The 121,896-nt window shown below is 40.2% G+C and overlaps 5 protein-coding genes across 7 annotated transcripts in view; 2 read left to right on the top strand and 3 right to left on the bottom strand.

Annotated features, from left to right (window-relative positions):
- Positions 1–1,218: 1,218 nt before the first annotated feature.
- ddit3 (DNA-damage-inducible transcript 3) lies at positions 1,219–5,521 on the top strand. The gene is made up of 4 exons (XM_073467766.1): positions 1,219–1,335; positions 2,798–2,859; positions 3,338–3,546; positions 3,766–5,521. The coding sequence occupies exons 3-4, from the start codon at positions 3,391–3,393 to the stop codon at positions 4,537–4,539; spliced, it is 930 nt and encodes a 309-aa protein (XP_073323867.1). The 5' UTR covers positions 1,219–1,335; positions 2,798–2,859; positions 3,338–3,390; the 3' UTR covers positions 4,540–5,521.
- Position 5,522: 1 nt separating this feature from the next.
- mars1 (methionyl-tRNA synthetase 1) lies at positions 5,523–25,004 on the bottom strand. Its single transcript, XM_073467765.1, has 21 exons — positions 24,762–25,004; positions 21,986–22,076; positions 21,232–21,310; positions 20,833–20,964; positions 19,475–19,550; positions 19,081–19,265; positions 17,982–18,091; positions 17,507–17,623; positions 17,014–17,217; positions 15,343–15,544; positions 14,579–14,653; positions 14,152–14,322; positions 12,712–12,807; positions 11,703–11,820; positions 11,283–11,496; positions 9,522–9,653; positions 9,090–9,194; positions 8,628–8,823; positions 7,903–7,974; positions 7,146–7,298; positions 5,523–6,280 (listed from the first exon to the last, which is right to left on the bottom strand). Exons 1-21 carry the CDS (start codon positions 24,862–24,864, stop codon positions 6,131–6,133), a joined length of 2,781 nt encoding a protein of 926 aa, XP_073323866.1. The 5' UTR covers positions 24,865–25,004; the 3' UTR covers positions 5,523–6,130.
- Positions 25,005–25,371: 367 nt separating this feature from the next.
- On the top strand, positions 25,372–79,438 carry arhgap9 (Rho GTPase activating protein 9). Of its 3 annotated transcripts, none has more exons than XM_073468633.1 (21): positions 25,372–25,584; positions 36,492–36,583; positions 42,601–42,942; positions 44,885–45,083; positions 45,205–45,599; positions 52,914–53,165; positions 54,059–54,148; positions 61,118–61,258; positions 61,427–61,525; positions 62,808–62,869; positions 62,999–63,086; positions 63,966–64,061; positions 64,441–64,539; positions 64,862–64,967; positions 65,361–65,480; positions 67,126–67,224; positions 69,929–70,006; positions 70,285–70,338; positions 71,108–71,242; positions 75,739–75,844; positions 78,255–79,438. In XM_073468633.1, exons 3-21 carry the CDS (start codon positions 42,718–42,720, stop codon positions 78,439–78,441), a joined length of 2,631 nt encoding a protein of 876 aa, XP_073324734.1. In that variant the 5' UTR covers positions 25,372–25,584; positions 36,492–36,583; positions 42,601–42,717; the 3' UTR covers positions 78,442–79,438. The 3 variants fall into 3 exon arrangements, with proteins under 3 accessions (XP_073324734.1, XP_073324735.1, XP_073324736.1); XM_073468634.1 differs by having other exon boundaries at positions 25,399–25,584; positions 52,953–53,165; XM_073468635.1 differs by lacking the exon at positions 61,118–61,258 and having other exon boundaries at positions 25,403–25,584; positions 52,953–53,165.
- Positions 79,439–82,059: 2,621 nt separating this feature from the next.
- LOC140998365 (zinc finger E-box-binding homeobox 2-like) lies at positions 82,060–112,702 on the bottom strand. The gene is made up of 8 exons (XM_073468632.1): positions 112,636–112,702; positions 91,047–91,328; positions 88,974–89,183; positions 87,894–88,087; positions 87,631–87,742; positions 85,880–87,396; positions 85,549–85,732; positions 82,060–84,332 (listed from the first exon to the last, which is right to left on the bottom strand). Exons 1-8 carry the CDS (start codon positions 112,694–112,696, stop codon positions 83,716–83,718), a joined length of 3,177 nt encoding a protein of 1,058 aa, XP_073324733.1. The 5' UTR covers positions 112,697–112,702; the 3' UTR covers positions 82,060–83,715.
- An 8,998-nt stretch (positions 112,703–121,700) lies between these two features.
- Positions 121,701–121,896, bottom strand: part of gli1 (GLI family zinc finger 1) — a 10,086-nt gene continuing 9,890 nt past the window's right edge. Inside the window, exon 13 of the mRNA XM_073467462.1 lies at positions 121,701–121,896. This exon is cut by the window's right edge and continues 2,578 nt beyond it. The gene's annotated coding sequence lies outside the window, so the exon portion shown is untranslated.

Genomic DNA, 121,896 nt, shown 5'->3' with positions numbered 1-121,896 from the left:
GCTATACTTGATCAAAACATCCCTATGAAATAAGTGTTTTGGTGTGATGTGTCAGCCTGTATTATTCTAGCAAAATATAACCCTGTATTATAGTGATATATTGTTAAACAGCTAAATAAATCAGTTATAATTGATACAATAAAAACAATAACACTGATCAGAGATAATGACATGTAATAAAAGTTTGTTTTTTTTAATCAAACATTAATGACGAATCCTGCTGAATTCCATCAATAACAGCCGGACAGTAATAAAGGGGGGACAGTGTGTTGGATCACACCCAGCGCCACAGACGCTCCTCCGGCCGGGCGTGTTTTGATATCTCGCGGAGCTGCGACAGAGCGCGCGGTATGAAATGAATGAGAATATGACACTGAACATGTGCGCTCTTTGTGGCATATTACAAATACCTGACAAATAAAAGACATCTGTCCTCCAGAATAACTCTGACCCGGTGGAAAGTGTCGTTTCAAGGGAAGGACCGCTTGTTATTTTTTTTTATTCTCCTCGTGGTGGATCAGGCTATGGAGGGAAATGAAGGGGGTGTGTGTGTGTGTGTGATCTCAGTGCCACCGACAAACTTTAGACAGGCACCTGTAATCATAAAGTCAGGTGAAAATAAGCGGATGCCAACACAATGAATAAAAACATCAGCACGTAAACGCAACATGAGCACATTGGATTTTTTTTTTTTTTTTTTTTTTTTTTACACTGCGATAAAACAATTCGTCAGAAAATCGATTCAGCTTTTGTGTTCCGGAAACAAACAATTCTTCGACATTAGATATCCATGCATATATGTATATTTTTAGATTTTAGTTAGAGCCAACACTGTTTAATAAAACATGTTCTGATTCTGCTGGTGTTATCCCCAGCTAGAAATTGGTTGCCAAGCATTGCATCATTCCTTTCATGTGACTCCCATACGCCCCAAATTCGTCCTGGCCGTCTTATGACTGCATCACAATTGCTGCTCGTACAAACTATACGGGATAGAGCGAGAACAACCAGCCCAGACGACGCCTAGCCCCGCCTCGGCGCTGAATTCTCGCCACCCTATTGGATGTCGCCAAGGAAAAGATCTTAACTCCGCCCTCTCGATTGGACCCTTGGAACGTCGGTCTTCCACGTACTGCTAGGTTGTGATGAAACTACCTTCCCATGCATAGTTCGGTTGGCCTCTCCCTCCTTATAAACACCGCCGGGAGTTTCCGAAAAATCACATTCAGCCGTCAAGACTGAACAATGGTTAACATGAGCTATCACCAATTTTTACTAAAATATCCACATTCGAGTTCAAGACAGTCGAGAAGGCGAGCGAATAAAAGAAAAAGGGTAAGTGGAGTTTATTGTTGGTAGTTTTTGGTGTTAGTTGGTGGCTGTTTTTCAGTCTTTTGGGGGGAGTAACGGTGACTTAACGCACTCTTAAAGTCGTCTGGTGTGCTGGAAAGAAAACACTATTTCATGTTTTTGGCAGATATCCCAGTGCTTTTTTTGGAGGAACAGTTGTCCTAATCAATCATATTTCACACCGAGTTGTTTTCATGTGTTGTCTGCTTCGCTTGACAAGTTGTCAAGCTCGCACGGACTTTAAACCAGGAAGTTTTGTGTCTTTTTTGACGCTTGAACGTGCCTTATGCTGTTAAATTATTTTCTTAGTTTTATAGCTTCAACATCCAGTACTTGGATTTTTTAAGTGTCATTTCATTTAAACAAAATGAGACGTGAGCCCACTCCGTGTGACGTCTGACAGTAACTGGTGGGGCTGTTGACTCGAGACTGGACGGCTTTTTATTTTTGACAGCTGCATTTGTTTCAGACACTCCTCACAAACCCGTTTAAAGTAAATGTTTACCACTGAATGAATGGGTGTTAATGTTGTTTTGTCCTTTTATTTTTTTCCCACCCAACCCACTCCATTCCTCTCTCCGTGCGTTTCCTTTTGTTTCGCCCATTCCTCCTGCTGGACTTGCATTTCCATGACGTAATTGTCTTGGCTCATGTTGGACATGTAGCCCAACTAAAAAAAGAAAATATTTAGATTTTAAATTTTGTATAGTGTATCACAAGAAATAATAATTGGTACGTTTATTGACCAAACCTAAGTTTTAATGCAGGTATGGTGGCGCTATCACGGGGAGTTTAACATTTGACATCAAGTTAAAGAGGATTTCTTTATTTTTTAAATTATCACTTTGTAATTTAGTAATTCACATCCCTGACAACGCCTCATTTATCTGTGGATGTTTTTAATTTTTAATTTTTTTTGGCTTTGCATAGCAGAGAAGCCTTTTTTTAATATTAAATGTTACAGCTACAAGCTTTCTCTACAATGATCATAGTGATTACAATGGCGTTTGTTAATTGATTTTTGTTTTGGACACTGTAAGCAATTAATAAAAATAGTGGACCTGACTGTCAGACCTGGAGAGATCACTACAAGGATATACTCGTCGTTTTTAACCACTTGTTTATCGATCCCAACGTGTTTTGAGGACCGTAGAAAGCAGGGGGCGCAGTGGAGAGCATTTTGGTCTTTGTTTACAAGAATTAAGTGACAGGAATCTAATTTTCTCCATCCTTGTGGATCATCTTTACAGTTATTGTAATATTTTCGTCATTATTTTAATTTCTCAGAGCAGACATTAATGATTAATTTTAAGCACCCTTTGTTCTCTTGCTCTGTATTTTTGCAAATCATCATTTTGATTCTGAAATCTCAGCAGATTCCAGCCCTCACAAGATACATTTTTCACACAGGATTTAACACTAACCTATCAAATACTTTTTCTTTCAGAATTGTTGGGACAAGCTATCTCCAACAAATTGGCAGACTTGATTAACAGAGACTTTCTAAAGGTAAATTGGTCTTCTCATATTTTACATTCTGAATGCTGCATATGAAGTTAAGACTTTGATTTAATCAATTTGTTCATTTTAATCTGAACTTTGTCCTGGAATTGAGTTACTGGAAATTTTTATTCATATTTCTAATCTTCAAATGCCTCTTATCAACAATTACAATGCAGTTCAGTAATTTTCTCACTTAGTGCCACTGTTATTCCATTTTAATGTTTAAGTGGATTACACAATATACTGCACTTTGGTCTTTGTTCTAGTTTTCTTTTATCATGATGTAAATAATTATACAGCTAAAGACTTCTTGTGTTCTCAGTAATGATTCACAACAGCCTTTTATCCCTTTATATCTACACACCAAAACTTAACCAGTGGCAGAAGTGGTAGAGATTAAGAAGGCTGAGTTTTTGTGATGTGTCAGTCATCTGACGTTCGGCTCCTCTGCACTCTTATACCAACCCTCCTTCCCCACCATCAGGTCCAGTGTGAACCGGTTGGCCGTGTATCTGTGAGTTGTGACTGACTGGCGAGATGACTGCCGAGTGGCTACACCTGCCCCCGCCGTACCCCCCTGGCGTGGGGCCGTTGTGTGGTGCAGAGTTGGAGGCGTGGTATGAGGACCTGCAGGATATTCTGGGCTCCGACGCGGGAGGGGCAAAACTGGCACGTGCCCCCACATGTACCGAGGTCAGTAGCTTGAAGAATGAAATGGCTATCACACCTATGATGAGTGTGAGTGTTTTCATCAGTTGTATTTTCATTAAATTTCCTCTTTTCCAAGATTTATTAAACTCTTTTGTGAATAATTCTACTTGTGTTCTTAGTGATGTGAAATGTACTTCCAGTTTTATATTTTTATTTTTTAGATAGTTTGACAGGTGTTGACTTTTCCGTTTTTGTTCGCAGAAAGAGCCGGAGTTTCTGGATGTTCTGGAGAGTTGTTCTCTGACGTGGCTGACGGATGGAAGCCAGACATGGGGCGAAGGTGTTCAGAGGGCAACAGAGGAGATCCACAACACCCAGCCTCTGCATCACACCTCATCTTCATCCTCCTCTTCCTCCTGCATGAGTCCAGCGGTTGCAGAAGAGCGGCAGGCTGAGAGTGGGAGAAGTGGAGATAGCTCGGCAGGAGGCGGCAGTGATCTGCTGCCTCCAGAGTTCTTCGAGTTGCTGAGTGAAGGAGGAGTGGGAATGGTGGATCCGAGCGGAGCGGTGATCAGCGGCGGCTATTATTACCACCACCACCATCAACACCACCAGGCTAATAACGTCCATCCCGCTTCTCCCTCAGCCAGCGAGGAGGAACTGCCCTGTGTTCCCGATTCTCCGTCCTGCTCCTCCTCAGCCTCCCAGTCGCCATCTCAAAATTGTTCCTCTCCCTCCTCACCCGTATCTTCTCCCTCTGCCTACCCGTCCTCCCGCCTGGGGAAACGCAAGAGGTCCACCAGCGAGAGGGCCAACGGTGCCTTGTCCTCTTTCGCCTCCTCCACGCAACGAACATCCTCATCCTACTCGTCTGCCAAAAAGAGTCGCAAAGAGAGAGAGCAGGAGAACGAGAGGAAGGTACAGGAGCTGACGGAGCAGAATGAGCGTTTGAAAGCAGAGATTGAAAGGCTGGGAGAGGAGGTACAGAGGACACGTAGAGCCCTGATAGAGAGACTAGTCAACACCAGGAAATGAAAAAAAATGACAGGTCCAACAGAATTGGAATAAGCAGTGGTGGGGAAAGGTGTAATATGATGGTCATGAAATGCCTCTAAGACAGAAAAGAATGGAAACCAAAGATATATTTTATAAGCAAGATGATTTTTGGAAAAGAAAGAGTGCTTAAGATGGCAAGAAGGAGGAAAGTGATGAAAGTCAAGACAAGAAAAGGCACAGAGAGAAGGGGCTGCAACAGCAATGCGGCAAATAAAAAGACACAGCATGTTTAAAGGAAAAGGAAGAACAGACAGCTCTAAGTGCAACTGATTCAGTGGTTTTGATGAATGTTTGTCATTTTAAAGAATGCCTAACTTAAACCCCACCAAATAGGATGGCAGGGATAATAGTTAGGAGCATTTGATGATTTGTATGCTGGAAAGAAAGGAACTTAATTCAGAGAGTGCATGTCATCGTCATCCGTTCCCACCATTTTGCAATAATTGTAACTCCTACGTTAAGGGCTGCAATCCGGCTAGCAGAGATTATTTGCCCCAATTTGTGGAGAGTTTAGGAGCTCAGGAAAAGTTTGAAAGTGCCCAGTGCAGTGTGAGTATGAGAGAATGAGTTTTTTTGGGAGAGAATTCATACTCTTTGTTACTTTTTTATAACCCGTGGCTTGTGTGTATGTGTATTTAGATAAAGTAGGACCCGGCTATACTTTCTAAGCTGACCTTTTCTATCAATATGAGGATTTGTGGTGGAATTAACACGACTTGTTCTACCCTGATTTACTATTTTTATATAATGTAATATATATAATTGTACTGTAACGGCTTGTACTGTAAAATGCCAACATAACCACTGTTATTTTCTCATTGTAGTCACAGAAATTGTTAATCGTAGAATAATATGCATGGCTGTTATCATTGATGGCATCAAATACATGTATTTCACCATACCATTTATTTTATCCTTCATTGTAATCCCGAATTTGCAATAAAAGAAAAAAAAGGTGCAACTTTTTGTGTCATGTAATGTTTATTGGTTTTCCTTTTTCCATGACCTGTGTACTGTATGAATGATTTTTTTTTCTTGTGTAGAAAATGGTGTAAATCAGAGGTAATTGAGAAAGGGGGAGGGGAAGAGTACAGACAATTTTTTTATTATTTTTTTTTTTTAGCAGAACTTAAATTAAATTTCTGGATCCAAAAAGGGTATTTGTAGCAAATGGCAAAAACAATTTTTCAGAGGATATAAAAAACATCTTTTAAATGCGCAACACACCTTCCAAAGCTAATATCGTATGCTGACTTTATCACAGGGAGAGTATAAAATCAGTTTCTTTTGGTGTAGGGATTTGGAGAAATCCCTCCATTCTGTAGCTGTATTCATTTGACTCCCTCTTTGTGTGTTTTCGTTTCCCCGTCGGCCTATCCAGCATTTCATTAGTCCTCAGTGCCAACACCACATTGTCTTAGATCCTGTCACGGCTTTGCCTTAAGCTAATACCCTCATCTCTCTTAGTGTACATCTTGTTCCCATTCTCCACTATCATACCTCAAACCATTCTACTCTTCCCTTCCTCTGACTAACCTCCGTTGTTTTTGCTTTCTGTTTTTTTTCTGTCTCACTTCTTCTTGCCCTTCTGAGGTGCAGGCTCAGGGCTCTTCCCCTCAGCTTGAGCCAGTTGTTTCTTCAGGTCCAACAGTTTGGCCACCTCCGCTGTAATCACGGCCTTCTCTGCCTTCTGGGCTTTGAGCGCTCGCACCTTGTCCCCCTGTGTTGGATAAAATGACGGGTTTTAATAGATTTCTCACACCCACATTTGTCTTTAAAAATGTTAGCTTAAATGGACAAATAGAGCGCAATTATCCGAGGCGGCAATTTGTGCGTTTGTAATTTTACGCGTCCGTCTTGGTTTGGAAATACTGAGAATTCAACATTTTTTACTGCCGCATTTATAGTAATAATGTAAAATAAAAAAATTAAGATAAAACAATTTTGATCAATTACCTACAAACTGAAGCGTTAACAGATTATTTTCCAAATAGCGATACCAATTCAATTTAGCTTTTAAATTTAACCATTATTTATTTCAGCGGCCAGTACCTTGTCGCGTGCGTGAGCCAATTTTTGGAGATCGTTTTCATTCCTTATGGAAGATTACGGATTATGGAAGACTATGTTTAAAACAAAACAATGGAATTAAAATGATATTATTGAAAAACAAAATCAGTTTGTAGTGCGAAGAAATGGCTTGTTGAGACCTAAAAATTTAAACACCGATGCTACTTTTATCCATCTGATGATGGATTTTGCCCTCTCAAGTTATTCAACTGTTATACATGTTTTTTTAAATCACAAAGCAGCTGTTTTTTTTTAAACTATCGCACACGATATATTATTTCTATTTATTCTACGATGGGCGTTAACATCAGACGCGGGGACTGCCGATGAAAACTAGCCATTCAGCGAACTCGGGTGCATTTAATTTTTTTTGAATGTTGATTTATACACTGTCCCGTTTCAAAAGAATTAAAGAATTCAAGTTCCAATAACAGATTACTAAAAATAAAAAATGCCAAAAAATTTCACATTTGGGTTTCGCTCAACAGTGCGTTCACACTAGCCAGCGATCTCACCTGCTCAGCCACAGCCTGTGTGAGCTGCTTAGCTTTTTCTGGGTCCACTCCGTTCACCGACGCCACCTCAGCAGCAGCAGCAGCAGCAGCAGCAGCAGCAGCAGGAGCTGGCACAGCAGCAGCCTGAGTGTTGGCAGCCTTCTGAGCTGTCATCTGAGGGAGGAAACAGACAGATGACGGCGTTTGAATTTGAGGCGTTTTGATGGTTATTATATTCTAGAGATTACTTGCTTAATTTCAGACAATAACACTCATCACTCAAAATGTCGAGCAGGATTGTATGAGTAAGTCGTGTGAATGGGCAGTGAATCACACCGGACACACGGGGATGAGTAAAAATAAAAATGTTAGATGAGGTGCTAGTGTCAGTGAAGGCATGCGGTAATCAACATTGACACAACAGCGCGACTCTTCACACACAAATACCGCTCAATACCTTTTTTTTAGGTGGTTCATCTTCAGGCTTGAGGCAAGCGGTTGAGGAGAGGGTTTAGAGAGGGATTATTTTTATCTATATGATGGATGCTCAATACATTATTTAAAAATTCATACTGTTTTTGCGCTGCATCATGTCTCACAACACAGATCAGTCTTAAGTGGAAATTCTTATGCACGACAGCAGTCTGACAGAGGCCCGTGAACGGCTGCGCATTAACAATTCTTTCTTATTTCATTATTCATAAATAGTCAACCTATATTACCACATAACATGACCGAACCGATGCACAGACCATTAGGCATCATAAACATCAAATACCTGCTGTCCACCAAATCTCTTCTTCAAAGCCTCAATCTGGTCCATCTCCAGTTTCTGGAACAGCGGACTGACCTGTGAATAAAACGAGGGAACAAAAGGTAGAAATTTCAAAAAAACATATGCACGAATATTTAAAAAGTTTGCGATTGTGGATCCAGCCCAAGGCCAGTGTAGCTGGAAAATTTAACCTGGAGGCTCTGTGCTCGTCTTTGAACAAAGAGGATTATGCAAGTAAGTAAGTAGATAACTATGTATGAGAAATGTGCAGAGGTTCGATCATGATCACCGCTCTTCAATGCTGCATTAGGAAAAAAGGCGTGATTTGTCAGATAAGTTGTGTGAACATGAGCATTGTGTATGTGCTTTAGAGTGACATTAGAACAGACCTCAGACATGAATTATAATAACGTTGGAGATTGAATGCAGCATTGGCAGCCAGCTCCAGCTGCAGATACAGGTCACCACAATACGGCCTGAAGGGACAAGTGGCCTGAGAGAAAGTTGCTGCTGGAAAGGCTGGAGCCTGGAAACACCGTTGGGGCTATTTTTCCTTTACTGTGTGTGTGTGTGTTCACATGACAACAATGTCCTCCAGCGCACTGAAATATTGACAGGCTGTTGCATCCTCATTGTATCACCCCGTGTCAACATACAGGAGGTTCCACAGGTTTGTGTGTCTGCACACGTATGAACAGTGTGTGTGTACTTTTTCAGATCGTACTCACAGTGCCAACGCGATGGCCGGCACTCAAGGCACACACAAAGGTGCCATTGCCTTGCAACATGGTACTGATGATAGACTGAGGTGCGTTGAGTTGATCCCTGATGGTTTGGCTGACCGTAGGCATGTATGGGAACAGCATCACGGACAGCAAGCAGGCGATGTTCACAGACACACCCGTCACTGTGCCCGCACGTAGCCTGACGAAGAGAAACAGAGATAAGTCAGTCAGTCAGACGGACAGACCGTGATTCTAAATGTTAGATCTTAATCACTGGCTGTAAATATTAATTTCTTTTTAGAATTGATTTCATGAAATCAATCTGCTGAATCAAACAACATTTTTCTGTGTTCAGAGATACATGAACCTTTTTTCCGTCAGTGTTCTTAATATAAAATGAGGATCACAGCTACCAGTGCAACCACAGAGGTACAGATTGTGATGAGACGGTCATGAAGATATCACCTTTCTGTGTCGTCTCCCTTGATCTTTCTCCAGGGTTCATTGACTTGAATGTACTGGTTGCCATGGCGAGAGATGTTGAGGATGTGTTTCAGAGCATCACGGATTCTGGAGGAACATTTGAGAGAAAATTTGATGACGGCCGACCAACGTTAATCTAAACTGAAGGAAGTTGTGCGACCAAAACCCATAATACAGGATGTACTATAATTGCGTCAAGATTTATCCCAAGATGACACTGCCAATCTAAAAGCTAAAATGAAAATTTACACTTACATAAACATTTTCATATTTTATTCATTTTAAATCCCTGACTTAAACTGATAAAAGACAAGAATATTTTTACATATTAAAAGAAATTTCACATAAATTGATAAATGTCTGTCTAAATCCCAACATTAACCTCTTGACAGGTACGGACTTGAATGGTCTTACTTGACTTTGTCCATAAGCTGGATGTACTGCTGCAGCTCCCAGCCCACCAGAGCCAGCAGCTTCTTATCTTCCTGCTGTAGCTCCATCGCAGGCACACAGCCGTCAAAGAACTTGGTGACAAACATGCCAGCTCTGGAGGAGAGAGGGAGAGGAGGGTTTTAATGAGACAGATAAAGACATTAAAATGGGGGTCAGGGAAAAATGTGAGAATGGAGAGAGAAAGGCAGCGAGAGAAGCCTTGAGAGGGAGGGAGAGCAAAACGAGAGAAGGGCACGTTACTTGACTTGCTAATTGTTTATAAATTATAGATTTTGTTGCTAGATGTAATACAGTGCTCTGCGAGTGTAAACTAACACAACAGTGTGCTGCGTTTGGAGCCAGTCATTCTTTAAATGAGTTTCATGTGTACATCAGGGTTTGTAGTGAGGTTTTTGTCACGTGTGATGCAACAGACTGTTCTATATTTTACACATCTCTCAACCTCTGGGGAAAGTCTGCCAAGCCAAAATGCCTTGACATAACTGTTGAATTAACAATGAATGTAACGATTCTGATGGGTGAGAATGAACTTTGTGTGACCTGCATTCTTAATTTGTTTTTTGATTAGTGAAACTGCCAAGCCCTAAGGGTTTCTCTTCATCCGGGAAAAATAAGAAAAAACAATATTCTTACTGTTATAATAGCTGAATCATCCCAATCAATAAAGTAACATTTGCTGTTGGTAAATATGAATTAGGGGTTTACCCATTTTGGTTTGCTGAGCTGATTATTTGTGAAATTCTCATTAGTCAACATTTCAACTGAGCAGCAATTAGCAGGAACACCACAGCCCAGGATCGTTTATGAATTTGAAAAAGCGGCATAAGATGGACACACTGTCGCTAATGATGTAGTGATTTAGTAACTGGTTCCAGGCAAGGACAGAATTTCTTTTCTGAAGCAGAATACTTTCTACCTCCAACACCTTAGGGTGGATGCAATCTACAAGATATTTTTGAACCAATTAGGCATCAACGCTGCTGCCCGAGACCAATTTTGAAGATCAAGGTACTTTGGGAAAAAAAAGCTGCTGAGAAAAATCTTTGATGTGGGATTTAACCCTGATCTTTTAAAAATCATTTGAGGCGATGTAATTGGGGCTAAATTACGCCATCCCAAACAAATTTAGAAAACTAGGCTGAGCCTCTTGTAATAGTTACAGCTCTTTTTTCCAACGAGTACAACAATCTGAAAACTTAGTTGTTAATTGGACCGGATGACAGTTTTGCTGCGTATTTACTTTTTCAGTGAAACTTATTACGTACAAAATGTGAACAACTTGAGGTGGATTGCCCGATTTTTTGTTTCACTGGTGACTGATTTTAACTGATCATAACAATTAAAACAGAAAAAGAAACCGAGACACACAGAAAATGTCACAAAGTTATATGGCAGGGAAAAGTATCAGGAAAAGGAGATTGGTGCAGGTTTTGTTGTTAGGATCATGGACGATCAAGGAGGATCACAAGTTAAATTTGGACATTTCTCATTTCTCACTGACTGATTCTTTACTGACTATATGTGATTAGAAGGTAGCAGAATTTAGCAGCTCAAGAGTTAGAAGGAGAGGGAAATAGTGATTAAGTGATAAAAAAAATGAAGACGGTAAAATAAAAAAAATGAAATAAATATAAAGGCTATGCACACCTTTAACATATACAGCCATGATGGAAAAGTATACCCATAATTGTGCTGCAATTTTTTAACAAGATGATTACCAACCTGTTGATAAAGTTGCCCAAGTTGTTAAGTAGCTCAGAGTTGTTCTTGGTAGCCATGTCAGCCCAGGAGAAGGCTGAATCCTGTCCTTCTGGACGCACGTACAGGAGGTAGAACCGCCACACATCAGACGGGATGTTCGTGTCCTTGGCCATGTCTCCAAACACACCCACGCCTCGGCTCTTGGAGAACTTAGTGTCCTCGTAATTCAGATACTCTGTTGGGAAGTTACAGCATAAGTTACCGCCAAAGCCAGACCTTAATTTCCAGTGTGAATGCACTGGACCATGATGTTGGTGTTACATAACTGCCAAACAGAGTGAATGTGCCATTAAAACCATTTTAAGCTCTGCTGTTAATCCAACTTAGTCTAACAATATAACATATGAATAATTAATCAACTAGTGAAATCATCAGTCTTACCAGTGGCAACGAGGTGGTTGACCAGAGTGTAGTTGTCCTGAGCTCCCAGTAGGGAGCAGGGGAACACCACACTGTGAAATGGCACATTGTCTTTGGCCATGAAGTTGTACAGCTCCACCTGATGGCAGAGAACCAACACTGCACTGTCAGGATGACATCATATTAGATCATCATGAGATCATCCAGTTCAAAGAGGACTTATCAGCTCTCCCCAACCCCCATCTCTCTCTCTCACTGTGCAAATACAGGCCATCACACACACATAACAGGAGCTCAATCCTGGGATTTTAGATGGAGAGGAGATGAGTCAGTGAGAGTGAAGAAGATAGGTTACCTTTTTTTTTATCTATAGGGTTTTAGGTCTTGTTTTTTTTTTTTTTTTTAAAGAACTTGCAGTCCACATGTAAATGATCTGGCTAGCTGACTTGCACGTGTTTTTAGCTCGACACTTACCGTTACCATATGTGTAGGAAGCTGAGAGGTGTGAAAGCTTAAAATATCATCTCATATATACACACACAAAATGTCAACTTGTTCCCCTTTTCTGAGAAAAGTTGATGACAGTATCATGGACCAAAAAAGGATTTTTATGAACACCTCATCTGACACCTTAGAGCATTATATTCCATTTTAGTTTGAATTGTCACTTGGTACCTGAATTTTGTGTTTTCCTTTATATAAATAAACACATTTGCACCATAAATTGCAACAGAAAAGGCACAACTTCACCAGAGCGCAAGAAATAAAGTGTTTGACTCCCTTGGTCTGTGCATTGTAGCTGGGTACAATACATAATCATCGAGTTCTCATAATCAAAGAGGTTATGTCTTCATCTGTTTCACATTAGGGTTATATGGGGCTAGGAATTAACACTGTTTTAATGGAGAGTGCAGAAGACCAGATGGGGCAATGAAAAAAACAATCAGACAAAATCTGTGCCAAGCTCTTGCATCAGTACTCTGCTCGGCTCATAAATTTTGATAACATGTGCGTTGGAGGTTGGGGTTACCTGATGAGGATTCTTCCACCACTTTTCCCATTTGTCGGTGTAGTTGGCGGTGATGGACAGATAACCAATGGGGGCGTCAAACCACACGTAGAACACCTGCAGAGGCAGCAAGAGTCATGAGTGACAAAGGATGCATTTTTTTGCAATGCTTTGCATCAAAGATGCAACGATTAATCGATGAATTGTCAACTACACCAGCTTTTACTATTTCAATAATTGATTAATTGGTTTGTTTGTGCAATTTTTTAAGGAAAAAAAAAAGGTCAAAATTCTCAGATTCCAGCCTGTTTAATGTGAATATTTTCTGGTTTCTTTATTCCTCTATGACAGTAAGCTGAATATGTTTTGATTGAGGACAAAACAAGACATTTGAGGAAGTCATCTATGGCTTCCCGAGACACTGACTGACATTTTTCACCATTTTCTGTCATCTAACGGTCCAAACAACTAATTGATTAATTGAGAAATTTTCAATAAATAATCAACAATGAAAAAAAGCCCTATTTAGTGTTATAGAAATTTCTGGACCACACGAATCACTTTAAAAAAGCACACAAAGATTAGGAGAAATTAAAGAATGACTTGGATACGAACATTAATTTCAATTGAGGATGTGACTTTTGTCAAATTTTCTTTAAAAAAGGTGCACTATGTAGTTTTAGACTAGAGATTCAAACTCAGAATTAGAGCCCAACCGATACAGACGTTAGGGAGTAACAAATTCCACTATCATATATCTACTGATATACACAATTTTTTTGCAATTATCCCTTAAATGTGGTTATCAAACACAGATAACAGAGGGAGGATATTTTACAATTTAACTATAAATGTTATCATCTAAAATTACATAACTGCACTGAAAAAGTCAACTTAACAAGGAAAATAAATAAATATAAATTGCCCTTAAGCATCTCTTTCTGCCTAACAGTCTTAAAAAAAATAAGCTTGGTTGATAATATCGGCCAACTGATGCATCAGTTTTGTATTTATAAAAAGGTACAATACAAACTCATATATTCATTTCATATATTTCCATATTTTCTTCTCCAAAATGATATGATGCACCTTTAAATATTAATCTTTGAAGAAAGTTTAGAGGTGTGTACTTAAAGAAGTGGTCAGCATTCAAACATGTTAACACATGCCAGATTTAGAGAGTCTCCCAGTGAAGCACAGGAGTGCTATTAGAGAGCACTGCAGTATCATCAGTCACTGCAGCATTTGTAAACAGATAATGAAGTGCACAGTCATTCTCAATGTTTAATTAGGGACCTGACCTCAGATATTAAGTGTTTGCCTTCATTATTTTCTCAGCAGGGGAATTAGCTCAGCAGTAGAGCTTTATTATGCTTCAATACATGAGGAAAAAAATGTTTGTGAGTGCTGGTGTGTGCATCTTATGAATTATTTTTTTTACTCTGGGCAACAACAGCAGACCTTCTCTTTGAAGTCAGGATGAGGTACTGGTGTTCCCCACTTCAGGTCCCTGGTGATGCAGCGAGGTTTGAGTCCATCTCTCAGCCAGGAGCGAGTGATCTGTTTGGCATTTGCTGTCCAGTCTCCTGTGCTGGTTGACTTGTCCAGCCACTGCTCCAACTGAGCTTCAAGCTGCATGACAGAAAGAAGTAGAATGATAATGCTGGCGAAAACAACCAAATGCCTTAACTCTAAACCACAGCTCAGAGAGAGTAAAGCAGTTTATGTAATAAATTTACCACAGGGATAACTGCCTTCCAAAAGCTCTGTGACTTGGAATTACACTTAATTCTTTTACTTTCTTAACAAGCCAACTCTGTCTCCATCCCTGTGAACAACAATCACAGTCTAAACTGTAGAATGGACAATGCAGTGTGAAAAAACATACCTTTGGCAGGTCCAGGAAAAGATGTTTGGAGGAGCGGATGACTGGAGTCTGCCTGCAGACCTTACACTGGGGTTCCTGGAGAGGAGAGTCATAAACAATGATCAGCACCAGTGAGGCTGACTTCTACTTGATTTTTAACTGAAATTGCAATTTGGAGAGCTCCAGTGCAGCAACAAAAGTCTGTATTCTAGATTCATAGTTTGGTATAGTACAAGTGGATAATATATTTAGTTAAACAGAATTCTAAAATATCAGCCCAGACATGTACTGCTGCTTCAGTAAATTATAAATTTTGAATAAATGGTGCAGCTGGCATCATATACCTCATTCTCAAAAATATTGATGTGACCATATGTCACATTTGTTCTCTAGAGGCTGTTGAAAGTCCCTCTGGGAAATGTAGGAAGTCACTAACTGATGTGAATTCAGAGATGGCAAGGTAGGGCAAAGTAAAAAAGGCAAAAGATACAGAAGTATCCGCTCTCGTACCAACAGATTATGTTGCAACTTCTTCTCTCAGGCTGTGAGACTCCTTTTGTCATCTTCAAAACTCCACCATGAAAAATGACTTTTTTAGTAGTCTTGGGAATTTTTGTGTGTAGTATAGTATAGAGTTTCGTTATATAAACCTTTGTTGTGAAATGAAAATAAAATTCTTCTTCAAAAATGGTATGGCATTTAACAACACCATCGTTCTTGTTCTAATAGTCAATTAATAATCATCATTATCAATCATCATCTTCAACATGCTCCTTCAAACTCACCCTGAGCTCCACAGCATTGATGAGGCGCCCACACTTGTCACACTGGTCGCCACGAGCTTCTGGGTAGGCGCAGTGGGGACAGATGCCTTCTACAAAGCGGTCGGCAAGGAAGCGCTGACAGTTTTCACAACGGAGCTGCTCCACTGTGTCTTCCATGAGAAAATCATGCTTGTGGAGTCGCCAGAAAATATCCTGGGCTATCCTAAACGGATAACAAGGGGACTAGTTGATTGAAAGATACTTTAGGGGCTGTGCCTGGGATGACAAAATGTTTGTCTTTTGACCAGAGTTTAAAAAAAAAGGTGGATGAACTGATCCTATTTTTCGATTGGCTGGAAAATGATGCAAGCTTAAGATACAGAACAATATATACTAGAAAAAGAAACTGAAGGAAAGAGAGTTTGTGTTATTGATTTAACAAAAGCGTGACGTAAAATGGTACAAAAAAACAAAGCTGCTTGTAATCTATGGTGTGTGATAGTAAATCTTAAATGCAAGACCTAACACCCAAAGCACTTTTCAAAAGTCTTTAATCTGTGGGCTGTTTTCATTTTTCAAAGTAGTTCAACTGCATTGCGTTTCATGCCTTTTATGTTGTACTCTATCAAAGCAAAAGGCCCCATAAAACAAGAGTTTTTATCTCTGTAATCCTTTTCTGTGTACAAGTTCAAGAATTCAATTCTCTTCTTTATTGAAAAAAAGTGACTCTTTTGTTTCCACATATAAGTAGGTAAACCCACAAAAAAAACCAAAATCTTTCCAGGTCTTTATTTGAACACCCATACAAACAAAAATAAGCTGACAACTTATCCTCCATAAGAAGAAGTCTACTCTTTTGCTTTCATTGTTTCAACAGAAGAAAGAGAAACAACTCATCCATATTTTTAGTTACCTACGACAGTGTATTAAAGCCTTTGTAGGGAAAAAAAATAATTAATTAATGGAAAAACATTAAAAAGAAATTATGGAGCCAGGGGAGCATCCAGCACAAGTAACATCCAGTAAAAAACCTCAGATGTTCTCAGAGAGTTAAGTGGACTTCCAAGAAATTGCCTGTTGATGTAACCAGCGATATCCTTGCATCTGTGCATTGTGTTGTAGTTCCTGATGCACAATTTTTTTCTAAAATTTGTGACTTTTATGTCAGAGAATTTCCCTTTTTTGGTGCACATTTATGAGTTAATAATCTCAGAGAATATTCTCTTTTGTTGTAAATTGGAGATTTTTTTCACATTCTCCGTATTTTCCCTTTTTCTTTTTAATGGCTCAAATATGCAGTCTAAGGTGCCTCATCAATATTATAAAATGGATAATTTGACTTGAGAGTTAAAATAAATGTTTTTAAAAATATCTTTTTCCTTATTTGATAAACCTTGAAATTGTAAGCAATAACCTACATTCTTCAATCATGTTCAATAATCTGAGATTAAGTAAAGTAGACTTTAAGCTTGAGAGGGCTAGACATCCACACTAGTATCTACTGCAAGATCAGAGTAATCCTATGTTACGTAACTGTATAGTAATCGTATGGAAACGTGCCCTTTCATAAAGCCAGACAGTAAAAGAACCACACCCAACCCTTGAGAGGACCAGGGTCAGGGAGCTCACATAACAGCAGATTACATTTTTACACACAGGCCAACTGCAGCCGCCTCCCTTGCTTCCACTTACTCTGTCTGCTTCTCAGTGGTGGTCCTGCCAAAATAATCGAAGTCAATCTGGAACCACTTGTAGATGCTGGAGTGAATGGCGTGATACTTGTCGCAGATCTGCTGCGGTGTCAGACCCTCCTCTCTGGCCTTGTTCTCTGTTGCTGTGCCGTACTCATCTGTGCCACACACAAACAGCACGTTCCAGTCTCGCAGACGGCCGTACCTTCAAGGAGGAGATGCATGGAGTCAAAATATTAAGACATCATAGACACTCGGACAGAGGGATGGTAATTGATGAGGACAGATGTAGTAAGAAAAAGAAATGAAGGAAAAAGATGATGTTGAGTTCGAGTGAATATTATATAACATATGCATTATATATGCACAAGATTGTATATGATCTCATGTAAACGTTTTTAAAATGAGTTTGGTGCAGAGGTCTATATTTAATTCATGATCATCAGTATTTTGTTGGCACCTATGTAGACAGGAAAAAGGAATTCAAATCCTACCTGCAGAAAACGTCAGCGCTGAGGACGCAGCCAATGATGTTGCCCAGGTGGGGAACATTGTTGACATAAGGCAGGGCGCTGGTCACGAGCAGGTTTCGCTTGCCCTCTTGTGGTAAACTGGTAGGAAAACAAAACAGATCTAGGCTTTAATCTGCTTATCTCATTACTCCTTATGGGTTAGAGTCTACATCCTCAGTCAATTTTCTACATGCTGCAGCTAAACCCACTCTACTCTAATTCTGTTGGATGATCACTTGACAAAATAACTTTTCAGGAACAGAAACAGGCTGCTCTTCTTTAGACTGCACATGACGGTTGCTGGGTGAAGTTTGTGGGACTGTCCCACAGGAAGATGATAATGTGACCCCCAAAAACATAATTTAACACCCAAAACTGCAGAATATACACTCTTTGCAAGTTACTATAAATAATCTGCTTAATGCCTAGAATAGAAAACAGCACTTAAATTACTTACATAGGGTGCTGTCTGTCTGTAGTCATTGGGCAGGCGTTCAAACCTTTACTCCAGGTGAGAGCAGCTGCCTCCATCTCCGCTTCTGAAACCGCACGCTCACCTTCATCACCCTAAACAAACATTTACATATAGAGAATCGTTGGGTTAGTTAGTAATCTCCATGATCAGATATTTGTACTTTTAATCCTGCTGTTTTATTAACTTGTTAAATTAATTTAAATGTAACATTTGTAAAATATTATGACTGTGGACAAGTCTGAACTCTAAATTGTTAATGATAAGTTTTATCTGCCACTGAAAGCAGTGAAACAATAACTCTAGCTGTTCCATTGATGTAAAATAACATAATATCCAAATTGGCTCAATTTCAACATGAATGTTAAACAAGCAGAGATCAGATGAGGCACTGCAGTACAAACACAAAGATGGTCTTGTTTTCAGCACATTTGTATAAACTCACAAGAATCATTTTTGACCTTTAACACCTGACCTTTCAACCTCTAACCCCGAAGCTAACGCATTTAGCAATCTGACATACACACACTCCGCATCCTCCTCTGACATCGAGCCGTAACTGCCGCTTCTATATTTGACTGACACCTGCTCAAATCCTCCAATCCAGTGCTCACTAAAGAAAGAAATGGAGGATTAAGAAAATGGTGATGTAACCTCTACATGCTGCATGTTCTATATCCTAACACGGGTGTCAATTTAGCTTTCAGAGAGCCAGGTTAACTCTCACACGGAAACTGCATCTGCTTTACAAGAGAGCCCTGCTTAGTTTAAGTGAGGTGAATTTGAGCCTTGCAACCCTTTGAATGCTTTAACTTTCTTCCCCAAAAAAAGTACAAATGCTACAGTGGAGTAAAGACAGAAAATGTGGGAAAGGAAATGTGTGACATTGTCTCACAAGGTGTTGTTTGTGCAACTTTAGATCAAAGAAAAAAAAAAGCCAATACATTTTCTTGGAAACCTCACAGGGTGTACATGTTTCCTCAGGCATAAGCATGAGTAGTTAGGCACTGAAGCACCTCTGAATGCTTTTTGTTCAGTAAGAGGGCTTTAAGTTTAATAGTTATCCTGATGATCCAGCTGATACCTCAGTAGGGCTGCTGTTGCATTGCTGAGTGTCTCTGCACAGGCTGCTCCGAGGGGCAGGCTGCCTCTGCATGAAGCTCTTCATGCCCTGCAGGCCTTTTCCCTGTAGCACTTTCTGAGCAGCAGACTGGAAACTGTGCATAACAGCCCCACGGTCAAACCAAGTCTTCACACACTTACATTCACCTGAAAAGGAGAGCAAAGGGGTTGCGGTAAGGACCGTTCGAACATAGAGAACAGAAAAAAAAATGGAAATAAAACAACTGAAAATAAAATAAAGAGAGACTGTAGGTGAAGTAAGAAGACAAAGACTCTCTAAATGAAAATAGGGAAGAAGAATTAGTTAATTGATGCACAGTTTATGCATGGCCAATAACAAGTTTATTATTACTTACCCAATGCTAGTGAAGAATCAGATAAAACAGGGTACAGCGCAGCCCACAAAACAACATCAGCAACTGAAACGGCTTTCTGAAACACAGCAAAGTTTAATGAGCATTAATTTTTGAAGCAATTAAAATTCAAAGTTGAGATCACGATAATTAAACACGGTTACGTATCGACTTTGGAAACATCATGTATTTATCAAACCGTTAAAAAACGTGTCTTTTAAACAGTGGCTTTCCCTTAAATTCTATAATAATAAAATACATAATACAATAGATATAAATACCTAAAAATGGGACTCTTGTCCTTTTTTAGCACTAATAGATGTGCACCAAACTCCAAGCGGCAGCTGGCTTGTTCGGGTTTTTTGCAAACAACACACTTTTCCGCAGTGAGCTGAACTACACATACCACAGTCTGGCTGAGAGTGAGTTTGGGATTTTAGGTTGGTGTGAAAGCACACCACTGTAAAGGAAAAGGGGTTTGCTGGATTTTTTTTCATAAGACAAACTGAGAGCATCATATCATCATTGCGAAATGGAATGCAGAACAATATCCCTTTTATCTCTTGTTTTCATAACTGTGAGAAGCCAAAATATTAGCTGAAAATAAAATTTGATTAATCACCACCACTATTCCCGAAGTTGCCATGTGTTGTTTTCCTGTCACCCCATCAAAAACCTAAATACTTGCTGTTTTGAGAGCCGTAAAAACAATAGAGAAGAAGGATCTGCACGACCCCCTGTGACTTTAGACATACAGAACAACCATGAGGAAGACTATTTTCAGTATGATTGTTTTTTGTGTGTTTACATCTCACTAAATATGGACTGTGTTCACTTCCTCACTGTGAGAACAGTGTGTGAGAACCACATTTTTTCTTGAGCTTTACACAGAGTTCCTCCAAGCCATGCCAATCACCAAGAGACTTAACAAAACATTTTTCTGTACACATGAAATATATGATAGACACGGATGACTTGTTGCCACAGGGGCTGAAAATAGCATAGAGAACTGAAACACCCACCCACTCACACTCTGGCACATCTGTAACATAAGGGACCTCCTCCCCAGATAAATCGTTCTAACTTAAAAATGCATCACTAGCTCTACATGATCAGCTGAAAAAAGATAAATAAAAAAAGAAATGTTGCCGGAGGAGCCTGATGTAGCACAGAGGAGACGCTCAGTTAAGCTCAGCTGAGCTTCCAAAAAGACGTCGTGAACTTTTGACTTGATCATATATTGTATAGACTGAAAAGGCTTTGTTTGAGTTAGTATGTTTGTCTTTATCTTCTAAATACAACTAAATAGGCACTGGATAACAGGAAGTGTTGTAGCTGAACAGGAGATGGTAATGCTGTACCCCAGTTAAATATGGCGTGTTCCCCTTGCTCAAGCTTTGGTCCAAGTAGTTTAGGGGCCCCTGGAGGACCTTGAACACCTCTGATCCTTTTCCTTGCAGCACTGCTATGTGGAGGGCCTCTAGCAGTGCAGGCTGCACAAAAAAAGACAAACAGAGGTTAATTAGAATTGATTGAATGACATTAGAGTAAGCAGTAAAACAAAGAAGCATGGCTGAGGTTAAACAGTTAATTTCCTTAAACCCTACAGATTTCTGGTGTACATTGCTCTTTTAAGAGCATGAGTTTAAATCATTTGGCTGCATGGATTCTTGTTGGCTTGAGCTTACACAGAGGTTAAGTGTTTTGTATAACAGATTACCAAATAACTGAAAGGTCTGTTTTTTTTATGTCAAGCTTACCTGGAGTGTTGTGGCCTCCCATTCAAGCCACTGATTGCAAAGTTCACTGGAGTCTTGTCCATTAACTTCAAACAGGTATCTAAGGTGTTGAAAGTGAGAAACAGAAGGAAGTCCTGACAAACAGTTGCAGCTTAAAAAAAATGTAATCTGATCTGTTTCAAACAAACACGTATCTATCTTTGGACAAACTGTAGGTATGCTGTCTAAAGTAGTATAAAGGTAAGTAGTACATATGTGGTCCTGTGCAGAGGTAGATTTATGTAGGAATATGGTTATTAGAGTGAGTTACGTTAATCTACATTTTGTAAACAGGTAAGTGCAAGTATAAAGTAAAAAAGTATTAGGTTCAGTGGTAAGATTTGTAACATCAGAAATGTGAACTTTCAAACAGAAGAGCATGTCTTATTTTGAGAAAAATTAACAGATGGATAAATTAAATTAGATCAAATGTTTGTGGCACAAAAGACTTTGTGAATTCAAGATTAAGGCTAATGAATTAAAATAAGCTGCTATTTATTTTTAATTTTGGTTTCATTTGTGGGGCTCACAGCATTAACAACTGAGGAGTTACTGCCAAAGCTGGCTGCATGACTAGATACTGAGATGCCTGAGATAAGTGAAAATACATTTTTGCTGTTCAACTTGCCCTTTTGGATATCTGATGAGCTACAGTATATAGAGACAGTGAGTAATAGCCTCTACATTCATGCCAACTTGCACTTGGCATTTGAAGGAGATTATTAAATCTACTGACCGGCAGATGGCATTGGAGCTGAAAAGGTGCTGCCCACTAGGCAGGAGCAGGGCTGGCAAGGCTGGACGGCTAAGGAAGGGCACCACTTTTTCTGAAAAAATAAAAATAAATAAATAAATCACACTGTTTCTTCAAAAAAAAAACCTAAACAAATAAAATTGGTAGACAACAACAACAACAACAGTAGACAAGATTGTTATGTGGATGAGCTTGTTTCTAGACTAGTTAGACTTGATTCTTCATCTGGGTGAATCATGTTTTTCAAACCGTGAATCTTTTTTTTTTTTTAATGGTTGTTTATAGAGAGTAGAACATTTTAGATCCAGTGGATCTAATCAATTTCTACTCTTCCTGAGCAGAGATTATATCAGAATTCAAAGCTGCATCTTAAAGGAGAACTAATAGCACAAGGCTCTTCAAATGGTTCAAGGATAATCTTGTAATCAAATTCTTAGCCTCAATACTTATCAGTGAGTTTACTAGAATGATCTATGAAGAACACAAAGGTCACGTGGAAAGTCAAGGATATTTTTTAAATCTGGAATTTATCAGAACTCAGGACGAATCACCACGAGAGGATTCTGATAATACATGATTACTCATGTCTTCATTTCAACAACATAATTTGATATGTTATGGTGGCTCTAGGATTTAATACAGCAGATACAACAGGAGTAACATTTATTATTATATTTACCTAATAAATGTGCAATATTTCAAACTTTGTAATGAATTAAATTGGTTAGTTGGTTACTCCTCCATAAACAGTAAACTAAATATCTTTGGGTTGTGGATAGGGATACAATTAACTTTTATTTTCATCACTGATCAATCCGTTGATTAATTTCTCGATTAATCAGTGAGTTGTTTGGGCTATAACATGTCAGAAAATAGTTGAGATATATGTGAATGTAAACAAAAATATTCAGTTTGCTGTCATAGAGGAGTAAAGAAAACAGAAAATATTCACCTTTAAGAAGCTGGATTCAGATAATTTTGGAAATTGTCAAGAATTGATCTTCAAAATTAGGGCTGTCCTGAATACCATTCTAGGGGCTTCAAAAGTTCAGTGAGAACAACTAATCGATTGATCATTGCAGCTCTAGTTGTGGACAAAAAAGACATTTGAGGATGTCATCTTGGGCTTTGGGGAACACTAGTCTGTTTTGTTTTTGGACATTTTTTTATTTTACCATTTTATGACATTTTATATTTGGCTGCAGCCCTATAATGAATCAGTTGATAAATAAAAAACAAACACCCCTAATTCTGTTTATATACATAATGTATTTCTGAGTTCAGTCCACTTCATTCATACACTGTGGCTTCATGCCAGATGGCCCTGATTATTCATCTCTGTGATCCAGCTGCCAAGAAGGACTAGCACACATCTGGGACTTGGAGTGAAGCCTCTCTCACATGTCAGACACAATCAGACCATAAGCCTGAAGCTGCCTGGGATGTTTACCATTTAATTAGAGTCTAATTCCCCATGCACAGCAGCTTCTAGATGATGCTCCACCGTGCAATGCATCCAGTGAGAAATACCCCAAGTCACAGCAGCATGACCAGCTCATATGTTGTAGCCATATTCTCTTGATGCAAAACAATACAACATGTGAAACTCATTGCTGAACTATGCCTGGGGAAGACTACTTGTATTAAAACAGCCTCTCTTGAAGCCTTTCTCAAACTTGGGTCAAAGATGACCATTAATTGCCCCCCCATCCCAAGGAGGGATGAGTGATCTGGTCAAAATATCAAGATCAAGATCATCAAACAGACTTGTGTCACTGTCAATAATTCACATTACGACATGGTTTAGATTACAGTCACAAGTCCAACCTGAATTTTTAACCTGTTGGACCTCTCTCCTCTCCTCTCCTCTCTCTCTAAATGAGCCAGCGTCTTCTACATTTTTTAGGTCCTTGGTTCTCTAATCAAGCTTTTTGGGTGCAGCTTGATCAAACTGGCAGGGAATAAAAGCCTCACACTGTAAGCGAACTTAGATTTTGTTCTTTGTCCATAAAAACATTGACAATTTTTGAAAATAAAAAGTATAACAAGATATAGTGAGATATATATTGTTACTGTCTCTGTATAATAAAACCCTGCAACTTGACAGTGCAAATCAAATCATAATGTTTGTTCAGATAAAACCCAATAAAACGCACACAACAGCAAACCGGACTGTTATGCAAGGTGAGCTTGTTTATAGAGTAGTTATACCAGTTTCTTCAACTGGCTGAAACCTGTTCATTCATACCGTAAATGCGTATTTGATGGCTGAGTTTTCAGACACAGAGAAGAATAAATAACATCTAATTCAGGTCTACACTTCCTGGGTACATTTAAACTGGAAATCCAAGTAAATCTAGACTGTCGAAGACATAACATCTGTAGCTATAGGTTGGTGGGCTACACTGTACAGGTAGAAGCCTAACACCTCTTAAACAAAGGCTTCATGAAGCTACACGAACAAACAGCACTAAAACAAGGCAAACAAAGCAGTGATGTACAGTAAGAGTTTTCTAGCTGCTTCAGATGCAGACACAGGTGGACTGTCCACTCCATTCATCAGTGACTGACAGACAGGATGACAGCTAGCTAGCTAGCTTGCTATTCCAACCGTCAGTTACAGCACAAACTCAGCTCAAACCTGATGAAAACCACATATTACGATTACCCACTGCTGCTCTTTAGCAAACGGCAGCTGTTATAAATCTCTTCTACATGTAAACCCACAGACCAATTTAAGCTAACCATGCTTTCTTACCTTCGTGGTTGACATACTGAACGTCACACTGAACTCCGCTCACTTCTAAAGCAGCTAACACCTTTAGGCAATGCGGGTTGCCTTCACTTACGAAGAGCTTCATCTGGCCGTTGACAACAACTCTGCTTTGTTTGAGCCGGCTTTAATGATGGCAGTATTTGTACTTTAAAACAAGACAAGCAGCTGCTGTTGTTAGAAAGTTTGCCAGTGAGTGCCGTCCACACGCTGATGCAAGCGGTGCTCGACCTTTTACACATGGCGGAGATGTAGTTTTGGAGCGGCGCCTGCGTCGTTTACATAAACGGTAGCTGTCTATTAAATAGACTACAACTCCCATGAACCGTTTCCGAGAGCGTAACATTCGACGCGCATTAGGTGTGCTTGTTTTCTTTGTCACTGTAGCACCGCCGGGCGGGATACATTTCTAGTGATGTACATTACAAACCGGGCGACGTCCTGTGCTTAAACGCGCGCACTCCAGCGCCGCTTGTTCAGTTATTTGATTGGTTCTGTGTAAAATCATATTGGGCGATTGTAGCCAATCAAAAACTAGCAAACCCACACAGCAGAAGCTATTTTTTTTTATCCACTTAGAGCGCCAGGAGGATGTATGACCATGGGCTGCACCGGGCAACTTAGTGCACACGTATGACTGTTAATTTGCAAAAGTGTACGGCGGAGTTCTTCTCTGTGCTTCCGTTGCCTGAATTATGTGAATTCATCAAGCTTTTTTATTCACGCCGCGAGAAAAGACGCAACTCCTGCTCGCTCCGCAGTTCACTCCAAAAACACAACAGAGCTGTCATCATCACGCCGCTGCAAGGTGAGTGAGTGATGTTGAGTCCCTCGAATGCAAAGATGAGATTTCTGCTAAACTGTTTGGTCAGAAATGTTTATTTTTTCCCCCCCTTTAGGAATTATCACATAAATGCAGGAGGAAATATTTCATGCAAGATTAAGAGTTTCTGTTGTTCACTCACCATCGGTATTATAATCTCCTGTGGCATTAGTGCAACTATGGTATAAACCATACAGTTATGCACCGAAATAAAATGTACATTATATTTTACAAGTTGTTAGATTACATTATTTTGTCACTGGTCACATCTGAGTACAGGTTTAAAAGAGTATGAATAACATTGTCATACCATATCTCTTGGCTTTAATGGTCTTTGCATTTAATTATCATCATTCTGTACATTTACAGTTGCTTGTGTTTTATTTTGAAATATACATTTTAGTCTGATTCCATATAAGGCTGATTTCAGCTTTTATCTAGTGGATACAGTTACAATGCATGTCATAGTGCTCCCATCTTCTGTAAAGTTTGTGCAAAACAAAAAAAGTTGTCATCCAATGCTGCAAATCTAATGTTTAGCAACATATAGTAAGTCTGGCCTCCACAAAAAGCTCATACATACATTTTGCTGTTACTAAAATAACTTTATACTTTTTCCAAAACACCTTATTTTTCCACACCATAGTGTCAAACCGCATGTAGCTGACAATATACTGTCACAACCGCGGCAAGAGAACCACAAGGAGCTAACTGTGACGACTCACCATGTACCTATAACCACCTTTTAGAGTTTCCTGTACCGCCCCTCCCCTTATACACTCACGTTTTGACATCTTATGCACTTTTTGTATTTTAGGCGATGATGCATTCTCACATATGTCATCACTACAATGCTGCTGGCTCCATTTCCCGGTCATCAGAAGCCACACTGATAAGAATCGCTAATCTCAACACTTTACATATGACAGACCTCGTTTCATGCGGAAATATATTTGCATGCTACTGCAAGTTGTAGCCGTGTATATGCTTCACAGAGAGTACATGGACGGGTTAACCACAGGGTGTGATGGAAATGGTTTGACTGACGCATTGCATTTTTGTTGTTTCATAATCTTTCTTAAGTCCATGCAAAGCAGGAGATTTGCTCCCCTTTTCGCCAGCCTGTGACGACACAGGCTTGAAAGATTATTCTCCAGTTGCAACACTGACTGATTAAAAGTGCCCCGTACCATGTGCAGTATTAGCAGGGGGGTTACAAGTTCGCTCTAATTGCTTGTGTGCTTCACTGTCGTGGATGAAGTGTCAAAGACAGATTGAGAGACTGAAGTGTTTCACATCGTGGTGTGTTCCCAGTCAGATTATTCTGCTGCTTCGGGATATCTGAGCAAGTCATATATCTCCTTTTTTTCTCTCTCAGAGTGTGAGAGACGTGAGAGTGTGTCTGCTTGCATGCAACGGCTGTGGAGCAAAATTATAGAGTAGCAGACCACGAAGTGAAGCAGAACCTCATCTGGTTTGTGCCAGGTGACAGTAGGACTGCAACTAACAATTATTTTGAATCATTTAGTGTATAAAATGTCAAAAATGTGCAAAATGCTCATCAAAAAGGCCCAAGGTGATGTCTTCAAATTGCTTCTTTTGTCAAACTAACACTCCAAAATCCAAAGATACTTCTTCTACTGTCATAAATGACAAAGAAAAGCAGCAAATCTTAACATTTAAGAAGCTGGAACCAGCCAATGTTTGACATTTCTGCTTGAAAAATGACTGAAACGATTCTATAATGAAAATAGTTGGCAAGTGGTTGTCTTTGGACCAACTAATCGATTAATCAGCTAATCGTTTTAGCTTCATTTGACAGCCATAACACAATGGTTTCTCTGCATGCAGTTTTGTTTTTTGGGATTTTTTTTACTGGTATGTCTTTTTAGATGACATTGGTCTGTTGAAAGGTACTGTGGTTGATTACATAATCAATGGAATCAGGTCTAACTCGAGTTTGTCAACCTTTTCAACCCTGTGACCCCATTTCTGTGTCACAAGAAACCTCACTCGACCCAAAAAGGTCAGGTGGCTTACTTTCGAGAGCAAGTGGTAGGCTGAACAGACTACATAAACATGATGGTACATTGAAAACGTATTCATTTTTATTGATAATATATCAAGAACATCAGTATGTACACACAGTTTCCAGGTTATTTCTTACAACTCGCCGAGTTTCTAATATTCAGTGTATGTTTAAACAGTTAGAGTTAGAGAGGTGATGATTCAACATTGTTGTCACTTTAGCGGCTGTAGGGTTTCCAGATCAATGTTTGAGTCGTTTGTTGGAGTCTGTACCAAACAAACATGTTTTCTTACATCTTGAGAACATGATTTGTAGGCCAGGGCATCTCTGCAGCACTATGACGAATGAATGAATGAGTGAATGCAAATTTGTTTCGGACATGTGAAGGCAAAACAAAACAAAAAGTTAGATTAGTTCGACAAATAAGCATAATAAGATGAAAAGCATGTTACAAAGTATATTCCATTAACAAGCATTGACATGCCCAAAAAGGAGGAGGAAAAAGTATACACTTATTTAACCCTACTCCTTCTCCACAACTCAGTAATTAATCATAATCAATTTACTTCCATTCCTGAACCTGTGTACCTTTGTACGCTCCCATCTAACTATTTACAATTCGATATACTACATGTACAATTGATAAACACATATATAAATATATTTACAGAGACACCCATATATGCATGTATACATATGTGCTGTACACATGTACATCTATGTACATACATACACACAAATATACATACATAGCTTATAATATAATATACATAATATATATACATTGACCAAATGTCTATATCTTATTATAAAAGTTATTACCGCAAATGTACATTTCATAACTTATTCATATTTTATACACACAAACACATGCATACATCTATGAAAACACCTAGCGATTTTTTTCATCCCTGTATCTTTGTATCATCCCTGTCTATGTTGGATTAATTGTGCAGGCCTAATCGGAACAGACAGGGTCTCCTATTTACTCACTACACTGTATTGTCTATATGTAAGCAGTGCAGTAGCTCCAACTACTCCAACTGTACAGTACAATAGCTCCAACAATGTTCACATCTGTGCTCTGTTTTAATCCAGATTAATCCTGCATACTATTAATATCTGTGCAATGATTTGTGACTTCACTGTATTGTATAATGCATCTGTTCATCACTTCAGACAACAGAAATTGAGAAGATCATAAACGTCATTGTCAGAAAGGGCTGAAACACCACTTACATTTGATACCTGGCCACTAGCACATCAACAATTAATCAGTTATTATTGATTAGTTGTCAATGATTAAATTGTTGGGCAAATATTTGTATTATTCATTTATTTTTAAGGTTGAAAATCTTTGATTCCAGCTTCCTGAATAAGAATATATTCTGCTTTCTTTTCTCCCCCACGACATCTAACTGAACAAGACATTTGTTGGAAACTCTGATCGACATTTGTCCCCATTTTCTGACTTGTTAACGATGAAACAACTAATTGATTAATCAAGACAATAATTGACAGATTAATCGACAATGAAAATAATCATATGTTGCAGTCCCGCTGGCCACGCTGCTTCATGCATTGCCACATAACTTAAAATTAAACCAAGTTTGCATTAGAGCTGAAACTATTAATCAACAGAAATATCAGCAACTATTATCATCTTTCAAGCAGAAGTAATGAAAAAATGTGGCACATGCTCCGATTTCAGCTCTGCTTTTCTTTATTAATAATGTAAACTGGATATCTTTGGGTTTTGGACTCTTGGTTGGACAAAAAAAAGACTTTTGAAGGCGTCACTTTTGGCTCATGTGACGGACATTCTTTCACTGTCTTTGACATTTTGTAGATTCAGAGATTTGTCCAATAATTATTGTGAAAATAATCGTTGCAGCTCTAGTCTAAATACACATATCCAGTAACTTCAAGAATAAATTGAAGGAAAGTTGTTCTTGGAAAACCACATGCACCAAATAGACCTGAAGGCATCGTGGGTAAACACTTCTCTCATATCTGACACATCCTAACCCCTTATTGTTATTAGTGTAATGTTACTTTATTGAGCAAATAACCCCTTTAACCCCGTGAAGGCATGTGTCTGCGTGTGCGCCCCTTCTCTACAGTGTTTGCCTTGGGAGGTTTCACTTCTCTTCCTTGTGCCCCAACAGTATCGTGCTCACTTCAGCTGCACAGGGCTGAAAGTGGGTCTTTGACTTGCCTGATAGCTTTTGACAGCTCACTCTCATCCCTGGTGGATCAATGGAGCTCAGCGCTCTTCATTAGAAACATCAATGTACCGCACATTCCCACAGGCTCAGCAACAAACCCATGAGCCCAGGCAGAGAGTGAAGGTTTATTTTGTTATTCTGGAAAGATTATTCCTGACTTTTTATTTTCTTCAGTTGAAATATATTGTGTGAGTATGGTTGGAGAGGAATACCTCGTTTGTTTGCCAAAGACTGATACTTAACCTGTGGATATTAGCTACAACATCACCTTCTGTGTGATTAAAGCATGATTATTGTTTATTTACGTTTGTATCACAAATAAATTAAACACTTCTTATTCTGTTTGACTGCTGCTGACAAAAATCAATGCACTGCAAAATCCATAACTAGGCAACTTCATATTCTTAAAGTATGTTTCAGTCTTGAAAAAGCTAAATAAATCGATGTGGCTGGGCATCTCTACAGCGCTCCGAGGCAGTTTTACCTCTTTTGAGTGCAGCAAGAAGGACAAAAATCTAACAATATTGAATCATTCCTAAAATGTTTTCAACTTACCAGACTTACTTTTTCCATCACCTGCCTTTTATGGTCGTTATTTACCAACATTCAACTGTCTTTCTCCAGAATTGCCTTCCGTACCTTCCATGGTGACTAAAACATTCAAACCCTTCCAAGACCATTTAGTAGATAAATCTGGACTCTGGGAAATCATTGCGATAAATTTCACCTTTTTCTGGCGCTATTTAGTAAACGATTAATCAATTATTTGGAAAAGTAACTGACAAATGAATCAATAACAGAAATAATTGTTAATTGCAGCCCCGTTTCTTTTGTTGGAATATTAATACAAATAACGAGGAGCACAGAAATGTATGTTTTAAACCTCAGTAGTATTTCAAAAGTGATATTGTAAGTTGACACAGATATTTTATGCTGTATTTCTCACACATAAGAAAAAAACATTTTTCATAAGCTGATTTCTCTTGCTGAATTAAGCTTATTATGATTTAACTACATGTATACCAGCAGTGTGTTTTTCACCTTCAATTTTTTCACATGAAATAGCATGAGCTAATTAAAAATGTGTTGCTTGAATTAATTCTTTTCAAGTGTTTAAAATGGCCCCTGAGGAATCCTGCACCACTTTGCCTAACTGGTCCGTCTGGTTGTTGTTTGTAATGAACTGGGGGGAAATGAGAAGTTGAATATTATACTCCGTGAAGAAGTTTGCTATGTGTCGATGCAGGCTGCAGGGTTCATTGTAAACACGAGCGTTGCGTCAGCATACGCTTGAAATGATGGCATCACACATATGAGACGTTGTTATGTGCAACAAGAAACAAATAGCACACATGCTGGAGACACTGGAGATGGTAGTTGGTCACTGAGGTTGTTGTCATGATGATAGTAGAGAGCATGAGCCAATGGCTGCTTTACTGTCATCATCCGCTTTTTGATTGGCTCTCTGACAATTTACACAGCTAATCACTGAAGGAATCCAGCCCACCTGTTTAGTCATACATACACACACACAGACGTGCGTTCATACGCACGTCCGTGCAGGCAGCCAGCCGCCACAGTGGGAAACATAGTGTGTGTTTCAGTGTCTCTCTCTGGTCTGATCATCAATAATTCATGGCCATGGGAGGATGAAAGGCTGTTTTGGCTTGAGGCATGTGTCTCATATGGAGAGAGAGACATCAGCACTAGTAGTTTTCACTGTTCACCCATAGACAAAGTGAACGCTCCTTCACATGGCTGTCCTCAGTAGAACTGCAAGCTGAGAGTGGACTGATTTCAGGCTAATTCTTGAAGGCTAGTTGATATCAGGAGAGTGATTTGTATTTCTTTATTTAGGTTTTGTGGAGTTTTTTTGTTGTCTGACTTAGAGCCTGACCGATGTTTGATTTTTGTGGTTGATACTGATACAGATATTGGGGAGTAAACAACTCCGATGTCAATATATCGGCCGATCTACACACATTTGTTTTTAATCAGACACTTGTGACAAAGTTATGTAACAGAGGCCGGATAACAGTGAACTTCAAGAGGAAGTTAATGATTATAAATTACCCCAAACGTCTTTTTCTGCATTAAAATCTCTAAATCTCACATCGGCGCATATCAAACAACATATATAGCATGCCAATGCGATATATCCGTGATATTGGCCAAGAACATCAGCCACCCAATATATGTGTTGGGCTCTAGTCTGACTGAGGATCTAAAGATGGAGTATGTTGTACATATTGTAACGATGTCATTTTGAGGTATATAAAACTTTGGCGCTGTTCAAACATAAGTAAAAACAGAATGTAATAATTCGTAGACAAACTGTGTTTACCAACAATGGTTTTACAGTGTTCCCGAGCCCATGTAGTAAAATCCTTTATTTTACACTTACACTGAAGGGCATAAACTGTGGGAGGCCCTCACTTTCAGTGATGCTGAGCATGAACAGGGACATTGAGCAAACAAACAAAACAAATCTGGGCTGAAGAAAATTTTAAGTTCTAGCTGCCACATTCACACTAAGGTTGTTGATTTCTAAAAGTAAGTATTAAATGTTAAAGGTCTTGAGTCGTCAAAGTTTAAGCTCACACTTTGTGATCATTTAATCTGTTTCAGGCGTAGTTTAAGTAAAGTCTTGTAACTCCTGGTTTGGTTTAGCATTGATTTTTAGGAGAATTTCAAAGCGCTCCTGCGCTTATTCTAAGATGAACTGCTGGGTTACAACTCCTTTTACCCATAATGTATGATGCATGATGCAACGTTTCACCTCACGCAGCCTGACTTCAAGCTAGGACTCGAACAGTTGAGCAGACGAACCACTGAATGCTTGTTTGCACAAAATACAACAGAGACCGTGCACAGGCAGCACAGGCTCGTGTCACGTAGCAGCTGTTTGGCTGACACAGATATTAAATCAGCAGGCCTGTAAACTTTAAGTGTCACACTTTTTACTTATTTTTCGTGTTGGGTAAAGTTACTGAACAGTGCGCATCCTGTGGAGCAACTTGTTCTTATTTCTCTTTTTCCTGCGAAGCCCTTGGTTATAGACATTCATATGTAAATACAGTACAGTCTACGTGCAAATGAGCGTGTGTGTGTGTTTGCTGTGTGTATACGGATGTGGGAGTGCACGCAAAAACCCTTTGAAGTTCCTCATTCACTCTATACTCCTCTTCCCCATGTCTCATCTCTCTTTGAAGACCATGTAGCCATGATTATTAAAGCCGCCCTCTTTCAACTTCAAACGTATGGAATGAATATGGATATGATATGACACCAAACTTTCCCTCAACACCCCTCACTCCTCTCCTGTCCTGCCGTGTGCTGAAGTTTGATAGACTCTGCGATCTTCAACCATCTCTGTTGGAGATGAACTTGTCATTTAGCGGCTTGTCTTGCAACATTGCAGCTTCTTGCTGTTCTTCTCTGGCATCAACTGAGGTGCTTGTGGTCCTGAAGCAGCTCTGGAATTGCTCTCAAACATTATGTGCTGGTTTCGTCCCTCCACCATATAATTTATTAGATGGTAATTTGCATTTATTGTCTCTCTCTCTGCCCTCCAGCTTCAGGGTGTTTCCAACGGTGTCATGGTAACATATCCTCAGATGGTTTTGCGCGCATGACATAGCCAATTAACTACATATTGTTTGTACCACTTTTTCCAGTGTGCCCCATATGTTTTTATACCTCCCACAGATCTCAGTGTGCCCTTGAATAACACAAACAAAGAGAGTTGCTTGCAACCGTGCTGCCATGTCACTATAATGCTCCTTTGACAAAAAGATTTAAGTCTCCTTGACCTGGAAAAAAACTGTTGGATGTTTGGCCTTCACTGTGCAGCGCTGTCAGAGAGACTGAAGGATGAGGGTTCCCTGTTCTTAACTCAAATCTAAAAATAGAAAATGTGCACGTAGACAGGCGCAATTTTGTGTGTGATGAGAAAACTTGAAACCTCCAGCACACAAACAAATGATAATTAGCTTTTAAGTAAAGTAGGAGGCACCATGTGTACAGCGGTTAAACACATCATTATTCAGAAGCAGAATATTTAAACATGTCTGAAGAGGTTCTCTAAGCTTTTAAGCAGCTAAATGTTCACTGTGAGGGATTATCGATCACAAGCAAGCATCAGGTTGATTTTTGTTTCATTGTGGCACAACCCCATCACCAGAGTAATTGTTGACAATGTACGTTTCTTCAAACCAAAGATATGTTGTTGTGATTATGCTCTTGGTTAGAGTTAGGAAAAGATCATGGGCTTAAAATACCTGCTTTGCTCACCACAAACACGGCACGAGATTTTTGAGGTCTTGTACAAATCACTCAAAGAGTTTCGTTGCCACAAACACAGATTGAAATTGTCTCGAGGTCTCCTTTAAAAAATATCCAGTGGTTTCACACTTGTAAATGAGGAAATGTAATCTCGTCCTGCAGAGAGTGACCTGCCAGCCTTGTTGCCTGTAACTCCACCACCATCCCGTCCACCTCCTGATATGAATGTCAGGTCATATACGTGTACAGTAATGTCGATATGATATGACAGCTGTCATAGAAATGGCACGTATGAGACTTACAAACGTGAACGTAGGTATTAGTGGTTTGCAGAAACATAAACTGTCAACTGGGCTACGTAGCAAGAGGTGAACTGCATGCAGTTGGGAAGTGAATCTAAAAATTGATGTATGCTTTGGAAAATAGTGACTAAAACATTCAAACCCACCAGGAGGGAATATAATCCCTGAGGCGTTTAATCCAATGGCCTCAGGATTGTTGATTCGACTAAAAACGTCAAATGCGTTTGCTTTTACAACACACCCTTGAAACTGATAAGTCTGTCTGGTTTGTTAAACATATTGTATTTAAACTTCGCCAGCAGGGATGTAGGGTTATTTGTTTAAGTACCGGAGTGCCCCTGAGACTGACATGCACGCACACGGTTATAATAACTTTGACCTTTTTAACTATTCCAAAAAATGAAAGGATGTTTTGCTGCCTTCATCCTTACAAGTTAGTAACTTACCAGCGAGCTAAAAACATTCATTTACAAAGACTACGGTCATGCGTAGGCCTGCTAGAAGGAGCAGCATTAAAAAGAAATTAGAAAAATCTTGTTATTAAAAACACGAGACTGACTTCTCTCTCATGCATTCATGATTTATTTATGCCCTGATATGATCCTTCCTATGACAGCCCATTTCCGCCAGTTAAAACCAAAACTTTATGAAAACTGAGCCTTGATAAAAAATAAAATATATAGGCTATGTATTCCCATGGTAAAGCATAATAATGAGTTTAAATGAGATTAAAGGTAGAAATTATGAGATAAAAAACTCATAATTATGAGTCAAAAAGTCAAAATTATGAGTTTAATGTTGACATTTTATCTCATAATTTTGACTTTTTAATCTCATAATTTCTACCTTTTATCCCATGATTATGGCCTCTTCTCTCATAATAATGACTTAACATGGGAAAATTTTTTCATCAAGCTTAGTTTTCATCTTATCCTTTTCTTCAACTGGTGGAAATGGGCTTCCATATTTAACACTGTGAAGCCTGGCTGCAGCAGGTAGGCTGATTGTTTATTCAAAGCTGCTGCTGTGCACTGTAACTTTAGTCGTAATGTTTTTCCCACTGTGAATATTTTTGCCACTGAGAAAGTCAGAGCAGAAACTCCTAATTGACTTTGTGCAAAGCCTGGACATGTCATATTTTAAATGAATACAGGCTAATAGTTTGTTGGCTCAGGTCCTAAACGCAGTTGCTGCTTCTGTCCCTGTGCTGTAACTCTTAGTTACTTGTTTTGAATGTGTAGATGGGTGAAATGCAGCCCCTCACCCCTCGCACACAGAGTTAATGACAGGATGATACTGTACGTGCGCAGCTTGTTACATATACGTCACATAATGTAACGAGTCGTGCGTGCAGAGCTGTTCAGCTTTGCTGACGAGAAGATGCCAACCTTTGTTCAAAACATGACAAACAACTAAGCAATTCATCACTTTAACATTCAACCAGATTATGCAAACTGTGCATATTTTATTTCCTCTCTTGGAGAAAAAAAGTGGCAGAGCAAATCCTGAGATGATCTGGATGAACATAATGTCCTCTGCTTCACTGCTGACATCCATTTGGTCTACGTGCTCAACTGTGTGGTGGATCTCTGATGTCCAGTGACACTGTTGACCAGTCTGCTCTGTGTATGGATCAATAACTCAATCAATTAACTGGGCTGCTGGTTGCTTTTGTTTGGTTCTCTCTCCGTCTGTTTCTCCCATGATCCTCTCTCAAGTTCAAATATGGTTTATTTGCATGAATGGTTAATGGCCAGCTGATGCTCTCTCTGTCACTTGCCCTGTTTTTATCTCTCAGGCAAAACGCTGGCTAAATCGGGGAAGGAAGGGTCAGCAGGGGTTCAATGAGTGGAGGCAGGATCACTTTGGTGCATTGGATTAACTGTGTGTGCATGAGAGCGATTCTGCAGGAGGGAGCTCCTAGCTTTTGTCAATTTTAGCGGTTTGCTGCCTCACCTTTGTGTTTGCTCTTTAATCTTTGTCAGGCCGGAAGCCACAACTCTTCTGGTGGGCACACATTTCCCATGTACATTTTTTTTTACTTTTAAGGTTTATTGTCGGCGTTGCACGGATGGACCTGTCTGCAGAGTGAGCTGGTGGTGACCTTGTTGACACAGAGACGCTCTCACTTCAGGACCATGGTGAGTCGCCCTTGTTCCCTCGCCGTCTCTTTCGCATGCATGCACAAATTGGGCACTCTCCGTGTCTTCGGCTCGGTCCGACTTGCGTGCACACTCAGTCTGAGCTGCAGTGAAAGCACTCAGGCAAAGGCAAACAGTTAAATACCACTCGGCTTTTCCTCCTCCTGTGTTTTTGAATGTTTGCTCTCATTTTTCCATCCATGTTTTCCCTCATTCCTTCCCTCCGTGTTTTCTCCTTCATCACTCCATTTGTGTTGTTGATACCACACCATAAGCCCTGTGCCCTCAGCCCCTGGCACAAACTGTGATTGCCTCTCAACAGCCGTTACAGGGTGCCTGTGTCTGTCTCTGACACCATATGGGCCTCTCTGTATGTTTGTATTTGTGACGCCAGTGCCCTCTCCACTTCCATCTGACCTGCAAATAGAAACACAGTCTGGCCTCATTTTCCCTAATTTTTCCCTTCTATAGATCCTTTGTTGTTAAGATTGTAATTTGTTCTTTTAAATTTTTAGCCATTGGTGTTGAAATCAGGTTTACTCTCAGCAAAATTATGGTATTTTAATAGTTTATTAGCACATTTATTTTTAGCCTTTTTAGGTTTCTGGTGTGAGTCAATCAAGCAAAGAAAGGCCAACCGCATTCCTGACTTCCCCTGTCTTTCTTCCCTTTGGGAGCATTGTTACTGTAAAGTGCCTTAAATCTGAATAATACCACCAGGGACTTAAACTCTGCTATTATAGCCTAATGAGCACAGGACCTGATAAAACCTCCTGTGCCTGTGTAACACATTTTTACCTGTACTGATGAGTGAATTAAGGTGTGCAGCAACTGTGTCTATTTTAGCCATAACGCAATAAATGTTAAAGGGACAGTTCACCCTAAAAAGCAAAAACACACAAAAAACCCCACATTTTTCCTCTTTCCTGCTGTGCTTTTATCCATCTAGATTGTTTTCGTTTGATTTGCCACGTTTTAGATGTCAGCCGTAGAGATGGCTGCCTTCTCTTAGGGATGCTTGATATGGATACTTTTCAGCCGATAATTACCTGCTTCTAGATAACCAATAATTTTACATCTTTTCATTTTCAAAACGTTTCTTACCTGTAGTGTTTGCATACCTAAGGATAAGAAGGACAAAGATGTTGTGAGCAAAAATGGATGATTTAATATTCCATAGCTCTAATAAGATTAAGGATCTTCCCTCCTCTCCAATCTTTTGTTGAACATGTATTGTGCTCATGTATTGTGCTCTGCGCTTGTTCTTCTTCTCCTCCATCTTCTCTTGTGTTTTTTGGCAGATTGCAGACCATCTGTAAAGATGCATACCACTACCTACTATATAAGAGTGTGTAGTATTGTGAATTATTTAAATATTTAAATATATTGATGCATATTGATACTGAATCTTTGAAATGGAAGAATGAAAGAAAGAAAGTAGTTCCTACATGAAACAGCTCACAACAAGGTCTGTGAACTATCTTGAGTAAGCAGGTCATGATTTCTGGAAAGAGACATTGCTTTTGGGTTTTTCAAATGTTTTTTTGTTGTTGCTTTAAGCACGACAAGCCGAGTGCCATCTAGTGCCTTCATATCATGAGAAGGCAGACATCTCTATAGTAGATATCTCCAAACTTGGCTGCTCACACCAAAATAATCTAGATGGATAAAGAGCACTACAGGTAAGAGGGAAAATATGTAGTTTTGATTTTAAGGTGCACTGGCCCTTTTTTTTTTATTTTTTTTTTTTTCAACTATCTTTTTATTGAAAACAAGATACAAAGAGACAGTAATATAGAAAGACAACATTTTTGATTTTTCTCAGAACACATATACAAACAAACACCCCCACCCAACCCACCCACCCCTGCAACATCCGGTGCATCCCATTTCAAGAGAATTAAATAAGTAAATAAATAAAGGTTATGATCTTAACAGGTAAAGGTATCATTCAACATATATGAAGAAATTAAGTTTAAGTATCAAGTTTGAGAATAAATGAGGAGGCTGTGTTTGCTGTGCAACATCATGCATCACCCTTCAGGATATAGTACCAGTGGATTCATGAGTTATCAGGGAGAGTTTTAAGTTTGTTTATGAAAGACATTACTGGGCTCCAGGTGGAATAAAATGAGTTTTTCGACCCTCTAAGTGTGTATTTGATCTTTTCAAGACTTAAATGGAGCATAAGGTCACTCATCCATAAGGAGGTGCTGGGTGGTTTGGGGGATTTCCAGGGTGCACTGGCCCTTTAAGTTAGGTAAAACCCCTCACTAACTGTTTTTTCCATCTCTTTTTAATAGTTGTTTTGAGCAGTGAAGAGAGACAGGAAAAGACAAACACGTGTGTAGCAGTATCAAAAGACCTCTTCCTGTGTGTGCAGGCTTGATAAAAATCGTAGACAGGTTGTATGAATTGGGCACTGCTGAATGTTTTGGCCTTTCATTAAACTCAGTATGTGATGTAATTCCTCCCTGCCCATCTAAAATGTCAATTACACTTTGCTGAATCCATGCAACAGGGTTTTCAAAAACAACTACGACTCCCTGCTTCAAGGCTCAGCTTGGCACTAATTAATGCTACTCACACAGCTGCCCAGTAGTCAGAGCAACTCAGCATCACTTGCTGTATTTAAGTGCTGCACAGCACAGTATGGGCTGTCAGCACCTACAGGCTGTAACTAAACAACCGAAGAAGTTTCACAACAGAAAAACAAATGGTAAGATAGAGAGGATATGACCCAAACTGTGGTTGAACCTTGATGTGTCTTTGCAGTTTCCTGTTTGCTCACTCGCCTTGTACCTCTGACTTTTGCCGTCGTCTGCGTGTGAAGACAAAGAGTTGGGGCATTTCCAAAAATGAAGAAGGCTTGCTGCACACCAAAAGACCGACTTAAAACTTCTTCACATTTATTTAATCATGTTTTCTGGTACAAAAGGTGACTTATGGGTAACTTTTGGAAAAAAAACATTTTGCTTCTTACAAATTGAAAGCAGAAGTTACAAAGTCTCACTTTAAAGATATTAATTACATTTCCGCAATAAAATGTATAAAAATAAATGTAATGTGAATAAAACTTCACCTCATCCATGAACATTTCTGCCTGGTCAGATAGATAGTCTTCATTGTTTATCATGATCCGTTGCTCACGTCTTTTGTTTTGTTTTGACTGGGAGACCCCTCGCAGTAGAAATTGCATACAGTGAATCAAGGAATTGAAATAAATACACTTCTGTGGAAAGAATTTCTGATTTGCTCATTAATTATGGAACCCAGTTCCCTTTTTGTTTTTTACTTTTCGGGATATTTGTCCTACTTATAATAGAGTAGAAGTACAGGTTATGGCTATGACTTCTGTAGCAACTCTTGTCACATTCACCCATTAACACACTGATGGCAGAGGCTGCCATGCAAGGTGCCAATCCAGCAATCAAGGGTTCAGTATCTTGCTCAAGGATACTTCAATGTGCAGCCGGGAGAGCCGAGGAATTGAAACAGTGACCTTGCGATTACTGGGCAACCAGCTCTACCTCCTTACCTCCGCCAACTGTTTGGATAATTGATGAATAGGTTTGAGTTATATTTAAAATTTCAAACTTATATGGTTTCGAATTTTAAATGTGAATATTTTCTGGTTTCTTTACTCCTCTATGACAGTAAACTAAACATGTTTGGGTTGTGGACAAAATACGCCATTTGAGCACGACCTCTTGGGCTTTGGGAAACGCTGATTGACATTTTATTCTTGAAAATAATCAACAAATTAAAAAGAAAATAATTTGTTGTCGCCCTAGATGCCGTTACCTCACAACCTAAGCCAGTTGGGTCCACTCGTGTAATATGAGTGAAGAGATCTCAGCTGTTGTCAGTCTAGTTACCTAATGTGTAATGGCATTTATTCTGATTCATTCATGCCTTGAAAATGCTCCTCTGTGAGCTTCCTGCCAGCGTTAGCTACCTAGCTGGCCATACAGGCAGGGAGGCAGTCCCTCTGCCCATATGCTGGTCCGGAGGGATTTTACTGTAATTCTCTGTAGCAGTGGGGGTCAACGATTCATTCCTGTGCTTTAATAACAGTAGGATTATCAAGGTTCAGCCAGCTAACCCCCATCCTCACTTTCATCGCCTTCACATGGCTCACAGCTCTATCCAGCGTCATCCATTCCTTCATGTATCGCTTTTTCTCCTTTTTTTCAAATTAGTCCTGACTCTCTGCTCTTTTTGCACTCTTTTTTGGTGTATACCTTTTGTTATTTTTTGATTTGTCTTGCCAGTAACAAACACGTCTCTGTTAATTTTCTCTCCTGTTTGCTGCCTCTCCTGTTCTCACCCAGACTGAGATGGGTTGGGCCTGACTGTGACTGAAGCCCTGTTGCTAGGTGCCTAGGGATGTTCCCTTTTCTATGTGTGTGTGCATGTGCATGTGTGGGTGGGTGTGTGCATGTAATGTGTGAGGCTGTATTGCTATGTGTCTGGCAGAAAGTTAGATGTGCGCTTATGTAAGCGGGTCTTGGCTGGGTAGAGCAGGGGTTTAGCTTGGGGATGCTGGCTCAGGTGGAGAGACGGAGACAGATGCTATTTTGGGTATACTGCGCTCCTCGCATCCTCCAAACGCATGAGTTATTCACTCACACGTGTCTCTGAGTTCTGCCAGCATGAAAGGACAATAGAAAAAGTGGTGTACTGTGGTGGTGTACAAATATCTGCAGGGACATTTTATCCTCATCCGTGTCAGTCGAGTGGATTTAAAAAAAAATTGAGTCATTTACAATAGGGGTTGACAGACATGGCTTTTTCAGGGCTGATACCGATATCTATTATTAGAAATTCAAGGAGACTGAAAAGTGATATTTGAGGTCTATATTCATTTGCAGTAAAAATGACACACTTTGTGTCAAAATTTGAACAACCAGTGATGAAATAAAGTACAATTTTGAGGTATTTCCATTTTCTGCTACTTTATACTTCCTCTCCCCTACATTCATTTAATAAATTTAGTTACTGGTTCAGATTATTCAGTGTTTATAGGCTATTAATTGTGACGTCTTACCAATGAGATATTGTTGTGGGCAGGACATTGTGTAAGAGGATGTTGCATCAGAGCCAAAGTAGCACATTTTTAAATTAGTTTATTTTATTTGCATTCTGACAGAAAAATCATTGATAGCGATAAATGGAAAATGCTGAATGTCGGCCCAATAATTGGACAGGTATGATATCGTTTGTTGATGAGACTGTATATCATCTGAGACTTTGGATAAGGAGACTTATGCTTTATAAGGAGATAAGGAGATTTTCAAAATATTTATATATATTGTGTATCATGATAAAGCCTAAAAGTATTTTGCAATATTATTTTGAAGCCATATCACCCACACAGATTAATACTCACATATTTTAATTCATGGACTTAACAAAAATAAAAGAGAGAAGTTAATCAATAATAAAAAAATATTTGTTGCAGCTCTATTTCTGTCACATTAGGAAACTCTGTATAGAATAGTCTCATTGAGACATATAATATATATATTGTATATATACAGTCTGGAAAGACTCATACCTTGTACAAACTGAGCTATCACCTTGTACTAAAAAGGGACAAGGAAACAAAAAAGTGATTATGTCATTCATTATATTTTAACACTGTGGTTACAGCTGTATAGTTTTCCGCTAACAGCGTCTAAAACAACAGTCTAAAATGATATTCAGTTTGAAATGATGTGAAGTAGAGGAAGCAGATAGTTTAAAAAGTTGGAATCACCAAATGTTTGCATTTTGCTCAAAACAGACATTTCATGAAGGTAAATGATGCAGAGAAAAACTAAACTGGATAGTTTTCTAATGTTTCATACATGTTGGTGATTTTATCCAGATTAACCCAGACTTCTATTTTTAGCACTAAATGGATTCATCTTCTCTCTGAACCCTTTGAACCTGCACACAGCTGGGGGACATTTTGTCATTGTTCTCTGACAGCTTCAGTAATCTCCCTCTCTCTCTGTACCTGTGTGTTTCAGATCATGGCACTGGCCTGGCTCCAGTCTCACCTGCCCTGTGCTAACCCAACCACTATCACCAGTAACAACCATCCGCACTCTTCCAGTAAAGCTTGCTGAAGGACCGTGTCAAGAGCCATGTTGTCTGGGACTTGGCGTCGCTCTGTGGGGCACAACCAACAGCCTGCTGCGACACCTGTGGTGGCCTCCAGGGGGATGACAGTGTGTGGGGTCCCCAGCGGTACGGTGGTCCTCGAGGCCCAGTATGACTACAGCTACCGCGGGGCTGATGGACGGCAGGTCTGCATTAGGGAGGGCGAGCGGTTTATTCTCCTGAAGAAGACCAACAATGACTGGTGGCAGGTGAGAAAAGAAGTTTGTCTTGTGTCTGTGGAAGATTTTAAAGAAACGTCAACATCTGCATCATCTGCAGCTTTCTATTGACAAACAAGACCAAAATTATAATGCAATAATTCATCTTTCATACTTTTTGACTTCTCCTACCCTGTTTGTGGCTCTCTGACTCAAGCCCATGTGTTCTTAATGAAGACCACAAAACCAGTCACGAGTATGTACTTTCATCTGAACAAAAAGTAAATCCTTAAAATAGCTGGGCACTGTAGTTTTTAGCAAACAGGAATAAATAATGCATTTTCTTGGGACTATTTCAAGTTGCGGATTTAGTGCTTTAGCGAGTATTTAGGGCAGTAGGATGGTGCATGTTGGAAAGCCATAAGGTAAACTACAGTGTATGTGTTCATAAAGAAACATGTTAAGTAGTGCAACAATCTGGCTCACTGATTTTTATTTATTATCCTGGTCAGGGCTGCAACTGATCAGCAGCTGCTTCAGTTTTGAATTGCGTAGCAAAAGACATTTCCTGCAATGCAAACAAGACTTACCCACTCAAATATTGGCCTTTTGTCTTGGCTCAAAAACTGGCATGCACAGAAAAGCTTGGTCTCATCTTGAACTAATTCCATACCTGAAAGGTTACGATCCACTAAAGCTAAGCACGATACGAGATAAATAAATCACTGTTTTTCTTATTTTTGTCATCTTGACTGTAGCGTGATCAAGATCTCCACTCTACTGAGTGCACTCTTCTATTTTTTAACAGATTTTGGACGAAAATAGAGAGGAAGAAGCTTTATCAGGCTGTATCTACACAGGAAATAGTTCAAATCAATTTATTGTTGGCTTCAGCCATACGTGCCAACCTTGAGACTTAAAAAACAGGGTACTGTTTCCTGCATTCTGGTGGCATTATGCAACACCATTTTTATGTCAAATAACTATGTTAAACGTTATTTTACTTGTAATTCTCAGAAAACTAGAATAAATAGAGAATAATTTGCCCTCAAGTGTAAACTTGTGTAAATCTGTGGCATAAAGTAATATTTATCACTTTTCATTAATTCATTCATGTTTTACCCCTGCCGTTTAGAGTCTTTCCTCTCCACCACCATATGATTGTCAGCCTCTTGATGGGGATTGATGCGGTGCAACTCTCGAGAATGACAGAAAAACTGACGTGGCAGATTCCAGCCCCTTTCTTTTAAAACATTACGTAAGAAACAGGAATTCTTCTCTCCAGGGTGTCTGAAATGTCTTTTAATATTTCCTCTCCTCTCCATTTCTCTGTCCGTCTCTCACTTACTGAGGAGGACGAGGCGCAACAGTACAGCAGACTAAACGCTGTACAGAACCAGAAAAGGTTATGAAAACTGAAAGGGGAACAAGTGTGAAAAATTGTCCTTAATCGGGAGAAATACAGGAGATTTGTGACCCCAGCAGTAAAGTGGGTGAAGGCAATGAAAAATGGGAGTCTCACGGGAAAATCGAGAGGGTTGGCACGTGTGGTTTCAGCTCTTTTTATGGGATTTGTTTGATTAAAATCCGCTGTCGCACATTTTATTTCGTACCATAATTCAAATTGAGAAAATATTCAAAGATCAGATAATCAGATCGTAATGTCTGTTTTTGGTTATCCAGGAATTTAAATACCGGACAAGTGAAGGTGCTTCATGAAATAAATGCATTCAATTCAATTCAGTCTTGAGAAACACATTAGAAAAAGTGGCATGAGCAAGTCTTGTGGTAAAAAATATTAACTATGTATTTCGGAGGAGAAGTCGTGGGTTTGTCAGTGCATCTGTTTGATGACACAGGAACTGCAGCGTAATAAATTCCCACACAGTGTTCAGGTCTCAGCTGTGCTGGTTGACGCTCGGTTGAACTAAGTGGATCTATGTGGGAGAAAAAATAGCAAAAAGCACTCGGAAATCTGTTTGTTCTTTGACAGGTACGAAGGATCGGGGCGGCCAGCAAAACAAAGCCACTGTATGTCCCCGCCACGTATGTGACAGAGGTGCCCATTGCACCAGTGGCCTCGCCGCAGCGCCTGGTCATGTCTGCCTCGCTGAACACCAACCTCAGGACACTGCCAAGGGTGTCACTCTCTCCTAGCCCATCAGCCACAAGCTATCATGAACAGCGTCAAGGTAAAGCGTGAGAGGAAGACAGAGAGAAAATATCATGGAAAATGTGTGTTTTTATTCTAATTCTCTCTTAAAATTAATAATTGAAACTCAAATCAGCTTTCATTTTATCTTCCTCCCTCAGTAAACAAACCCATCTACCGCTCCATGGAAAACCTCAACTCCCACAGTGCCTTCCAGGGGCTGGACAACCACACCAACACAGGTGGAGGCCGCTTCCCCACCCTGCCCCTCTCTGGATTCACCTTCACCCCCGACTCTTCCACCTCCTCGTCAGGCCACCTCATGGTCCCTGGGTCCCCCGCCTCCTCCACGACCCAAACATTACCAAGGAACCCCAGGGTGGTCCCCATGATCACTCGGAGCCAGAGCTCCAGCAACCTGCCTGAAAACATGGTTGAGAACCCGTACGACGAGGTGGGTGGGGGATTCAGCAGTCGGGTCAACCACAGGATGCCCAAGAAGTCTTGCAGCCAGTGGGACATGGTGGGAGGTCCTGGCAAAAACAACCATCTGCAGGTAGGAAGACGCTTAAAACCTCAAACAGATGTTAGTTAAAACATCTGGTAAAGGAAATTCCTGCTCTGTATTTTTACACCTGGGTGTTATTCTCATCTTTCTGCCTAGTTTAATTTCACTTGGAGTGCTGTGTTTGTGAACTGTGTCCTGTTTTGAGATGATTGATGTTAAATTTATGTTTTTTGAAAAGCTGAAAGAGGCTCACGCTTCTTTCAAACCAGAATCAGTGTCCCCAACTCTCTACAACAAAGGTGGTGAATAAATAATATTAGACAAACATATGAAAATAACACCCAGGTGCACAATTTACCAATACCAATACCAGTTTCCCTTCAATTAAACTTGCTGTGTTGGATTAAAGCTTTGGCTCTTTGAAATTCATGCCTTTCACAAGTGGGCGACACAAAATGATTGACAGCAGACACATGAGTCACACATGACACCTGCAGCATCTCTTCCTCTGTGTAGAACACTTCCGCCTACAGAAAACAAACCTTTCAATCAAAACGTGGGAACAGAAAAACATCAAATTCTCACATCCAGCGACAGTCACACACTTGCATCAATCTCTGTCACATATCTCACTTTCCCGAAACATGAAGACAAAACTTTAAAAATGGTAAGTTATTAGACTAAGAACACAATTTTAGTACACTTTATCTTGATCGATACAGGACTGGTCCATTTCTTATATCTTTGGGCTATAAATAAAGCTTCTCCGTCTTACTCATGTATTTTATTACAATAAAATCTCAATACAACCATCTGTGAATAAGTACTTGATCACAGCTCTGATGAGGACGAGAATATTAAACCTGAAGGAGAAGAGGTGGAAGAGGAAGTGTCTGATATAGACGTCAACACTGTTTTGAAATATTAACAGTAGCGGGCTCCAGTAAAGTAAGGAACTAACTGAGCTTAAGTAAACATTTTTGCACAGAAAGTTCATGTGAAATTAGTTAAAGGCTAAATCCACCAAAAAGTGAAAATTCAGTCATCATAATCTACGTACCCACATGTTGATGTAAAGTTGGGTGACATTTTAATATTTTTTTAAAACAGAAAAGGCTCCAGACAGCTCATCCAGCGTAATCCAAGTGTCCAGACGCCCAGAGATCCAAAATTGATTTGAAAAGACATTATTTACACCCCTCTTTAAGCCAAAATCGTCACTGTAGCGACTAAGCTGGTGCACAAGCTCCATTGTGCGTCAGAGTGTAAGTCAATTTGGGATCTCTGGGCTTCCGGAGACTTGGATTATGCCTTATGAGATTCTGTAGTTTCTTTCAGTCCCTGTCAACTTCGGTTGTTAGGGACAATGATGCAACGCTGTTTTGCTGTGAAGCTCCTGAAATGTTTCGTGGACTACGAAACTTCACCCGACTTTCTATCGTCATGAGGCTGAGTAGATCGTGTACAGGAAAAGGTCAAGGCAACAAAACAGATCATCCCAACACTTGAAAAGGTTTTTTTAATCAAAACTGACAGCCTTAGTCAAGCCTTCTTTTGTTAAATAAGTTTTACCGGTTTAAAGGAATGGATAGTCTGACTCAGCGGATGAAAACTTTGTGTCTAAGCCTGCCATTGGCCGACTCTTTCAGGCACCATTCTCCTCCCTTCCACTATCTGCGGGAAACAGACACAACAACTCTGGGCTAGCAACCTTCACGCTCTAAACGGCAAATTAACTTGACCCTAACTCGGTTGCTACGCTAATGGTACAAATCTATACAAGCTCGCCGCCGTTACCTTTTCTCGTGCGGGGATTTAGCTATTTTAATGCCAGGACTCGCCTCCTCATGTGTAAATTTTCGCCCACGTCACAATTTTGCAGGGGCACCAGCGCTGCATGCTGAAAAGGAAGAAATACAAACAAGCCAGAGATTTTTTTTCCCCCTATAGCAGAATGATACCGGGTATAACCAGACCATTCTATGAGAAAGAGACCAAACCACAGTCTCAAGTGCAGATTCAGCTGTTACTTGATACTTTCTCTCATCCTAATTCGTGTTAAGAATAGTGAATGAATGAAAATAGGTCAAACAAATCCACCAAATGTTGCTGACGTTGAAGGAAGTGTGGAATTAGAGTAATTTTGATTTCCTCTCATTGGCAAAAACCTCTAATCTGATGGATTTACAGGTCATAGCTCCAACACAGATCGTGGTTTTTAGCCTTGTGACTGTGCGGGGTAAAACTGGAGAAACAAATTCTAACAGATGATAGATTACAGATGAACTATGGATCTTAATTATTAAGATTATTTTTGTTTACTTCCTTCAATCAGAGATGTTATAAGGAAGTAACAAAACCGATTAAAAGACTCTGGGAGATCCCTGCCATGACAGCAGAGGTTGTGTTTTATCTATGTCTGTTCTTGACCTTAATAATCCTCCGAGAGCAGCAATCAAGTTAGCATTGTCATGACGTCAGAGCCTCCCTGTATTACATCAGAGGGGATTACACAAGGCGTTGCGGTTGAGAGAAATCCTGAAGGTTATCTGTCCCTCAGCTGAGGGAAGCTCCCACAGCTCATCTCTCCACACGGAGCTCTGCTTCCAATGAGCCACGCGTGCACCGGTTACTTCCGACTTCGGTTAGCCGTGATCTCAGTGGAAATGACAGAGCTCTTTTTTTCTGTGTCTCGTTCTCTCTTCCTCCCTGTCTGCCTTTGTATCTGCCCCCCTCTCTCTCTCTTTCTCTCTGAGGACATTCTTCATTGGAGCCTTTAATACCGCTAAGCAGGATTATTGCAGCCACATTCAGGTCATAACTCCCTGTGTTTCATGCAGAAAACACTCTCTCGTCATACACTTTTGTCAGCCACACTGATGACGAATTTGAATTAAATGAGGGCGAAATTCCTTTTGAAGAGATAAGACTGACAGTTACTAAAAGGTTGTTCATTTGGCTCATTTGGTTAGTACACTAAATGGCCAAAAGTCTGTGGACACCTACACAATATGCCCACAAGTAATAGACATCCCAAAACAGTGCGGGCGCTAATATGCTGCAGCCTCCGCTCTTCTTTTCCACAATGTTTTCTAACCCGGCCGCAGGGGTTTGCTTCCATTTAGCCACAAGAGCAGCAGTGACATTGGCGCTGATGTTGAGCTGATGAAGCCTGACTCACGGGCAAATTTATCCTAAATTCCCCCTCCTGACTCGAGCTGGAGGGGAAATGTACTTTACTGCACGCTCAACATTACAGAGAGGAGAGGGGGAAAGAAGAGAGAGAAGCAGAGTCTCAGGTGAGTGCTGAATTCATTCATGCTGTCGAGTTTAGGGCTAACTTACAGTGAATCTGGCTGTCTGAGGCGGATGAATGAACATAAATGATCCTGCATCAAACTTGCTTCACTGGTGATGAACACACCTTTAAACAGCCGCCATTGCTGATAAAAATCTATGTGACGTGACTCAAATGCTCCCAGGACGTAATTGAAACCTGGCGTAAACTTCACTGGGTTTGAACTTCTATTTTTTATTCCTTTTACCGCTCTTAGTCTATTTATCTGTTTTGAATTCCTCTCATGTGATCTTGGTCAAGGGCAATGACTGGACATACAGACAAAAATAAACATAAACATGACAAGCAATCATCACACTGAACAAAATGCAGGTGTTTTACTGATTTTAGATGTGAAATGGATGTACAGTATAATCCTGAGCTCATACAGACAGACGCACACCACACCTGCAGCATCTCTTCTTCTGCCTTGACGGCAACCAAAGCTTTCAAGCAAAACGTGGTGACAGAAAAACGTATAAAGTTCTCAAGTCCAACTGCAGTCACACACATGCAACAATTTATTCTCTCACACATATCCCACTTTTCCCAACCACAGGGACCAAACGTTTACTGTTATTAGACTAAATATCTAGATCAATACAGGACTGGGCTGTTTTGTATGTATGTATTTTATGTATATAAATGAAGCTTCTCTGTCTTCCTCATGTATTTTGTGGTAGAGTCACAAATGCAACCAATGGTGAATAAGTACTTGATCACAGCTCTGAGGAGGATGAGAATATCAAACCTGAAGAGGAAGAGGTGGAGGAGGAAGCGTCTGAGATAGAAGTCAATACTGCTCACTGTCTTGAAATATTGATTAGCGGAGAGTTTCTCCACTAAAGTAAGAAAAAGTACTTTCATCTCACTAAGATATCTTATTCTGACTAACTTCTAACTTATCTTGTACATTTCTTTTGGAACAGAGCAAAAAGTTCATCTGAAATTAGTTAAAGGATAAGTCCACCCAAAATGTAAATTCAGTCATTAACTACTCACCGTCATGTTGATGGAACGTCTGGTGAAGTTTTGAGTCACAAAAGCAACCAAGTGTGAATAAGTACGTGATCATCGCCCTGATGAGAGTGAGGCTATCGAACAAGAAGAAGAAGAAGAGGTGGAAGAGGAAGTGTCTGAAATAGAAGTCAATACCGGTTAAGAACAAGATGTCATCTTTTCTTGGGAAAAATTATAAAAATGACTGCTGACGCACACACACACACACACACACTCACATACACAAAGGACAAAATGATTGTATTAATTTTTCCTCAAACAGGTGATGATGTCATTAATAAAGTGTTCATCACCATATTTGTTAATCTTGAACTACATTTACAAACAAGCTCCTCTCTTAGTGTTTTATGTTGTAGAGTGGCAACAATCATACATCGGGAAGTAAGTGTTGTGTTATGTAGGGACAAAAGTAAATGTTATACTGAAATTGAATTTGAGATGCGTGTGGTGATTCAGAGGTCTGAGGTCTCTATAGTTGTAATATACTGTAGCTTTATTGTGAAGTTTATTAAAAGACTTTTCTCTCAGCAGATATTCTGACTTGATGTTGAAAGAAAGGCATAATTACAAACATTAATGATGCCTCCGTCCTATTTGTGCAAGTATACACAGTAACAGAGCCCTCACTGTGGTGCATGTAAAGAGCGCAGCCATCGTGAATTCAGTTTTATTTCTTAATTTTTTCATTTAAATTACTTTTTTTTAATCTTGATTAGCAGTTTCAGTCCTCCTTACCTTGGAAATCAATACAAAATTCAAACCGTACACACACCCTAAAATCTGTAACTCTGCATACTGTCTTTTAGTTACAAATCAAGATGAGTTATTAGTTTTAAAATGGCATGAAAGTGTTTTATATATCATATATCTGATCTGCTGTAGCCTGATTTGACCCTGTTTAGAGACACTTGGTTTAGATTTAACCACTGAGGTTAACAGAAGAAAACAGTGGGACAGGAGGCTTCAGGTGAGCTGCAGACTCATCGCTGCCCCCTGGAGTAAACTACAATCACATCCCTTTTCACATGTGCCTCTCATGCACACACATACATTAATACACACCATGTTCCCACAGTCAGTATCTGAAACAGCGATGGGTTATGCAACAGGGATCAACCAGCTAGCCAGTCAATCAGTTAGTGAATGACGTCTCAGCCATATTTCGTGGAAAGATGATCTTCCATGCATATCTTTTCAATTAATTTCAATGGATTTGTCGATGTTCTCTCTTGTAGCTGTTGATTCAGTCCTCTCTCTCTCTGGGCGAGTGCACACGTTTCTATAAGCTCTGTCTTAATCCAAAGTCTGACGGGTTATTCTATGTTAAGAGGCGGTGGGATTTAGTTATTTCTCTTTGTGAATTCTTTGTACACTGAAATGATTGTTTTTGTTCAAAGTGCTGCCGTCTCTCACTGAACTTGTGGTATTAGCTCTGTGGCCTTATCCTGAACACACATTCCTGTTCACATAAGCTAAGCTTATTTAGACTGTATACTTTACAGTATCCATAAGCATACAACACCTACTGTACTACCCTTGATTTGGGTAAAGAAAAGCCCTGTGATGTTGCACAGAGCCACGTGGTAATATAAGCACACATACATTTGCATCCTAATGCACAAACAGAACAACAAACACACATCGTAGGTAATTAAAAGACAACGCTGGAGATATTCAATCATGGTCCAAATAAAAAAAAACAAATCCAACAATTTTTTTCAATGAATCAGTAGCGCCAGGATGCGCCATGAAGCTAATTTTTTGTCCATAAACTAATGAAAAGCACAGCTTCAAGTTGCACTGAGTGACATGTTCATTCGTTACAATGGAGATTCGGCACTGAAGTTTAATTTAAGTCAAAAACATAAAGTATCCTGCTGCTGTAAACAACCACTAGCACCCCAAATATGTATAAATTGCTGGAATTAGTCTCCAATGAATGCACATATTTAACTTTTACTGTTGTAATAGAAAAATTAGTCGTTGGTCTTGGCCTCTCTTATAAGATTTCAAGAAAAATATAGCACATTGCCAACCTTATCCTTTAGAGATATATGTAAAAATTCTGCCTAAGAATGTCTAAAAACGACTGCCTTTGTTATACATTTTGTAGAGTTGTGTACTTAGATCATCCCAAATATCTCAAAACCAGAGAAATCCAGAGGCTTACTCAAGCTAATGGAGCGTTTCATTTGGTCACCTGTTGCTAGAAAGACAGAGAGCGAGGGGGGAAGACGCCGTACGCAACTTAAAGTAACGTGAATAAAACCTAAAACAAGACCTTGTCTGTGAACATGTGTGCCTGAGATAGATTTTATCTGCAATAGTGGTTGTGTCACGGTGTGTTCACCATCAGCAAAACACATAGTTTGACCACAGGATTATTTGTGTTGAGCAAAATTCACCCCACACAACCAGATCACTTTACTACGTTAACCGCAACCTAGCGAGTGTGGCATGCACCAATGGTGTGTGTCTGTGTGTTTGAATTCAGGTCAATCACTTAACTACAGCACTCACCTACAGTAAGACTCCAGCTCTGTCTCTTCTTTCCCCGCTCTCCTTTCTGTATCGCGTTCATGTGGTACATTTCCTCAGATCGCTGCTGCAGTCAGGTTGATAAACAGGAGTGAAGATAAATCCACTTTTTGATCCCAAAAGTTAAAAGCTGAGCTCTCCTCCCATCGGTAAACACCTTTGGATCGGGGCAGACTTGGATGTGACTCCTGGTGTGTATTCCTCCAGAAGGAGCAGCTCTGTTCCCTGCTCTGCCAGGCCCTCCTCACACAAGCCTCGGCAAATGTCTTTTGTTTTGAAATAGAGATCCCTTGCAGCAGAAATTACATATTGTGCTTTTAAGTCATAGAATTTTATCTTAAGTCTCATTTCTTTTCCTCTACGCCCTAACCCTAACCCTAACCTTAACCCTCCGCCTTGCCCTACTTTTTTTCCTCTCTCCCTCTCCTTCTTTCTCTTTTCTCTACTTTACTCTCTCTACCTACAAGGTCCCAACCGAGTCCTATCTGTCCCAACTTTCCTGGCAGGACTCCCCTCTTTACAATGAAATGCAGCCAGAGAAACGTCTGTCACAGCCGGAGCCACCGAGCCCGGCCCCGGGTCAGCAACCTCTTCAAGTCCTGGACCTGTGGGAGCAGTATTTAGACCCATCCACAGGGAGAAGCTACTATGTCAACAGCATTACCAGGGAGAGGTCCTGGAAACCCCCTCGTCGGTCCCGTGGACGCACCCCCACCAAGGTAACAACATGGTTGTTTTTTCTTTTGCTGAAATTGCTTTAAATCTGAAAAGGAGGGTAGTTTCAGAGCTGGATGAAAGCCTCTTGTCTCAGAGGAGAGGATAGAAGAGGGTCATGGTGTGGAGTAAAAGACTCTGCTCATTTATATGCGCACATATTTTGACTGTATCAGCACTAAAAGGGACCTTTTCAGCCAAACAACTTCATAGGACCTAAAGGAGAGAAGCCTGGCTCGCATCTTTTCTCTTTACTTACATGAGGTGATGCAGACAGGGGTGCACACGCAGTGATCACAGGACAGGTTTCCACAGCTGGAAGTCTAGTGAACGTGGGGAGACTCATGTATGAGTTTGAGTGGCAGTTACTCTAAATGTTCTCACTTTGGGACAGGGTCACATTGAACTTAACACTTGGGTAGTTGCAGAATATATTGCACAGTGAGTGGGCAAGGTCACTGATATGAACAGACAGCTTTAAAAGTAAAACTTTGACATTTTGGGAGATATGCTTTTTTGAGTTAGATGAAAAGACTGAGAAAAACCCAAGACTCTTCATTTACTATTATAAATGACATTGAACAGCAAAGCAACTCATTTAAGAAGCTGGAACCTGTAAATGTTTGACATTTTTGCTTGAAATTTGACTTTAACGATTAATTAATTATCAAAATAGTTTATATTTTATTATATTTTGTATTGATAGACAGACAATAAAACACAAACTTACAACATAGTGCATTTTAAAAATTCAGTAAATACTGCCTTTATGATCCTGTTAAATACGTCAGCGTTTAACATCATGATATGTTTGAGGTCGTAGTTAATAGTTGTTACTGTGTCACGGTTCTTTCCTTCCTGTTTCACAATCTATATATTTTTTCTGTGTCTCTGGAAGGGCAATCCAGTACAACCTCAGACACAACCCAGGGAAACCAACCATCTGTCACTACCACTTCCTGAAGCTGGCAATGGAACGATGCACAGGGTAAGACAGCTGTACTGTAAAAAAAAAAATGGGGTCTGCGTGTTTAAATTCAGGTCAGTCACTAAACTTAGCACTCACCAGAGACTCTGGTTCTCTCTCTTTTATCCCTCTCCTCACTGTGATGCTATGTCCATGAAGTAAAGCACATTTCCCTCCTGCTCCAGCCAGCACTGAGCGATACAGTACACTAACAGTACAGTATATAAACGCTGCTGCAGTCAGGTTGGTAAACGGGAGTGAAGATAAATCCACTTTTTAATACCACAAATTTTAAAAGTGATCGCTGAGATCTCCATCCGTCGGTAAAAGGCTCCGGATCAAAAGCCAGATGGAACTGCAGCTGTTTTTTCCTCCAGAAGGTCTGGCTCTGCACCTGACTCTCTCCTCCAGAGGTGCCTGGCGCTGAGCAGCAACTATTATCAAAAGAGCACTGGCTTTCATTTGTTTCTTAGCAAAATAACGAAGTGAACAAAATAAAATGTGTTTTTATAATAAGCTCTAAATGCGTAATAAAATCACAATTCTCACTTTGAAGTGGTGTAAAAGCTTAACTGTAACATTCACAGTCACAACAAGCGTTTGTTGCTTCAGTGCAGCCTTTGCCTGAGTGAATTTTTTGTATTCTGTTCATATTTTAGGTCAAATTGATAGTACTGAACGTAGCTCTGTTACTACGGCTTTGTGAAATGCTTGTTTGCAGACTTTAAAAGTGGCTGTTGGGCTGCTCTTGTTTTCGAATTGAAAATATTTCCACACTGCGGACATTTTAATTGCTTTCTGCAAACAACATTTGCTTTCATTAATTCTCTTATTTATATATTTGTGTATTTTAGGATCGTCCCAGACATTAGCTTTGTACTTTTATTCAATGATCCTCGTCACAAGGAAGTTTGTACTTGGATTTGGGAAATGTGTTCACAACACTGTGTGCCAATACAGTAATTAGTCGAAGAGGTTGGCTTAGTGTTTTTTCAAACAATCAATTTTTAGATTCTTAACTTTTTGCTTCTGTGATGTAAATAGTTATTAAAAATATTAAATGATCATTCTTATGTGACATTGTTAAATAGCTGTGCTTTGGAATCCGTAAACACAAACGCTGCTCATTTCTATACATATGACTCTATTGTCAGCAGCTGTCTGAGAGCACACAGGCCGGGACTGTGCTCCAGATTAAAGTGGGGAGAAACGCTGAGCGTCGGCCAAATTAAAAAGGGGATTACATCTTTCTAGTTGCCCCGTCATTCACTGACGGACTTGCTGCCAAATTTATTTATATATTAACTGCCCCGCGTCACACACTTCTTCTCAAATGGTGTTTTTGTTGAGCTAATCCCTGAGGGGAATAACAAGGTTATGCCTCTTGATCTGATGCAGATGAGCAGAAGCCATTAGGGCGTCACAGAGGGAGACTGTTTTAAATCCACTACATAACAAAACATTGCTAAATTTAAACCACTCACTGAAACTTTTCATCAGCCTGTCTGACCTCACAGATGCCGTCACAGTCAAACTTCCACTGTTTCATTAGTTTCACCTTTTTATTGTGTATATCGGCTCAGAGTGAGGAAGTACTTTTGTTGCTTCAGACGATTTTTAAAGGGAATTTATTCAACAGCCGCCTGTGACAGAAATTGACCCGTCCGCAGAATCAAATACGACGTCACGGCCTGATCCAGATTGTTAGAGATAAGCATTTTGCATCTCAAGGTTGTGTTGCCTCAATGTTGCGTCAGTGTTTCAAATTTAATGTTGCTCATCAAAAAAAATACCCACATGATCAAAGCAGTGATTCCCCCGTCAAGCCAGTGCGAGACGCTTTCTGTTGACCTATATGTGTCACTTTTTATTCTGTGCTACATGTGTTACCAAACAGGAACTTCACCAATGAGATCTAATGCATACTGCATGACACATGAGTTAATGACCCAGGTGACCCACATGCAGCGGTCTCTGGTGTGGGTTTTTATTTTTATAACTCTGAACATGTTGGCTCCTTCTTGTGCTTGTGGGCACATGCTTGCACATCTGTTGAAAGTGAATAAGTACATTTCATTAAATGATCAATCATTCTCTGGTTCCAGCTTCTCAAATGCAAGGATTTGCTGCTTTTTAACGTGTTTCATCAGTGTGTCTGAAGGTCCATACATTTTTTAAATGTCGTAAATTCAGTTTTTCCAAATATTATGCCTTTAAAGTCATTAATCAAAGTCTTCATTTGAGTTTGTTAGGTCTTAATTACCAAAAACATTTTGTCTAATTGTATTTATCTATTTTTTAATCACTTTTTGTCGAAATGAGCTAATCTCTTCTGCGTGAAAGTCCTCATTTCTGATGTTACAAGTCTTTAAACCTTTATACAGGTTTGATCATATTTAGGGTATGGCGTTCACATGGAACATGAAAAACCTGGTTATTCATAGTTTATATGATCAGAACAGTACCCAGGTTTCTGCTTGTGTGTCTGCAGGTGTGATCGCTCACCATCTCTTCCGCTGTTCTGTATGTTTATAGACCAGCGTGAGGTGTTAACATGCTACAGTTTCCTGGTTTCCATCAGAGAACATCGGGGAGGTTTCGTCGATTTTTCGCTAATGAATCTAATTATTATTTGCAGCCCTGTTGACAGGTCTAATTATCTACTGACTGACTTACTTTGCAGATTCAGAATTTGCAAAGCATCACATTATGAAATATGATGAGTTGTTAGAGAATAAACCGAGGTTTGACCAATAATGTTCCAGATTCGTTCCTCTGAATACACTGAATTATTTGAACTGTTAATCATACAAAAGTGTATATTTTAACAATACTTCTAAACATGGCCAAGTGATCCAGGAGTTGTTGGTCTCAGGAGTTTCCCTTTTTTTATAGTAGGATTTGTCGAGTTTGCTTTGGTTTGCTTCTACTATTTGGATGCTGGTCATTTCTACCATTATCTGTTGGTGGTCTATTTTAACTTCTCTACTCGCTGCTCACTAGTTTCCACACGCTCTCAACAGCTGCAGGCGCTCTTAATGTGACTCATCTTGGTGGGAGGTGTCCCTTGTGGAGTCAAAGGTGGTTTACTTGTTATTGTGACATTTAATATACCAAATATCACCCTCGCACCAACCTCTAATCATGTTTGTGCAAGTTTATCTTCTCCCTAAATACAAATATGTGTCAAAAATTACTTTATCAAATCATAATTTCCTTGGCATTACCAAATGTTATGCAACATTTTTCAAGTAAGCTGAACATCTAACACATTAAAATTATGTTTACACACTGAGGCAACAGTCATAATGATCCCATATAACAATCTAACAGCATTAAAGGTGCTTTCATTCACTGTCATTGTTATTTTAGAAGCTAAATCTTAACTATGTTAATGTCCTAGTGTTGTAACATGAATAAAAGCATCCCCACTGTGTTTGACTTCACACTGTGTCCGTTTGCAAACACAAACCTGTTGCACTGTGGCTAATGTGGCAATGTTAGCAAAGTGGTCTGATTATTGTGAGCTGCTTGCAGTGGCTGATAAAGCCAGCTTCCCTCTAGAATGGGGAAGTAGATGTAGGCTGAGACAAGAGGGAGAGATGAATGGTTTGATGCACTTTGACACTCAGACTAGAAAGTGTCATGGCATGAAACGACAGACAGCCGAGGACTTAAACTCGACAGGACAAAAGCTCTCAGAGACAGTAGTGTGCGTGGACTGTAGAAGTGGGTGATCAGTGATAATGAGCACGTACGCTGTAAGTTCATTTTCATTTCTTACACAATGTTTGATGTTTTCATTCCATGTCGTTTTTGGTGCTTAATTTCTGCTGGCAGGATGTGTAGAATTAAATTAAATGGAACTGAATATGTTTAATTTCATTGATGTGATGATATGGTTCACTCAGTTGGCTTTTCATTGTAAGAGCGGTTGGTGTTGATCTTATCTTGGTCTCAAAACGCTGTCGTGACTCTTTTGTGGACGTGTGTGATTCAGTTCAGAACTTAAAATCAGCATGTTTGAGTCAAATCAGTACTATGCAGCGTGTGTTTCTGTCTAACTGATCAACGGCTGCAACTGCCTCTCATTAACTTCAGTTGATTATAGGCATGAGTGTGTCTGTGTGTGTGTGTGTGTGTGTGTATGTGTACCTCTGTGCCGTGGTGGCGAATCAAAGAGCATTTCTAGCCTACAGGATGTAAGCGGGGCAGAGGAGTAGTTTCTGTGTTGGCGTGAGCATTAGTCCGTGCCTCGTGGCTGATCTTAACTGAACACATCTGTCAGCATCCTGTTTTTAAAACGTTGGTGTGAAATTAAACCCAAACTGGTTGCCATTTTGAAACGAATGCTGTCTTTTTTTCCACAAAAAGCTGACAAAAAAGCCTGAAAGTGCAACATTCTGTGACCTTTTTTCGCGGGTCATTTATGCCAAAAAATGACTTGTGTTTGAAAATTAATTTTAAGATATGAATAGAAACTGTTCATCTGTGCTTACTGCCTTTATCTTCCTGTTTCTATGCCTTTTTTCTCACTAGCTGTCACCTGATTTCCTCTTCGGAAGCCACCAGAGAAATACCGATGGTGGCTGGCAGATGAAGCAGGTGAAAGTCTACCTGATGCACTCTTTCATTGCCAGAGGGCTTTTAATGCATTTCACCTTGACTTTCACTTTGTAGTCAAACACCTGTCAAAGAGAAACATATAGATGATAATCACCCTTTATCGGTTTTATATATTCTCCCTACACAACAGGATGCATTTGGAGAACATCATAACATTCTGGTGGCTTAGTCCGCCGCCTTGACTTAGTCAGTTATGTTAGAGCCATTAGCTGAATATCTGTGCATGAATACCTATAGATTACTTGCACTACTTATTCTTCTTTTAAAAGCATTTAGCTGACAACTCCTTCCTTGTTATTCGTGCCCGACTGGGAAGGTAATCCTAAGTGTTTTACCAGCGCTTAAAGGGCTTTTGATGGAGGGTATTTTCCTCATGAAAATCAATGAAGTCAAGTCGTTAGATTTGCAAAAACTGCATCTGCACTGTATTACTGTAGAATACATTAAAGTAGTGCCAGCTATGCTCTTTAGATTCTCAGAGATCAGCATTTATGCATATGAAGGTGGTGAAATAGCAACTCATGGTGTAAAAAGAAAGGCTGTTACCCAAGCAGTTCTAACTGCAACATGTTGCATCACAGTGGGGTGTGGGTGCGCCTGGTTTAAAGCCCTTATAAAGGCCTCCTCTTTAGCAAAGGAGCAGATTTGGCTCTTAGTGTTAATCCTCCTTGCATGAAAAGATGGCAAACATTAGGAGGGATATGTAGTCTGATTGTTGAAACTAGGTTACAGGGATTGGGGAAGGTACTTAATTATGGCTGCTGCTGCATGAAAAGTTGAAGTTGTGGGAATATTGTGCATTTGTGTGCAGACTTACATATATGTGCATGCATGGGATTGTAAGTGTAAATGTTTTGCATGTAAAGTACAGCTGCACGTGCATGCATCACTGTGTCTCTGCCTCTCAGCCCTTCCTGTGAAGTGAAGCAAAAAAGTGAGAACTTGTTAAACAAACTGCAGTTTGTCTGCCAAGTGCACAGGTTCGACACTTATTCGTATTGTCTGTAGTTGTTCTCAGAGTGGCAGACAGTTCATACACGCTACTTAAGTTTTCATTATCAGTAACCTGCGGGCACCATTTATCAATTAATCATTTAGTCTATAAAATGTAAAAAAAAAATCATTTACCACCATAAATGACAAAAAATGCAGCAAATACTCATATTGAAGAAGCTGGAACCAGCAAATGTTTGACATTTCTGCTTGAAAGGTGACTGACACAACTAATCAACTATCAAAACAGCAACAACTTTTTTCTTTTGAAGAGCAGATCAACTCACGGACTGAATGTTACGGCTCTAAAGCAGAATATGAAGAGAAATGGTTTAAGATACTTGCAGCTTTCTCCAGAACTGATGTGACGTGGCAGAAGGTTTCATAATGTCTACCACTGTCTGGCATCTGAGAGAAATGAGGACAGACAAAGATAAGAAAACCTGTTGATATACTGATACTGAGGCTTAGCTGTTGACCAAAGTGAGTGAGGTGACATTTTAAAAAACCCACGTAAGAATGAGTCATGAAGTCAGGTTAGATATATTTCTCAGGCACATTCAAAACAACATGAATTGATAAAAGGAAGATATAATCTCTGATTAAAGTTAAAAAAAACTTGTAAAAACACCATTACAAGAGCCCATTTAGTAGTCGCAATTTAAGTACAGATAAAAGCCAAAGAAAAGAGAGCCGTTTTTTGAACGACTCAATAAAGCTTGAGCTTCTGCCGATCCCAGGAGATGACCAGAAGTGACTGATGATCTTTAATGGACTTTAATGGTCCATCAGTCAGAGAAAAATCATCAAAGAGCCTGTCGTCTACAAAAACATCCACTGTAGTCAAACAAGCCAATGAGAAAAATGGTTGTCATCTTAGGTATAGCCTGAAATGAAAGGTCAAAGGAAGTAGGTGGAAAAAGTTCAAGTGGAAGAGTCAGTGCTTTCTGCATGCTTGTTTCCACGAATTTTGTTTTATGTAGGACATGAGGAAGTGCATGCTTAATTTCTGAAAGGCCCCTGACCTTTCTGTTGCTCCGCACTGTTGCTTGTTTGTGATTTTAATTGTTTAGGTATTTATGCTCATTGTACTGGTGCACTCATGCGAGGTTGCTCGAGGCAAGAGCATTAGCTAAATACCAACATATACAGTAAATATAATACCTAGAAAAGGCTTCCTCTGTAGTGTCTTACTTAGAAGAGAACAAAAACACATCAGCTGTCAGAGGCTTTAGACAAGTTCTGCAGATGTAACACTACAATGGGAGCATGTTCACACAATAAATCAGTCATTTCCCTTCCCCCTTTTTTGTTTGTTCCCTTTCACCACTGACCCAAACATTTGACCCTGACTTTTAACCCCCCGTGAAGAGCATGCAGCGCGCCGCCTCTTCTGACACCCTGAGCACGATGGCGTTCAGCAATGCCGATGCCCACTTCCATAACTCCCAGCATGACGTGAAGCAGCAGCTCAGCCACTCCCAATCTATGGTCCTGCCTGAGAACGGCAAGGTATTCACACAAGGTCATAAACTGCGTGCACAGTATTCACAGATGAGCAGAGAGAGGAGGAAGTGCAGATCAACTTCACCAGTTTTCACATAAAAACTCTGCACAAATGTACATACAGACAAATGAACCCAGCTGATGATGATGATGATGATGCTTCCTGTGTTTCAGCTGGTCCAGCAGTGCAAAGATTACTCCTGTAATGTGACCAACATCGTTGTGGAGCCTCCGTCTCCTGCGAGCTCTCCAGACAGCGAGGGCTGCACACCGGTGAGAAAACGAATACCATATCTCATATTGACGTTATATACAGATAGACAGCTTTAAGAACGCAATGCTTTCTTAAACATTCTGAGGAGCATCTGGGCAGCCTTAAAGGATAAGCTCACCAAGTTTTGTACTCAACAAAACATTTCTGGAGCTTCACAGCAAAACAACAGCATTCTCCTAAACAACTGAACTAATCCAAGTCTCCAGAAGCCTCGAGATGCCAAATTGATTTGAAAGGAGGTTATTTACACCCTCTTTAAAGCCAAAGTCTTCACTGTAGCTGCTTAGCTAGAGGCTTGCTGAGGGTGTTAATAACATCTTTTCAAATCAATTTTGGATCTTGGTGCTTTCGGAGACATGTGTTATGCCGGACGAGCTGTATGGAGCCATTTTACTTGACTATTTTCTTTTTTACATTTTAAAACAAGCCCCCATCTACTTCAGAAATGTTTTGTGGACTACAAAACTTCACTCGACTTTCTATGAGCATGGTGGTGAGTAGATAATGACTAAATGTGTATTTTTGGATGCACTTTTCCTGTTACGGGTCACACCACCAGACAGAGTTTACACCTGAAAAATGAAAACTCTTCTCTCACATACAACAGCAAAAAAACAAAGCAGTGGCCATAAAGCTCTAGTAGCTGAGGTTTTGGTTTATATGCAGATGCCATCAGATATCTGCAAGTGACATGTAGTGCGCAGATAGCCACACCAGTAATAGAGCATTGAAGCAGTTACTCAGAATAATCCACAGTCATCCCTGTTATCAGATTTCATTTGGAACTGTTTTTTACTGAAGCTGGAAAATTGAGAAAACTGTCCATGGTGATGTTTTTAGATTAATCTGTATCAGGAAAAAATCAGTATGGTTCTCTCAAAATCTTTGCAAATAAAGTAAAATACTTCTAGCGTTCCTCTTTCTCTGTTCTCTTTTTAAAATGGCCTTCACCTCTGTGTTTCTTCCTCACTGTCATTATATTCTGTCCTCAACATTTATAACTTCATAGTTAGTATTAATTCTGTTCTCCTGCACCTTAAATGGGGCCACACCGCAGTGGGAGATCTCACAGCAGCTCCCCTCCTGCTATTTTTCGAATGATGCAACAGTCAAGTTAAATGGGTTCGCTCAGGATGCAGTTTATTACACAGAGGAAAAGCCCTCTGCTGTACTTTACTGTTAATATTTCAACTTCTACTCTCTGTGATAACATTAGTGTGACAGTATTGATATTAGTGCTTGAATATTGCAGATTTTAATGCACTTTTAATGTGTTTGCAGGAGTTAGAGAAAGCCGGCCTCTTGAATAAGACAAAGATTGCAGAAGGAGGCCGGAAACTGAGGTGAGAGACTGATGTTGACACACAAATTAGATCACATCTGTTTGTAAAAAAGTGTTTTAAGAAATGAAGGCAAGTATGACTTGTTCTGCATCCCCAGTGACAGGTATATGTATGTTCTTTGTTTTGCAGGAAGAATTGGAGCCCTTCCTGGGTGGTGTTGGTTGGGAACAGTTTGGTTTTCTTCAAAGATCCCAAATCACAGACACCTTCCAGCTGGGTGAGAGCTTAGACAGTCTGTGTTTAATGGCTAAAGTCCAGTAATAGATGGCTGCGAAATCATAACATGAAGAAAATTTCTTGATTACAAAATCGTCAGCCAACTCTTGTGAGTCATTTTGTAAGAGCTCTGTGTCAGTTCTTCTGTGTTCATCATTTTAGAATTAAACATTGTGAAGCAACTTTTGAGGTCAGCTGATTCTGGTCCATTGCATAAACATCAGTAGCTTTCAACAAACAGGAAAAGTGACCACCCAGCTGTCGCACAGGATACATTATGATGCGTTACGATGCGGCATGATACAATACAATACAATACAACATGATATGACACAGTACGATAAGATATGATGTAGCATGATACCTTACAACATGACACGATACGATACGATATGATACGACTTCATTGTCAGTTTACAATGAAATTCATTTTGCATCCTGAGGAAGCTCCACTCAAGACACAAGTTAGACACAGAGCCACACATATGGCACATGTTCACAAAAGCACATAAACAAACATAAAACATAATATCCTCAAATCCAGATCTTATTTAGCAGCACTCTGATTTTGGTTTAGCAACAGTATAGACTGATGCATAAAGAAATTCTTCAGTCTGTTTAAATGGAGGGACTCTCAGTTGTTTATTGCACATTTCTCTTCACAGGATATTTGCGGTTAACGAACAACAGGTCACACAAACCGGCTGCAGGTGTTGTGTGGAAAAGTTGGTCAAAATTTAGGTGTCAGTTAAATGGGGCAAAGCGTTGTTTCCCACAGCAAAAACACCCAAACTCCATTTTTAGTAAAAACATACAGGTCAATTCAGCCAGCTAAGTTTTGACAAAATAGAACCAAACATGAATCTTTTATTGCAAACAGAAACCAGGAAACAGTCGCCCTGAGAGCAGTGTGGATTTAAGAGGCGCACAGCTCCACTGGGCCAACGAGCTGTCCAGCAAGAAGAACGTGTTCAAGGTAAGAAACAAGTGGAAGAACTGTCAGAAAGGTCGCGGAAATTCAACAAGCCGTTGGGTTACCTATCATTTTCATTTGAATTGTTTTGTGAGCTGATGTGCCGTGAGGACAATGTGTTAACTGATGAGCAGTAAAAGATAAAATCATATGTCTGTCAGCAAAGGGTCCTTATCAGTTAGGGAAGTGAGAGTGGGAAGCTTCTTTCACTCGGTCACTCGACTGTGACCCTCTGTGTAGAAGAGGAAGCTGTGAAAAATTCATTTTCAAGTACAATTTGGCAGATCAAGTTTTAGTGTGAGTGCTCTACTGTCTTTAAACTCTTGCTTTGCTAGCTCTGGAGGTCACACACTCATGTGGTTTGTAAATGTGTGTGTTGTAGCTGAGGACAGTGACAGGAAACGAGTTCCTGCTGCAGTCAGAGACAGACTCTCTGATCAAAGAGTGGTACAACACCATCCAGAACGTCATCGACAGGCTGGTGAGGCACGCGACACACAGGAGACACAGTTGTACTTTCACAGCACCACTTCTGTATTCGTGGTAAAATGGTTTCCCTTTGGATAGAAAGAGTGTCATACCATCAGTACATAAGGTTAACTGTATGACCTTTTACTGAATCTTAAACACACAGACTTCTATACACAACCATGAATGTAGTTTCTGTCTCTTCAATTTGTCTACACCTCTTCTGTTGCCCCACACTCTCCAGTTTCTTTCCTTTGGGTGGATTTTAAATTAAAGCAGAATTTTGTTTCTCTGACGATGCAGTGAACACAATGAGCCTTATTTCACTCCTGCAGGACCGTGAAAACCCGTTAGACAACGTCCTTCTGTACTCTCTGAGGCGAGCGGGCAGCGTAGAGATGTTGGAACACAGCGGAGACGAGGACGACAGGAGAACGTCTCGTAAGTCATCACCACATGACGCCTCTCATCGCTCCATCCTGACCGCCTTCCTTCACATAAAACCGACCCCGCCCTCCACCTCGGTGTACTCGAGGCCTCTCTCACTCCGTCATCATCACTCTTTCTCTCTAAACTTCCACACAGGCTTCTTACACCCCTCCATCCTCTCCTCCATCCTCTCCTCCATCCAGCCCACTTATATCTTCACGCGGCCTCCGTGGCAGATAATCCCCCCGTCAGTCCTGACTCATCTTCGCCGCCGCCCGGCCCTCCCGCTTTTCATCCTCACCACCATCCCCTCTCATCTGCTCTCCTGCCCCGCATTCGAACGCCCCGCACTGACCTCCTCCTCCTCCTCTTCCTCCTCCTCCTCCTCCTTTCCTCCCTCTGCAGTCCCTCGCTCATCGTCCAACCTGGAGAACACGGAGAGGAAGAGAGTGAAGACCCGGCTGAAGAAGCTGATCCTGAAGAGACCTCCTCTGCAGGCGCTGCAGGAGAAAGGACTAATCAAAGGTGAGGATTCTTTTTGAAGTTTGATTTCAGCGCAACTGTTCTTTATTCAGCAGTATGCAGTGGTGAATGATGGAAGTGTGTTTTAACAAGACCACACTTTTACTGCTTAAACTACCCACTGAAGTTTTGTTAGGAAGTTGAAGATATTTAACTGAGCTGCATCACGGCCGTGATGGCTGCCAGGAAATCTCAGCATGTATCCAGCAGCGATGCCACCTCCCTGAGAGAACGTGCACTGCAATCCTCCTCGCCTGTTAACTAAGAGCTTCTCAAAGAAGTTCTTCACACTGATCGTCTGCTGAAAACAAAACTGTCTTCTTTTATGGATCTTTCTGAACGGCTGAAATGAGCTTTTGTTGTTTTTTCCCCAATGTCCTAAGCAAAAGACATTTTAAAAAAGATACAAATGGTGAGAAAAGGTGACAAATTAATGGAAAAACCTGACAAAATGAGTGAAGAAACATGTGGCACCTGAGCCGTACAACCTCTTCTTCACCACTGTGACCTGGAAGAAAACATACTTCTACACCGATGTGTTCTCCGCCACCATCAACACCAAGAACGCAGTTTGTCCCTTTAGTAGATTTAAGACACTTCAGGCGAATTGAAGCTGTTCTGGTGACTCACGGTGGCCCAACAGCCTACTGAGACACTTTATGTTGGTTTGTCCTTTAATTTGTAGCTCATTAAATTTGCCACCCATCTGTGCAGGAACTCCTTTACTGCACTCCTGTAATGCGTCGGTCAGAAAAGTGTCTCATCGGAGATCAACTAAGATAAGAAATTAGCATTCTGCCACAACATCCTCAAGTCTTTTAGACTAAGTAGCATCTTTACATAGATTAAGATGTAGATAATCACTACAGGAGAAACTGAAGATGGTAAAAGCTCTCGAAAACATGAACCGTTTTAGCCTTCCAGCCTTTATTTGTGGGCGAGCAGTAGACCCTTGATATGCAGCACAAGGTTCCTGACCAGATTCACGTTGGGGATGTTGCATTTACATAGTCAGACCCACAATTTTAACAAAGATAAAACAATTAACTGGTAAGTTTGAAAAGCTTCAGCTCCCTTTTGACAGACTAACAGGATGTGTAACCTCAATGACATCCTCGTCCACTAGGAGGCGTAATGTGATTTTCTGCATTTCGTTAGAAGTGAAGATGACGTTCAAAAGCATCTGTGGATTTATAACTAAATTCTGAGTCTACATTGAAAGTTTAATGATTGTTAAACTGATTACACTTCTCATCTTCACATTAAGTTCATCGCAGTCCTTATCAGAGACAACCTAATCTGATCACACAGCAGTTTAGTGGCATCATACTGTGGCGTAAAAGGGTTGCATGCGATTTTATTTTCACCCTACAGTACATACTGTACAGTACATGAATGGCGTTGCATCATAAAGGGTGAGCTTACATCTCTTCTGGGAACGTGGAGGTTTTTTCTTCTATAATGAACAGTAAATTTATCACTAGATTGACTTGAGCTTGGAGCTCTTACATCATGTGTTGGCACAGTTATCTGAGAGAAAAAGAAAACGTCTGATCCGACATAAAAAGTGTGTTTGTGTGTGTGTGTGTGTGTGTGTGTGTGTGTGTGTGTGTGTGTGTGTTTGTGTCCGTCTGTCATCACCCTTCAGATCAGGTGTTTGGTTGCAGTCTGGAGATGCTCTGTGAGAGAGAGAAGAGCACCGTCCCTCGCTTCGTCAGACTTTGTACTGAGGCCGTGGAGAAGAGAGGTAAAGTCAAACACACAGCCGCCTCCTGCTGATCTGATTCCCAGCTTATTGCAGACACGGGAGAAAAGCAGTTCAGCTCTGTGACATAAATCATCCAGCAAAAATGTACTGTAAAACGTTTGTGATAGGCCGACAGAGAGCGGACTAAAACGCACGGAGTAGAAGTTGTGACAGCTGCCAGACAACGAGATCCAAATGAGAGAAAATTGAGTTGTTTAGAAACTGTTTAGAAACAATGCCGATAAATATTTCATACACACAAAGACGTCTGTGTTTTGATCACAAGAGCTTTTAAAACCTGGTTTTGATGAATTAAATATTTCTGAGGAGTAGTTTCAGATAGATCAAGGCTGTGAAAGACTGAAAACTTTTAGGACAAAGAAGTTTCTGGAGAAAGAGAAAGATAATTGATAATTGTCATAGTTACCGCATACAGTTATTGTAGTTTTAGCATGCCATGTTATTTAAAATTCATACTAGAAAGACTACAATAAAATTAGCAAAAAAACAGCAAATATTCACATTTAAGAAGCTGGAACCAGTACGTGTTTTGCATTTTTCCCCCTCAAAGAATTATCTTTGATCTAAGATAGAAGAAATGATCCAAGATAAATCGACTCTCAAACCTGATGCAGAATACTTTTATTCATTTTTTATGTTTTGAGCTCCCAGTTAGCTTCACTTCTACCATGAATATAGGCACCAATTATACAAATGTGTGACATGGTGATGCAGTGATGTCAAGAAGTCAGAAAATTAAAGGCGGGACTACTGATGAGGTGTTCAGGAGCAGTGTTTTCTGTGTGAGAGAAGAACTTCTGTTCGTGTCAACTTTCAAGACCTTTGTAACACACAAAGAGAAAGGACAAAAAGAAAAAGTATAGAAGGTCTTCTTTAAACTTCTACCAGAAAGAAGAGTTTGATTTGTTTTCCAAGTGGCTGAATAAGTCACTGCATGACTAATTGCAGTTACATGATACATTCAATGGCAGTCATTGTCTCTGGTAAATGTGACACTCTGTTCATTTTAACCTCAAAGCCCTGATAAGATGTTAATCATTAATGTATCACAGAAGCCTGACTTGTTCCACTGCTGATGTTGGAACCAGTGCTGAAAAAGCAGAAACAAGAAACAAACAGTTTTGTCATAGCAAAACTCTGTAAGCACTTCAAACATCACACAATGAAATGTTTAGAGGAAGTTTATAAATACTCATGGAGTCATGTGATCGCGCAAAATGTAACTTTAAAAAAAAAAAAAAAATCCTACATGTCTCAAAGTGTCAAGACGTGCTTTTGCCTCACTTGTTAGTCACACGTTTTTGGGCACTTGTGCGACAAAACAAACTTTGTACAAAGCACGCTCAATTATTGATGTACAGAAAATGTGCAGCAAAACAATTCAGTTGGACTGCCTCACAATCTGAGCAGAAGGCAGCACGCGCACTCGCACACCGCTTGCTTTGTCTCTTTTGTGATGCGGGGACTCAAATTCTGATGACCTTTGCCACATTCTGTTGCCCCTGCTCCATCATATAAACTCATTTTAATTATAGTTTTTCTCACATGTTATGCTGTCTATTACTATGACAACATTGCCTGTTTTAGTGTGCATTTGCAGTTCATCTTTAAAAAAAAGCTCTGCTTTAAAAAGTGCAAAGTGAATAAAGATGATTGATTAATTTGTTCATTCATAAAGCACATACATGAAAAATGCAGCCATCATTTTGGCATCAATTATATATCTAATTTCTGTCAAACACTGAAGACTCTTAATTGTCTGCTTGGCAGGACATAACCTCTCTGCTTTAGTAGAATTTTTTTTAAAGTAGCTGGTTGGACTTACATGAGTAGTCAGCTGTTTGGCTTGCAGCTGGTTCATATGGAAAGCTCTTTTGATAAAATCGCTCACACCCAAGCACGTTAAACACAAAAGAAGAAATGAAAAATACAGAAATAAAGTCGGCATACTAGATGATCCTCCCATAAACATTTATAACCTTCATGTCGTCATACATGGAGATAATAAATGTTCATGGAGCATTATCCATTAAGATTCCCACAAATGTCAAAACACACGATATCACCAGAAAGGGAAAACATTATTTTAAACATTTAGTAGTATATACATAAGACACAGCCCAGGTCTGGTGCCTTAAAATATGAGGAAACAAATCCTTAACTTTTGCTCATGCTCATACTAACCCTCTTAAAGGGTAACTCCACCAATTTGACACATTAAAGTGTGTTTACAGGTTTTGGGAAGTACTACTTGCATATGTGAAATAAGTAGTAGAAAGCCTTTTGTGGCTCCAGAGGAAGCTGCATGTAATCCAACAAACCGTCTCCAGTAATATCATTCAGTGGCTAAATTGCATTGTGGGTAATGTAGGCGCCATGTTTTTAAAAGGAAAAAGAATGTGTGAAACAAAAAAGCGATAGCTCTGGTTCTGCTGCTCTAAACCTGGAGCCTACATTACCCACAATGCACCTCAGCCACTGAGTGACATCACTGGGGGATATTTATCGGAGTACTTCAGCTTCAGCATGATGCAAAACGGCTTTAATTAGCAGCTCCCCAAGACCTGTAAACACACTTTAAAGTGTAAAATTGGTGAAGTCACCCTTTACGTAGATCACAAGTAGATACCGTGTCACACTGGTGGAGATCCCCACACTTAGTAATCTCTGTGGTTTGTTGCAGGACTGGACACTGACGGCATATATAGAGTATCCGGGAACCTGGCAGTGATTCAGAAACTACGCTTCCTTGTGAACCACGGTGAGGATGAAGGGGAGGAGGGGAACGACTGAACTTTATGAAATTTTGTCTTAGATTAATGAAACCTGAAGAAGGTAGAAGTTGTATTTTTCTTTCTGTTGTCAGAAATCAAGACATTTTATCTCTTCCTCTTTTTTTTCAGTCAAGATAAATGTCATCTGATGCTGTTTTGTTCAGTCTGAATACACACAGTGTAATCCATACATCACTCAAGACTGTATAACTGCTTCTATCACATGACATCCGGACGCCGACTGAGTAACTGTTGCTTTTCGCAGAGCGAGCGGTGACCACTGACGGCCGTTACATGTTCCCAGCGGAGTTGGTACAAGGTAGATTCAGCCCGACGAGGAAAAACCAGCCGCTTTTCACGTGTTCCTCAGCCTGCTTGTTTTGTGCATCGTGTGTTGCATAATGTGAACACCTCAGTGAGAAACTCAGTCAGAACGCCCACCCACAGATTGACACGCAGAGCTGAGCTGCAAACCAGAAGTGCACTGAGCAGTTCGGTGGTTGTGCTACCATTTGCTTAATGTATGTGTGTCCCTTAGGCTTTCTGTGCTTTAAGTTTTCTGATGTAATAACACGCAGCAGGTTGTACAGCGAGCTCTCACACGGTCCAAGGCTGCCACCAAGTGGAGGAAGCAGAGAATCAGCTCCTCTAATCTCTCTGACTCATGTTTCTCATCATTAGATTCTTGTTTGCGTCATAAATATTCTTGACATTTAGGTCAAATTAAAGCTAATCATTGTCTTCCCTTTGGTCACTATGATCCAGCTTGAGAAGCATTTGTCAGGCCTGGATTATAAGAAACTGTGTGCTTTACATGTGTTTGTGCTTCAGTGTCTTCTCTCACTTTTAAAGACCATTTCTATCTCCCTCCTGCAGCTACGAGCCTTAACGTCACGCCTTAACGCTGACCTGAATTCACACTCTCTCTTGTTTCTCTCTTGATTCGAACTCTTTGTTGCTCTTGTTTCACATTGCCTCGCCTTTTCGTTCACTTCCTCTGACTCTGTCTGTCTGAATTTCTCCCCGTTACCCTCATCCTCTCCTCCTCCCTCCCTCCCTCCCCCCTCTCCCTCCTCCCGGTCTCTCAGAGGAGAAGCTGAATTTGGACCAGTCTGATTGGGAGGATATTCATGTCATCACAGGAGCGTTGAAACTTTTCTTCCGTGAGCTTCCCGAGCCCCTGGTGCCCTTCGGCTTCTTCACCGACATTGTGGAGACAGTCAGTGAGTGACCAGCTTCAGCCCCACTCACACTGTTTGTTTTATCAGAATCAGAAATACTTTATTGATCCCCGTGGGTGAAATCACCGTTACAGTTGCTCCTACTAGAACAGAAAACATCACACTGTGGATATGAACAAGATTTAAATAGAGAAAGATAAAATGGCAAGAGTAAGGAAGAAAAAAATATATAAAAAATCTAAAAAAATAAATGTAAATAAATATATATATACATGAAACTATAATAGTTTTTACTTACTGTATGCCCTCCTCTGTTAAATGTGGAGTGCTCACAGAATGACATCATCTTTGATCAGTCTGAGGGAGAAAGTAAAGCACTTTTATGTATGAAAAAAACACAGAATTCTTATTAAAATGCAAATAATCACCTTCATATTTGAGGTGAGACATTTTTGTAGGATATTGTTTTTTCCAAGTGTAATTTGGGCATTTATTGTCTTTTCTTTGGTTGTGTTTAGTGGAACACAAACAGGAAATGAGGGGAAAGAGAGGGTAATGATATGCATGAGAGAGTCCCTGGCCGGGCTCAGTTACATGTAGAGCTGCAACAATTGATTGCTCACTAACTATTTTGATAATCGATTACATGGCTTGATTTGCTGTTTAAGGAAATAAAAGTAAAAATTCTTTGATTTTGGCTTCTTAAATGTGAATATTTTCTGGTTTCTCCGCTCCTCTATGACATTTTAAGACATCCTCTTAGACATTTTTCACCATTTTCAGACTTTTTATAGGCCAAACAACTAAACGATAAATCAAGAAAATAATCAACAGATAAACAATGAAAATAATCATTAGTTCCGGCCCAAATTATATGACTGTATGACATAAACTGAATACTTTGGGTCGTGGACAAAACAAGACATGTGAGGACGTCATGTTGGGCTTTGGGAAACACGACATTTCTTAATTCCAACGGAAAATATTAATTCCTGCACACATTTTTTACCTCCGCATTGATTTATTAGGAAACGGTTGAAGTTTCCGTCACCGAGACTCAATCTTAAGACTTAAAGTCTTGAGATTTTGGGGGGATTTGATTCCTCGCATTTTAAGAAAACAAGCGGTGTGCGTGTTGCCTTCGACTCATCAAACACGACATTTCTCACCATTTTCTGACATTTTATAAACCACACAAGAAAACAATTTAATTAACAATCAAAATAATTTTCACTTCTAGCCCTAATTTACATGATCAGTGTCCATTTTTTAATTAATTGTGAGATTTTTAATACAAAACATGGACAACACATTGTGTATTTCTTGTGTGTCTGACTGAAAAGACGAAATAGAAGAAAATGCTAACATTCTGTAAAATGAGGTAGTAGTGAAACCAAGACGAGGGCAAAAACATTGCTAAAACCACAATAAGATCAGCGGCTTGCACCTTGAAGGCCCTCAGAGCCCTTCTTAATAGTATTTATCCTCTGATGTGCTTTTATTTTGAATACTCACAACACTGCTGTGGTTTTAATGAGTCGAAACCAAGACAGTCTCGGTTAGAGAGAGGAGAGCTCAGCCTCCTCTTTACTTGGGCGGTTTCACACTTTGTCAAGCTGTTGTGAATGTAATGCTCTTCATTATAGAATAAAGTGTATTTACAGCACTCGGTTTTTCCACCTCTAGAAGATGTTGCCACATACGGTATATAGTGAAAGATATATGGGCACAGTGAAATAAAACGGCGCTTCCACGAAGAGAAAATTGCATGAAGGCGAGAGGAGAATAATTACATCCTGACAAAACTGTAATTTATTGGGCAGTGTTGAATTTAAATTAAGTGACGGTTTCACTGCAAAAAACATCCTCGCAGTGTAAATTACCCACATTTTAGCTGCATCTTTCCACACAAGTCCCATAATCCTTGACTCATATACATACATGCTTCAGTTTAGACGCCATTATTTAAAGGATAAGGTTGCTGTTATTCTGTTTTTCTTCTTGTCAACAAACACCACGAAAAGACCGAAACCAACTATGTGTTAGTTCATCTTCACCTCACTCAGTCTGTGGCAGTCCATCCCTTTCCTACCGTTAAGAACAGGCCACAAATGTAAACCGAATCAATGTGATGTCGCACAAACAGCAGTCACGTCCGGATAGAAAACTTGCAGTCACTAATGAAACATTAAATCAAAGAAAGGCACGTTCATTTCTATAACACCATTCAGACACGAGGCAGTTTGAAGTGCTTTACGGAGACAATGAAAGGCTTTAAAAATAAGGCGTTAAGAAAATGTTGCCTTTAAAACACAAAAACAAAACGCAAGCATATAAAAGGTTACAGATTACAAAGAAGTTATAAATCTAATTATGTGAAAGCCACAGTAAACAGTTTTGTTTTAAGCCCTGATTTTATTGATTTAAAGTCAATTATACCCTCCATTTACCCTGGATTTGAGGATTAAGGAAACTCGCTAAAGAAAAAAACCTTCAAAAAATTTTAAAAAACCTCAAGAAGCGCCACAGACGAGGGGTCCCTCTCCCAGGACGGACAGACGTGCAGAAAATGTCACGGGTACAGATCAGAGCAACAAAATACAAGTAGATTATATGAAATATATCTGAGGAATGTGAATCCATGCCTCAGGTAGTCTGTAAGCTTGTTCCACAGGTGGGGAGCATAGAAACTAAAAGCTGCTTCACCTTGCTTGGGGTAAACGTGTCCCAGATGACCTGAGGGGTCTGGATCCTTCATAACGTACAAGTAAACCAGAGATGTATTTAGGCCTGAGGTCATTTAGTGCTTTATAGACAAGTAGTTAAAATCTATCATCTGACACACAGAAAGCCAGAGCAGTGATTTAAGGACAGGTATAATGTGCTCCACCTTGGTTTTAGTGAAGACATTGTAGGCAGCCTGTGAACACACTGTTACAGTGGTCAAGGCTGCTGAAAAGTTTTTCGGTAGCTTGTTTAGACAATTCTTGTGTATTTTTAATGTGGTAATAGGCTGATTTAAAGCCTCAAACATGCACTTTAGATGGATGAGATTTAAACACTTTGAAATAACATCATAAGAAAACAATATTAAACTGTGTGTACGTTACGTGACGCAGGGGTTTTCAACCCAGAAGTTATTGGAAAGAAAAATTCTGTATCAGGGGTGCACAAACTTTTCTCCCTTGGAGGACCAAAACTCAAACTTAATTACTTAACATTTTTTTACACTAGTAACATCTGATGGGCCAAATCAAACCTTATGGAGGGCCAAATTTGGCCCACTGACCCCACTTTAGGCAGCTCTTTTCTATATAGTTTAATTCTATAATATCTATATTGTTCTATATATATTTAATTCTATATAGTTTGATTATATAGATTTTATATCTAACAAGGCCAAATGTTTTCCTAAACCAGCAGGCGACTGTAGGTTTAAGCAAAGTTGACTGAAAAAGTATTTTCAGTTGAGGTTTAATACACATTTGGCTGATCTATTGATTTTTTTTTTTTTAGTTTTAGCCTCTTTACAGCGGCTACGTGTTTTTTGCAGAGTTGATTTTAAGATCTTTTATGATCCTCAGGCAGTGGTCTGTTATTTATTCCAGAGTCCAGGCTAAAAAAATAACGAGGACTGAGTTTTTGCTATCAGGGGCCCCGAGGCTCTGGAATGACCTGCCCGAGGAAATAAGGCTGTCAGACTCAGCGCCTTCTTTTAAATCTCTTCTAAAAACGTACTTCTATCGAAAAGCGTATCTGGATTTTATCTGATTTGCATGCTTATTTTATTGGTTTTCATCTATTGAGTTTAATTTTGCTCTTCTTGTATATTTTATCTTTGTAGTATTTCATTTCATTTTATCTACATGTAAACTGTGTACTTTGGTTTGATAAGTGCTCTATAAATAAAGTTAATTATTATTATTAAAGACTAAACAACAGAGCCCATGTTAATGGCAGCATAATAGGCAGCGTGGCTCAGTGATGTTTTTTATTAGTTTTATGAGTATTGCACTGAGAAATAAAGCAAATCAGGCTCACATACAGCACATTTGTAGGATCAATTCACTGATCGTGTTTTTGATCTCTTCATTGTGTGTGACAGTATTTAAAAAAAACACCAAACTTTTCCTTTAACTGTGTTCTTCATCAATTAATTTGCATGAGCTCTCTGATGAGTATCACAAAATACTTTCCCTCATCCTGAAACAGTTGTTAATCCTGCATTTCAAATTAAAATCACATTCAGAATGAAAAATGATAACAAATGTAAATATGTTCTCAGTATCGATTCCCTGTTTCTTATCAATCCACGGGGCTTTTTTGTGCGCTCACCACTTCGCTGTTCATCAAACCACAGTGGTGATGGCTGATAATTACAAGCAGCTGTATCAGATCAGATAGTGGGTGCTAATTGAGCCCATGTTATATCAGTTAGCGGATGCCAATCAGGTTTCTGTTGCTAATAAAACACATGAAACAGAATGCAAGTGATGATATCTGTTGTTATCTGACACGTCTCCCGCTCTGTGTCGCAGAGATGTCGGACTACATGGACAAAGTGGATCGTTTGAAGTGTCTGGTGCTCAACATGCCTCCTCCAAACCATGACACGCTGCAGTTCATGTGTCGCCATCTCAGACGGTACAGTGCATCTCTGCTTGTTTCCATTTCTCTGGGCACATCTCATAATGCAGAATATTCCCTCGGGACCTTTCAGCACGCAGGAATGAACCGGATGCCCTCGTGAAAGGAAAATAAAAATCTCCTCCTCGTAACTTTTCTTTTTTAAAATCTGACCACAAGAGGGGGTCGTTTCCTTGTCGGTGACTTTCTGTCAGGGATTCTCAGAGTATGCCAGCACTGTACCAGGATCACACTGTTGTTAAGTTTGGGTCCCTGTGAAGATGAAAAGGCTGGAGGAAGATGAATGGTGTACAATGTTCTGCGAGCCAGTTCCTTTTACAGTACATAAAATGTGTGTTTTTTACCGCCTATGGTTTTTCCTTCCACTACAGGGGTGAGTGTTCGTGTTCTGAGGCTGATGTTTGTGCCAGGGTGTGGTGGGCCCCATGAATTTGTCAACTCTGTGTCTTTCTCTCATTTTCTCTCCCCGCTGTCATTCCTCTCCCCCCTCGCTCTGTTTCTCATTTATTATCTCCTCTCCCGATCGCACCGTCCCCTCCTCTCTTGCTCGCTTGCTACCTTTTGTTTCCTTACTTCCACTTCATTCTCTTCCTTCTCTTCTTTATAATCTCCCTTTCCTCTTCCTCCTTTCTTCCTCCTCTTTCTATCTCTCTATCCTTTTTTTTCCTTCCTCCTCCCTCTCCTCCTTGCCTCGAAGGTCCCATGGGAGCCTTGTGGTTCGTCTGCTGGAAGGCATACCAACACCACCGCCGCCACCACTGGAACCTCTCTCTTTTCTCTCTCTTCGCCCTCTCCCTCGCTCTCTCTCTCGCTCTCTCTCCCTTTTTTCCTCCTCTCTTTTTAATGTGGAAGTTTTGAGCAATTGCTGGCTGCTTCTGTGGCTTGGTGGGAATGGCATTTTTAGAAGAATGCCTCATGCTGTGGCTTCAATCCATTCCTGAGTCCCCCCCAATCACACACACACTGAGACACACCAACATAGGTGGATACTGGCGGCGGATTGGGACACTTAAGTGCACAAATCCAGATTTGAAAATGCAGATACGTGGACGTGAAACAAGATGTCACTGGTGGATCCACAAACTGAGATTGAGAAGAATTGAGATTGAGATTGTTAAAAAAATTATAAAGATGTCACACGCTGACCAGAAGCATGAAGCTGTACGAACAGTTAGCCATCAAGATGGATTCAAGTCTGCAGACATGCTGGCAGCTCTGTGTGAGGCTGTAGTGAGGAGGTGCTTAATGCTAAAGTCAGCATGCTAACATGCTCGCCTTGACAATGCTAGCATGTGCAGCAGTGTTTATCCAACCAAATCGCCAGAATAAATGTTGGCTATGTACATTTCTCCAAACCACAGATATGTTAAAAACTTAACATTTCTTTAGATTACATTTTTCATTTTATGTGTGTAGTCTGGTAAGGTTTAGGCTCCCAAACCACTTGGTTAGATTTGGGAAAAGATCATGTTTTGAATGAAAATACCTGGTTTTTGTTTTTGCAAACGGAGCAGGAGATGTCCCACTGTCTCGTTTAAAACACTAGGTTTCACTCTTATAAATGTTGAAACCCTTCTCATCTGTGACTCCACCACTGTCCCCTCTACCTCTGAATATGAAAGTCAGATCATAAAACATGCAAAGTTAATGTGATGTGGTACGTTTTGTAAAAATGTGAATATGGTAGTTAGCCTATGCCACGTACAAATGAGAACATAGCAGTGAAAAGTTGAAGTGTCTTAAACCTGCATTCTTTTAATGGCCAGCAGGGGGTGACCCCACTGGTTGCAAAAAGTAGTTTGATTGTACGTGGGCTTATGAGGAAGTGACCCCACTTTTCACTTGAGTTATTCCCTCAGTAAACAGTTTCCTAATGAGTTTATGGTCTCAATCGCTAGTTTAAAGTCTTCTTCAACGCAGCGTGATGTTCATTTTGTAAATTACGGTCACATTTAGAGTAAAATAGACAATAAAGCAGAGCATGCTTTAGGGCGTGGCTATCTTGTGAGTACCAGGGTTCTCAGTCAAATCAATCAGGATATCTCAAGCAAGCTCAAGACTTAAAAACGGTAGTCCACACACCAATGGGTGATGACATGGTGGGTTTACACTTGGTGACAAAGTTCAGTGTGTTAGCATGCTAACATTTGCTAATTAGCATGGAACACAAAGTACAACAAAGGCTTAAGGGAACGTCTTTAATTTTCCAGGTCATAAACCAAAGTATTGGACCGATTAAAAGTCATTATGGCTTAAGTTGGAAGGATCAAGTTATTACGATTCATCCTCGTAGGGGACATGAATGTGTGCAACAATACACAATCCTAGTCTGTATCTTTTGAATTATTGTTGATATTTGAGATGACTTCAGTCTAATTTCCTATTTGACTGTTTTGTCTCTCTGCAGAGTTTTGGAGCGTTCAGACTACAACCGAATGACCACCCAGAACATCGGCATCGTGTTCGGGCCGACCCTGATGCGCCCGGAGCGGGACAATGGCAACATGGCGGTGAATATGGTCTACCAGAACCAGGCGGTGGAGCTCATCCTCAGCGAGTTTGACCACATCTTTGGAAAAAGAGGTCCCTCTTGATCTTTACGGACAGAGGGGGGTTCAAAAAGCTCCTCCAGATCAGACGAAAGCACAAGTAGTGCAGCGTCAACTCATGTGGTGTAAAAATGGATTTCACATCAAAAGATAATTACGGGGTAAAAAAGAACCAGGACAGAGAGCTGCTAATCATGACATCTGCCCTCCATATAAAGCCATGTTAAAACAATAATAGTAAAACAAACCAATTTTAGCTGCAATACTTGTGTCTGTGAGTGCAGATGTGGAGCCAAGCCCAGGAACGGACGCCTCCGTGTCACTTTTCCTTGATGTTTCAGACTTGACCAGGATGAATAAAAGCCATAAAAGTGATAAAGCTCCTCCAGCCGGTTCAGCTGGCTGAGTTTTAATCAGTTATTTATCAAGGAAGGATGTGTCTTAACGTAGCACTGAAACGAAACTTAGCAGAACCATCTCACTGTGAAAACACACGCACCAGCACCTCTTGCAGCAAGGACGGACAGATCCCACCTGCAGTGTGGATATACTGTAAAATATGCAAACAAGCAGGAAGCGTGCTGGGCATGTATATGTGCCCGCATCCCTGCTGAAGATATACAGCGTTTAGAAGAAGAGTTTTTAGATTTATGTCAGAGTTCAGAGGAAAAGTTCAACAAGCATGATTCCAGTGATGGGATGAATGTGCCAAGAGGGCAGAAAATGTTCCTTTGTACCAAATAGTAGTGTACTTTTTAGTACGTTTTAGTGAGTGGCCCCTCAAAGCTTCCCTTATTGTACAAAATTGGATCTATCTTCTATTTTTATTAGTGCAAACTCCTCAGATTAAGTTAAAAACATGACATTGTAAATATGTGAAATACCGTCTTTGTCGACTAGTAGCAGTTTGCATACAGTGTGTAACCTAAACATGATATATTAGCCAAATACAAACTGCTTTGAAATTACCATTGTGTTGTTAAAAAAAGATGTTGCCTGGACCTGATAACTCTCCTGCGTTGAATAAAAAGAAGTGATGAAACTGGTGTGATCTATTTTGTGATGTTTGCCCAGGATTTGTCTGCCGGGGTTGTTTATAGCGAGCGATGGGGTTTGCGTGAGAGATAGTGGAAGTGTGTGGAGGTATGTGGGCCTCAGAGACGCGGCGGGCGGAGGCATCCCCTGTGATTGGTGCAAATGCTGCTTTTAATAACAGAACAAAAGAGGAACTGGAAATGCATATGTTTAAAAAATGTGGATTTTCCCCCAAAACCCTCTCACTCTCTCACTCTGCGGCTTTGGTAATTTTATATTGACTGTGGGTTTGGCAAAAGACAAAAAAGAGCAGAAAAGAGGCACGAGGGGGGGAGAGTGGGAGGGATGGGGGGGGGTCATAGCTCATAGATTTTGTAAAGTTTTATTAGATGTATTTATTCATTTTTATGTCCGTATTATTTCAAGTCCTGCTAGTGTGTGTGTGTGTGTGTGTGTGGAGGGTTAAGATGATGTGTAGCTGATTGATCGTCTGAACTTTTGTTCAATGTGCACATTTTTCAAGGTCGGACTTACATTTGATCGGCACAGAAATATTTTCTACTCAAATATACGACCACATTTGTTTACTCGATCCAAATGCATGTATGCACATAGTCATCACAGTTTAAACATTTATCCCAGTTTCTCTCTGGTCTTCTGACAGCCGTGCGTCCCAGAGGCTCCTCCGCATTAGATTGAATGTCTCCAATTTGTTAAATTATTGAAGAAAAATAATATAACAGCCCGAAAACATTCATTTTCATTCACGTATTTTTTACTGTATGTTCTGTTCTTAAATTGAAGGGACTTTTTCTGTCAATAAAAACCCAGTGGCTTTTTAAACCGCTGCAGACTCGAGCCCTGTGATGTGTTTTATTTCACTTGGTGTGATGGCGCTAATGACTCCCAAAAATAGAATCAGTCCATCAGAGACACAATCAAACACCCCTCCCTCTTAATTAGCAGTGTGTTGGCAGTGAAAGTCAAACACTGTTACTTCAGCTTAAAATGCTGACTCTTTCTTTCTTTCTTTCTTTCTTTCTTTCTTTCTTTCTTTCTTTCTTTCTTTCTTTCTTTCTTTCTTCCTTTCTTTCTTTCTTTCTTTCTTTTTACATTTACATACATTTAAAACAATGCACAAATATCAATTGTGCCTCTGTATGATGATAAGTATAATAATCTGTCATTACTTCAAATGTAGACAAAACACCAGAAATGCTGAAAACCTTTGGGAAAGATTTGCTTTCAACAACAGACTTTTGATGCATGAACTGATGAAATCTGCCCGCCCGACATTAGTTCAAAACCCTTCTGCATCTGTAGGTAGTTATTCTGTTTGTTGCAACGCTAAAACAACAAAATGTTTTTGAGTCTGTGGAAGTATTTATTAAAAATTCATGTAACTAAGAGAATGAGAAGGTTGTGGAAGAGGTTGTGAACTGTTTTCATCTTTTTTTGTATTTTTCATCCAAGTGACTCTCGAAACTGACTTAATTTTCACAGTCCAAATGTAAATGGAAGTGTACTTCATAGTAATTTTGCGTGGCCGGCTCTATTCTAATGAATCTGTATGGTTTATCTTGCAGGAAGTGATGCAACCGTGATGGTAAAAGGCAAACAACTGCCCTTTTTGTTCCTGTATATCGCGGCTTGTTGGCAGTTGTTTAATTCATTTCCTTGGAGAGGAAGAGAAAGGAAGGGAATGTTTGCTGTGGAGAATCACTTTTAAACTGGATGGGAATCAGTGTCTTTCTCAAAGACAGTTTCTCTATACATTTGTGTCTGTGTTCATTCTTTATAGACAGGCCTGCCTTCTCTGTCTGTTGCAGGGAATAGAAACTTAAATATGCTCAGCACTCAGTCTGACAACCTGTTGCTCATGGATGGGACTTGCAAGTGATGCTGATGCTGAGTCTGCTACACCACAATAATTAAATGTCATGTTACTCACTGTCGAGCCCCAAACCAGCCAAGCTATCAGAAGAATGTCATAACATCACCGATTGTTGGTGCTACAGTTGACTAACCGCTGCTGATGCGTGGCACACAGTATCTGACCTACGTCACCCAGCCTGGTTTGTTAATGTTACGGTTAGACGATTGTTTACTCAAACTACCGTTAAACCTAAAGCTCGGTGTATCACATAGCAGCAGAGCTGCTCAGTCCCTGCATGCCCCTACCACACACACAGGTTCACAGGCACAGAGCAGCCACCTCTGATGAATCATCATGCAAACAGGCAGAGCCACAAAAAAGCTGGTGTCACAAAGCAGTCTGCAGATCATGAGTGGTGGGAACTGTTTACTGTGATGGGAAACTGAGTGGCCAGGCCGCAACTGTCCTATGTCTGAAGATGTCTGCGTTTACACTGAAATTTAAAAAATAATTTGCTAGTTCAATAGTGAAATAACTCAGCAGTTTAATTCATTTTAAAGCCACTTAAGGGAAATTGTTGTTACACCTAAATCTTGTTGGGCTGATTTTTATAGTCTCATAAGGCCTCCAGCAAGAGGTTATGAATTCAGTGACAAGTAAATGCTGTTTGATAGTGAGTTTTTGTTTTTGTTAGAAAAATCAACGAAATACAACATTCTGGCGACAAAGTATGTACAATTTTATTACAAATATCCACAAACATGCAAAAAATATATATAGAAAGTTGATACAAAAGTTGCATTGATGCCAGTAAAAGATAAAAAAAACACTGCTTGATATAAAAAGTGTGCAGACACAGAGTGAAAGTCAACATTTTGGGGGCTATTTTTGACCCAGAAATAACAGGTAAGGAACTACGCAAGAGTAGAGTGGCAGTTGGCGTGTCACATATGCATATCTTTGGTGATAAACACACACTCACACACACATACGCACACACACATTATGACCAAGAAGTGTCTTTGGCGCACGGTATGCATGAATGCTACAAGCTTAGTCACACCTCATGCACCACCGTCTTATCTCGTCGTACCAAGGCTTTGTCGGATTACTCACAGTGTCTGAGTGCATCTGAGGCACTTTTCACGTTGACTACACTGCAGTCAGAAAGAGGAAGTTGCAAGCTGGTGTGTGTGCGTGTGTCCTGAGTCTTGACCCTCTCGCCACACCTCAACAGACAGTCCAAATGTGTGATAAGTTATTGTTTCGGCACGTGTGAAAAAAGGCCGCAACACGTGTAAATTATTACAAGAAGTAAGATATTTTAGCAATAAATGAAACAGAGAAGCTCTGTGTGACAAGAAGTGAGACAGTGCAGGTTTAAAATGCTCCCCTAAATACCAGTAAAAAAAAAACAGAGACTGACTTCATCTTTTTCCCCTCTTGACTGTTAAAAAGGTGCAGTCCGCTGCTTTTTGTGAAAGAAATAAATAACCACCTTCCAGTTCTTCCTCTTTTTACCGCTTCCTCTAAACTCAATAGTTAAAGCCACTGAGCATCGTAGTTAACCTGAAGAGATGAGCTGGTTGTACCGTGTGATTTCACAGCATGAATGATAAAAGATCTGGCAGCAAATACTTTAACATACAGCCCTCGCTGAAACAAAGTAATAGCTGCTTGTGTGTGTGTGTTTTCATTTAAAACATTTTTTACAAGTTACTGTTCATTTCTTTAAAAAAGAGGTAAAGATTTGTATCAAATAATACCACAGGTTACTGAAAAATGAATGCACTTATGAGCAAGAATAAATATACTAACTGAGTATCAGGCTGCATCTGTAACATTTAAACATTGATGGCATTTTAAAGCAACAGTAGATGTCTTTCCATCCTGCAATCGAACCTACATACACTTTCCTTCACGGCCTGCTTTCTTAAACCACTCACTGGTGTGCATCTGCTTGTGAAAAGTCGACATGTTTCAAGCAAAGTTTCTAAAAAATCTACTTTCTCCTGGATGTAAAAATACAAAGGCCTCTGCTTTATGGGTTGTGCAAGAGTCAGCAGCAGCAAGCATATAATAAGTGAGACATCTGGATATGTGACACGACCTCAGACGAGTCAACCCAAATGTTTTAGCTGTCCTGATAAACAAAACACGTTTAAAAAGAAATACAAATAAACACTGTAGGTACATCAAGTCTATGTTTCATGATAAAATATTGAACTTTGTATCATCAAATATATTTTCTTCTTATGGCTTCATCCACTTTAAGGCTGTCTATGCTTTGGCAGTTCTGTGCATTGTTTCATGTCGTAAAATGAGTAACAAAAAAATCAGTGGAGCTGTTATATTTATGAAAACTGTATCAAAAGTCTTAATATATATAGTATATGCATTGTATTGGCTTAAGTTTTTATTCTGGGTAAATCTGTAATATCCAGGCTCAGTTCACATTTGTCCAAGACACCATTCTGGTCCTCTCCGTCCCAGAATTGTCTCTCTGCATCATCAATATGGTTTCCCACATCGTAACTGTTTCTCTCATTGTCCCCTGAAGGAGATTCTTGGATGAGATTTCCTCCCAGCTCCTCCGCTGCCCCTGAAAAACTCAGATGTACTTCTTCCACATGACCATCGCCTGCCTCTTTGTCCTCCTCCTCCTCCTCCTCCTCCTTGAGGGCCTCTGCAGCTCCATCCAGACTGGAATCGCTGAGGAAGGAGTGCGGGGTTTGGGTATCCTCCATCGACAGAGGCGTCTCGTCAGCGAGGCGGCCCCCGAGATTGTTGCCGGCCCCCGGGGTGAGAGGCATCTCCTCGTGGTCTTGGTCTGGATCCTGGTCTTTGCTGCAGTAAGCGTAGCGGTGGTTCATATGCTGTGAGTACGAGCCGGAGTGAGAGAAGCGTTTGCCACACTTGTCACATTGGTAGGGTTTCTCTCCAGAGTGCAGCCGGCTGTGTTCAATCAGATGGTGCTTGTGCTTGAAGGCCTTGTTGCAGATCTTGCACTCATGAGGACGCTTGCCTGTAATGAACAGAGAGAAGTTATTATCAATGTACTATAAAAAAAAGTACCAGCTTTTTTCTTTCTTTCTTTTTTTCTAAAAAGACACATTTAAGACATTTAATGTACCTAATTTACTTTGTCATAGGGGTGGGCAATTTAAGTTCGTGATCAATCTTGAAGGCATCCACAATCCTCTTTTATGGCAAATCATAGAGATCGTAATATTTAATGGAGTCTTATGCTTGGGCTGATTGGACAAATTACTTCATGTAGCTGTAAATAATAACCTTAACCTTATGCCAAAAAAGAATCTTTCTTGTAATATTCTGATTGAAGGTCGAAAATGGAGAAATTCATTGACAACTCTGGCTACAGTCTATCGGGCATTTCAAAACTGAGAAAAAAAGGTTTGCGGATCCTGATTGTGATTAAATAGATTGTGCTATGATTTTTGTGTCCAGATTGCCCACCCTTACTTTGTCATAAACATTTTTAAAGAAATAGTCAAACACTCGGATAGCTTCACCTCTGTCAAAAAGTGACAAAATCCACCTAGCGGCACCTCTAAAGCGCAACAAATAATACCTTGCATCTAATTTGTTCCTGCATATTATGCAGATTAAATAAACAAGACACTCTGTGTGAATTTACGAGCTTTAGAGGTATTGGCAGGTCATTTTTTGTTACCTTTAGATGGACAAGGCTAGCGGTTTCCCCTTGTTTTCATTCTTTATGCTAAGCTAAGCTAACATGGTAGCTTCATAATTACCGTGTAAAGTTGTATTGATCTTCTCATCTAACCATCCAAAACTCAAATTATAGTAATTATAGTACAACTCTAGTGGTACACGGAGGAAAATTTTGGGGGGGGGGAATGAAATAAGCCAATTTAAAAACATATCACACTATCACAATACTGCAGAATTTCAGATTAAAATCCTTATTCTTTAATGTTATTTAAAATAACTTTTTGTCAATATTTTTGCTCTGCATGCTAGGCTACATCGAGCATTCATGTCTCATCCATAATTAGGTTAGGTTAGTTAGGTTAAGCTCAAGCTGTGATGCTAAGCAGAGGTAAAAATGAAAGGTTCAGGGTTAACGTTGATCATAATGGTGGTACTTTCAGAGGTACTTTTTTTGAGGTGGTACACAACGTTAAAAGTTTGGGACACACTGAACTATAGGAAATGACACATAATATGATTTTGCAAAATGTGCACAAGCTACACACCTGTGTGCTCATATTTGTGTCGCAGCAGAGAGCTGCTCTTCTGAAAGGTTTTTTCACAAATGTCACAAGCGTATAGCCCCTCGTCTGTCTTCTTCAATCTCTTCCTCCCCGGCCCTCCGTCTCCGTCCAGTCCTTCATCCATGAGAGAGAGATAGTCCAGAGCTCCACGGCTTAACACCTCACCCTACAGAGATGAACATGAACATTTGTAGTGATGTATAACAGTATAAAAATAGATTTTTTTAATGTATTTTTTGCTGATGTGTCATTTTGAGGATGTTCTTTAGTTATACAAATATTAATCTAAAACAGAAAGAGAAGCTTTACTCACCATGAGAGCTTGTCTCTCCTGGTGGATCTTTTTCAGCGTCGCCTCTGCTTCGGCCTCCATCATGTAAGCCATAGGAGAGAGAAACCCAGGGCTGGTAGCTGGTTGGCCAAATGGCATCGGTGTGATGCCATCGTGGCCTGAAAGCCCTAAAGGAGACTGGTTGAAGATAGGAAATCCGTTGTATAAGGCACCTGGGAACACAGGTCCTCCGGCCCCGCCGTAGACTGGGTGGTGTTGAAGGGGTAGATGTGAAGTTGGACTCGGCCTCTTGAGCTGCTGGCTCCCGAGCTCTCTCCTCTCTCCTCTGGCTGAGTTTCCATTTACAGTTTTATTTCTCTCCTCGTGGTCTGAGAGCTGCTTGGGCAGCGAGAGGTCGAGAGGTTCACTCTGTGACCAGGGGCTTCCGGTCTGCTTCTGAGGGGAGGGGAGGTCAGGGGGACAGCTGGTGAGGTCGAGGACTGGAGAACCGAATCCTGAAGAGGAAACTCTCCTTCTGGCTCGAGGTGTTGACAGCTCTGGGGAACGGTTGATTGGTTGACTTGGGCTTCCTTTTTCCTGGCGGGACCAAAAAGCTCGTGTGGGCAAAGCATCATGGTGGGGTTGCGTGGGAGAAGGCATTGCCACCAAAAGCTGCTGCGGGATGGCATGCCAGCTGGGCTTCTGTAGCGGTGACTTGCTTCCAGAGAGGCCGTTGATTACTTCACTTGGTTTGCTGTTCTCCGGTTGTAGAGCAGACCTGGGGAAGAATATAGGGGACAAGGGGTGGTCTTTGCTGCGAAGACTCTCAGGCACCTCCACCATCTCTCTGTTCATCTTACAGAGGTACCGCTCATGCTGCAGGAGCACCGCCACATTCGGGAAAAGCTGGAAGCACAAGCGACAAGTCACCCCAAGCACACCTCTCTCCCCTTCGCCTGACCCCCCGGCATCTCTCCTCCTGTCAGGCGAGCCCTTCCTGTCAGACCCTCCTCCGTTGTACATCACCCTTCTATCCTCCATTGCAGCTCTTCCTCCTCCTTCTCTGTCCATCTCCTCATCTTTCTTCACCTCCCTGTGAAGCATCTCCTGCAGCATCTGCTCAAACTTGGTCCCAGAGTGCAGATAAGGCAGCAGAGTGGTCCCTTTGAGTATGCTGTCCCTCAGAGAAAGCTCTGCTGATGGGTCCCAAAGCCGAGGCAGATCTGAAGCTCTGGGGAAGCCTGTGGGGTTGTGGCTGGGATCCTGCAGTGAAAGCTGGTGAGGATCCTCTGGTACTCGACCAAGAGGTCTGGTATTTTCTTGGGCCTGTGAAGCCATCGGAGAGCCTTTGTCATTACTGTTTCTTCCCCCGCCTGCAGAGGGAGATGTTGGAAATGAGTGGTGGTAGGAGCTTTGGTTATGTCCATTAAATGCACCGCTGGCTCCGCTGGCTCCACTTCCTCCACCATTCAGGCACTTTTTGCTGCTGAGGTGTGAGCTGTAGGAGCCAGAGTGAGAGAAACGCTTCTTGCAGTTGGAGCACTCATACGGTTTCTCACCTTAAGGACAACACACAGACAGAAATAGGTTTAAAATACCTTCAATTCGGGTGTGATCCTTCCACATTTTTCATAATTCTCTTTTACTGTCATGAATTATTTTAACTTGTTTCCTGTCAACACATCAAATTAGGTATAATTTCATGCCACATGATAAGTGAGGGTTACAGATACAGTGGAAACAATTGCAAATTGATGGGTGAGTACGACTGTTTTGATGTTATTTTGTCTCACCGCTGTGGATGCGGAGATGCTCTTTGAGGTGGTGTTTATACTTGAAAGCTTTCCCACACTGCAGACATTTGAACTTCCTGGTCTCCATGGCTTGATCCAAAGTGATGGCATTCTAGGACCATGAGACATTGTTAATAGTTTTATAACACAACACATTTAGGGAAGAATTTCAAGTACGCGTGTCAGTTTTATCATCACAAAGTTACAAATAAATAACGCTGATTGCAGTTGTAAACGTTTGCTGCCGTCTGTTTGTGTCTCACCTTGTCCTGCATGTGGTTGTGAAGTGCCAAGTGTCGCTCCATTTGTGCTCGAAGTGTGGCAGTGTATCCGCAGAGTGGACAGACCATGTGGCCCCCCTCCCTCTCCTGACAGTACTTAATGTGGTCCCTTAAAGAAGCTCCTCGTTGATACATCCTGTGGCAGAAAGGACAGGCCTGCTGGGTCCTTCCTGCATCTGGAGTCCAGAGAGAGGAGACATTTTAAACAGACCGCGGAAACATTCATTAAATCCATCCATCCAGATTTGTTAAAATCACTTTACTGTTACCAGCTGCAGCTTTAGAGTGATACTTACACAGAAATGCATCAATGATTTTCATCCAATGATATAATATATATTATTCTGAAATGTACTTGTGCTTTTGGCATATTTTTATTCTCATACTTTTGTACTTAAGTAACATTTTGAATGCCGGATTTTTACTTGTAAGAGTATTTCTACACTGTTGCATCACTAATTTTAGTTAAGTAAATGATCTGAATACTTCTTTCACCACTGACAGAATAAAGACGTGTATTTTCATTTCCTCAGACTCACAGATCAGAGTAAAATTTGAGCAAAACTGAAGAACATAACTTTCCTGAAAATACTGAAATATGATCATGTTGTTTTATAATTGTATTTGCGTTGAATTAGTTATTTTGTTGAAATCCAATGTTTTTATTTGATCGATTAAACTTATACTCTTATATGTTTGTATAGTGACTATTGAACTATGAGACAATCATTGATATAAACCTGAAATAGTCTAAATAAAACTTGTAAAACTTGTAATTCAAGATTGTCCTGTTGCATGCATGAATTGCTACGATGTGTAAATGAGTTGCTTTTCTCGAACCCCCACTATTAGTGGTCGATAAGCTGATACATGTTTTCCTTTTCATTTTCTCAGAATGACATTAGCAAAGAACAATCTGATATATATCACTGATATTTACTGTCCGCCCACAGGCAGCGGTTCACGAGAACTAAGAAGACATTTTGTTGGCCTGGTTGAAGAGTCAGTTTAGGGTTGTTTTTTAAATTCATAACATTGCAGTTGTTCTCCTCGTTAGCGTACCTGCTCCGTCAGGTGAGTGGTGCTGAGCTCCTGGTGACCAGATGGCAGGTGGCAGCTCATCGTGCCTGCTGCTTGGGTGGTACATTGCTGCTTTGCCATTGTGGTTCAGATGGTCCAAGAGACTTGCTGAGGTAGAGGCCTTCCTCAAGTGGGCCAGAAATTCATAATGGGCCAGGTCCTCAAAGGCATTCTGGGTGTCTGAGTTCTTATCTGGAAACAGAAAAAAACATGAGCAACTGAAACATCCATATATTTCAACTTAGGAAATATGAGTGTTGTTGAGCTGTGTCAGGCATTTTTGTAAAATGTTCTACATAATTCTGACTCATGCACACACTCAGCCTTCTTAGTGACATTTGCAAGAAAATATTATTGCTACAAGTTTTTTTCCCCCTGTGGGCTAATGGGCTACATGCCTAACTGAAATAAAATTGTGGCCAAGAAGCACAACTGTAACTGTTTGTAAGTGTGTGTCTCTGTCCATGATTAAATGTACTGTTATATGATCTGTCTTAACAGTAAATATGCTGATTACTTCCTTCATTAATCATCTAGTTCACATGAAGTCAGAACATTTTGTAAAGTACAGTACAGTAAATAAAGTTTCCCACAGCACAAAGAGACGTCTTCAAAGTACATTTACAATGATAGAAAACCACAAAATATTCACATTTCATTTTATGAAAAAATGATCTAAGCAATTAATCGGTTTTCTGTCAATTGACTAAATGATTAACTGACTAATAATGATGCATTTGTGTGTGTATGTAAACCTTGTGAAAATGCAGGAGGGATGCGTTTTTTTTCGAGCTGATCCCTTTGCAAGATTGTTTTAAAGTCACGTTGCAAAAAAATAATCTGAACATTTGCTCTCCCTTTTTTTTGCAGCATATAAGTCGTATTATGACAATAAATACAGGACAGACAACAAAAACAAGGTAAGAAAAGTGTCACTTGCTGCGCAAAAGTTTATAAACAATATCTAGTTATTATGCAGATTGATATATGGCATTGTTACGTGACCTCTTCCGAACTGGTTTATCTAAAAGCTTTTTGAGTTTTACATGGGTGCATCAGTGTGGTTGAACCACTGCTGTTGTTACATTTCCGTGTACTGTCTGTGCTAAATCAGATTCTTGAAAGACGGTTTGCTGTCATAAATTCATGTGTGTAAATGTGTGTTTGCAGAGGAGGTGGGAATCAACTGTAAAGTGACACTGCACAACTGAGTCTAATGGAACTAAATTGTTTACTTGAAGACTGGCAGATAGAACAACAGATCCAGGGAACAAGTTGGCCACATATGAAACTACATTTTAAGAATTCCTTCTCATTCGTGTCTGTGAGTGCAGCGACAGGCCGGCACAGAGGGAGAAAGCCAAGAGAAGAAGAAGAGGGCGCCTCCTATCACGAATCAAGCCAGTCAGCTCACAGCGACTTTGAGGAAGATTTTTCAAATGTTTGCAGATGTTGGCATATTTTGAGCTGTTTTTTTATGTGGCGAAGGGAAGAGCCTGTGCGGTTGAGTGTTGTAAAAACTCAGCTTTGCCTTCAACAGGCAAGGCCAAATCACACGAGGCGAGGGAGCTAAGTGATTGTTAGTAGGCAAGCCGCGTGAGCCTTTGATCTCTCCTAAATAAAAGGGAAAGCCTCACGTCGCGCAGTGCTGATTTCAGTACCGTAACGTCACCTCTTTGATGCATGGAAATATTGTGACATTGTGTGGGATGAGTTCTTTTGTCATGCTTTCAGAAGGCTGCCTTTTCAAAGAGAAGAGTGAAAAAAGGAACAGCTTGTAGGGAAGGCATGGTTTCACAAGGAGCTGATATGAAGGTGTATCTAGAGGGCTCTGAGCAGCATCATGAGACTGGGGGTGTCTTGCATCAGAAAAACACTGTAAACTTGTTTACACATACAGTAGTAGTATTCATACTGTACATATATTACATAGCTTTGCAACTCTCTCGGCCTTAATTCTGCAGAAACATATTCATGGATATTTTATAGTTTACCGCTTAAATTAAAACACCAAAAGGTTGACAAGACAGCTCTGTACTGAAGTTTATAACTTACAGTACATCCTCAGTGGTTCCTGATCTCCCTCCCTGTCAGTGGCAGAAGCGCCTGTGGCGTCCTCTGCGACCTCTGGCTCCACCTGCCCCCAGTAGTTCCTGCTGCCGGGGCTGAGGCTGTGCGGCCGTGTCGAGCGAGCAGGGCTGCCAGGCTCCTCCGTCCCCTCGCTGGGTGTCAGGCTCGTCTTGTCCAGGCTCTCCTGGCAGTCCTGGGGCTCCAGGCTCCACAGGCCGACCTCATCCTCCCCCTCTGATCCCATTGAACTGACTTGCTCAGCATCCACTGTGAGAAGAAAAAGAAAAGAGAAAATTTATGAGGGAGACAAAAGACACTGGCTCAGGCTGACGGGTTTAAATGCTCATTAGGGACGTCTGATTTTGCAAAACTATGCATTGTATTTTTAAGCATGTTAAAAATCAAATACCTTGAATGCAATTCTTAGGTCTACATTGAATGAGATTCAAATTATTATTTTGTGTCCGAATATGTTTTTATTATTTTTATACATGTGTTTCTTATTAGTTCAGATGGCATTTAAGTGGTTGAGCTGTCGATTATGATCAAAACAAACCAGAGACAATTCTGCATCACGAAACAGAATAGAGGGAAAACCCAACCAGACATTAAAAAATGTTTTGTAAATTCTGAACTATATCTTAGATGTTTTTTTGACTGTATTATTATTTGCTTTAGTTTTTCTATTATATTTCTGTATTGAAGACAAATGAAACTGTCATCAAGTGAAGCTGTTTGATGTGCTTAATATTTTTATGGCTTTGAGTGGATCAATACAGGCAGACTCAGCATGCAACATACACATTTGTTTAAAGGAGATCCAGAATATTTAACTGGGCTTTCTTCTTTTACGATATAAAACTTCAGACACAGAAATATTAAGTATTAATAGTCATTTCTGATCAATGTCAGTGTAATTTCTAGAGAGATGGTTTTAATCTGACAGTACTGAGAGTGAAACTTGGTTTTCATCTGTAAAATGAAATACAATATTGATCCAATTAAATAAAAATATATGTATTTAATTATAGTCATGACTAAAACAAGCACATTTTCTTACTTGGTTCTTAAACCTAAATCTAATAAATAACAGACTGTTTAATATAGTTAATAATTATTGTAATTATGCAGTTCTAAAAATAGTGAAGAGGATTTGCCATTTTAATCCTTTTAAATTTTCTTCGAATGGTTAATAGAACAAAACTTTTTCACACATGTGGATTGACAAGTATGTAGCAGAAGACCGAGGGTCAACAAAATCAGAACAAAACAATCCTGCATACTGTCTTCTTCACTTGTAATCAGGAAAATGAAAAAAATAACAATCTTTCGGTACACAGACCTTCTTCAGGTTATTTTTAATTTTCAAAAATAACGTGCTGATGGTCTGTTTTTTTTTTTTAATTAAAAATAACCTCATGAAGGTAACCTAATGAACTGTACAGAACATTGTTATAAAAAATGTCCTGATTGCAAGTGAATAGGACACTTTTTTGTTCTGAGTTTATTGAACTTTTACAGTTTATACATGTAATTGCTCTAAAAGAACAAAATCGACGCGACTGTAAAAAAAAAAATCTGTTTTTACGTCTAAATTCACATGCACGGTATGTGACTTGTGATGTAGAAGGGATATAGAGCAGCAGTAAGAAGAAAAGATAAATAGCATATTGTAATTTTAAAGTGTACCCTCTGTGCCCAGACTGCAGCAAAACTGGAAAGGCGCATTACTTTTTCCCATGGCAGAGACAATAAATGACAATCACAAACACATGCCTGGGATTTCAGCTGTTGGCTCTCATTTCCAAAGGCTTTTTTTGAAGACTCTCTGTTTCTCTCTCGCTGATTGGCAATATCTAATCACGAGCAAATAATGACCATTTAAGAACACAAATAGACTCCTTGCCAGCGCCTTTGAAATATATCATCAGAGAAAGCCAACCCATTGTCAAGAGGGGAACATTGACTGTGCCAACACGCAGAGGACCAATTCTTCTTTTTGTGTTGTGAAAACAAACGTTTCTGATCAGTATATGATGAAGCTCACAGCAAAATATCATCATGCTTCTTATTAGTTTTAAATAATAGTTCCCCTTTGGCCGTGCAAGTCTTGTGCCTCTTTTCATCAGATCAGAGTGCAAATAAGGTTTCACAGCTCTTTAAATTTTTACCAAACACAAACAAAGTTTATTCATTAAACTGTCAAAACAACTCTCAGTCACCCTTGAAAGACTTTTTATTTTTGTTTGAGCCGTTCCAAATGCACCCTTACTGGCTGGTGAGCACGATAATTGATGAGCTTTCAGCTCGTCTACACATTCAGTTACGCCCCACAGCTCGCAGTGACAAAGCCCGGAGACAGAAGACATTTTAGCAAATCTACCTCGTTGACTTTACATCGAGAAGATGCAAACACACACAGATAACAAACACACACACACACACACACACTCACTCACTCCGTTACTGAAAGACCAGAAGAAAATAAGGGGGGGGGGCAGTGCTGCATAGGGGCTGGCCCGCAATCACAAACACACAAACCTAAAATATATCTCTCTGAGGACCTTATTAGTTAATCTCGATATTTCACACCTACACGTGTATCTGTATGTGTCAGCAAGTTGTGTGTCATGCTTCAGCTCCATTTCACCAAAACTCTGATTCACAGAGGCTAGTCATCCAGGCCTCTGCTCCATACAGCGCTGCTCTGCTAACATGGGGCGGAATGACTTGCTCTTCTTATGGGGGGTGAAATTGGTCATCAAATGAGCTTCCCCACAGCAGACAGCTATGAAGTTATATGATGTAGTTGAGGTCGACCTATCAGCCCTGCAGGAGTTTCCTGGGATGATAGGGACATACCGCTGGGCCCGAAAACAGCAAAAATCTGGTCCGGATTAGCATCAAATTGGCTCTAATTTTCCCTCCCATGACAGTGAGTGACACTGAGCCTATATGTGCTGTCATTAAAGCCGAATGGCTTTCATTATCGAGCCTGCTGATTTATTTATTCGGATGGCGACTGCATCCTTCAAATGGGCCTTTTTTTGCTGGGGCAGGACAGCTAAACCTTTGAACAGCGCAGGAGGTTTGGGATTGCCTGGAAATAGAGATCTTATGTCAAGGTACAAAGGAGTTTAAGAGCGATGAATTCGTGCGATGTGCAAGAGTTTTAAGAATGTGTAATTTGTTGGAACAAAATAACACACAGCTCGGCACAGTAGAAAACAGTCCACCGCTATTGTGCATGCACTGTAGTGTGTGTGGGAAGAACGTGACTCATATCCAGAGAGTGCTAACTGAACTGTGCTGCATCATGCTTGACAATGTCGATCACTGTCTTTTGGGGACTGTTTCTGATGGTTTGACAACAACAGTGTGTTCAGATCAAAAGCTGCAGAACTATTTTAATCAGTGTGTTGCTTTCCCTGCCTGACAGTGACTGAATATCTGAGAGATTGACGGACTGCCTGCCATCTGAAGCCTAAAAAATGGTTTCTAAAGCCAGACAGAGTTGGACGCCCGAATACATTCATGAGCACATATGTGTGTCACACAGAAACATATAGTTGTTACACAGCCACATTAAAATGCAAACCACACAAACACACACACAAAAAAAAGTCAGATAAGATAAAGAGGAAAATCGTCTCAATATGTCGTTTACACCGTCTCACAACAGCACGGAGTCCGTTTCAGTGCTTTTGTAATTCTGCACTGTTTATATCCCAGAGGGCATTTACTGTATAGCAACAGACTAGGCTGCAGTTTATTTTACGATGCACACATGTGAGCTGGTATTGACTGAGTAATTATGTGGCTAAAGGGTAAGCACGCAATAACTACCTAGAAATTACCTTGTTTGTTGCTTTTGGTTTTTAATGGCAACAAACAAGGCCAGGCCCAATTTACCGCACAGTGTAATCCTTACCGTTCTGTTGATCTTTACGATATAAGATTGTTACAAAAAAGCCAGAATAAAAAATGTAGTATCATCAGCGCTATTTAATAGATTTTCATTTTTCACATGAGATAACAACAACCCAAGAAATAACTTCTTGTGCAAATATCAGTTTAAAGATATTTTGGTAAAACCCAAACTGAGCACAGACACATTTTTGAATTATTGAAAACTGAATGAAATGTTTTTGTGATATACCCCAAACACACACACTACATGTATACCATTAAACTTGCCTTTAAATTTAGGTGGGAAATCAACTCAAGTACAGTGCATATGTTTAGTTTAGATTTAGAAGGTAAATACATTTTCCATTTTTTTGTGTCTTCACTTTTTAAAGTGTTATGTCAAATCCATTTTTAAACTGATACGTCAGTCAAGAGTCCTTTAACTAACCAGAATAAATGAGCTCCACATTGCTCTTCAGATGCCATATTACACTAACTTCTGACACATTTTATAAAGTACAAAATGTAGGCGGTGAAACTGTCAGAAACAAGGCAGACGCTGAATACACTGAGGCATAAATAAAAACTTACTGATCCATCATATTTTTGACACAGAACTCAGTCTGATATCAAAAATATGTTTAAAACATTAGTTTAAATTATTTGGTTTGAGTTAATATCTGAAATAATGCTTCTTTCATGCTGCTAAAATGGTGATAGTTTCACAGGTGACTGTTTAAAGAGCAACACTTGCTATTTTGAACTCAATAAATTACCACATGAGGGTCATGGACACCCACACGCTAAACAAAAAGCAAGCACAGGAAGATGTGTGTATTGTCATTTTACAGTACCTATGTGAGCAGTTCAGAGACGAGGTGAGTCCATATTCATCTGCAGAGCGTACTCATGTTGACAACGATGACCTCTCTTAAAATATATCGCAGAAATCAAACTTGCCATTTAAAAAAAAAATCTCACATGGCAGCTCTCCTATTCATACCTACTGTCTGACATTCGTACGATGAGTCAGAGTAGGACCGCAACTGAGAGCAAACACCTCCCACCTGATCTCCTTCATCTTAGCAGCGACTCACTCTCTGTGTGTCGCGGGGTGATAGTTCCTCCTGACTTCGGCACCTACAGACCTGTTTGGTTTAGTTTGACTGGCCCTAACAACACTGAGAGGGAAATCACACTGATGACCGCGTGCCAAATGCGTTTTATCTACCTGTGTTTTTGCACATGCACCAAATACACGCTTGTTCACTGGACATTTTCTACAGCAAAAAAAATAAAATAGTTTTTGACACAAAAAGATATAATTTCAAAATGTTGAAGAGTGTCTGACACCGGTAATATTCATTTACTCTACTCGGTGCTGCATTTCCCTCTTGGTGCTTGCCGCATTTTGGAATGCTACTTTTAATTTCAATGCATTCAAATGTTTTACAGATTATATCATGAATGCTGACGGCAAATTGAGGATTAAATGCTCTAAATTACATGTTAACCAATCGGAATGGTGGTAATGTGATGTTTTGCTGCACTTTTATTGCATTGCTGTGGCCAGAGAAAAGGAAGTGCAAACATTCTTGTCTAATGATGGTGAAAATAACCACAAACACATTGATATGAAAGCCTAAGTCTCACAGTCAAATTTTAGTTCAAGTGATTACAGTCATGTCTTAGCTGGTTCACAGCGAGCCCCACACATAAAAAAAAAAAGTCTCCAAATGGCTGTTAGCGAGAATAAATGAGACTGAAACTGTGACACTGCGATGGGGATTGTAAAGGTCATATTAGTGTGACGGAAGAGATGCTTAAATGTGATGTGTGGTGCAATATGTGATTTTGCATTTTGCAATGTGTTTGGTACACAGCGCTGTGGTGTGCATGTCAGAGAAAGGGGGTGACGAGAGTGAGACAGCGACACTGGTGCATGAAGAATACAGCACAGTGCATGGACAGAACAAGACATGGAGAAAGAGAGCGATAAAAGTAAAGATGGTGGAGCGAGGAATTACAGAAGAAATTGTGAGAGATAAAAGAAAGAAAGAGAGAGAGAGAGAGAAAGAGAGAGAGAAAGTGACAGTGTCAAACTGTCCCTGACACAAATCCTCCAACTGATGTCGAACTGTGAAAAACACTACTGAGGGAAATTCCCTCAACGAACGCACACACACACACACACACACACACACACACACACACACACACACACACACACACACACACACACACACATACACAGAGAGACATAAAATAGGGTATAAAGAAATTAGAAAAAACAAACAAACACGACTTGCATCGTGGGAACAAATGGGGAGAAAGACCGATCTGCTGCTGCAGAGGACACAGTATGATCAAACACAACAAAGACAGACATGACAATAACTGCATGTGTGTGTGTGTGTGTGTGTGTGTGTGTGTGTGTGTGTGTTTGTGTGTGGACGCGAGGCTCCATGAATATCTGAATTGCAGTCAGCGATAGAAAAGTTCAAACCCAGTCACGGCTCTGTGCCTTCAGATGTCCCACTCATTAGGAGACACCACCCTGTCAGAGCATTTACACCACCACCACCAGAATGTGCAGCCGAGGACCAACATCTGCACTTTGAACGACGCAGAGGCACACACAACAATCAAGATCAAGAAATAAAACAACAAGCTAATTTCCTTGTATCGATTAAGACTCTGCAAAGACGGAAGCACAACAGCAGTGCAATTTTGCACACTGAGCAGTGGTCTTTAAATTGGCGACAAACGGCATATTGAAACTATTTTGCCTTTGTTCAGTGTGGTTTTTAATGATTCTGTTCACTTAGGGCCCTTGTGACACAAAAACAGAATCCCCTTGGGCATTTTATTAGCTTCAAAGCCACTGAGCCATTCACTGATAACACTAACAAAGTTGATTTGTCAACGAGTTGCGCTTTTAGTGTGACTGTGCGCTGGTGTTAGTTTCATTATTCACATATGAGTTCTCAGTACGATTTCAGGGGAGGCTCAGCGAGTCAAAGAACAGCCCTGAGTTTAACGCGCTGTGGTGTTGTGTATAGCTGCTATGGCCGCCCAGAAAAAAGGCCCAGACATCTGAAAATCGATTGAGATCAGCAGCACTGATCTGTTGTTCTCTATCTACATGTCACATCACTGCACAAAACAGTGAACCACATCTGCTTACTGGAAACCTGCTTGCATGTGACTTCAAACACAGACTGGTTCAACAGCCAGCAAGTAAGCAGAATTACTGTAATGCAAAACCACCAAACAAATAGTTAAAAGCTCTAACTTACTGTACAGTCTGTGTGTGGCTGCATCGCAAGCTAATTTACCATTCACCAATTTACTCATGATGAAACTGACTACTTTGCTGCTATTTTTTTTTATCATCCACCTTCAGTACTTTACTGTTTTTTTCTTCTTTACATCTGATAGGTCTAATCTCCTCCTACTCATGTTTGCACTTTGCCCATGCGTACTGCACGTCTTTCATTGCTCTCCATATACATCAGAACATGTGTGAATTCACCTTTATCCAGCTTAACGGCTTTAATTGCCAAACGTGCAAATTCCAAATGCAAAGCACAAACATGACATCATGCACTATCATTAAACTTGCGCTCAAACAGCATTTTCTGTGCTACCATGTCTGTATGCGCTGATGCATTTCAGAGAAAGACAGAAAGGGACAAATAGGTGTAGTGAGAGTGAACATGTACAGGAAAGGGTCCCAAATAACTTGTGGCCTAGACCAGTAATCACACCACAAAGGTGCATATATGTTCATGCTGTTGAAACGGTGAGAAAACTGTGACTCATGTGAAGGTGCAGCACACTGAACTAACACTGATGGAGAGGCAGTGCGAAGAAGAGAGGGAGAGTAACACACACAGGGTATACTTTCATCCCCTCTTGTAGATTCCCACTCGAGCTATGTATTCTTAGATTGTGGTGAGTGAACTCCAGACATATATGAGATATTTTTGTAGCCTATAATGATGTTAACTTTTACAGCGTTGATAGCTGCTTCCACTTCAAAATTAATAGCTTTACATTTCTCACAGGTAGGGATTAAAGAGGCAGTGATGCTTGTTGCTAGATAATTAGCTTATCATTTGGTGTGTCATTATGATAACTGTTATCTTCCATAATGGATAATGTGGCCTGTTTTCACATGGTGTGCTTTTTTAAAGTGCAGCATCTGAGCTATAGGAGGTGCCCAAAACAAACCACAGAGGGTTAAAAATGGATGAGCACCTCAGTCAAATTTTTCTATGGATTCTTTTCCATGTTGTTTTTTACCACCAATGCTTAAAAAAGTGAGGAGGAAAATGAAAATGAATAGAGATCACAGATCATATTTCAACATTTTGTCTATGACACAAGTGCTTTCCTGTGCTTTGTCTGTTGTGGTTTCCCTTTTGTAAGAGACAAAAATGATCACCAAAAACGATTACAACAATAGACTTACTGCCCTAATCCTAACACCTACCATGTTAGCTGTTTACCAAACAGTAACATCAACAGTCATCAATTCGCATGCAAAAAAAATTGCAGCAATCAGTTTTTCTTTTCGCAGAAATGACACAAGGTGTGAGTGAAGAGGTGTGCAAAGAGCTTTTGTGGTTGTCTGTGTTCTTCCTCTGGAGGTTTCCTGTATGCTGCTGCCTACATGTTTGCCATCGTGTTTACCTGTCCTGTCGACCACCACAGTGACATTTGTCAAAAGAGAACTACCTTGTGTGACAGCGACCTTTACCTTCAAAGCCTGTCTCCGTTTGTGACATTTTTTTAACTTTGTCGGATGCTTTGATAAGTAAGACAGTATTCTCTATGGTAACGCCGTAGAGAGAAGAGTTTTTTTTTAAATTTGTTTACCAGTTCTGTTCTAAGTAGTTTTAAATGTATAAAAAACATGAATAAACAACTATATTTTTGTTGGATTCTACAAACTGCATCAGCTAAGAATGGTCATACTTGCAATTTTTTTTTTAATAGTGCTTGTTTTGTCAAGATACCGCAAAAAATTATAGATATAATATGCAATTCCACATTAAATGTCTCAAAACAACTAGTTCTTGGTTGTAAATTTTCTAAATGTTTCCAATAATGTTCAAATGCAGAGAAATCCGTCATTTTATTCAAGGAACAGTGCATTTGCGGGTAGAGCCACAGTGAGAAAAGAAGTAGGCAAACGTGAGTAAACATAACATGAATACAAATTTTAAACTTCACCTCGTCCATTAGCATTTCTGAGTAACATAAATAGATTTCCATCAGCCATGAAGACAAAAAAATCCCATGATCCCACACTGCTCACATCTTTTGCTTTGTTTTGATTGAGAGAACGCAAAAATCACACACTCTGCATTGAACTCGTTTAGGCTAGCTTTTGAATTTGAATTGAGTTGTTCTCTCAGCAATTTAACATCCAGAACAATCACGCCGTTCACTACAATTGTGATGACTTACAGCCTCCGATCTCATTCATTGTCTCATTCTCACTTTCTCATTAAATATCTGTCATAAAATCTCACACAGACTACAATTTCCACTGACCTATTAAAGTTAAACGGAGTTGATATCATTCTGGACTTCCCTACAATGTCATGCCGAATTGTGTCATTATTGTGTCATTTGACTCATTTACCATGTCAATGACTCACCAGCAGTGACTAACAGACTTTTCTATTGTATCTGCAGTATACTGTGTGTGAGAGCTCATCACCATGTTTGAGCTCTGTGTCAGTACACCGTAAGCCTCTGTGTGTGCATCTGCTGCACTGGAAGTAGGGTGATGTTGATGAGAAAAGGTTAACCGGGTTAAAGGAACACGTTATTTCGAGCTGGCCCTCTGCCGCCTCCTCCTGTGGCCCGCGCTGGTTTTCCGTGTAGCGAGGGATCGGTGCTGGAATGCAGTAACGGTCACAGAGGGACCCACGCGCTCACCACACTGTGAATCAAAAACCAAACTCCACTTCATTAGGCTCCTGTCATTGCAAAGACTCTCACACCACTCTATAAATACCCCTGTCTCCCCCCTCCAAATTTGTTTTCCCTCTTTTTTCTTTACACATGAAAATGCTCGGGGACCGTTCCAGCTGTCTGATGTGGCTCTTTATTTTGTACGTTGGCGCAAGAAACCACACAATAGTGGCTCCTTTTGAATATTAAAACATTCTCTGACGGAGCACAAAGGTTCTTAAGTTTTTTAATAGGGGTGCACGCTAAATAAAAACTTCTCTTTGAGCTTAACAGCTATACAATGTGGGATCTGGTTAGTTCGACTCGAGCTGCAACTTTCAGTTACTACGGGAGATTTGTTTTGAGGGTGAAACAAATATGTCTGGTATCCCACTGACTTTGTCTACATCTGTATATAAGGTCTGTTAGAGGTGTTTTGCAATATGTGGTGTTCTTGAAAAGAACAATTTAATGTATTAAAGCCCAAAATGTCTTCATCTAACCACTCAAAGCAGATTTAAAACACAAAGAAATAAGAATTCGGAGAAAGCCACATTATAAAAGATCAGAGCAGACCATATGAAGGTATTACAGCAACATCAATTCAACTATTATTACAGCTCTCACTGCCGCTACAATTGACAATAATAATAATTTGCTCTGTTATTCCTCTACACTTTAAACCACTAAAAGAAAAAAATAAAAGTCCTGACAGCAAAGAAAAGACAAGAACAGACTGGTCTTGGCCTCAAAAGTCATTCAGTAAAATTAGAAAGTATAAAATGTGACTGTATCTAAATATACTTTGCCTTATAATGATAAATGGCCTAATAGATGCAGCCTGACAGTCAGTTCCTGCTTGGTTAACATACAGACGGGGCGCCATCCTCTGGCGCACATTGACATTACATCCTCCAGCCGAGAGATGATGATACTCTGAAACATTTCATGTGACCACATGTGACCTCCATGGCTTTGAAACATAGAAGACATGCCTTTCTAATGTGTCACTCTGCTTTTATTTTCTTTGTCTTTCTCTCAGTTGTTCCTCACATGTCTGCAAACACTATCTGGTCTCTTCTCTCCGTCCCTGACTCTCTGTCTCTTTTATTTCGTCACTTTTTCTGCCCTTTAAGCACGCACATAAAGAAACACGGGGCAGCAAAAAGAGGAACACACACACACACACACACACACACACACACACACACACACACAAGCTATTAAACTGGTCTTTTTGCGGTTAAGCAGTTCTGATTAGGGAGATGTATGAGTCATATTGCATATTAATTTGCACACATCCTTACGCTTGTTAGTTACAGCTTGATGTACTTGTGTGTGTGTGAGAGAGAGAGGGAACGTGTGTGCTGTGCATGTGAAGCCCGAACCAACGCCTTGAAAAAGAAACTAATTAAAGTCATGGAGAAAAATGCAATGGCAGCAGAACCGCACAAGAGAGTGTGTGCATGTCATTACTGACCTGGAGAAAAAAAAATGATGGCAAGAAGAGAGAGAAAGAGAGAGGGAGAACAAAAACCTCAACCAACGAAATAATGTATATAAAAAAAGACTCGACAAGAAGAAAGGTTTAAAAAGCAAACTTCGGGAGTTTAAGAGGATCTTTGATGTGTATCAGAAGAGGAAAGCAGCCTTGCGACTGGGACGACAGTAATTTTAAGTCGAAGCAGAAGGCTGGCTGGCTGGCTGACTGGCTGCCTGGCTGACTGACTGTGGGCTTTGATGGCGCTGGCTGTTTGAAGTGGTTTTCGGGGGATGGGAGCAGCGTGTGGTGTCAGTGGGACAGGGGAGGCGCTCAGGGAGGGGGGGTGGGGGGCATGATGGCGACAGTGCAGGGCTTGGGGAACCCGAGGCTGGGAGGAGGAGTGGAGGATGGATAGATGGAAGGAGAGGGGAAGAAAGTAGGAGAAGGAGTGGATAAAAATGTAAGAAAGGGTCAAAAGGGATAGAGGGTGGGGGAGTTGAGATACAAGGAGATAAAGAGGAATCAAAGGGGTGATAAAGAAAGAAGAAAAAGAGACTCACACATAGAGAAAGAAAGGCAACAGATGACAGCCAAATAAAAGCCGCAAATCTGAGAAAAATGTGACAATGAAGTAAATTAAGTCAACCTTCCAGAGCCCCGTCCCAATATCAGGCCTGGACACATTCACACCTACCCATTACTTGTATCATTTAGATGACGTTACCTCCCTCTGATATGCTGCCAGGCAGCTTTATGACTTACTTCCCCCTCCATCCCTCCTGCAATGCTCGACACATGCACCATATAATCATAACTGTACTGTTTCGCTGAGGTACCCAAGTTGACCGCACTGCCGAAAAAGGAAAAATAAATCGATTCTGTAGAACTTCAGAATGTTTTTGTTCTCCTAAGCTATTCATTTTCATTAGTGACTGATCTTTGTAGTTAAAAACCCTCTCTGGTCTCTGGTCTTGTCATTTTGCAACACCATCACACACATCATAACCTGTCAAGAACCATGAGAAATTCTATAACAACGATGAGATAAGACTATCTACTAGATTGTTAGAAGGTGATAAATGACAGAGTGGACCAGTGCTTACTGATTAACTTTGTTGCTTCCTTTCTCACACAAAATATTTCCGGTGCATGGATCCTGTTCCTTATCATACCTGAGCTTTAAGCGATTAATTTCAGTGATCTAATAGTTCATGCTGCAATATCTTTGCAAAGTGTGTTGAGACCTGAAAACAACCTTTAAAAGCATAAACCACCAGCTGCGTTTTTCTTGTAAGTATGCAATGCAGACGGAATGATTGACTGAATGAAAGAACAAAATTATTGCCTGTGAGGCAGCATCTGCAGAGGCCATCTGCCTCTTAGCGTGTCTGGTGAAGACAAAGTGGAAATGTGTTAAAATGAGATGTTGCTAGCAAAATAAAGAGTGAGGGAGTGAGAGGGAGGGAGTCAGATAGATAGTGTGATAGTAAAATTTAAGAATTTAAGACCAAAAGCCTTGACCGTTACAGGTGGGCCTAGAAATCAGTGAAGTGTGTTCGCTTCATGATGGAATGTGTTTACTCCCTCCCAGGTAATATGTGTGTGTGCAGTATCTGTGTGTGTGTGGGATGTACAGGTCAGATGAAGGTGGTGGTGCCAGGTGATCACAGGTACAAGGAGAAGAGGGAGAGTCGGCTGGCTGACCTCTCCCATCGTGCCTTTCTTATAGGTAGTCCAAGTTTTGTTTTTTCTCCCACCTGGGCTGATAGAAGTACCAACACTTGTTTGCAGATAATCTATGATGGTGGACATTATATATCAAAAGATATACATTTGCTGTTTTTATCACTCTGTTCATGCATAGTGGAGATGCCTTTAATATCTGTAGTTGTTCCAGTGTGTAGGCTTGAGAGTAAAATTTCATTTTACAGGTCTGCAAATTTTATGGGAAGTAAAAGCGGTGTTAATTACCAAGTTACATATCTAAAATGTATTTGAAATTACCCCCCAATTAACAAATTACCACAATTAACTCAAAATTGATTGAAAATCCCCCCAATCACTTAGTGACCTGCTGAGGGAATGTTAGACAGAAACTAGTCTGAGGTTAAGCAGAAACAACTCACTTAATTTTAGTGGCCTGCTGAAGGGGAAGTTACAGAGGAACTAGTTGGAAGTTTCCTGGAAATGTATTAAAGAAATTACCAGCTATGTATAAACTGCTTATTGGAAAATAGAAGATTGCTGGGGCAATTTTCAATGAATATTGAGGTAATTATTGTGGTAATTTCGGGGTAATTTCAAATACTTTGCTTGGTAATTACCGCCTACTTACCATGAAATTTCCAGACATGTAAAATTAAGTGTTATTGGATTTAGTGGTGAAGTTGCAGATTGCAACCGACGAAATGCCCCTTGCCTTATCCTCCACTGCAGTGGAGCACTGCTCATTCTCAGGTAATGAAAACACGATTCTTAGTTTCAGGTGACCAGTGTTGGGGTAATGCAGTTAGTTAGTCCATGAAAAACGCAATACGCAGATAACTTTTTTGTTAGGACGAGTAACGTAACACGCTAGTATCACAAGTTATCCATTATTTAGTTACATTTTCAAATAAGTAATCTGTAACTGTAAGAATTTCAACGTACTTCGGTGTTTCCTCTATCAGTTTCTTTCCTACTTCTTGGCAGGCAGTACGCAGCCACCTCCAGCTGTGTCGGGGCTATGGGTCACGTCAGTGTGCAGGTACAGGTTTACTGACATGTTCATGTTGTACTGGAGGCTATACGAGCCCACGTTTGTCTGTTTTCATAGAGGCAGGCACTAAAACTGGAGGCTGAGTCTGGGTCAGGTTCACTGTCCGATCGTTAGCAGCCTAAAGGCTGTGCAGCTGCGACCGGTCAGGTATCCTCAATTTCTGTTTACTTTCATGTACAACCATTTTTATTGGGTTGAAAAAAATTACATGTTGTATGAACAACAAGGCTATATGGGTCCCTGTGCCCACTCAACTTTATGTTTTGTAATTTAACATAAAAGGTAAATAGAGCTGAGGAACAGATATTTCATCTGTCATCATAAGCCTACAGAGTTACAGATTGGGTGATGGGTCGTAGAATATGCTATTCAATCGCAAGGAATCACAAAGGGGTTTTAATTGTTGGTAACACAAAAGTACTCTAACGAGTTTCTTTTCTTTGTAATGTAACAAGTTACTTTAAAATAGCAGTAATCTTGTAATGTAACAAGTAATGCTACCCAACACTGAAGGTGACTATACAGTAATGAAAACATAATCACGAATACTATATTCTATTTCCGCCTTTAGATCCTCCTATATCCCCATAAATTCTACACATGGGACCTTTAATGTTATGATGTATCTCTATTTGTCAGGTATTTATTTTTTTGGATTGAGAGATATTACAGCAAAAATGCAAACCATTCTTTGGCTGTATCATCTCACATGTGAAGATTTGCTGCTTTTCTTTGTTTTATATCATTGCAAACAGAATTATTATTTGGACTGTTAACTGGACAGAACTAGCAGTTTGAAGTCATCACCATCGGCTTTGAGAACTTCTTCACAATTAATCCAAGATTAACTGATAACTCAAACAATCCTGTAGCCCTATTGTGATTGTTTCATGCATTATAAGTTAGTTAATTCATTTTCCTTTATCATGACATATAATCTTGTACTATTAAACCACACATACCATCCTTAACAAATGTATCCATACCACGCACTCCCACTGCCTACTATTAATTCATAGCACATGTTTCTTCTAGCACCATGTTGTGGTCTTGAGAAACAAGATCCCTTTGTTTGTCAGTTATGAATGCACAGCTAAACATTTTAATTGATTATTTCTCTTTCGATACAGTTGTGTGTATATAGTGCTAACAGTAAGTGGAAGTGCAGCACAAGTCTAAGTGAAACACAGACTAACATTTGGCGTGAAAACATTAAAGCAATAAGAAAATGGACTTGGACTCAGAGATACAAAGGGTGGGATAAGGCAGAAAAGATGAGAGTGTCGGTGAGGTTTTCAGGCCTCAGAGGTGATCAAGGCAGAGCTTCAACTAATGCCACCCCACTCCTGTGTATCTGTTGCTGATACACACCACATATCAAACTGTTCCTCTTTCACCCTGCTGCTTTGCTATATCGAGCTCCTTCACTCGCAAACACTGGCACCCTCTCAGCCAGCTGAGTGCTTCTGCCTCTTTGCCAGGCTGCTCTCCTCTCTCCCCCTGTCTCATTCTCTTTCTTTCTCTCTCTCTCTCTCTGCCACCCATCTGGGCCTTGTAATACATGACAGCTGAAGCAGGGTTTCCAAATTTAATTTGAGGTGTGATAAAACAGCACATATCTATAAATTGTGCACAGAAAGCCTGCCTCTATGTGGATCGTTTTAACCTCTTTCTTCTGTCAAACATGTGCAGAATATCAAACACATGATACCCAGGCTCTCTGCACAAAAAGGAAGATCTACAAATAGAATTAATGGTGAGGAGCCCTGCCAAAGCAATGACAAAGAATGTAATAATAACACTCCAAATGGAATATTTCAAGAATGAGGAGGGATCAATTTGCAACATCTAACTCTACAGTATGTTAACCTTCTCTATCAGATAAAACGCCTTTGATGTGAAAATAGAAATGCCTGTATGTGAGTGAGAAGCCACAAGAACTACAGCTAATGTTAAACGTGTGAAAAGTGTGTACCCACGCACCTACAGTAAATGCTCACATACAGACACATGCACACTCACACACACCTAATGAGCTCTGTGGTTGTTAGTGCTATCTTACAGTTTGGGTGAGTGTGATCCTTTCCGCCAAAGTTTGTAAAACCACTTTTACACTGAAATTAGTTTGTATATGCAGGTTTGTTTTTTGAGTGTGTGTCACGTTCGTCACTATGAACGCGCCAGAAAAACAGGGAACAGTAGAAAGCAGCAGATCACACACCTCATCAGACTCCATCCAGAACACTTTAAAGTTTAAAGTTTTAATCAACAAGATTCTGAATTAGAAACATAATGTGTTTCTGGAGCTAAAAACAGAAGTGAGGAGTGAGACATCTCACTTCTTTTCTATCTCTGTTGAAGTTGCCCATGTGCAGTACCGATCTGGCAGCCAACAGCGCTCAGTTATTAGGGACACAGGCACGCTTACAACGGTTACTTCTGTAATATCTTTTGACGTTAGTCTCTCTTTCAAAGTCAGCGCTGACTTAATCATGTTCAACTGCTGCCTGAACAGAAAGGGACACAAAGGTATTAACAAGCCAGCGGCCTTTACTTTAACACACGTCATAACATTGCGCCTGATGGAACACAAATGTGTGCGTCCCCCAGGTGTTGCGTTAATCACTGACGATCAGACCCGCGACTACTGCAGTGTCATTTGACATTTGAGTGAATGCCGATTGTACCCATTTACAGTAAAGACAAGAGCCAGATATCAGTAGGTGTTTTGACTAATGTGAAAGGGGTATAATGAAGTCCTGTGTTCACAATGGTGCTACTCTTATTTTACAGTGATGACCACACTGGATTGGACCACCATCGATTAAGGGATAAAATCATGATTGTTTGAATAAAAATTAAATTTCTGTCATAGGATTTTAAAAAAAAAATTGTATAATTTGTGGCAATATGCAACAAAGAAATATTGCTGTATCACTACGACAAAAAAGATCCTACAACTCCGAGCAGTCATGCAGGAGCTTAAATGGCGGAAAACCCCTCTGCATCCATTAATCTTGCAATGGCACCGCAAAACTTTCCAAATAATTCCTCCTGGAGTGGATCAAGAGCGTGGCAAGAACGTACAGTAAGACATGGGTCTGCTTTGGCTTCATCTGAAGCATCAGAACGAGCAATAATCGAATAAACATGTGAAAAATACCAGAGAGACTCAATCAAGGGATTCCCCATTACGGCTCTGCAGGGTCTGGCATCACACACACAGAACTAGGATGGGAGAAATCTGTGACACTTGGAGCTGTGGGAACGTGGAGGAGCAAACGAGGAAACACTTAGATTTCACCGCATTCTGTCGCCCGTCCCGTCTGCTCTGTCTCTACCCCTCACGCCCCTCAGCCCCTCCATCTCTTGTCTTCTCACGCTGGAGAGCTGTTTTCGCTGTCTCCGGCCCTGTCAACCCCATCAGTTCCCCACCTCTGTCATCCTCCTCTCTTTTCTTCCTCCTCTGTCCCTCCCACCCGCTGGTTCTGACGCCTGAGCTGAGCCCCTTGAAGAGTCCTGGTAATAAACTGTGGTGCCTGCGCTCTTCATTGCTGTCTCGCTCTCCCCACCCCTCATCCCAGAGCGCCGATACATCTGCCGTTATACTAGGCCCAGTCCAAAAAGGCCCGGCCCCTCCACTCTGTACAGTACATGCACGTCAGTCTTTAACGTTCAAAAGTTTTCCCCCTATTCTCTCCCTTTCTCTTTTTCCCTCTCTTTTTCGCTGCTCGAGTCCTTTGTGTACAGTGTGCTATGCTCAGTGTGGCAGCACTGTGCCAGAAAAACCCACACAAACACACAGACACACATGTATGCGCACACATACACAGTCACAGACACACAGCTGGGCCCCAGCTGCATACAAAGACTGGGGTTTGGAAATCAATGAAGGAGAAAGAAGAAAAGGGGAAAGGAGTTTAAATAAATTGGCACTTGAAAAAAGAAGAAAAACGAGAAAGAGGGAGTGAGGGAAACATGGAGAGAGAAAGCTCTTTCTTAAACCGGCACATCAAGTCAGAAACAGAGGGAGGTTTTTCATGGACTAACAAAACATAACGCGCAAGACAACAGGAATAAATATGTTTGTGAGGCGGCTTACGAAATGTAATCCAACATTTGATTCGAGAGCGAGGGTTTGAATGGGTCTGATCAGTTGTGCTGCTGTCATTCTATCGAGTCTGAAGGCAAGGGGAGATCCCGAACAGAACACAGCCAGAAGATTTTAAATAAACAACATGACAACATTTTCTTAATCGTGTTGCCTTTGCTAATTGACTAACAGAACTGCGCCAACATTTGTTAAGATAGAGAAGGGATTTTAAAGGGTTGCTTCATCAAACTTCCAAAAACTGATGGAAAGATTCAGTTGTTTTCTCTCATTTCCTTCTAATTGTATCTGATTGTAAAAAAGTCATTGTGGCATACTTTGTTGCTGAAGAAAAATAAACATATCGTCTCCTCTACCTCAAACATCACACAGCAAGTTTAGACATTTCTGGTCGAGCAAAAAACACAATTATATGGGATGATTTTCACCATTATCTTAATCAATAAGGAGAAAGGCAAATGACCCCATGGTGTCAGAAATCAGCGGGTAAACAGACTAAAGAAAGGGGCCTGAAGGGGGGATGTTGGCTATCACAGCTCAGCTAATTAATTCACACTCTTTGAAACTCAAATCTCTCACACGCAGCCAGTAAACACAGGTCGTCGTTTCAGATGGATATGTTTCCTTTCCTTTGTGTCAGGGCTGTTTTCAATCTGCCAGGAATGAAGAGTAGTAATTTCGTCACGTTGCTTTAGATTGGTGAACATTGACAGTTTTATTGGGGGAGACAGAGACATAATCAATAGGCGCCTTGGAGAGAGAAGAAAAGTCAGCCTATGTTTTTTTCTCTTTCTTCTGGTTTGGATAGGATCCCCAAATTGCTGTCTTATGAGTCTGGCCTGCCAAATTCATTTGGTTTTATCAAGGACCTTTAACTCCCTGCTCACACAGCCGCCTCAAGCCAAGCGCATTCCAAATCCTACACCGAGCTTTAATACGCACGTTTCTACGCTGACATGAGGATGTAAACGCATGCAAGCATTTGCTCACTCACGCAGACTTCTCACACGCACTGACGCACGTGTGACATAGACATATGCTATGTATAAGCATGCCATCCGTGCAGGGCAGGCATGCACGCAGACCCACTAACTATTCGGCGTGCAATTAAATAAAAAAGCAGTTCAAACTTGTGTCCTGATTTTACATTGTAGAATATATTAAAGGCTTCATAATAGCTTTTACAGCTTTCCGATTCTCAGCTAAATATACATTTCAATCACTTTCCTCTCTCTTTACAATCACTTTAAAATGCCTTGACTAGTGGAAATTGACCAGAGGTGATGTTTATCTTTGCTCTGAGGTCACTGAAGGAATTAAAGGAACTGGACTTTTGTTTCTGATAAGTGACAGGTCCTTGTCAGTAAGTGTGTCTTTTTGCTGATAGCTTTTCACAGTAGTGTGATGGTGCTGATTTGTGAAACAGAGTGCAGCCGGTCGACAAACTGCTACGTGACAGTTAAAGGTGAGAGTTTGTGTGTGTACGCGTGCACACACTCAAGCACCCGTTATCGCTGAGCAGCCAGAGGGGATCTCACCCTGGTGACACTCCCGCTGAGCTTCACACCTCTCTGAATAAAATGAGGAAACACTTGCAGCAAACTAATAAACTATATAAGTAAATGGACTCCTTCGAGCAAATAGGTTTAGGACAGCTGTGTGTCAGATCAGAGACAAACAAGCACGCTGCGTGGTTTGCGATGGCTTTCATGAACCTCGAGAGAGAATAAAGCCAGCGAGATTTGTGTGTGCGTGTGTTTTCTGAAGACAAAATATCCTTTCAGTGATAGCGATGGGTCTAAAACACTTGTTTTTTCCTGGGTTTATGGCTATGTTTGCATGTTAAGTTAGTTTAGCATATGTCAGGGCTTTGCCTGCATCATCCAACAACTTTGCACGAACTACAGAGCAAGCAGCAGGACAGTCACGGATCCACCTATAAACCCCTTAGAACTAAAATAATTTAGACTAAACTTTATTTACATTCAAGGGTTAAGGTTTGGTTTCCATTTTGAGTTTTTAGAAAAAGAGTTTCAAGTTAAATCTGGAGCTAAAGAAGGTTTAACGAAGTGGATAATTTTTGTTTGTTTTGTTTTGGGAAGTAGGATTTAATTCAGACGGACAAATCCTCATCAGCAGGTCAGAAGAACAAATGCTTATATGTGATGTGCATGCCAAGGAGTAGGTAACATAGAATTGTTTGTGAGTTCAGAGTCACACATAAACAAGGCACTACCTGATGCATGAAGAACGTCTCCAAAAAGTTTAAAAATTAAGCAGATGGTTGCTCTCAGCGCATCAAAGCTTTAGGGCCAGATGACGCATTCCACTAATTCTTGATGAATCACAGAAACATTAAAAAATGTTAAATGTGCAGCAGGAATAAATCCATATGCACGTAGGCTACTTCAAATAAATGCAACATGTTTTAAAACATTTAGATTTGAAAGAAACAAAGCCAACATGAGTTAAATGTGTTTACACTTGCACTTACTTTTTCCTTCTCTGTTTCATGCAAGTGACTGGAGGATTTGACAAAAAAGGTTGAATGTGTGACAATGTAGTTCAAGAAACGCCTGAGCTATTTCCCTTTTAATTACTTGCGATGCAGTCCACTTTCTACTTAGAGACTACTAAGAGATGTTGATTAAAACAGAATCAAGCGCTTGAAAACGTGATGTTGATTTCAGATCACTTTGGTAAGGGAACATGATCCTAGTAAGTTTCAGTCTTTGAGCAGGTTAAGCTTTCAGCGTGAAGAGCAACTAAAGTAAAGCCTGCATGTAAGAGACAGTCACACTGAAGTATAGTAACAGTGGACTCTAAGAAGTTTTTCTGTTTGATCAAAAAGTATTTCTTAGTAAATAACAAAGTACAGGGTTTAAAAAGGGCGGATCTTCTTTAAATCGTGGCTTTTCAACTGTTTTAATAAATAACTTAATAGATAAAATATGCAGGGGTCAGGAGATTACACAAAACGCGTGCAGACACAGGTTGTAGGCTTTTCTCGGCTTCCACCCTCTATTTCACGGCTTTGCCCAGGTATGTGCACAGGTAGAATAATCCCAGTGGCCGCCAATCTGACGAAAGTTGACTGCTCATCCCTGCAATTTTACGCTGCGAGGCAATCACAAGGCATGAACGCACAAACACATATGTGTGTGTGTGTGTGTGTGAAATATGAATGTAGTCGAAGTGCTACACGGTGATAATACAATCATTGAAGTTTTTCTACAAACTGCAGAGGACAAACAAACAGAGAGCCTCTGTCCGCTGCAGCTGCAACATCTGCCTGCATCATTTACACACTTATTCAAACTTTTCTGCGCTGCACGCTTCTTACCTCGGTTTCTCCTGGGGTTGGCTTGTTTCCTCCGTTTCCCCCGACTTTCTTCTGTCATCATCACGCTTTTTTTGTTGTTGTTGTTGTATCTTTTTAATTTCGCTTCAAAAAAGTTGTCCAAGGGGGCAGCGGTGTAAGCGAGTGTGTGTTTGTCCTGAGTGCCTGCCTGAGAATGAATGGTGATGAGGCATCGCCTTCGGTCACAGCGGGACACTCAGACCTTGATGGGACTCCAGAGCTGCAGAGGCGACGAGCCGTGAGGAGGAGTGATGTCAGCAGCAGAGGCTGGCCCTGAGGTCAGGCTTTGGCATCGTGAGCGTACACCTTCCTCATTCACGAAGTCGTCAATGTTGGAAAGACTTGCACATAAAGCCCACGATCAATAAATACACTCGTTATACTTTGACAAGTTATTGCCCCGAAATCGCTCAACAGCTCCTCCTCAGAGAGCGTCCATGTGTCTGCATGTTCCCCTCCATGTAAACGCCGGGACACACTGAGCTACATGATCTTTTTTTTTTTTTTTTTTTTACGTCTAGCCTATCGCCTACAACCGAATGATTACATGTATGAATATAACTAATCGCTTTTGGTAATTACTCTCCGGTTTAATCCGTTAAGACATTCAGGGAACAGTCAGAGGACTGCGCAGCGAGTCCTCCACTTGTTGATTTGCCAGTTTTCCTCATGTTTTGATGCAGCAGCTGATCAGAAAAAGCTCATCTCCAACTTGTGCCGCGGTCACACAAAGTTGTTTGACGAGGTGCAAATGAGCCCGTTAACTCCATCGTTCTACATTTTCACCGCTGAGAGATTAGACTAACTGCAGGTTAATGACAACAGGTATGCGGGCACCCCCCACCACCTCCACCTCCACCTCCTCGTCATGTTTTATGGCCTGACTGTTATGCACGTCGCACCTGCGCTCGAGTACCCTGGAGAGGACCCCGTCCTGCGCCCCATTCACCCCTGGATGGCTGTAGGAAGTGGTGCATTGACAGTCCTTTTGTGTTGCAACCTGGACTGTAATCTGTTTTGCAACTGAAAAAAACATCCGAAATAAAACTCTAACGCGGCGTTCAGGACCCCCACCTTGGCTTTCTAGTGCCCCCCACCTCTTTAGGGATAATACGAGCGAGCAGGGTAGCTTTTCACGGCGCATAATGTGTCCTGCTGTAGAGTCTGTGCGCAGTAAACAAACTGGGATCTGACACAGTGAAACAGATTAGAGAGGTGAAAGACAGATTACCTGCACGGAACTTTTAGAAAACAGCTTAATGAAGTGATAAACCTAAATCCAGTGTTATAAAAAAGTAGGAGTCACTTGTGTGAAAGTTAAGATATTGCTAAAAAGATTAACATTGGTAAAACTCTTAAAGTATCTGATATAAAATATACTTAAGTATCTAAAGTAACAGTAAATGTAAAGTATAGGCTTCATTAGGGCTGGGAAACATATATGATATATATCATTATCATGATATGAGACTTTGTTCTGTCTTAGATTTTGGATCTTTCTTGGGTCTTTCCTGATTTTAAAGGCTGCATTACAGTAAGTCACCCATATGAATAGTAGGCTACTTGAGTAAAAGTCTGAGTATCTGATATTAAATGTACTTAAGTATCAAAAGTACACGTAAAGGTAAATAATATATATCCTTTATGTACAGTATATACTAAATACTATGGGTCAACCGATTATCAGCCCGGCCTATTACTACATATTAGAAAGGCAACATTTTTCTGATTATTTGAATAACTGTTTTTTTTTTTTTTTGGTTTTGTTTTTTATCCGACTCACAATAATGCAGCATGCAATCTGCAAAGTAACTAGTAACTCAAGTGATCAAATAAATGTAGTGGAGTATAAAGTACACTATTTGCTTCCAAACTGTAGTGTAGTGGAGGTTAAGGTACTTAAGTACAATACTTGAGTAAACATACTTAGTTACATTCCATCACTGCCTATATCAACCAGGACGAGTCAATTCTGATTATGCAATGACTAACCTATCAAAGCACACCAGTGAACATCTTCACATGAATAGGCCTGTTATAAGACTTCCAGATTAATAGGGCTGCACAGTTTGCAAAAAAATATTTTGTGCAAAAAACTGCGTTATGATCCAATACTGTAGTGCTGCAGAGATGCCCTGACCGACACATCTTGTTCTCCAGATGTAAGAAAACAAATGTCACATCATCATGATTTAAATAGTTTTTTCAGAGAAAATGAAAACTGAGAAACAATGTGATTTTTTTAACCATAAAATGCTGACCTACAGATTAGTATAAAGAAGTATTACACAAGTCACTGCAAATTCAATTCCTCCTTGTCTCTGTAGGGATATTATGAAACAACAGCCGACCTCATGCACAGCAGTCATCAAACTGACATAAGCATTACAGAGTATTTTATATATTATGAACCAATTTAGTAGATAACTTCAAAATGTGATTTTGAAGCTGTAACCAACAATGATTAAAACTCAAATCAGCTTGTGTTGAAAAACAACACACACCCCCCTTCATTCCTTCACCGTCAGGACTGCTGGGGGTTTTTCTGTTAATGGATTCTGGAAGAGAAAGCATCCTGAAGGTGGGGAGGGAGCTGCAGGCCAAAGAAAGACAGGGACAGAAGGGGTCATCACGGCTCTTTGTGGTGGGATGGATAGAGGAGAGGGAGGAGAGGAGGTGGACGAGGCGGGGGCAATATACTTTGCTACAGATGAGGGTCACAGAGGTGCAGAGGTGCTTCAGAGGTCCTGGGAGCTGTTTTTTTTTAAGTTATGCTCATATATGTCTACATAGTGCTAGGGCTGCAGGTTAGGTGGAAATGTTTTTTCATTTAAAATTCCAAAATTTCAATTGATTTAAACCAGACTGTAAAATTCTCTCTCAGGCCAGATTTGTATATATGTATAGTATATAATTGTAACTTGTTACATGCATAGTTTTGTGAGGTTTTTTTGTTTATTCAACTTTACTAAAAATGTGCCATTCTGCACTTCTTTTGATGGGTCTAACCACTCAAATTTAAATAAATCAACCACAGCATAGCTCTCTTAATTTACTTTGAAACACGCACCAAATGTACTTTTATGCACTTCTTTTGGATATGTTTAATAATGCACCATTTTAACCGTTCATTCATTTGATGTTTGATGGACTATGACTGAGATTGTTGTGCGCAGTCTTGTTTTGGTTTAATAGTTGTGCGGCTTAAAATAAGGACACAGCAATGTTGTGGTGTTATAGTTAGAGCTTTCTACTGTCTTGTTAAAACAACTACCTCTACACACACACACACACACACACACACACACACACACACACACACACACACAGTAACACACAAGGAGGAGCATGGAGGAAGCAGTCCCACTGGGGTTTTGTCCCTGACTGTGGTCTATGGGTTCAAAGCTTCTTGCATGGGGAGGAGAGCCCTTAAACAGCATATTAAGCAGGAGTTAATTATATGCCAACCTAAGTGACAAAGGAAAAGAAAAGCCTCCCTCTGAATGGCAAGACAAGAAAAGAGAAAAGTCATTATGCTGCCCACTTCTTTGCATTTGAAAAACTCTGTTCTTATTTTGGCATTTCCATTTGTAACTCAACAGAAAAGCGAGATCACATTGTAGAGAGTCGACAACACGATCTCTGCATCACTGCTGTCTAACTGTTTTATATCCGAGTCTAATGCAAACCTGCTGAAGAGTAGTTTAAAAATGCACACCCATGCACACTAACACTCACACTCACTCTCTAATTTTGTGAAAAAGAAGCTTTGGTCATTTAACATAACAAATACTTTGGCCTGAGGCAGGAGACAAGACAATGTTAAGGAAATGTTCATTTTGAAGAAAGAAGTGAAGGTCAAATGTGCTTTATATCTAAACTTATGCAACTGTGTCAAATAAGAAGTTAAGGTGCATACAATCTAACCTAATCAACTGATATGGCTTTTTCAGGGCCAATACCTATTATTGATAATCAAGGAGACCAATAACCAATATTTGGAATCGGTATTCATTTGCAGTAAAAATAAAAATCTTCTACAATTTACTCAGTACTGTGCGTAAGTACAATTTTGAGGTACTTTACTTTAGTATTCCCATTTTCTGTCGCTTCATACTCCAACTCCACAACATTTATTTCATAACTTTAGTTACTAGTTACTTTTCATATTCAGATTATTCTGTGTTTACAGGCTATTACTTCTGACATGTAACCAATCAGATAGTGTTGTGGGTGGGACATTGAGTGCGACCACAGAATGGTGACTACAGACAGAGAAAGGATGCTGTGTCAGAGCCAAAGTAGCACATTAATGATAACCTCCACCAAGGAGGTTATGTTTTCACCCATGACCATTTGTTGGTTGGTTTGTTGGTTTGTCAGGAGGATTACACAAAAACTACAGAACGGATTTCCACGAAACTTGGATGAAGGATGGGTCTCAGCCCAGAATATAATATAGAGACCATTAACTTTTGGTATATATCCGGATAAAGGGATGGATGCATGAATTTTCCCTCACTTTCTTTAACATTGCGAAATAGGGCAATTTTTTAACATTTATGTTTATTTCGCAGGGAGTAATGCATGGATCTTGGTGAAAAAAATCAGGCGTACTTAGGTGGCTGGTATCTATGAGTGAGTGAACTTAAATTATGGTTTGGCAGTTATCTGTGGTTTGAAATTTGTTGGCCCTTGGCGGATGTACGTATGTGCTTTACCGAGTGCCATTCTAATGTTATAGGCAATCAGACACAAAAAACACTGATACTGATGATCGGAAAAATTAGGAACAATCGCCCCAGTAATCAGCCAGGCCAAAAATCTGTCTATCACTAGTCTAACAGTAAACAAATACAACAAGCCTGCTCTACATTTACCTCAATAATTGGTTCTAGAAAGCATACTTCTGATGATAAATGATTACAATGATTTTAATGTGTTACACATGTGTGATGCACCTTTAATCTGGTACATCTAAAGGGTGATTTCCTCAAATTTACTAAGCTGTATAGAGCTACAGTAGCTGTAATATTAGATGCTCTCCCTGCAAACACCCCATTTGACCTTAATGTAGAGCTATTGTTTCAAATAACAGATGTGGATATGCCAGATTGCACATCAGTAGTCCGTCAGGAGATCTTCCCCTCGCCTTGGAGCAAATGAGTCAACGTTAGCATCACTGCCAGGCTGTAGTGGCTGCCGTGAGTCTACAGTGCCATGCCACAACACCACAATGCCAATATAGTCCAAGCACACTGAGGCCCCTAAACCAAAACGAGCCAACACTGTAAAAAGTAATGGTGGGGATGCCATTTCACAAATATTACATGACAAATGTTACTTACTGTAAATAATCGTTTGAAGCATGGCAGATTAAATGGCGGCGTTAGCACACGACACAGCGTTTTATAAAGTGACGAATATAAGGGACAAGTTGTTGAAAAGACTATTATATTCTAAGCGTATTTTAATATTTGAGTGTTTTGCCACTTACCATAGCGGTGTTCAACTCGCCAGGATTTTTTAAAAGTTTGCTTGAAGTCAGTGAACCCATTATTTGTTTAAAGTTAGAGTTAACGCAAGCTATTTTAGCTAGCTTAGCTTGTAAGATTGCACGTAGCAGACGTGGGCACTGTTGCTATGGTTACTGAGAGTTTCTTTGACCGGGACTATGTTTTAAACCCCCGGCTGCCAAGACATGGATAATTCATATTTTTACGAGCTATAGTTATTATCAAAATTTAATTGAGCATATTTATAATTAGCCTTTCATTTCTACTTTATTGCCATGCAGTTGAAGTAGGTGTACTCTACACCAATGGTCCTAAACCTGGCGGAGGGATACTTCAAAATAAATCCGAGGTCATAAGGTTATTAAAAGGATGACAGAGAGAGGGGAAAAAATAGGACTGTTAATAACCCTAACAAAATTGGGTTTATTTTTTTATGGTATTTTCTCTAATTTTGCTTCAATTTGAGGGGGGAAAAACACTCTATGGTTGCACTGCTCATAACTCACTTCCACACCACCATATCCTATGATGTGAGGTCATAAATAGACATGACTTCATTTAAATAGTCACAAGTAGAAAAGATTTGGAACCACGGTTGCACAAGATATGAAACAGTATCATGGGTATGGACATTTCTCGCTCTCATTTCTTCTCCAAATTTTCCCACCACTCTCTTATTTGATGTCTTTAAGAGTACCGATGCCGTGTTGATAATATTTTACGAGCAAGAGTTGTGTAGTTTTTCTTTCTTACAGCATTCAGCAGCCCTCTGTGCCAATCCCCACTGACCACAGAGAGCCCGTCCAGGCGCTGATGTCACCAAGAGCAGCCATTTTTAATGCTAATTCACTTGCTTAACTGCAGGAGCCTAGCAGATGACTGAAGCTTATAATAGGCTTCAGTGGCAGGCAGGTCTAAATCATATTCATAACAAGGGGTTTTCCAATTATGACAAGGACAGGAAGAAGGATGATTTAGGGTTGATGTCCTCTGCTTGGTCAGTTGGCCAGACTTTCAATAATTTGGGGGTATAATGGTGTTGGATCACAGTTTTGCAGAATATAGATAAACTGCTTACATGGGCGATAGACTAGGTAGAGTGTGCAGCATCCAAGTTATGCAAAAGGAGCTTAATTTGAAGTGAATGACAAAGAAAAACAGTTTATCTGGGCTCCATCTCAGGCTGTGCTGCTCTCTATTGGAGGAAAGGAGTCATTGCATGAATCCATCAGGCACAGAAACATGTTATCCAGCAGAATGAACCCACAACTTTACAAGGAAACTTGTTTTATGGATTTTTGACTTCTCATCCTTAAATTACAATGATGTAAAATGGGTCTAAAATAAAACCTCACTGATGTAAACAATGTACAGATATGTGCGATGTAATAAAACACAACAGACATGAAAAGAAAAGTTTGACAAACATTCTGCATCCATCCCACTGAACATGTTTATTCATAAACTGGTAAAATATAGCACATTTGTATAAAAATGTAGAAAATTGTACACAAAATATAACACTTGGCTTTTGTCTATTATAGTTAATGCTACTATTATAGCTTTCTGTTGCTAAAGGTGATATTCTTTTGCCAGCAAAAAAGTCATAATGAAGGATGACAGTTATAAAAAAAAAAAAATCAACAACAACACACACACATAGAAGGCAACGTCCGTAAGGTTCATTAATATAAAAAGATAATTTTATACAAAAGATCTCATACATTCTAAAGAACAGCACTATCAGTCAATGTTCATGTCCTTATTGCTAGTGTTAGTGTTGTGTTAAAATAGACTATTTGTGCATCTTTTTCTCAGTCATTTTAAGGTGTCTTTGGTAGGTTGTACACTTTTTCCAAAATGAAGAAATGTTCATTCCCGCTAATGCTTAGTAAACTTTGAAGTGACGCTACTATTTCATTCTGAAAAGTCACAAAAAATGCTTCAGCAATACTTTAATGTGGCCTTATTGAGTCTAGCTGTGCTCAGGTGTGTTCTTGAATGACTATCAGAAACAAAATACTGTGATGATTTTTTATCGCTACCAAAATGAGGTTCATGTGAAGAGTCATAAGAGACAGAGACCTTTCCACACAGTGCTGTAGTCAGTGCAAAGCCACAGTGTAAAATTAGTTCTCCTACCAAGAGCTGCAGCCTTCTTCCATATGATACAGCTCATACAATAGTTGCACAAAAGTACCTCAGTGTACACATATTTGTATTCAACACAGTGGCAGTGAGTGATAAATTTCCTGCTTGTTGACCCCCTGTCCTGAATTAGTAATGCAGAATTTTCCAAATAACTCCTCTTTGGGATTAGAGCCAAAGTGCAGCAACACTGTACTATAAATGTACCTCAGTTTCTCAAATATCGACATCCATTACTGATCTGTTAGCAGATAGAAACCAGCTGACTCTGGTTTCATTAAAAATAGCCGTCATCCTCAGCTAAGTCATGTCATGTCGGATTAATGTTGAGCAAAGGCATTATGTTCGAATATATATGAGACATACTGTAATAAAGAGGGGATTGTTACACACATTTTATATTTGAGCATTACGCATTATACCCCATGTATGTACCTTAGAAAGAGCACGACCCTTTCTGTTTTTGCAGTTATAAACACCACTGAAAAAAAGTACACAGCTGCTTTAGGAACACTTACAGTAAACATGTGGAGTGCAAACTCTCTGTCTGGAAAGGCATTTACAACACAAATGTAATCTGAACACCAAAGATTCAAACACAAGTCCTGAGTGTCTGTGTGTAGGCTATGTGTGTGTCTGCGACTGCATTATTTGCATGTGTAGGAATACTGATATGCCACTATAAAGAGTGTGTTGTTCATGACAAGGACGAATTCCCTAGCAATACAGATTAATATTTAGTAGCACCGAGAAATGATTTCTCCATCGCTAAAAGCACATCTTTAGTCTTCACTCAGCTCTTAAAACAACCTTCTTACACTCCCGTCTGAACATTGGCCTTCAGAATCCAAGCAATCACAAGACAGGGGACGATTTATCCACTGTCTCATTGTCATATACACAACATATATAAATGTATATAAAACCTATTTACATGCATCCTTCTCTGCTCCACTGTTGCCACAGCCCTACGTGACTGGAATGCCTGTTTGGAAAAAGTTCAGTATCAGTTTCATATCAGGCATATAGCTCTGTGTCCTATAGTAAGGCACAGAAAAATACCAAGTACCAAGGCAGCGAAGGAACAATACAGCGAGAAAGGTTGATCAGGCACCTTTGGTTTTAAGGTTTTGGGTGGGGACTTAATTTTGAAATCTGTGATGGGATCGCATTAGTAGCTTAGTCTCAACTTGTAACCAAAATGCATTACAATACATCATTATTCCCGTTACATGGTTAGGGTTAGCCCTGATTCATGCCTAGCCCTAACCGTAACCCTGGATATCCAATAGCAACAGACCCTAGCCTGTTCAGGATCCTGGCTCGAACAAGGGTTAATGTGTTGGGTTTAGGCTGATTGGGATGAACAAAACAGCCCACACGAATGATCCACTTCAGGAAATAATAAATTCAAAAGTTTGTCTATCGTACCCTAACTGGGCTTTCTTGCAATGCACCAGGGAAAATCACATAAGCGACTGGACTTTAGTGTTTTAAACTCCAGGCTAGGTACCTCTGGATACTTGGCTACATGCATTTCCATTTGGGACCTCAGTTAAAACATTAAGAACTGGCTTAG

Source organism: Pagrus major, chromosome 6 (assembly GCF_040436345.1).
Source record: "Pagrus major chromosome 6, Pma_NU_1.0".
Taxonomy (NCBI): Eukaryota; Metazoa; Chordata; class Actinopteri; order Spariformes; family Sparidae; genus Pagrus; species Pagrus major.
Note: the sequence above shows the minus strand (reverse complement) of the source record. Positions and strands in the feature narration are given on the sequence as shown.

What these genes read in the sequence shown, in the direction of transcription:
- ddit3 (XM_073467766.1), top strand. Translation starts at nt 3,391, where the DNA reads ATGACTGCCGAGTGGCTACACCTGCCCCCGCCGTACCCCCCTGGCGTG. An exon ending in GTGCCCCCACATGTACCGAG is followed by an intron (nt 3,547 to 3,765) that starts GTCAGTAGCTTG and finishes TTTTGTTCGCAG; the next exon opens with AAAGAGCCGGAGTTTCTGGA.
- mars1 (XM_073467765.1), bottom strand. Translation starts at nt 24,864, where the DNA reads ATGAAGCTCTTCGTAAGTGAAGGCAACCCGCATTGCCTAAAGGTGTTA. An exon ending in GGGAGGCCACAACACTCCAG is followed by an intron (nt 20,965 to 21,231) that starts GTAAGCTTGACA and finishes TTTTTTGTGCAG; the next exon opens with CCTGCACTGCTAGAGGCCCT. An exon ending in TGATTCTTCACTAGCATTGG is followed by an intron (nt 19,266 to 19,474) that starts GTAAGTAATAAT and finishes TCTCCTTTTCAG; the next exon opens with GTGAATGTAAGTGTGTGAAG.
- arhgap9 (XM_073468633.1), top strand. Translation starts at nt 42,718, where the DNA reads ATGTTGTCTGGGACTTGGCGTCGCTCTGTGGGGCACAACCAACAGCCT. An exon ending in CTATCATGAACAGCGTCAAG is followed by an intron (nt 45,084 to 45,204) that starts GTAAAGCGTGAG and finishes TTCCTCCCTCAG; the next exon opens with TAAACAAACCCATCTACCGC. An exon ending in AGAACGTCATCGACAGGCTG is followed by an intron (nt 64,540 to 64,861) that starts GTGAGGCACGCG and finishes TCACTCCTGCAG; the next exon opens with GACCGTGAAAACCCGTTAGA.
- LOC140998365 (XM_073468632.1), bottom strand. Translation starts at nt 112,696, where the DNA reads ATGATGACAGAAGAAAGTCGGGGGAAACGGAGGAAACAAGCCAACCCC. An exon ending in GGAACCACTGAGGATGTACT is followed by an intron (nt 89,184 to 91,046) that starts GTAAGTTATAAA and finishes TTCTGTTTCCAG; the next exon opens with ATAAGAACTCAGACACCCAG. An exon ending in ACACAAATATGAGCACACAG is followed by an intron (nt 84,333 to 85,548) that starts GTGTGTAGCTTG and finishes TGTTCATTACAG; the next exon opens with GCAAGCGTCCTCATGAGTGC.